The 144,179-nt window shown below is 35.1% G+C and overlaps 1 protein-coding gene across 4 annotated transcripts; it reads right to left on the bottom strand.

Moving 5' to 3' along the window:
* Positions 1-36,703: 36,703 nt before the first annotated feature.
* LOC115982760 (ankyrin repeat-containing protein At5g02620-like) lies at positions 36,704-121,320 on the bottom strand. Of its 4 annotated transcripts, none has more exons than XM_031105468.1 (6): positions 120,954-121,320; positions 102,881-103,063; positions 102,638-102,724; positions 88,777-88,932; positions 53,176-53,801; positions 36,704-37,802 (listed from the first exon to the last, which is right to left on the bottom strand). In XM_031105468.1, the coding sequence occupies exons 2-6, from the start codon at positions 103,050-103,052 to the stop codon at positions 37,098-37,100; spliced, it is 1,746 nt and encodes a 581-aa protein (XP_030961328.1). In that variant the 5' UTR covers positions 103,053-103,063; positions 120,954-121,320; the 3' UTR covers positions 36,704-37,097. The 4 variants fall into 4 exon arrangements, with proteins under 4 accessions (XP_030961328.1, XP_030961329.1, XP_030961331.1 ...); XM_031105469.1 differs by having other exon boundaries at positions 102,638-102,721; XM_031105471.1 differs by lacking the exon at positions 88,777-88,932.
* Between the last annotated feature and the right edge of the window lie 22,859 nt (positions 121,321-144,179).

Genomic DNA, 144,179 nt, shown 5'->3' with positions numbered 1-144,179 from the left:
AGTGACGAAAATTATTCGTCACTAAAATCATTTCTTACAAAATTTTTCTATATTTAGTGACGAAATTTTCGTCACTAAAACAATTTTTTGTTGCTATATTTGTGACGAAAAAATTCGTCACTAAAACTTATTTTCTATTTTTATTTTTTTCATGGCTTTGATATTAACTTGTAACCTATCATTACATTATTAAAACCTCATATTTGAATAACACATTTATTTCAACAACACATTTATAAAAAAAGATCCATACATTCCACAAGTAAAAAATAAAACAAGTATTTAATTCAGACTCCTTCCATACAATAATTTTTTGCAATACATATATACAATAACACTACCTAAACCCTATTTTAGAACTAAGGGAAGATGTCCTCATATGTCTTCAAGTAATATCAAAAATAAATCCCCTAAAAGCCACCAATAAGAAATCTGCACAAATATAAAAACAATGCTTCGTTAAAATCGTAAAGTAAAAACATTAACTATGTTATAAGAAACATTTCTAACAATGCATTAAGAGAAACCACACCAATAAATTAAAATCACAACTCCTAATCACAAACATCACAAGTATAATGCTTACAAGTATTGAAATCAAATAAAATACTATTTATCACATCTAATCAACAATATTCATTCACATTTGCAAGAAATGAAAAACACTCTTAATATGTATTTAAACCACCTTATAACACCATTCAAGCCACCTGCTTGCTCCAACACAACAACCCACCACAAAACCAATCACAAACATCACAAGTATATATAGAGTTTTATAAGTTTTTAACTAGAATTTACTTACTTTGCTCAAACTAAGTTTACAACTTTCGGAAAAAATCCAAATTTAACTTGTGTTCTCACCTTGTTCCTTATAATTTCTTCAGCCACAAAAGAGAAAGAGAGCAGGAGATTAAAGAAAGATAACTTTTAGTGAACAGTTAAGTAGATCCAAATTTAAAATACATATTCTTTATTCTTTTTCCCATTTCTAAACAGTGGTATAGCTTAGAATTCAATATTGAAAAGATTGAAACCCCACATCGTGGTATCAAGTCCCCACATTTCCCTTCGTTCATATTGCTAGTAACCAGACCCAATCATACCTCAAAAATATTCCTAATGTTTAATTAGTCAACATAAAACATGGAGTTAAGTTGCCAAGGGCCCACACCCAACATTTGATAAGCCTCCCAATGATCTAATGGCTGTAGTCATCAACACATTCCATGTATCAATAGGATTTCACCTACATGCAACACATAGAATAGTGAAGCTTTACCTCTTGATGGAGACAATGCAAGAATTTCAATAAAAAGATGACTCTCAATCTAGAATACCATAGATTCACATAATAAATAATAAGTAGAAATACATAATTATACACAAAGTCATGGCTTAAACTAACATTGAATGGCAATCATATAACAGGAAGTGAAAGCATATGCACATTGATTGTTAACACTTCCATAACACATTGTAATGAGAACTCCTAGATTAGCTTTTCTTTTTGCATGTTAGTAACATTTTACATGTGTCCATTCATGTCATTGTTACATAATAAAAGAAACAATTATCAACTTCAATGTATGACAGTTCTAAGTGGAGAGAGTTTAACCCTTAACTCTTAGAAAGCTATAGCAAGTTGTGTACTTCAATATCAGATTAGATAAAAAAAGTGAAACCTCTATAGATATTCAAACAAGTTGAAAAAAAGGAATTTTTTTAAGGGGAGCCAAACTATATAATGTAAACATTATTAAACTAGACACACACATACAGCCACACATTTATACATGTATATGTGTACGTGCATGTATACATTTGTATGTATGAGTTTTGCTTGAAAATATAAGTGAAAAATTCATGCTTTTTGAGAAAGGACTAAATAACACCACAGGAAAGTTCTTGATTTAAATTTTTTAGGACTTGTTAACGTTATAAGTTCTTAGTACATATATCCTTTCATGTAGGATTTTATAAAGCTTAATGATAATAAATAAATAAAATCATACAATATTTACTTTATAGAATCAACTTTTATACCCCAAAAAAAAGAAGAAGAAAATAATTGAATGTGAATTAGACATTGTGTTGTCTCTATAATATGCTTACAGCTTTAATCTCATTTTATAACATAATTTTTTCTTCCTTGGAGTTCCTTAGGATTGTAGGCTAGTTGTCTACACTTGCAAAGTAGTGTACTCTGCCCAAAAACTAGCAACATCAAACATTGTTTCTCATTTCTTCATGCCAAACACCAGGTTAAAATTTGTATGATTCCACAAATTTAAAAAACTTATAATATTATTGAACCTAAATCTAAACCCCAAAAAATTGTTACATGCAACAGAATTTAAAAATAAAAAAATAAAAAAACACCAAAAGCACAAAACCAAGAAATATTTCATTTTTCAGCAAAGGAAACCCACTAAAAGTAACGGTTTACAATTTGCAAAAACAATCCTATTATCAAGAAATAGCTTATTTTCATGAACTCAGCAAAAAATATGACACTCAAAATAGCCCGACACACACAATTCCATCTAATCCAAATCAGAATTTACCAAACTTGAGGTTAAAAAAAAAAAAAAAAAAAATACTGTCGCGAGCCTTGCCGGAAGGACTAAAGAGTCGCCGGTGTATGTTTAATGGCGACAGTTTATTTGCAACCGTCGCGAGCTGAAGCTGGGTTTTGGCGACGGTGAATAGATCGAATCCTCGTGATCTGAAGCAAGCGAACCATCGCGATCTAAACCGTTGTCGGAAGGATGGAAGCGTCGCCGGTGAATGTTTAATGGCGACGGTTTATTTGCAACCGTCGCGAGCTGAAGCTAGGTTTTGGCGACGGTGAATAGATCAAACCATCGCGATCTGAAGTGAGCGAACCGTCACTATCTGAAGCGAGCGAACCGTTGCGATCTAAACCGTCGTCGAAAGGACTGAAGCATCGCCGGTGTATGTTTAACGGGGACGGTTTATTTGCAACCGTCATAAGCTAAAGCTGGGTTTTGGCGACAGTGAATAGATCGAACCGTTGCGATCTGAAGCGAGTGAATCGTCGCGACGGTGAGGCTGGGTTTTGGCAATGGTAAGGAATGTGAAGGGTCGCTAGAAGTCGAATGGTCGCCGGTTCAAAGGAATGCGAAGGGTCGCCCGTTCGAAGGAATGCGAAGGGTCATGATTTGGAGTGGGTATCGACGATTTGGATTAGATATCGGTGTATGTTTAATGGCGACAGTTTATTTGCAACCATCGCAAGCTGAAGCGTCGCCGTTGAGTTTAATCAGCGACAGCTGAGCTCAACGGCGTTGGTGGTTGGAGTCGTCGTCGCCTAAAGGAGCTGAAGAACTGAGTTTTTTTTTTTTGGACCGAGAAAGTGACGATTTGTTTTGTGGCTCTTTATATTTTTTGGGTGTGCTGGGTATTGAAATTAGGCGTCTTTAGTGATGAATTCCAATTTCGTCACTAAAGACCAGGCTTTGTTAAGATTTTTAGAGACGAAATTCATATTTCGTCACTAAATCATACTTTTAGTGACGAAATATGAATTTCGTCTCTAAAAACATATAAGTGCAAACCTTTTATTATTTTTAGTGACGAATATTTTTCGTCACTAATTCTTCATTATAGTGACGAAAAGATTTTTGTCCCTAATACTATCCATAATAATATCTACAGTGACAAAATATTTCATCACTAAAAATTTCAACTTTTAGCGATGAAATATTTCGTCACTATAGATTAATTAAACTTGCACCAAAGTTTCCCTCCACTGGCGCCTATTTTTCAGATCACAATAGTGATGAAATTTATTTTTCGTCACTAAATGTTATAATTTTTTTCATTATTAGTGACAAAATTCATATTTCATCACTAAAGCTGTATTTTTATCGACGAAAAATATTTCCTCACTAATTTGCCTCACTAAAAATACATTTTGTTGTAATGCGTTCCTCTACACAAAAGAAATCAAATGGTTAAGAAAAAGGCTCTTAAGTCAAAGCCTTTATTTAGGTCTCAACCTAAGGTTTTGGATGGATCTAAGTTTGTTCCAACTTGTCACCATTGTGATGTGATTGGTCATATAAGACCTTAATGTCCTAAGTTGAAGAGAGAACAAAACCATGTTGCTAGATCCCTTCCGAAAAAGCCTAGTGTACCTAAACACGTTGTTTGTCACCATTGTGGTGTCTTTGGTCATCTTAGACCTCATTGCTCTAAGTTTCAAGCTCTTAAAAGAATCAAAAGAATAGAGAAACTTGAGCTTCTTGGAAGTTGTGCTAAAAAGGGTAAACCAGATTTGAGTGAAAATAGCATGTTATTAAAGAAAGTGTTTAATGCTCCTAACTCATTGTCTATGTGCATCTCTAGTTCTCATTCTTCCAACCCTCATCTCACTTCTCATGAGACACTCATTCCAAACAATCATTTCATTTGGATGAGGAAGGGTTCCTATGGTTGAGCTTTTCCTCTTTTTGGTCCCTGATCTAATTCTTTCGATCTTTGTAGGACCCTTCATGCATTAGATGCTATATATTCATGCATTTGTGCATCTTTCATTTATTTGTATGTATTGCTTTTGTTTTTTATCTTAATTTTATATTTTAGTTTGTGTGAGTAAAAAATCCAAAACCACATAAAAAGTAGAAAATCCAAAAAGTTTGACCAACATTATTGTGTTTTGTCACACGCATGTTTTGCCTTGTACCTTTGTACAAATGGCTTTGTGCATTTATGAGCGTAACTTATTCTCTATGTACTTATATCATTGTGGGAAAAATCTTGACATTTATATGATTGTTGTAAATAAATCTTCAAACTTGTCATGAATGATTAGCTAATGGTTTTGTTGATTTTGATACATGCATAGACCTGTGTCTATATATCTTCCCACTCTTTTATGTTTTTGCTTATAGCTCAACAAATGTCAAATCTCCAAAAGAGATAATGAGCTGGAAAAGCCGTTGCACATACTAGTATTCAACTAGGAAAAAGGGAAAGCAACTTGTAATGATAATGTATGGTGCCCAAAAACCAAAGGCTTAATCATCAAATTGAAATATAAAAAATTTCAGGCATCGATCTCAAAATGAGATGTATTGTTCTAAAATGATCAAATGATAAGAAATGTAAGAAGCCAAAAGAAATGCTTCAAAGTTATGTAATCAAGTTTTGTCGGAGGTTATATATGCAAATTTCTATAATTGAGATTGGTCACTCTTCCTAGTGCTAATTGTGTATATCTTGGTTGAATTGATTATTTAAACTTCACATTAAACTAAGGACTGTCTCACATTTGATACCCACACACATCACACATGTCTATATTCAATGAAAGCCTTATTCATTTGTGTGATTGTACTTGATTAAATGTGTTGTACATACTCAATCATGTGTTGATCAAACACAAAAATATTTTTGAGTATTTTTAGTTGTTTTTGGAAAGAGTTTTTTTTGAAAATTTTCAAAAAACCCAAAATTTTTGCAAATTTGTTTTGGCGACTCACTCGTGGATTAAGCCAGTCACGAGATCCCAGTCACGAGCTAACTCAAATGCTCTCATGACTCTCTGGTGAGTCAGTCCCCCAGTCGTCAAAAATACTTAGAAAATTTTCAAAATTTCAAGGTTTTTTTTTTGCTTTTTCGTGACTCAACTTGGCAATTTGGTCGCAAGTGGAAGCTCTAGTCGCGAGCTAACTCAGATGGATTCACGACTCCCTTTGCGACTTGCTCGCAAGTGGACTTTCCAGTCACGAAAAACACTTAGACAAATTTTTCAAAATTTTGTCAAAGTGTTTTTGGCGACTCGTTTTGGCAACTTGCTCGCAACTCATTCCAGTCGCAAAAATCGCATGTTTTGCATAAATAGGGTTAAATCCAAGACAATTTTAAAAAAATTTTAGTTTTCTTACGCATCACATGCACACACTTTGTCTTGTCCACCTCTCCCTCCCATAAAACCTCCATTTTCACTCACAAAACCTCCATTTTCATCATCAATCCTTCATCAATCTTCAAGAAAATGTATGGCTCTTATTCTCAAAGTATTTCAAGTTTCTAGCCCTAGTTTTCTTAGATTTTGTGTATATGAAATATGGTTGTTGAATATGGTTTTGTTGATGTTTTGATGAGATTGATTTATGGGTTTTGTTGGTTTTGTTAGTATAATGCTTATTCTACATGGTTTACATGTTTGTGCTTCATTTTTTTGCATTATATTATGTTTGTGTTGTGTTGTGCATATCATGTTCATGATAAAATGTCTCTTAGATGTTTTTGTGTGCCTCTTTGGATTCCATGGAATACAAAGTTTGTAGGGTTAATCATGTTTCTTTGTTTTTGAAACATTATATGATTATGTGTTTTTACACTTTGCCCTAGTTTACACACTTTTGCATTTGATGCACACACACACACACACTTTGACATTTTTGAGTGCTTGATGTCATGATTCTATCATGTTTTGATGTGTTATGTCTTCACATGTCATTCTTTTGAATTACTCTTAAAATTTCAGTTTTTAGGGTTTTTATTCATTATCCGTTGTGTTAGTACTAACTTGTCACTAATCAAGTTTGTTATCATACTTTGTGCTCTATTTTGTGGTATTTGCTACTCTGTTTTATAGATGACTCCAAAGAAAACCACTGCAGAATGGTCTGACAAGAGGAAACGCATGGATGAGACTCGATTTCTCTCCACTCAACATTTTAAGCGATATTACCAACACTTTCATAAAGCACCAATCATTCAAGAGCGGTTTATGGATCTTATTGATCTCAAGGATTACTTCATCCTAGGCTGTTTTGTGGAAAGAGGTAAGGAAAAGCTACTAAGTGACCTCCCTGGGGTTTGTGAACCACTAATTCGAGAATTCTATGCCAATGCCATCCTACGAGAGGATGTCATAGACTGTTGGGTTAGAGGCCTTGAATTCACCATTAAAGTAGAGGACATTGATAAGGTTCTTGGATTTGGAGATGTAGAACATGACTTCACTCACTTTAAGGACAGAATACTCTCCATAGAGATGGTTCAATCCTATATTGGTGGTGTTAGAGAAGGAAGATGTCTTAACACAATAGCTTTCCCACCAAATTTGCATTGCCTTACATACATCATGGTGTTCAACTATATCTGGTAAGGAAGATGACCACCATCAACAATGCAAAAGCCATCTTCCTCATGGAACTTCGGGAAAACACTTACATTGACATTGGTACTCATCTATTCTCCATCCTTGCCGATGAAACAAGGACAGCCTCAAGGCCTAAGCTTATCCTCCCTAGTCTAATAATGAGGATCCTTCATGAAAAAGGTGTAGAAACTCCCCAATCAATGCTCTAACCATTACAAAGAGCAAAGTTCGTCTTTCGGGCGATAAGAAGGAGGTTGATCCTACACAAGAAAAACCTATGGACACCGAGACTGAAGTAGAAAGACAACCATCTTCTTCCCAAAGAGTTGGTGGTAGAGGAAGAAGTAGAGCTTCATCATCTTTAGTAGTGCCTCCAAATGCGTTTCAGATCATTCTTGAGAGGATTGACAGCTTGAGAGAAGTCTAAATGTTCAAATAACGTGTAAAACACTATGAACGTTTAGACCCCCAAATTACAAATTACCAATTCAAGCTTATTATTAAACAATGTAAGTGCGGAATATGAATATAAGCTTAAAACAGAATTGATAAACAATCTAAATCATATAAAATCACATCCACAGCAGAAATTAAATGGCAAAGATTAAGGGAAGAGAGATGCAAACACAAAGACAACACAGCGATGTGTTATCGAAGAGGAAACCAAAGCTTGATGTAAAACCTCTCCGCCACCCTCCAAGCAGTCAATAATCCACTAGAGAATCAAGTTGGGATACATGAACAGTAGAAGACCCTCCAAGCCTAATCTACCCAGTGTACCTAAACCCTCCAAGCTTCTTGCTCCAACAAGGTTACGCTGAACCTTTGTCTTCTCTAGCTTACCGGATTTCGCTATAGCCCATAGCTTCAACCAATATCAATTGTATTAGGTTCTAAAGACTTAGGAACTAATGTATTTAGAACTCTAATGTGTAATGTTGGCAAACCATGATCAAAACAGTTGTTAGTCTTGTTTAAACTTGCTCAAAGTGTGTGCGTTGTATGTAAAGTTGGAATTGAGTGGCTGCAGAAGTATTAGTGACTTTCGGTTTGGCTCGATTAATCGAAGAACAGGCTCGATCAATCGAATCTTAGACAGAATGTTTTTTCTGTAGATTTTCCAACTCAGCCCTAAGCCCATGTGATGTGTAGGGTTAAGTGTTTTACTCCTAGTATATAAAGGAAACCCTAAGTACGTTTTTATTAGGTTTTTAGAGAGAGAATGGTGTGCTTCTTATATATTTAGGGTTTTGTACCTAAAAGCTCTCTAAGGACTTGGTTGCTCATATTGCTGTTTGTGTAAATCTCTTGTGAGATATGAGAGGAGCTTTCTTTTACACAAGCTTAGGATTATCAAGAAGGAGATTTCTTCAAGAGCTTGATGATCATTCAATTGCTGCCATAAGAACTTAAAGAAACACAAGCGAGTGTGCTTGTACTTGCTGGAGAATCCAAGAAAGAAGAAGTCCATGGTTTCAGAGCTTGCACGTGGTCGTGTCAGTAAGTTTCTACTAGTAGGTAACAATAGGATGTTAGTGGTCTAAGTCCTGTTGAACAACTTCGATTCTTTCATAGTGGATTCAGGTTTACCTTAAGGATAGTTAGGTTAAATCCTCCCCAGGTTTTTACCAGTTTGGTTTCCTAGGTGATCATATCATTGTGTTATTTATCTTTTCATTGCTTTGCATGATATGATTGTTTGATTGTGATAACCTAGATTTGAAATTTGGACTAAGTAACAACTTGGCTAATTACCTAAGTTAATCTAATTGTGTTTTTAAGGGGTCTAAAAACTATCAAATTGGTCCCTTCCTAACTGCTTCCCAAGCACCAAAAAGCCTTCTCACAGATGTGGGTATGGCAAGAAAAGGATTTGACTAATAAACCTCTCAAGGATGTAACAATGGAGATGGTGAAAGTAGAGGAATTTGGAGAATCAAAGGATGAAGATTGTGGATGAGTCAATCTTGTTTTTCTCTAGGGTTTCTCTCTCAAAATTCTCTCTGGAAGCTCTCTACATTTCGTGGGTATAAAGGGTATTTATATTGGTGTATGTTTGGAATGCGAAGAGTCAGTTTTTCCCAAATAGATTGGACTGGCGACTTAGCCTCGCGACTTGACTGAGTCGTGAGTCCAAGCCACGAGCTAATTGAATGGCCAGACTGGACTTTTTATCCTTTAGTGCTCCAGCTGGCGTGACTATTCAGCTCCTCTACATGCTTCACTTATGTGCATCCTTTGGCAACTTGCAAGTTGCGAGCAAGCCGCGAGTCCCTTACTGAGTACACAATCTTGAGCTTTTCTTCACACTCACTCACACACTACCCTTACAGGATTCCCACCTAAGTACATGGTTTCTAAATACTGAATTACAAGCAAATTTGGCACGGAATAAAGCCAATAAGATGGTTGATTAAATTCAAACTTACAAAGTCCAAACTAAGCACTTCGACAGGCTGCCCACCATTCAAGACCAAATCAACTTACTTGCAGCCAAGTTTGATAGCTTCACAAACCAACCTTAGCCCTTTGGCCATTCCGGTCAATAAAGGGGAGTAGATGGAGTAACTCTTAAGGGGGAGCCTTACCTTAAAGGGGAGAACTTTTATAAGTTTTTATAGCTTCTATGTTTTAAGTTTGGTTTTAGTTTCTATTATGGGTTTTCATAGCACTTATCTTAGTACTTTGGTTTGGTTTTTAAGTACTCTATAACTTTAGTACTTGGTTTTTAAAATATTTGGACATGGTGTGTTATGAATGCTTGAATGTTTTAGCTATTTTGACTATGCTTTATTATGTACCTTTGCTTTTTAGCTTATTAGTACTTTTAGATTATGTAGGCATTATTTTTAGTACTCTACTCTTGTGCCCTTGTTGGATCTTGTATCCTTGATACATCTACCTTAGTGTTTTTGTATCGATTGAGTGTTGGACATGCAAACGATACTTTGCATTGAGCTTATTAGCTTGCATGTTCGGATGTTCATTCCTTATGCGAATGATCATTGTGGTCACTATTTATAGTGATTGTTCATGTTTAGTCAAGTCATGCTTTATTGTTATATTCTTTATTACTTGATCGCATTGTGCTTGCTCCGTATGCATTTCAAGATTTCTGCTTACAATGATCTTCATGTGTTATTGTTTTTAGGAAACTTGTCCATATGGTTCAAGAGCTTTACAGAATTTAGGGTTAGGTGTGAATGAGTTTTGGCAATTGTTCCCTACTCACATTTTAAGTCTAGAGCCTGTTTTATAGTTTTGTCATGGAATAGCCAAAGGGAGAGACTTGAACCCTGGCCCTTACCCCCTCCATCCTACAAACACTTATATTTGTGGAGTGACTATTGCATCAAGGATGTGAGATGGTCAAACCTACGCTAGAGATTTGGATTGTTATTTAAGAGAAATGCAAAACTAAAGGATTTCTAGAGAGAAAATATCTCAAAGATTCTATTATTCATTTGTATATAATTGCATATTTGATTATGAGTATATAAGATTCTGCTTATATACACAGTGTAAGATTGAATTTATTCAATCATTTGTTGGTTTTTTTCCATGCCAAATTCACTTGTAATTTAGCAATTAGACACCCTGTATTTAGGTGAGAATAATGTAAGGATTATGTGTGAGAGAGTGTGAAAAAATTTGAGAATGTGTGCATTTGGAGGTTTCTCGCAACTGAATCTCGCGAGTAACTCACAACTGGCAACTTGCCAAAATGCCACACATGTGAAGCATGCAAGAAGCTGAAGAGTCACGACAGTTAAGCAATACAGGACAAAAATGACAGTCTGGCCAGTCAGTTATCTTGCGACTGGGACGAGTCGTGAGGCCAAGTCGCCAGAATGCCCTGTTCTGCAGAAAAATGACCTTTCACATTCCTCATGTATACTAGTATAAATACCCTTATAGCCATGAAATGTAGAGAGTTTCGAGAGAGAATTTTGAGAGAGAAACCCTAGAGAAAATCAAGATTGACTCATCCACAATCTTAGACATTTGATTCTATAAATTCCTCTACTCTCACCCTCTTCATTGACATACCCTTGAGAGGTTCATTAGCCAAATCCTTATCTCACCATACCCATATCAGTGAGGAGGTATTTTTGTACTTGGGAAACAGTTCAGAGATGACCAATTCACTTAGTTGATGCAATGGGCTTATTGTGGGATTCGAAAATCTAAAGAAGACACAGTTAGGCTTAACCTTGTTGGAGCAAGAAGCTTGGAGAGCTTAAGTGCATTGGGTAGATTAGGCTTGGAGGGTCTATTGCTATTCGTGTATCCCAACATTATTCTTTAGTGGAACATTTCACCGCTTAGAGGGTGGTAGAAAGGTTTTTCGCCAAGTTCTTCGATTTCCTCTTTAATAACATGTGCCAGTGTTATCTTTGTGTTTGCATCTTTCTAACCCTTACTCTTGCTTTTTAATTGTTGTTGTGTTGTAATTAATTATGGTGTAGAGTTGTTTATTTGTTTGGGTTTTTGCTTGTACCTATTATACCGCACATTTACTATTTAGGTATAAGCTTGTATTGGTTAAATTTGAAATTGGGGGTCTAAACATTCTTAGCATTTTTCACACTAATTGAACTTTCACATGGGAATAGAGATCCACAAAGCGTAGTGCCTAGTCTAACAAACTAACAGCTTTTCTAAAACCCAATAGATTAATTACACGTGAAATGCATTATAACAGAATATTGTTATTGTTGAGTGAATAAGCTACATGTCATTTGAACCCTAATCTTGTGTTACATGTCGATTGAGGCTGACATGATTTGAACTCCAACATTGCAGCTTTGCTTGATTGTAATGGTGAGTCTGATCTTTTATCTTCTCTGAATTCTGAAATAAGGTGTATTGTTTTACATATATCTCATCCTGTTTTTGTAGTTAGATGAAAATAATCTAGATACAAGATCAATCTTTTTATCTAATTAAATTTGATCTTGTTTTCTTGCTATCATGATCTTGGATTGCTCCTGTTTGAAGTTTATCATTATCATCTGATCCAATCCAATACTCCTCCTAACCATTTATGCGGTTTATATTTTGATAAATAATCAAACTAATAATTTATTCAGATCTAACTATTAGAAAAGGGAATTATGTATGGAACAAATATAGAATTAGAAACCAAGCAATAAACACACACATTAACTCGTAAAAAATATCACTAGTTCACAAACTAAGAACGAACAAATTACATAGATTCTGATGTAGGACACAATTTACTATTTAATTATTGTAATTTATTATTTTTGGTATTTTTATGTAAAAAAACATTATTTTAGGTTTAGGTGATTTATTTCCTTGTTTTTAGGTGCATTTAATGCTTTTTTTAGGTCAAATTTGGTTCCTGTTATGGTTACGTATCAATTAGGAGTTATTTTAGAATATATTTTCTTGTCTATCAAGTTTTATGGAGCCCTTAAAAAGGCCCCTAAGTCTGTAAACGTTTTTGGAGAGACTATTATCAATAAACACAGACATTTTGTCAAAATTTTCTTCTGGTGGATTCCAGTTTATTTCTCCTTGTGGATTCAGGGAAACCCCTCGTGGATTCGAGGTTTACTACCAGAAACTAACAGTTTAGTTTCTATTCCATCAAGAGAGCATTGTGTGTGCTTCTCTTTAGGCTTCCGCAACATCAGTTGGTATCAGAGCCTTGACTTACCCTGGTCTGATTGCTAACCGGCGAGACGGTAACCACCACCACAACAACGACAAATAACTTAGCGAGTATTATGTGACGTACAACAAGCACTCAAAAATATCTATGCTAGGATGGCGCCATTGAAGAATGGAAACAATAGGGATAACTGCAGTGGAGACATAACTCTCAAGCAAACTATTAGTAAGCAAATTTCATATAGACCGTATAAGAGAATTGCAAGTTTTAATGGTTATTTTTTAAAAGAAGATTTTCTTGATTGGTTACTTGATCTAGAGGATTTATTTGACTATGAGAATATTTGTTATGAGAGAAAAATTGGACTTGCTTTGTATAAACTTAGTAAGTATGCCTTATGTTGGTGGGAATGAGTACAATCTGATAGAATCCGACAAGGTAAAGACAAAATTCGATCATGGCCAAGGATGAAAAAGATGCTTGCTATCAAATTTTATCCTTTGGATTGTGAAGAAATCTTGTCGTATACAATACAAGATTATTATTGGCCAAGAAGATCATACTTGAATTATTTTGAAGAGCCAAATATTTCACCGCTAAAGGAAGAATTACATGTTGAAGCAAATATTGTTCTTGAAGAATATGGAGAAGTCAAAGAAGAAATTATAGAGATTTCTGAGGAAATTAATGAAGGTCTTGTTATAGAAGAAGAACCTAAAATCAAGATTATGGAGGAGATTAATGAAGACCCCATTATAGAGAAAGATCTTGAGGTTGAGTTAGTAGAGACCATTAAAGAAGAAATTATAGAGGAAGTTGTCAACGATCTCGATGAAATCAAGTTAGATGATTGCAACATTCAAACTCCTATTATTTTATTGGAAGACACCGAAACAAAGTTTATTGATTTCATTGGGGTGGAAAGATTTGATTTGATCATTGACTCTTATTGGGTGAATATTGTCAATTACATGAAGATCAAGGGAGAAGAAGTTCAATTTGCCCAATTAATGACTTCCAAGTTTGGCAAGAAGACAAAGAAGATGAAGTATTCAAAGTATTTGTTCTCTTGGCATGGGAGATTTCAGATTTCAAAGATGAACTCGAGGATGAGTTTGTTTCAAGTGGAGGGGTCTGATGTAGGACACAATTTACTATTTAATTATTGTAATTTATTATTTTTGGTATTTTTATGTAAAAAATGTTATTTTAGGTTTAGGTGATTTATTTCCTTGTTTTTAGATGCATTTAATGCTTTTTAGGTCAAATTTTGTTCCTGTTATGGTTAGGTATCAATTAGGAGTTATTTTAGAATATATTTTCTTGTCTGTCAAGTTTTTTGGAGCCCTTAAAAAGGCCCCTAAGTCTGTAAACGTTTTTGGAGAGACTATTATCAATAAACACAGACGTTTTGTCAAAATTTTCTTCTAGTGGATTCCAGTTTATTTCTCCTTGTGGATTCAGGGAAACCCCTTGTGGATTCAGGGAAACCCCTCGTGGATTCGAGGTTTACTACCAGGAACTAACAGTTTAGTTTCTGTTCCATAAAGAGAGCATTGTGTGTGCTTCTCTTCAGGCTTCCGCGACATCAGATTCCCTAGTGTCCTTTATTTTTATTACAAGAAGAGGCTGGCAACAATGAAGGCAGATAAACCAAATCGTATTCCACTACATAGGTTCCACCCAGAGGCAAAGATACAAGTAAAAGATGCAAAAAAGTAGCACTCTGTTGTTGCGGGAAAGAGATCACATTGGTTGCAAAAGAGTTCGTTGGAAAGGAATCATTTGGTGGTGAGAGAGAACAAGACTAGGGGAATATTTCAGGTGCTACTAGTCAATGAGAAATAAACAGTAAGAAACGTCAAGGGGACAAGAAAGGAAAACAAAGCACAAGAATAAATAGTATTATTAGCAAACCCTGATTTATCAACGGAGATTGCTGATATGCCATAAATAAATTCTGAGAACATGAGCAGAATGACAAATTCAATTATAGCGATAAGAAGTAGTCTTAGGTAATTGAATTTCATAAATTTTGGCACATATGGGATTAAGAAGTGGATAAAAATAGAGCCAGGTGAGAACCAAAAGCCAGCGAATCACATACCATAAAGAGTCTGAAGTAAGTGTTTTCGCTTAAAATTGCCAAGTCGTTGTCATTATAACCACCTGGCACCTGGAAGGCTGCTGTGAAGGTGACAATTGCAACGAGTGTGGCTATCAATAAATTGACTTTGGGCAATTCCCCAGAACTTTCTTTGCAACTGCAGGCTTTTGAATTGATTGTACAATTTGTTCATCTACCTCAAGAGTCTGTTCTTTCGTAGTTAAAGTTTGCATACAAATCACTCGTTCCAAGCTCTCCTCTGCACTCAACTTTTCTAATATTTTATCCTGCAAGTGTTTAAACCGAACTGTCACTACCTATCGCTTAAAAAAATTGCAATTTTCAATCTTGGAACATATATCGGTCCGTAAGGGCCCGTTTGGATTAAAGGGGGAGGGAGGGAGAGTAGAGTAAAATTGACTAAAAATAAGTTAATTTTGGGCCAATTATACACTCTACTCTACTCTCTCTTCATCTCCCTAAATCCAAACAGACCATAAAGTTTGCATGAGAAAATAATTCAAAGTTCAAGATTCTAAGCCATATAAAATTAAGACTAATTAATTGTAAAACTCGCATTATAAGTTTTCCAATAGCTCTTAAATCTCTTATTCAACTATTAGAAACTTTATCAGTTAAACTAACTAGAACTCATGCCGCATCAACAACATAATAAATAATTGTTGCATATTTTTAGATTGATGCATGATACATTTGCATATGTAAAATTCATGAAATAAAATTTGTAATATGAATATCCCTAACATCACTGAAAAAAATAATGTTCAAAAATTAGTTTCCCTTTTCGTTTCAATAGCCCCTGAACAAATGTCATGTTGCTTTGTTAGTCAGGCGCAAAGCAGAGGTAAGGCCATTGGTAATTGATCAATCGATGATTTTGGAAGTAATATTGAAAGGTCAATAAAGTAAATACCATTATAATTATTTATTATTTCACTAGAGTGATACTAGAAATATTACAAATTTTACTACATGAGTTTTATAAGCTGACATGCCATTAATCATAAAAAGGTGATTCAACATTTATTTATGAGTAAAATTTAAGTACACTCACTCTTTTTTTTTTTTTTTGGGGGGGGGGGGGGGAATAAATAAGGTACCCTTACTTAAATGTAGTACATTAGGCTTTACAACTAAATTCAAACACATATTAAATTGTATTGAATTTAATTATCCATAGAAAAAAAAACTATACTTAAGTTTTATCATTTTATTTTTTATACTTAATGATAAAACGCGATTTCACCTCATCAGTATGTTCCTCGTTAATATGCTGGACGATGTTGAGATCCTGTTCATGAGAAACAAACAATGTGGTGAAGACACCAGTGTGGGGTCCACCGAGGAGCCTCCGATGATTAAGTTAGCTCAATTCTCGTGGAACCAGAATAATCTGTATGTAATTGAGCTTATTCCCACTTACTTGTTGCTTCTGACTTTATATAGCCTCTTTGTGAGTAAATGCTTTGTGCATTTATCTTCTCGAGCGTTTTGATTGAGCTAGAGGGTTAAATGGCTCATTTAATAGCCATTTAACCTCCCCATTCAATGTCATGTAATGGCTATGTAACGGTCAGCTTGAGGTGGCTGTAACAACTGTGAGCTGGTGGCTGGAAAGGTTGTACGTCCGTTACACTAGTGCCATTTAAGTGAGGAATTTATATCTGGGCATTAATGTGTGCTTATGATTGTCCTTGGTAATGAAGATCCTATACGGACTATTTATAGCAAAATTTATAGTAACTTAACAATTCTTCATTTCACTATTGGCAATGTTGTGGGCACAATAAAAAGCGATAACAATTTCATAATTTTCTCAAGCTAACATGCCTACTCACACATGGGCCCACCATAATCTCTAATTTATTTATTTTTTTAATGATGTGTCTTGCTAATTTGTTAATAATATAAAATTATTGTGGTTTTTTGTTGCGTCCATAAAATTTCTATTTTCCATTAAAAGGGATTAGAGACTACCTCTAAAGGAAAAATTATTAAATACTTCAAGAGTACCATAAATGCATACTTTCCCTTCTCACATGAATTGTGGGTCTCCCCATAAATTTAATTAGTGGGACCCACAATTATGTAAGAGGAGAAAATATGCATTTATGGTACTCCGAGAGTATTCTATAATTACCCCTTCTAAAGGGAGTAATTGCAGTCGATTAATCTACTCTTCATATCAAACGAGTTCCTACTTCCTAGTAACGTCAATTTTAGAAGCTCTCTCATCAGATTAATATTTTTAAAAGAATTTTATAAGATTGGCTTTTTTTCCCCAAGGAATTTTCCATTAGTAAGAATTTGTAATTTTCAATTGATAGTTATCTTCTTTCTACTCTAAAAGATTTATGGGGCTTACCTTTTCTTTTGACATGAGTTGTTCATTTGATTGAATAATGTCAACAGTACTCATCTGATATAGAACAGACATCACATGCCTTCTTGGAATTGCAGAGACGTCGAAAGTCACAATGCAAGATCAATGGGGAGTGCCAATAAAGGTCATTTGGGTGACAGTGTTGGAATTGCATGAAATTTGGTAGGTTAAAGGGAAATGACATTCTAATTTGAACTCAAAATTTCGATGGTCACCTAAATTTAGGCAAATTCCTTTGTTAAGGCCTTGAAAACAGTGTTTTGCTATTTATAGTAATATTTTTTTTCCTTAATAACTTTTAGTTTAAAATTCAAAATAAAGACTCGTCTGTTTTGGGATGACCCTTAAGGTCAGTTGTTTATGATTTTTCATTTAAATCATTTTTCCATTTTTGGTAAATTTTAGTATTTTGTTACCTAATTGCATAATTAGTGCGAATTATGGTTTCAAACGTTTTCTAATCGTCCTAGGGTTTTACTTTCTCAATATTATATGTTTTGTAGCCGTCAAAGGCAAATCAGATCATTATTAATAAAATACAGACTTTTTGTCAGATTCTTTCTCTAGTGGATTCCAATTTATCACATTGTGAATTCAAGAAACCCCTCGTGGATTCGAGATTTACTACCCAGAAACTAACATTTTAGTTTCTGTCCATCAAAGAGAGTATCGTGTGTGCTTTATTCAGGCTTCCGCGACATCAGTTATGTTTTAGGACTTAGACTCATCCTTATTTTGTCTAGGGGCCCTAGGCCCATCCTTGTTTTTGTCTAGGTTCTAAGATTTCCTTATTTATGTTTTAGGGCCTTAGGCTCATGTCACGTCATCTAGAGTTGTTACCTTATCTTGTCCTTTGTTTAGGCCCTAGGTCCATTCTTGTCTGGTCTAGGGGCATTAGACCCATGTCTTATCAAGGTTTGTCACCTTTTAGCTTCTTCCTTGTTGTGTCTTCAAGTTTCATCCTTTTGGATCTTATCTTTCTTGGTTCTTGTCTAATCTTTATGTTCTCATTCTAGGGGCATGGTTAAGTGAGAATTGAATGTAAAATTTATCTTGATCTTCATGACATATCTCTCATAAGGATAAATCTCTTGTAAGTGACCCATCATTGCTCATAAAAAGAATCTTGCACTACCCTCTTGGTCTCAAACCTCTAATAATCACCTCATAAGAACCGATCTTACTTTTGTTGGCCAAATGATATTAACTGACCAAGATATTTTAAACAAGATGGAAGAAATGATGACAAGGATGACTGCTCCTATCATTGAGAGGCTTCACCATCTTGAGAAGGCTCAAGGAAAGAAAAAGAAAGCAATTGAAGAACCCCAAGATGAAGAATTTATCTTTGATGATGATTTTTTTTTTTTTTTTTTTTGAGGAAAAAGAGGCTGAGATCAATAAGGAACCTAAGAAGAGAGAACAGTCAAAGGAAACCAAAGAGATGAGTGAAGAAATTGAGAAGCTAAAAGTTTTGCTTAAGAGGTCCCAAGGTATAGAGGACTACATGCTTGATAAAGGATTGTGTCCATTTCCCAATATCCAACTCCTTCCAAAGTTCAAGATGCCAAAGATGAATTCTTTTGACTGTACTGGAAATTCCAAGAATCATCTAAAGCAATATGTTCTTGCCATGAAGCCTCTAGGTCGTACCAAGGAGTAAATCATTTTGTGTTTCTGTTGAACTCTTAGTGGTATAGCCCTACAATGGTATCTCTCATTGGAAAATGCTAAGATGAATGATTGGAACAAGATGATTGAATCCTTTGCACAACAATATTTATACAATGTTCAATTGAATGTGAGCATTAGAGACTTGGAAACTACAAAGCAGTTGAACAATGAGTAATTTTTTGATATTCTAATGAGGTGGAGAGGAAAAGCTTCCAAGATGCCTAATCATCTTAGTGAGAAAGACCAAGCGAGGATGGTCATGAAGAATTTGGTAAAAAGTGAAATTTTGATTCTCATTAACACTAACTCTGATACATGATGGTGGGTTTCAGTTAGCTCAACTAGTAAAGTCTCTGATAGTTGAATAAGAGATCTAGGATTCAATTCCCGCCTATACCAAAAACTGATTGATGTCTTGGTTTTATGGTAAAAAACTATCATCAAGAGTGGACATCATAGATTGAAATTCTCCCTTAAAAAATAAATAAATAAATAAATAAAAATTTTAAAAAAAAATTCTGATACAAGATGAATATATATATATATATATATATAGATACATAACTAATTCCATAAAGTCTAAATCAGACTAACAAACTACAAACTATTAACAACTCTAATCAGATAATGACACATGTACTGACTTAATAACTAATCAACATCTAACTCCTCTTTGCTTCATGCCTCCTAAACTACATACAGTTTAGGCTATTCCTATAGCTTTGCTACAGGTTATTTAGACTCAGCAGTAGACTCAGTGGTACTATGCTTCACAGTATCGAGCGAATGCCACACGAACTTTCTGTCTTAACTCTCTCTTCGAATGAAAACTATATTGCTCTAGCGATTGTTCCCAAGCTTGATTAATGAAATTTTGCTTATTGATTCATTTTAATACAATCGAAACCATTTAAAACAACCCTTACAACACTTTGTTTTGACAAAAAAAATGTAGCCAAAAATCTAAACTTAACTGTATACATTGTACAACAAAAAATCAGAAATATGGGGAATAGAATGGAAATAATTAAATAAAGCGTAACCCAAGAAGCAAGGTTTGAAGGGTCATCCTTATCCAAGACTGCTTGTATGCCTCATAAAAGGCTACGATCATCCAAAAAAATGGAGAATTCAACTAACGGCACTTGTATCATTTCTGCGTAGTGGGCGAGGTGGGAATATTTTATTTCTGGAAAAATTGTAAACGCAAAGTGGATGCACATTATCGCAGCCGAGGTACCAAAGGCCAAACAATCAAATATCAGAAAGGTTTTAAAGTGTTTTTTCTTGCGTAAAATTGCCAAACCCGTTTTGTCCTTGTATCCACCAGGAACTTGAAATGCTGCTGCGAAGGTGACAGTTGTAAATATTGTCATTGCTGTTATATTGAATTTGGCAATAGGTGTGTCTCTTCCATGAGTATTGTCTTTTGGAGATGTGTTGTCTTTCGGAGGTGAGTCTTTCACATTATTGGCGCCACCCATTCCTGCCTTAACCTCTGAATGCACTATCCCGTGTTTCATGAAATCGTTCAAGTCCTTCTGTCTCATAAGTGTGACCTTTTGTAATTTGTGCAACCACTCGTTCCAAACTCAGTAGAATGAAGTCTCTAGTCCACTTTGACATTAAAATATCCTGCAATTTTGGGTTTATTCCGTATTTGGAGAGTTCAACTATAAGGAAATTAAAAAAATACATGACAAGTTGCGATAGTTGGAGTATAATAAAGTAGAATACAAAAAGTGGGATAGATGATTTGTATTATAATTTTAGAATGTCTTTCACCTAAGTAACCTTTTCAATGGAATCGAGAAAGACTGGTGTTTTTCAGAAGAAAGCTTTTCTTTTTGGTAAAACTTACATAATTTTTTATCAATATATAATTACTATGCATAGTTTTTGTACCTTCTCAGAGCTTAAAAGCCGAGTATCTAACTGAATAATGTCAGCAGTGTTCATCCCCTCCTTGTTCATAGCCCACTTGTCAAGTCTCTTGTCATCTGCAAGCATCATTAATATTGTATGACGCCCACTGATTGCAGCTAGATGCAAAGGCGTGTTTCCAACTTTATCTTGCTCATTTACGAGATCTTGAAAGGCATTCCTTGAGGAATATTTTCACTGCATTTCTGATTCCAGTTTCCACGGCAAGGTGAAGAGCTGTCCTACCTTCATTGTCCAATAATTCACAAGTATCTGGACATTTTGTAATGAGTGTTTTCATTACACCATGTCCTTTTTAGCTGAAATGTGAAGAGCAGACATTCCCTATTTGTCCTTCATGTAAGCAAGGGAAATATTTGTTTCTAAAAATAGTTCCACAACTTCTGCATTGCCTAAATATGCAGCATAATGAAGAGGAATCCAGCCATAGTCATGGGCTTCCAGAATTGCTGTTGGAAATTTTTCCAACATCTTGTGCATAACATCTGAAAAGAAAAGAGGGAGGGAAAATTATGTTGTTACAGGTTAACTGAAGTTAGAAACCATTGATGATGAATAGATCAAAATAATTTTACGTTCTTTAATTTCACATTTTGACTCATCAAGACTAAAGAGATTAATCTTCTTCTTTTTTCTTTATTACATTCCATATTATTGATTTGGATACAACCTGGCAGTCAATTTCACTAGATAATTTTCACTGTTCTGTATAATCAACTTATTTTTTACTCCGAAAGAAAACACTTGATTGATATATAATTACTGTCACTGGTCAAAATTCAGTTATGTGGCTTTTAGTTAAGTAGTCACATGGCTGAATTTTATGAGTGAAACCTAAAGAATAGTACCTAAAAGTACTGCACCAAAGTTTTGTCCTTTAATGATTATTTTACATTAGCTAATAAGATCACGTGGAGCATTAAGTTCAAATCCCATGAATAAACTGTTCAATTTTCTATGTTTGAAATGTCATTCCGTCCATTCCCCCTAACTTTCTATGGTAAATTGCTGCAACAGAGATTGAATTGTTGCATGACTGTGTCTTGCAGCATTTTATATATGACTTTTTTGAAAATTGCAGCAACAGAGAATAAATTAATATGTTCCATTCTAAAAATGACATTGTAAATTGCTTCAAAGTTCAAACGGACAATAATTTGTTTTGCTTTCTCTGCTGAAATGTTTATGGTTTGCTTTAACTTTTTGAATTTTGTCACTAGACTAAGAAAAACATAACAATCAAACTATATTATTTTCCATTCAACCTTGGTAATTGACCAACTGAAATCTTTTAGCTTCTTATGAATTACGTGTATTCCTTTGTGGTGTAGAATATTAATAGTGCTGTAGTAACCACTTGTGGGACTCATTCCTTAAAATCAAGAAAGAAAAGGTTCATTTATCTAAAGTAAATTGCTCTCAGTCTTCCGATGAAATGATTAAGTCTTTTCAGTTTGAAAATTAAATAGATTGAGGTAGTGTATAACTTGTAGTGCAAGTATTGCACAAATTTGTGTCGTTGGATTGTGCAATAGTAGAGTTATAGGAAAATAGATGTTTCAAAAGTTAAATAGGAGAGAAGACATATGCATGTGTAAAAACAGAAACAAATCTAAAAGGTGCTAGGATTAATTGACAACAATTTCATAACATTAGCCTACCATCTCACATATGGATCATTAAAAATAAATTTAATTGTATATTGTTGTGAACCCATGTGTGAGGTGGTGCGCTACTTTGAAAATGTTGTGAAATTGTTGTAAATTTCTTATTGTCCCTTACTTTGTTGAGATAGTATAAAGTAGTGAGATAAATTACCTGCTCCAGTGGCGTCGAGTTTGCATAGTTTGTGGGATTCAAAAATGATCCAACAGATTTGTTTAATCAGCCATAACAGAGCATCTTTGCAAATGGGTATAAACATGTTGTCTTCAAGGGTTAAAACAAGAGTAGCAAATCCTGCCCGAAACTAATTAACAAAGTAATCAACACTAAGGATTTATAGGAGAGAAACATATTAAAGATTTTCTCATACTAAAAGATAACCGTACTTCATGTCCAAAACCAGGAAGTTGAAAAATAGGCAAATATAAAAGTTAGTAAAGTTACATGAGAGCTAGACTTTGCTCTGGTCAGGCTGGACAGAGATTAGAAGATTCCATGCTACAACAAAAGATGCTACACTTACAATAAACAGCTCTAGAATAATTCCCATTTCTTTAGCCAATATATAAAATATTTCGTGCTATGCAAATTTGTCTAGTGAGTGGGTGGAAGTAATGTTAGAGTGGATTGTTGAGCACATCAATTTCTGCTTCTTTGCTGTTAGTTGTATAAGTGTAATTAACCAACTTCTTTGGCTCACTAAAGTACAATTGCTCCTCCAATAGATTAAATGATTAAATACACCATTTTTTATTAATTTAAATATTTTGGACAATTGGTAATTTATTATGGTAGCTCAAACAGCACAAACATAAAATGGGGAGTATTAGATTCAATAATTAAATTCATCAATATATTCAAATTATAATATATTGAAAATCTAATATATATTTTTTTGTTTTCTTCATAATAGATAGCTTCAAAGTCTAGTCATCCAAAAATTATTTGAAAACCAAAATACGGCCAAATTAAATTGTTAAAGAAAAACCACGAGCTTTGTGGTTCAATTCATTGGCAGTTTCTGGTTTTTCAACTAAGACATCCAAGGTTTTAATCTCCCCCACCCCCAACTATTGATGTATAAAGAAAAAAAAATGTTATCAAAAGACTTATAGTTTTTCTGAAGTTCATTTGGTTAATGGCAACTATAAAATGACTGACTCAATTAATGTTCTTTCCTTGATTTTATCTTATTTTTCCTTTGCATTAACCATTTCAAAAGGTCATAAATTGTTACTTCAAAGAATTAATAGATACAATTTTTTGTACAATTTTTGTATTTATCCTATATTTAATCTTAATAGATTCACGTTTATTTTATTTTAGCTTAGATTGAAAATTACTAATTTTTAAAATTGATAAAAAATTTATTTCAAAAATAATATATTTAATAATAGTATCACCTTAAAAAAACTAAAATTTCTCCCTGAAAAGCAACTTTATATTTTATTCGATAAATGAAATTGTATTGTATGAGAGACTGCCTTTATATTGGTAGGCATATGATGCAGTACAAGATATATGTGTGATGATATCAAAAAAGAAAAAAAAAAATATATATATATATATATATATATGTGTGTGTGTGTGTGTGTGTGAGAGAGAGAGAGATGGGTGATGAGCAGATAAACTACGGTGGGCCTAGAGCCCAATAGGCTTGTACACTAAGTAACAGCACATATGAGGCTAGTGAGTGTGTTAGCTTTGATGAATGGAAGTAGCCTGATTTTAACAGTTCGGCCTCATATATATGTCTGGCCGAGTTTTAATTGTAGGGACCATTTGCTCCTGTTTCATAGTTTTTGGGCTAGGGTGATGTTAAGGTGTATAAAGCCCATATGTATAATTGGTGTTTGGGTTAAGGAGCTTGAATTTACTGAACTTTGGGCTGTAAATAATGGTTTATAAGGTGAGCTCGCGGCATGGGTTTGACTGCTAAGGGATTTGCCATTTATTGCTTGCCATTGATGACCTACTACTGTGTTTGTGAGGCCATGTGTGCAGGCTTGAGCATCATTGTATAGTTGTATCATGCATTGTCCTTGTGTTTTTCGGTTTTTGATACCTTAACTCTCAAATTATTTAGGCCAGTTTGGATGGAGGGAGAAAGGAAGAGGAGTAGAGAGGAGTAAAGTAAAGTTGACTAAAAATAAGTTAATTTTGTGCTAAATCTATTCTACACTACACTACTCTCTCTTCCTCTCCTTCAATCCAAACGGAAGGATTTTCTGTGTAATAAGGGATTTGTTCTCTCTAATGTATTCTATGATATAGCTAGGGTGTTTCAGATTTGAAACAAAAATTCAGCTCTTCAATGAAAATCACAGAATTTTTAATATTGACAAAAAGAAAAAATGAGAGAGAAATTGAGTAGATAGTATTCAGGTTACAATGAGTTTTTCCCCAAAATAATTTTTCAGAGTGGTTATTTATCGATTTTAGAGAGTTCAAATAGCCTATTTATAAACCAACAAAATTTCTAGTATTTATTCACCTCATTTGCTCCGCTGACAATTTCATAACTTCGACAAAGTGGAGCTATTTCAACATCATGTTTGACTAAGTCAAACCTCACAAAGCTGATCATGACCACATATATGGTCCCAATTATTCTTTTTCTTTTTCTTTTTTTCTTTTTTGGCTGAATATGGTCCCAATTACTCTTAATATCTTAATAGTTTTTTTTTTTTTTTTAAGTAAACAGTAATACTTATTAAAACACACAGGAAAATAGTAATTCTAATGTTTTAAACTGTGTTTATAATACATTACATAATCAGAGTATAACTACAAAAGAGTCTAACCGTTATAGTTGTAGACTGGGTTATAAACAGCAGACACTAGACACACACAACTAATATGGGATAATAAATATCTTAATAACTGAATAAATAATGAATAGCATTATCCATGTTTTAAAGAAAATATTTTTCTTTAACCATTGCACATTGATGGTTATTTATCCATTCAATTCAAAATCTTCCAACTAGCCAATTCGCACGATTTAGATATATGTTTCAATTTATTAGGTTTTAGCCAAGGACCTTGTAACTTAATTGACACCTCATCATGCACAAAGTACTTGGGGTTTAGAAGGTAAAAGATTCGATCTGCGGAGTTAGTAACATATTGTAACTATCTCAAAAAAAATTATTAACTTTTAAATGTTTAAAATTCTAGGTGACAAACACAAAGCCAAAAAGGTTAGAAATTGATATATTTAAGTTAGGTGAAAATTTTGTGTCAATGTGTTTATTAAAAATTATGAAGAAGACTTACTACAAATTTTGAAATAATGCAAGACACTCGTTGGAGCGAGATTGCCTAAAATCAGAACTCAAGTTTTGCTTTATTGAAAATTGTGAAGAACAATAATGTTGGTCAAGTAAAACTTAGACTTGCTACAAATTTTGAAATAGTACAAGACACTCGCTCAAGCGAGATTGCCTAAAATCAGAATTCAAGCTTTGCTAAAGTGTGACTTCTGCTAAATCTAAAGTTAGATACATAAGACATTCTTAAGCAAGATCTTCTAAAGAGAAGGCCATCAAACTCCCATTCAAATTACCAAGCCAGTCTAGAAAACTTCTCCTTATGCCTAAATAGAGAAAATTCATCAAGGAATCTTGCCCCAATTTTCTAGTTTGAATTGTTTTGGGTTTTCTTAATTTGGAAGAAAAATCTATACCTTATTAAATAAGTAATAGGACTCCTTATTTATAAAGGTTTTTATTTGTTGTCCACCAAGAAAATTATTTATTATCTACAATGAAAGGTATTTCTTGTCCGCTAAAGAATAGGTATTGAAGTCTTATAAATAGACAATACCGCAAAAGACTCGGGGGCTTTAGCCCTTGGGTCCTCCCACATGGAGAGAGACATAAAGTTAGTTTGTGAGAGCTCATTTGTTATTGTTGTGGCTATATATTATTTGTTTTATTTTGCATCATGGCTTTGTCTTGGCAAGAGTGCCAGAAATTGTTTGGTAGCATTTGTTCTGTGCTCTGCTGTAATTTGTATATGGATTGGTTTGTTGGTTTGATATGGAGAGATATCTCTTTAAGGGTGTTGTACGGTATAAGGAACATTTTCACTTTGTATTTGTGTGAGGTAGCTATTTTGGTTTTGAGGATTTTAGTATTTGTGAGAGCGCATCTATACCATATGTGTGTCCCTATATTTGTTACTGAAATTTTCTTTTTGTTATTGCTATAAATGTAGCCTATTATCAAACCATGTAATTCTTTGGTAATTTCTTTTGTGAGTGGATGTCTATTTCTCAGGTTTTCTTGATTTATATTATTTTGCTAAAGATTAATGCTAGGAACACAAAATTTGGCACAACTTTGTGCCACAACTCATCACGTAATGAGTTGTGGCACAAAATTGTGCTAAATTATGTGTCCCTAGTTGTACTCTTTGCTAAATCTTTCTCATGTACATAATATTTTTACAATTAATCTTAGCGTTTGAGCTTCCACTTTTACAAAAAATCTTTCCATAAACATGAATGTGTAGGATAATTCAAGATTAATTTTAATTGAACATAAAAATATTAATTATTTTTACTAACAAAAAAATATTATTGGTTGATGTTGTTTAACATGGTCATGCGTGAACATACAAAAATTCCATGTGGATAATGTTATCTTTTTATTGAATCTAATTAATTAAACATAGATAAATATATTTAATTTGATCAAATGATATATTTATATTATTTAGTTAATTAGAGTTCCAATAAAGAAGAATGTTATCAAGAAGAGAGTCAGTTATTTAATTCTTTAATTGTAATGCTTTAATTGTTTTACATCTAATAGGGTACACACTCTTTCACATACCACTAAATATAAATATCCAGTATAAAAGTGTGGACGTTATGCCAAAAATTGCATATCGCAAGGTGTGAAACATTTTATACAAAGCATTTATTTCATTGAGATGATATTATAATTCAGCAGAAAGTCTAATAAATTCAACCATGAGGAACGAAAGTCATCTATCGATGATGTGTCATAATTTAAAATATTATAAGCACATTTGTAGATTAATGATCCGAGCTTCACAACATATGGATCATGTTTATTAATAGCAATCATAAACAAGATCGAGGCTATTCCACGATAGGCAATTAAAAAATAAAACATAAACACCAAAGAGCAATATGACCCATTGTACCAACTAGTTACTGCGAGAAAGCCCGTTTGAAACTGTAGTATCCGAAACATATAATGGCGACTACCCTCTCCGATTCAGACGTGCTGTTGTCCTTGTCAGCATTCTTTACCTCATTTTCCTTCGCTGACTGCCCTTTCTGAGCTTTCTCTTCAATGGCTGTAGCATTTACGGAACCTCCATCTGTGGATTCTTTCTCCGGCACCTGAGGGTCCAAAATATAACTCTGTTAAATGTACAGACACATGATTTTGTATTATGATACTCATTACGATTAAAAATAGTAAAACCTTTGGGCTCGTGAAAGAAATAATTGTTGAAGAAGACAAGCAAAACGATGTTGCTCGTCTAAAACAGAAGAATAAAGATTTAAAAAACAAAAAAAAAAAAAAAAAAAACGTTTAAATGAGAAACGGTACCATTCCAACAAGCAATATAAACTTAATCAAACGCTATCGTTTTGTATTTAGACTCAAGGCTAACCGACTGGGCAGAGGCGGGAAAGTTAGTTATATGTTAGTTAGAATCCTCAAGATATATCCTGATTTTCTCGAAGATATTTTCTAGAATCTTCTTGAGTTCGTTAGAGAATTAGTTACATAATCTATCAATATCAATATCTACCTATTTAATATAAAAGTAAAATATTTGACTTTTTATTGATTATATCTTATTGCGCCATGTGGCACACAAATTAATGCCACGTTTATATTTAAAATCCCTGAAACATTGTATTTTTTCGTTTAGTAGAATAAGAGAATCGTTTCAGTAATATTTTCATTTTTTAATATCATTATGTTCAGTTGTCTATATTAAATTAGTGATTCAATGGTTCTGTCTTTTGGATAGTAATTACAAAATATCAAACAAATACTTCTTTTTGGCTTTTAGGTAGTTACAAATTTTGCACCTTTCATATTTCTTCCCATAAAAAACATAAAAATCACTTCTTTCTTATCTTTTTTTTTTTTTTTCTTATACACTTCTCTCTCTCTTTCAAACACACTATGGCAGTCTCTCTTCTTTGACCATCTTCCAGATGCAACTGCATCATTTCACTTCGGAATATATAGACACATCAGTCACTACCCTTAGCCGTTCTCTCTCCACAACACAAACCTAACTCAAAGCCGGCAATTGCGACCCTAAACATCTCAAACCTCTATTGCAAACAAGGTTAATTAGAATAGTTCGAACCCTAAATCTTTATCTTTTTCATCATTTTTTGTTTTTTCTACAATGATTGAGGTTTGTTTTCTCCTTCTCTATACTAAATAATCCAGTATTTTGAACAAGTTAGGGTTCTTATGTAGAATAGTAGATATGTATCATGTAGGTATGTAGAACAGTTTAGGGCTCAAAAAAAAGGTTTTACTTTTTCAATATGCAAAATTTAGTTTTCAAAAAAATAAATCAAAATTTTAAATCGTCTTGTATGAAATTCAAACGTTTCTATTACTTTTGTAGATCCTATAGGTAAAAAAGATACACAGATTTGTTTTATATATATATATATATATATATATATATATATGTTTTATTTAATTATTAAATATCTAGAAGTTGGGAGGAACTAGACCATGACCATGAGAAGAAGAATGCAAAGCCATTTCAATCCAAATCAGTCGTAATGAATCTAAGAAAAGATATGCAAAACTTGCAATGTATGACTTTCAAATTTTTTTTTTTTTTTTTGGGTATATTATATGACTAAATATGTACCAAACATTGACTTTGTAATCATGAGATTTTTTATATAATTTTAGAAGACAATTTCAGGTTTTGTGAAAAAGAGGGCTTGATGTAGTAAAAATGAGATAAATTGAATCACAATGGTCTTTGATATTATGTATTTGAAAGTTTTGGGGAAACTGTGAAGTGGATTTGATTTGATTATTATGATTTATTTCAGGGTAGGTTTGTGCATTGAGATTAAAATTTTGTATTTTCTTTGCAAATTCGAAATTTATTATTGAGAGAGAATTGTAGGTTCAATGAATTTGGGTTTAATTTAGAGGTAGCTTGGTGTTTTTCAATGTATATTTGGAAAAGAATTGTGAGTCTGTGAATGTAAAGTTTCATACATTAGATATTTTTACTAATTTGATAGGGCATTTGATGGTGGGATTGGTATTGAACATAGGCTTAGTCTTAGCATTTTAATTTTAACTTTAACGTTTTGTGAATGACAGGGGTTTAAGAAGATTTTCTTACCCCTGAATTTTTTTGAGAAAATATAAAAAGGAAGTCTTAGATTCTAATTTTTATTGGTTCTATTATGGATTTTAGGTTAAAATTTGATCCAATTTATAATCACTTTTCTTATTACATGTCTCGCTTTTTAAGGTATGTAATGTTTCTTACATGTTTCATTACAAAAATATTGAAAGAGATAAACCCGTTTATCGCACGAGTTAGAGATTAATATAATATAAAAGTGAAACATTTGACTTTTTGTTGACCACTCCTCATTACGCCATATGGCTACATAAGTTAATGTCACATATACATTTAAAAACATCAAACAGTTGAGTCTTTTCATTTTTTTAATAGGCACATTTTCAGTCAATAGACATTTTTTTATTCAATAGACACATTTTCGATCAACAGGCACATTTTCATTCAATAAGCACTTTTTTTGGTCAATAGGCACCTTTTCATTTAAAATGCACATTTTTTTGGTCAATAGATACATTTTCATTCAATAGGCATATTTTTTGGTCAATAGGCACTTTTTGGTATATCTAATATGAAGGATTATGACATTTCAATAGGCACCTTTTTGGCATATATATATATATATATATATATATATATATATATATTATAACCTATCTTATATATATATCTATATATGCAATACAAACTAAACTGGAGACGCAACATTCTGTCTCTTATTCCTTCTCACAAAAAACTAATAAATAACACAACGTTGCTTTCTTTTGCCTAACTAATAAAACATTGTACTATTTCTTTCAAAACTAAACAGGATACAAAAGACATGTTATGTGAAAATAATTGACCAACCTTGTTTTCAAAAACCAAGAAAATAGTGCAAAACAAAATTTGCTTCCTTTTTATTTTTTCTTTTATTATTATTTATTTTAATTTGAAAAAGATAAACAAAAACAACCTAGAATGAAATGCATGAATGTTATGCAATGCAAATCCTAGAAATGGAGAAAACAAAAACCAAAGAACAATGGTCACAAAGAATAGCAATAAAACACAAGGACAATGTCAGAAATACTCAATTAGATTGAGCCTTTTGCATCCAAAACTTTTTAGATGTACCATGAGCATTGGAGTTCATATTCACATGGGAATGATTTCCAACTCTAGGATTGGAATAAAGGTTTAAAGCCTTTACCAATTCACTAATAAATACCATAGGATCTTGTGCTTGAGGCACAGGTACTTTTGGTTTGTTTGCTCTCTTAGCAGCTTACAGCTTATAACAGTTTGGACGAATGTATCCAGACTTTCCACAAAAATGACAAACCCATGCAGGCTTATCATGTAACTTGTCCTTAGAAAGGGTAGGCTGCTTAGGTTTAGACTCTTTCAGATTAACCCTAATTTTCCTAGAAGGTGTAACTTCTAAGGGCTTGACAACCTCACTCACAGGGGGTTCAGAAGAAGATGAAGGAACAAAGATGGTGGAATTGGGTGCAGACACATTGATGCTTTCTATAAAACCTAACCTAGTTTTGTCAGAATGAGACTTTTGAACACTCAGCATATGATCAAGTTTGGAACGAGCAGACCTATTAGATTGTTCTCTAGCAATAGAAAGCTCATGTTCCAAATTCTTAACTTTATCAAGTAAAAGCATGTTCTCAGTCTTCACAAGGATGTAATGTAACCCTAGTGTACACACGATACCACAGGATTGTGTTGAGGACAAGGGTGGAGATACAGAGGAGGAGATTGATAGATTCACTTCCGCTCCAGAATCATCAGCACAGCCATCTTGCTCAGCACCAGCACGGGGACCAGATAGACTTGATCACATTCTGGCCAGAGTTGAGCAGATGTACACAATGTTGGATTCCCATGTACAGCATACAACAAACCAGTTCACTTATGTTCAAGGACAGATCACAGCCTTATCTACTCAGATAGAGGAGTTATCTGTCAATCATGGTTCCGAGTCCGAGTCCGAGTCCGAGTCCAAGGCATTCTAGCCCTTTGGCCATTCCGATCAAAAAGGGGGAGAAAATTTGAGGGGGAGCTAAGGGAGAGCTTGCATAGTGAAAAGGGGGAGTTTGAAAAGCTAACACATAAACATAGTTGTTTTGGTTGAAACTGTTTTTAGTTTTTATAACTAATAGTTCTTGTTTATGTTTTTACTGATTTATGTAAAGCTTTAGTACTCTATGGTTTAATATTCAGTATTTGTTTTTGTTTGTAACTATCTCAATGCTTTTGTAGCATTTTTTTCTTGTACTTATAGATATGGCTAAAATGTCTTGAGTACTTCACACTTGTGCCCTTAGTAGGATTGTTCCTAGATGCATATACTTCGTGTATGTTGCATTGGTTGTGTGATTAGACATGCAAGTAATCATAAGTGATTGCTTCGTTGTACATGTCCAGATGAACATTTACTTGTTATATGTTCACTGGAGTCATTCTTTAATGACTGCCTTTATTTGATCAAGTGTTTGTTTGCATGATATCTATTGTTTACATACTTGATCGCTCTATGCTTGCTCTTGTTTATACCTTGTGTTCAACTTGTCATAAGCTTAATAAAAGTTTTGTTTGTGCGAGAGTGTTTCAGGTTACAGGTATAAACTGCAAGTGCTCCACAGTTTCTAGATTAGGTATGAGTGAGTTTTGTCATTGTTCCCAAATTCATGTTTAAGTCTAGAGTCTGTTTTAAGGGTTTTGTCACAGAATAGCCAAAGGGTAAGATTGTAAAGTTGTGATTTACAAATATGTATTTTGTTAGCTTTTATTCCTTGCCAAATTTGATTATAATTTTATTCAATCTTCTGTACCTTGTATTTGTTACGGGAATTTATTGTAAGGGTTGTGTGATAGTGAGAGAGAGTGTGAAGACTCAAGCTATTGAAGATTGAAGAGTTTTCGCGGGTATATCACGACTAAGCATCCCGCGAAAGGAAGCATGTGCCTTGCACATGACTGGAATGCGAAGAGTCAGGCTAGATGGAGACAGCTGTGTCTCGTGAGTAAGGCCTTCCCGCGAGATACCCGCGAGACATTCTGTTCTGCCAGCCTGTCCAGTCTGATACACACTTTCTGTGCCTACATTATTTATAAACACATTACCCATAAATGTAAGAGAGAGCTTCTGAGAGAAAACCTTAGCTAAAACACTTGAGAGTTAGAAATTGTTAATCCAATAATTCTCTACACATTTTTTGTGGATTTTCCTCATCTCCTACCTCTCCATTTCCATACCATTGAGAGGTCAATAGCCCAAACACTTACCACACCTTTTGAGAGTGTCTAGTGAGGTTTTGGTGCTGCTGGGAAACATTGGAAGAAGCCAAGGATGGCATATGCAACATGGAGCTTGTTGCAGGATCCGGAGAGCTAGACAAGACACGGTTCCGAGAAGTCTTGTTGGAGTAGGAGCTAGGAGGGCTTAAGTACAAAGGGTAGATTAGACTTGGAGGGTCTCTTGCTTACCCATGTATCCCAACTGATTGTCTTTGGATCGATTACCGCTTGGAGGGTGGTGGAGAGGTTTTTTGTCGAGTTCTTAGGTTTTCTTTTCGATAACACATCTCGGTGTTATCTGTGTTTGCATCTCTCTTCCCTACTCTTGTTCATATTATTTTACTACTGTGTTGCTTTAAATATGGATTAGAGTAGCTCTCATGCTTATATGCTTGTGTTTACACTATTCGGCACTTAGTATTAAGTTAATGTAAAATCAACCAAGCCGTAATTTGAATTGGGGGTCTAAACAAGCTCTTGTGTTTTTAACACATTTTCGAGCTTTCACTCTATATTTTCTTCTTTGACTTCTACATATTCTTCAAGAAAAGTATTTTCTTCAACATGTAATTCTTCTCTTAATGGTGGAATATATGGCTCTTTAAAATAATTCAAGTGTGAACTTCTTGGCCAATAATAACCTTGCTTTGTATACGAAAAAAATTCATCACAATCCAAGGGATAAAATCTGATAGCAAGCATCTTTTGTATCCTTGGCCATAAACGAATTTTGTTTTTACCTCGTATGAGTCTATCAAACTGCATTTGTACCCACTAACGTAAGGCATACTCTCTAAGTTTGTACAAAGCAAGTTCAACTTTTCTCTCGTCACAAATATTCTAATAGTCAAATAGATCCTCTAGATCAAGTAACCAATCAAGAAAATCTTCATTACAAAAATAACTATTAAAACTTGCAATTCTTTTATAAGGCCTATATGAAATTTGCTTACCAATAGGTTGCCTATGAGTTATGCCCCCGCAACAGTTATCCATATTGTTTCCATGCTCCAACAACGGCATCCTAGCAAAGATATTTGTGAGTACTAGCTATACGTCATATAATACTTGCTAAGTTTTCCGTCACTGGAATTGCTACCGTCTCATATATCAGCTACCAAACCAGGATAAGTCAAGGCTCTAATACCAATTGATGCAGGAATGTGAAAACGTTAAGAAGCAGAACATGTCTACTTCTAAAAAACAAAAAACAAAACATGTTTGCTTTTGAAATAACCTCAAATCCACAAGGGTTCCTTGAATATACAAGGAGAAAAAGTCTGGAATCCACTAGAAATAGAAAGACAAAAGTTTGAATTTTATTGATTTTCTAATTGTTAAAAAAACGTTTACAAACTTAAGAGCCTATTTAAGGGCTCTGTAAAATTTAATAGACAAGAAAATATATTCTAAAATAACTCTTAATTAATACTTAACCATAACTGGAACCAAATTTGACCTAAAAAGCATTAAAAGAACCTAAAAACAAGGAAATAATAACCCTAAATCTAAAATAACAAAAATTACAAATTAAATACCCAAATTAATAAATTACAATAATAAATAGTAAATTGTGTCCTACATCATACTCTTATTTCCTTGCATAATAAAATTTATAAAAATAGCTTAATAATCTTATTTTTGTTTTTCTTTCTATTAAAAAAAAAAAAAACTAAAAATATTAAAAATTAAAATATGCACAAATCCCTACGTTTGCATAGGCCATGATTCACTAATTAAACTGAAGCCTACAAGTCTTTACCTAGTGAAGGATACATTTGTGAACGTCTGTGAAAAGAAAATAACTTAGAAAACAAAGTAGCTAAGAAAAGAGTAAGAAGTGAAAGTGTAAAACACATTCACCTAGATTCCGGAAAAAGGGTTAACCCGTGTAGACTCAACCCCACTCACCATTTTAACGGATCGAGCACTAGCTGACCCCTTTTTTGAGGTTTAAAACTTTCTACTTACACCCATATCATATCCACATCCAATTTTTTCAAGTCTACTTTTACATTTGGTGTAAATTCGTGGGATTGAGAGTTATGGTATCTTCTGAGGGGAAATAAAAAGACTTTTTGTAGTTTTATATATATATATATATATATATATATAAAGTTGAATAGGGAGATTTACATTATGTATATCTCTATTAAAAATACTAAAAAAATAACATTTGACCTAAAAGTTATTAATGAAATAATTTTGCAATTACATGACATGTTTCTACTACTAGTGCTAACATTAGACAATGACACAAATTACAATTAAATCTAAACATGTTTGATGAACCATATTGGTATTGGGAAGATAATACCTCGAGGAGACTTCAATAATGCCTTAATATAACATATAGGAATGCAATTTAATCCTAAAACTTTTGCCATGGTTTGGACTTAGTTATGTTGTACTAATTCTTCTACTTCTTTACTTTATGGTTCTTTCTACTCGCATGTGTATAACCAACGGTTGATACTTTGACAACATTAATTTTTTTTTTCTTGGCCTAATAAGGCAAATTACATTTTAATCTTGTAGTTTGATGTTGGTTTCAAATTAACCTCGTATTTTAAAAAGTTTCAAATTAAACCTTATACTTAAAAAAAAAAATCAATTAAAACATAAATTCATATAAAATGATGTTGTAATTGAGAAAATAGTTAAACCAAACAACACAATGTGATTATTTCCAGACATGCTTGTAGGGAATTTAATCAAAATTCCAACCTGTGAGAAACAAAAATAGAGAAAAAAACAAACGCCAAAGAAAAACAATCACACGTACAAAACAGTATTTACGTGGTTCGGTAATTTGCCTACGTCCACGGAGTTGCAGGGATATCACTATTATCAGGGAAGAATACAGAGTACAACTTGCGGCTACAATATTTTCTCTCTATATATAAAACACGGCAACAACACCACATTAAAAAACCCTAATTACAAAAGGCGGGCCTATCGGCCCAAACCTCCGCTCCATAGACTAAGCCTCAGTAAATCTCCCATTAAAAACCACGCAATATTATTCGGGTCGGGTCGGGCCGTCGAACCGGATCAAACAAAACTAGGCTCCACAAAGCCCAACAATGTTTCTATTTTATATAAACATTTTTTCAATCCAAATTTACCAGACATCATTTTTCATTAATTACTTCGTGCAAAATAGTTTTTATAATTTCAATAGAAACATTCTCGAAAGTTTAAGGTTTAAAATTTCTGAAAAAATTCAGAAAATAGGAAGCTTAATTAATTCGAAAATATTTTTATACTTTTGGATTTAAAATTTAATTTATCGGAGATAATTTCTTTCGTTACTTCTCCATCTAAAAAACTGAACTCTTGCTAATTAGATGGGGGCTAGTGGTTCATACATAGCATCTTCTATGGGATAAGTTTTCAAACAGATGGGACGATTCTTTTAATAGAGGAGAACTTCATATATAGATAAGATACGAGAGAGAGAGAGAGAGAGAGTATATATATACATATAGAAACTTCATGTAAAATTTAAAATAATCAGTTCGTTACACACCAAGAACAACCACTAACATAGACTATATCAAGTCTATCTTTATTTTCAAGTACAGACAAAGACTGGCCGAAACGCCAAATCGCATTGTATTCTCTTATTTCAACCCAGATAGAATTAAAAGATAGAAATATCACAAAACAATCTGCCAGAGGACTCTGTCTCTGTTATTAAGGAAAAACAACCACATCAGTTGAGAAAGGTTACTGGGAAGGAATCACAAGTGGTGAGAGACTACAAGACCAAGACAGACTCAGCTGCTAAGACCAGAAGCTCTTCAATTTGATAATGAAATGATGACATTTGGACAAGAAATGCCTCATGTAGAGCATGTGGGGTTCAAAGTTAGAACAACGGGTCTGAAATCACAGAAGGAACATCTCTGGTGCCTTTGGTGTTGTCGACGTTCAGAATATTTTTTTTTCTATAATAGATTTTAACGATTACATAAAGGACGGTGAGAACATAGAAACCGTACAAGAAGTTTGGAATCGCTGATTTTTCAGGCAAGATTGCGTTTAGGCCTTCAATAAAAGCCTGGATCAAACACACAACGGATAAAGTAGTCAAACTCGCCATAACCAATAGCACTACTTGGTAACTGAAGGTTCGAGGTAGAATCGAATGACCAAATTGTACAACCACAGAGAAAAGTGAGAGACCAAAAGCCAGGAAGTCAAATATCAGAAATTTCTTGAAGTATGTATTTTTAAATAAAATTGCCTTGCCGTTGCCGTCGTATCCACCAGGCACTTGCATGGTTGCTGAGAAGGTGGCAGCTGCAATTAGTGTGGCTACCACAGAATTGACATTGAATACATCCTTCATTAACTCTTTTATAGGGTTTTTGGCGTTGCTATCATTCGACTGAGTTTTCTCTGCACTATCCACCGCACTAGTTCCTGCCTTGTCTGCAGAATCATTCCCCTCTCTTTCTTGAATAAATTTTCCATGTTCTTTTGTCTCGGCAATCTTCACTTTCTTAGTCTCAACCACTTTTTCCAAACTCAGAAGAACGTGATGAGTCTTCAGCACGAATAAGATTATATCCTGCAAATGTAAAATATTACTTACAAACAAAGTTTCACGGTACCAACTCTGATAAGATTTTATCCTAAAAATGTTATAGGAAAATATTACTTACAAAGTTTCACAGTACCAACACAGACACATGTATAACACGATAATGTGTACGGGAATACGCCATTCCTTGAAAACTAGATATGATATGTTCAGGATACAAAAATTAACTATGAGAGTTTGCACTAGCCAAACACTACCCCCAATTTTAGTTAGGAATTAATTATTTCAGGTTAAATACAATTAATGTGGAATTTACGTAATTAACCAATTAATTAATCAAAATACTCAATAGTTGCATGGATAAACATAATTGAATGATGCAAAATATGTGAAGGACAGTAAATAAAGATGATGCAAACCAAAGTAATTTCGTTTTTTGGCTAGGTGCATAATCGACACATTTGTGCCTATATTTGATCGGTACTCATGTCGGACACGGTATTTTGCCCATTTTACGGTATTCGTGTAACAAAGTTTACAAATGCCTAAATTTTCCATCTTAAGACGCGTGGGATCCGTCAATCCAGCCTTATCAACTTTAGATATTTTCTGAAGAGATTCAAAGTTGAAAATCGAAATTTTAAATTATTCAAGAAAAAAAAAAACATAGGACATTTAAATAAAGGGAAAGATTTAGGTACAGTACTTAAGTACTGTTCTTTAGGTTCTCATTTTAAGATTTTGTCATATGGATTTTTTCTCATGGGATGAAAATGCATTTTTTAGTTAAGTAACCACATGACTAAATCTTAAGAGGGAGACCTAAAAAACAGCACCTAAGGTACTGTACCTAAATTTTGTCCATAAATAAATCTTAGTTCTATGACTTTTTTTTTTTTTTTTTTTTGAGAAAAACTTAATTAGTTCAATGACTTAATTTGCCAAATAAAATAAAAAAGCAACTATATTTTTAGTTTTACTCTTTTTTTAAAAAAAAAAAGCGAAAACAAAAAAACTATATGCACAAAATATGAATACACAATATGATAAACGATTATTAAGAATAATGTTCATGAGTTTATTTCTCTTCTCTCTCCCTTCCCCCCTTGGCCCTTAAACTTTGGACCTGTTGATTTTTCAGTCACCCCAAATCTAATAATAGACCAAAAAGATTCTTAAAAAATAAGAAAATAAAAAATAATAGACCAAATTAAGGGTCAAGAGGCTTGTATTTTAATTAAGACCTAATGATATTTTCAATAAGGACATTTAAGGTTCAAACTCACCCTCCATCTTAATTATCGAATTATAAAAAAATAATAAACCAAGCGAGAAGAGAGCCATCACTAATTATCTGCTGATTATTGAATTTACTAACTAGTTAATACGTTGCATATTACATGATTATATTGCACTCTTTTAACAATTGCCTTAGGAAAATTGTAAAATGCATTAAGATTTTGTAAACTATGAAAGAAATTGTCTTATGAATTGGCTTAAGAAAAAAAAAAAAAAGCTATGTTATGAGTTAGTGCTAGGTTTTAAGTATCTAAAGGACAAGATGCTATTGAGTGAAGAGAAGGAAATTTCGATTAAAGCAATGGCTCAAGCTATTCCTAAATATACTATGAGTGTTTTCAAACTTCTTAACACTCTATGTGATGAGATGACTAGAATGATTCGAAAATTTTGGTGGGAACAAACAAATGATATAACTAAGATGGCATGGCTTAGTTAGGACAAAGTTTTTACATCAAAGGAAGAGGATGGCTTAGGTTTTCATGATCTTAAGGCTTTTAACCTCACACTCTTAGCTAAACAGGGCTGGAGGCTCCAGAAGAATACAACATCACTGGATCATGCATAGAGTTTTAAAAGCTCAATACTTTCTCAAAAGTGATTTCCTTGGAGCAAAGTTGGGACCTCAAAAATCTTATGCGTGGAGGCGTATGATAGCAGCTCAAAAACTGGTAAAACAAGGTTGTAGTTGGCAAGTGGGTGATGGAACTTTGATTGGAATTTGGAATGACAAATGGCTACATGGGCCGTCCTCCTTTAGCGTGATTTCTAGGCCTAACACCATTCTCCAAAATTCAAGGGTGAGCACACTCATTGAACCTTCTACCCACGAATGGCGAATAGAGTTTGTGAATCAAAACTTCCTCCCAGGTGATGCTCAATCCATCCTAGGCACACCTGTAAGTCTATATTTTTAGGTTGGCAACCATGAACAAATTATAATTTTTAGAACTTAGTTTTTTCTAGTGGTTTAGTCTAGATATATTCTGAAACAAGTCAAATGAAGTTTTGCACAAATGAAGACTCAAGAAATCAAGAAAAGATAAGTTCAGAAAAAAGACTAACTTATCTCAACCGATTGAGATGCACATCTAGACCGATTGAGATGCACATCTCAACCAATCAAGATTCGTGCAGTTCTAAAATCTCACTTTCTTTCTCAACCATTGGATCTAGGGTTTTGATGGAACTTAATAATATTTAAATAAAAAACCCTAGAGCACGTTTTTACACATTCAATAGGGCAGTGTTTGGTACATAGATTTGGAGATTTTCCATACCCTTTTGGAGCTACAGCTGGAGACCTTGTGAAAACAACAAATCCAGTTATAAAGTAAAGTTGTTGCATTAAATCAACCAGAATTGATGATCTAAACCTTTGAGTGAAAATCTCAAAGTTACAAACTGGAGAGATTGTGTGCAATAGTTTCACAGTAGAAGAGTTCATGGAGCTACGTGTCGTCACGTGAATAAGTACTACATGAGGCAGCAGTAGATTTAGAATTATGTCTATTGTATAAACTTCCATTCTATTAGTGAAATGTTGCCTTGAGGATTGTTTGGGTTAAATCCTCCCTAAGTGTTTTACTTTGAAAATACAATTTTAAAAGTTTTCATGGGTCATTATTCTTGGTGTTCATGTGAATTATGAATGTGTGATGTTTGTTTTCCCCATTAGTAAAAAAATCACCTTATCAAATTTACTTTCTGTTGCACTCTAGATTATTTGGTAATTTATTTGTGCCTCCACAATATTGCATGTAATTTGATCTAATTAATCAAATTTTATATTTAAATTAATTAACTGGGGTCAATCAATAACCCAACAATGAAGTCTTGAGTCTCTTGTACTTGGTTTTCAAACTCGAATTAGACCGGTTCAAGGAAAAGCCACAATTAATCAAAAGGCTGTGCATAATCCAGATGTCTCTGTGGTCGGAAGTCATTTTCACACCTTTCCCTAGAAGTATGGATCATCCATGAAAATCATGTGGAGTGGTGATGTGTTGCAAAAAAAAAAAAAAGAATTCATTGACCTTGAGAATCTACCTAAAAAGATCTTTGCTTTTGAATCTTGGTAACTCCCTGGATCATCGGCACTTGTACCAAATGATATTACTAGATTTTGTTAAATGTATTGAATATAAAATTTGGTTTGTGGTTGCTAGCCTCCAAGAATAAGAGAGGAAGAGAAATTGGGATTAATTATGCTTAATTATCATTTATGCTTTCGAATGAATAGTCAATTCTTGAATCCTTGATTTTTGAACTGGTTAGACGAAATTTTTTAATTATGTTTCCTTAGGAGCCTACATTGGTTTTTTTTATTTATTTATTTTATTATTATTATTTTTTTTTTATTGGTGCACAAAAGTGATCTTGTAGGAAATTAGGAATTCCACCCAATTTTTGCATAACCCTATTGCCTTTGCGGTTTGAAACCACTCCCACGCCTCTTCTTCCATGTAACAAGAGGCAATGGATCAAGAGTGAAGATATCGTAATCCATAAAAAGTCACCAAAAACGTATCTCCACCTTTGCATTTTGCTATTTCTATAGATTTCTTATGAGTTGCGGCAAATCCGATAATCTCGAATTGTGGGTTCTGATACCAAACCAAATGATATGAACTAGGTTGTAAATAATAATTGCGAAGATAACTTAGTCTATATGAGATGACTAATTGCCTAAATGTGAGAGGGAAAAAGAAATCTGGGAGTAAATATTTTGCTTGCTTTGTTATTTCAAATTCTCATACATCAATACCAACTTATGAGATAACCTTGTAGTGTGCACGTGTGTGAGTAAAGTCTCACATTGAATAATAATGAGAAAAGAGAGTGATTAATATAACATAGTTGAGCACATACCCATTGGGCTTAGGCCTTCTAGGTTAAGTGTTGAAAACTCAATTAGTGTGAAAACACTAAAGCTTCTAATTTATCAAAATGCAAAACAAGAGTAAATGAGCACAATAAACCGGATCCCGTAATTCAGCCTGATTGCATCCACAACATAATGGCTTCTTTCAATTCTTCCCAAAGGCACAAAAACTTGACTCAACACTCAGATTGGGTGATATAAATGTTTGGGCTAAGAACCTCTCAAGGATGTAGAGATGGAGAGGTAGGAGTAGAGGAAAACCAAGAGAAAATGTGTAGATGATTGTGGGTAAAACAATCTCTAACTCTCAAATGTTTTTGTTAGGGTTCCCTTTCTGAAAATCGCTCCTTACATTTCTTGGGTAATGAGGATATATATAGTGTGGGTAAAGAATTTGGTAAAACATTTTTTCTTTTTGCCAAACAAAGAATTTGGGGGTACCTCATGATATGGCCTTTCTCATGAAGTACTTGCAAATTTGACAGTCTGGCATGACTTTTCAGTTTCTAGTCATGTGCTTCACACGTGGCCTTTCACGAGTTACTTTTCTTGCGAGCTTTTTGCGAGCTAGTCGCAAACTACACTGATTCTTCTTTGACACTTGATTCTTCACCAATCTCTCACACTCATCCCTTACAAATAAACCCATATAAATATAGGGAAATGATTGAAAAAATTACAATCAAATTTGGCATGGAATTAAAGCCAATAAAGGCTAGTTGGAAATCACAACTTTACAAGTGTGTTTCTATAAGTTATGTTAACTATCAAGGAATCTCCCTAAGGCATTTATCTCCCTAAAAAGTGGTATCATAGCATCGGTTTGAGTGGAAGCGATGGCCGGAGAAAAAGGAAAGTTGCCAGGAATCGAGAAGTTTGATAATACAGACATTGGGTGTTGGAGGATGCAGATAGAACTTTTAGATATTTGAATAGTTAAATACAATCATAAATCAATGTTAGGTTCTAAAGATTTAGGATTAAATGTTTAGAGTCTCAATTTGTATGGGTTGGAAAACCGAGAAAAAAAACATGTCTAGGATAGGTATTAGATATTGCTCAAAGTTTTTCAAGTCAAGACTCAAGAATATTCAAGCTGCAGGAAAACAAATTGTGTTAAATCTGAAGGAGTTCATGGATTCGAAGCTTGTACATGGTTGTGTCAGTAAATTACTACTGGAGGTAGCAATAGATTTATGGTTAAATCTTATTGTAGAAACTTTAATTCTCTTACAGTGGATTTGTTTTACCTTAAGGATAGTTTGGTCAAATCCTCCACAGATTTTTACCTTGAGACGGTTTGTTTCATTAGTTTTCTTGGGTGATCATATCAGTGTGTTCTTTATTTTTCCGCCTAGATCTCATAATTAACCTAAGTAATTACTTGACTAAACAAACAAACATTCAATTATCTTTGATGGAAATTGATTTTGATGATGAGATTCGGGCATTAATTGTCTTGGCTTTTTTACCAAACAATTGGGAGGCCATAAGAATGACAGTAAGCAATTCTACAAGAAAAAGAAAACTCAAATATTATAATGATATTTGATTTTAAGTGAGGGGGTTCAGAAGAGAGATGCAAGTATAAACAATGTACAAGATTAAGCTTTTGTCATAGAGAACAAGAGAAAAGGTAGAATTGTAGAAGTAAGAGACCTAATGATCAATTTAATTTCAATGATAGGTCACAATCAAGCGATAGATCTTAGTTTAAGGAAACTAGATAATACTTTTAGTTTGGGAAAAAGGGCCACAAAAGAAGAAATTGTTGGCATTGGAATAAAGACCAAAGCAAACGTAAAGATGAAAAAAATGACAGTGAGAAAAATACTATAGTTATTGTGATTGCTGAGGACATTATGGTGCTCTCTATTGAAGAGCAAAGGTGTGGGCATGTTGTTAATAATAATATTGTGTGGGTTGTTGGTTTGGTAGCTTCCCACCATGTTATTCCTACAAAATGGTTGTTCACCATGTGCAAAGCAGGGGACCTTGGTTCTTTGAAGATGAGTAATTCCATTAAAAAATTGTGGAAATTGGTGATGTGTGCATATCAAAACCAATGTTGGTAGCACCATGATGTTGAAGGATGTGCGACCTGTTCTAGATGTAAGGATGAATGTGTTTTCTACAATGCCTATAGATCAAGCAAGTTATTGTAACCACCTTAGCAACGGAAGATGGAAACTTACTAAAGGTTCATTAGTTGTTGCAAGAGGACATTCTTGTTGCAATATGTATAGGACTCATTTGAAAATCTGTAAGAAGAAGTTCAATGAGATTAAAGATTTTGAGAAGATTCCATAGTTGAGAGTTGGGATTAATGGTGTTGATACCAAGAGGGTGAAATTCTCATTGCCTAATAGTGCTTCACATGAGGAAGTAATAGGTGATGAAGAATATAAGGATGCTAAGGCTACATGGGATGATGATGAAGTGAAAGATCCTAGAGGTCTTGAGCAAGGGGAGCAATATCCTCCACTAGAGATTGTTGAACCTTAAAAGAAAAGGACTACTAGAGAATGTTGAGTTGTTAGTGTCAAGAATATTTGGGCATCTGATTAGGGGGAGCCAAGGGATTGGATTAGGAATATCCGAGATGAGATTAATTCTTTGAGAATGAAAGGTATTGATTTTGATGAGGTTGTCAGAGTGTTGGTGAAGATATTAAAGAAGGTTGAGCCTTGTGTCGGCTTGACTTACATGGATTTGAATTGAAGAGCTAGATTGAAGATCTCCTCCAATTGGTGGACTGGAGGTGGAGATTGTTGGGGTGCACCATGTGCACAAAAGTCCAGCCCACACGAAAGCTTAATTAATGAGCGTGTTGTCCAATCTCCTTGTGAAGAGGTAATTGATTATATCTTTATGCCCTAGGAAGCTAACATGATCAAGGCGAATCCACCAAGTTTTTCTCACAACAATGATAAGCCGTTTTGGCCTAAAAACTTGGATGGTGAATACTTAGTGAGATTGAGCTACAAGTTACCAATGGAAGCTGTGGAGAATGAGAACCTGAGTTCCTGTAACAATGGTTTGATGAAAATGATATGGAACGGTGTTTGGAAGTTGAGTGTCCCTAACAGAGTTAAAATTTTACTTTGGAGAGATGTATTAGATTCCCTTCCATCTCATGCAAACCTAGTTAGAAGGAAGGTCATCTTGGACCCCCTTTTCCAATGTTGTGGCTCAAATCAAGAAACTACTCTTCATGCTCTATAGTCTTGCCTTGCCCTGGCTAAGGTTTGGTCTCAAAATTTCAGATGGTTGGTTAACGCTACTAAGAATTGCAATAGTTTCTTGGGTGTGATATAGTTCTCTATTCAGGAAAGCTCTCTCACTAATCTTTTTTCTATGATCACATCGAGTAGGTGAACTAGCAATCCCTCTTGACAAAATCAGCCTTTTGGCATTTGATAATTTGTAGAAACTCCACAGATCTTGTCCATACCCAACAAAAAGCCCATCTTTACCCTATCTCACCAAATGGCATCCCCCTGAAAAGATTGGGTCAAGATTAACTTTGATGCAACGGTTTTTAAAGATGGTAATTATGCTAGTCTGTGAGCTATAATCTAGTTATGGCTGCTTTTACACAATTAATCCCATTGCCTACTTCAGTAGAGATTGTGGAAATGTTAACAGCACGTACAACTATTTGTTTTGCAAAAGAGTTGGGCTTTGAAAATGTAATCTGTGAAGGAGACTCAGAAATATTTATCAATGCTATAAATAATGAAGACTTATCCTTAACTAGTTTGGCCATATCATCAGTGGTATCAAGTCTATGTCTTCTTCCTTTATGAATTCTCGTTTTTGTCATATTCGTGGACTAGATAATAATGTCACCCATTCAAAACACCTCATTTTGTATCCCTTATGACTCAAGCCACTATTCCCCAATGATAACATTACTTTAAGGCCCAAGGTTGATTTATGGCCCAATCTCATAAAATCTTGGCTTAAGAAGTCATTTTTGGAAAATAAAACTTATTTTGGAAAAGAAAAGCTGCAGGAAACCCTAAGTGTGTGTACACAGACATGCGGATGCATACCATGTGTACACATACTTACACAATGCGCACGTATACCCCACGTATGGGCACGCATTTAAGGTTCTGAAAACTATGAAAGAAAAGTGTCAAGTTCTAAAAGTTTAGAATAACTAGCAAACTGTAAGGACAAACTTGTCTAAATATAGATTCCTAAGTATATAGGTTTGAATAGACAATGCTCAAGGTTCTCCAAGTCAAGTTTCAAGAACATTCAAGCTGTAGAAAGAAGAATTCAATTTTTGAAGAGTTTGACCGATCAAACTTAAGCCTCGATTGATAGATTTTCATTATGCAGAATTCTAATCCAGCCTAAACTCTGCTTAAACGTTTAGGGTTTCAAGTGAAACACTTCTAGTATAAAAGGAAAACCCTAACTATTTTTTAGTGTTTTAGAAAGAATTTAGAGGTGCTCTTGTGAGATCTAAAAGGTATCGTGCCTTCCTCTTTCAAAGTCACTACCGGAAATCATTCTCATACCATTAAAACTGGTAAATCTGAAGTTGCTACAACAAGATCATATATAGCTAATGATTTAAATATTCAAGGGTGGTCTTGGAGTCACAAGTTGGAGAGTTTGTGTTGCTAAATCTTTGAATGGGATCTCAAAGTCCCAAATGTGCATATTTGTGTTCAACAAATTCAAGATAGAAGAGTCCATGAATTTGGAGCTACATGTGGTCGTGTTAGTAAGTTCTACATGAGATAGCTTTAGATTTAGGGTTTAAATATATTGTAAACTTCCATTCTGTCATAGTGGATTTGTTTACCTTGAGAATAGCTAGGTTAAATCGTTCCCAGGTTTTTTACCTTAAAACGGTTGGTTTCATTGGTTTTCCTGGGTCATCATATCGTTGTGTTGTTTACTTTTCCACACTAGGTAATATGATTGCATGAGTCTAACCTAGATTTGAATAATTAACCTAAGTAACTACTTGGCTAATTTATTAGGTTAAACTAATCTGATTTTCAAGGGGTCTAAACAAACAAACAAGTGGTATCAGAGCGGGCTCTAATTGGATTAACGTCCTGAGTGAGATCCTTGATCCCTGCTGTAATGGATAATTTTAAGTGTCTTTCAGCTTATATTTGTGAAAATTTGAATAAAGAAGATGCTATTGTTTCTATTGATCTTATTGATGTCTGTGAAACTCTCCATAAGGAATTAACTAAATCTATGAAAATTGATAAGAAATTCAAGGAATAGTTAAAATTGGCTAATCTTGAAAAAGAGGAATTGATTGTGAAATTAGATGAATCTAATAAAAAGAATGAATTTTTGAGAAATCAATTTTCCTCTCAAGATGAAAAGGTGAAAAGTATGGAACAAAAGTTAGCTAAGCCTGAAGCTAAACTTGAAAATTTGACTAATACCAAACTTGTTGTTGATAACAGATTTGTATCTGTTTCTCTTAAGCCAAAAGCTGATAATGTTTATATTCCTTCTTTCAAGAGGAATCATAAAAGAAAAGGCTTATTTTAATAGGTTAGACAAAGGTAAGAGTTCTAATGTAGATGCTAAAGTTTCTAAACCTATGTCTAAACCTCTTGTTAGAGTACATAAGAAATATGTTTTTGTGCCTACCTATCACCTTTGTGGTGTTGTTGGTCACATTAGACCAAATTGTTCTTTGTTGAGAAAAAAACCAAAATATGAGACTAGATCTACTGTTAGGAAAACTGATGTTCCTAAATTTGTTTTTGTTTTTCACTTTTGTGGTGTGTCTAGTCACATTCGTCCTAACTGTCATAAATTGAAAATTAAGCATTCTATGTTTCAATTTAGGATATGTGATGATATATCTCCTACTACAAGTCTTGATAAATTGTTTCATATGCTTTTGAAAAATTTAAGCTTGTTGGCTTGTGAAAGGAAATTGCAGGATTTCAGTCTCTCTCAAAAGAATTATGTAATCCCTCAAATACACTTTGCTTCTCATGGTTCTTCACTTACAAAGCCAAAGACTCGTGTTGTATGGGTGAGAAAAAATTCGCTTAGGTGAGTGTCATTTACTTGTCCTTGATTTAATTCTTTTAATTATTTGTGAACATGTTTTCTTTCTATTTTTGGTTGTATTTTTTTTAGTTTGTTTTTTATTATTTTAAAAAAAATCCAAAAACATTGATAAATTTCAAAAAGAAAAAAAAGTTTATTTTGGGTCTTCTTTTTTTTTTTTTTTTTTTTTTTTTTTTTTTTTTTTTTTCTTGAGGATTACATGAATTATAATATCACTTTTTTAATTTAGAACATACTTGATCTTGTGGAGAAATATAGAAAGTATGTGTTGCATAACTGAATGCATAAGTTATTTCTGATTTTGTATGAGTATGTACTAGTTTGTACATATACTCATGGATTAATTAAGAAATTGATATTTCTTGTTTGTGTACTCTCTATAGCTTAGTTGAGCACTACCATGCATTGTTTTTGCATTTTATTCATTTAGCATAATGTGTGCTTTTTGTTTTTTGTCATAAAATTTTGAAATTCCAAAAAGATTATTTTTTTTTCTTTTGGTATTACACATCACTTAATGTGTAATTAAGGTTGGCCAATGAAATTTTCATTTCATAACTGTATACCATGTTTAGCTTTGATGAGCTAGTTTCTCCACTTTGCTAGTTTGTGCTACACAGTGCTTAATAGTATGAGTTGTTTATAGGCTATAAACAAACGATCTTGATTCTGATGTCACATATTTGATTGTAAGGACTGGAAATTCCTAGGAGAAAGGCATAAATAATTATCTCACCACTATTACTCGCTAATCATGAACACCTGTGTGCAAATTATAAAAGCCATGCTCGGTAAGGTGTAGCACTTGCACAACAAGATTAAATGAGGTGTTATTTTTCAAAAGAAAAAGAAAAGCAAAAAAATGATATTGCCTCAAAAAGAAAAAGAAAAGCAAAAAAAAAAAAAAAAAAAAAAAAAAAAAAAAAAAAAAATTCCATCTACATGATTGCAAGTGTGTTTTCTAGGAGATGTGAGAGTTATATAATGTAACTCTTTTGGTGATAGTCACTTTCAAACCAATGTGATTGATGATGTAGAAATTTGTTTAATTACTATCTACATATCTCATTTTTTGTACTTTGTACACTTACTAGTTGCACACACTACATGCAAATCATTGCTAAATTCTGTACATATGATTGTGTGTTGACTAATCTGGCCATCTTTAATTGTATATGAACTAATGAGTAAATGTAAATTTTGTTTTGGTTGGGAATTGAAGAAAAATGTGTTTTAGAAGTTTAAAATTTTTGTTTTAACTTCTCGATTGATTTTGATACCTGCATTTAAGAGGTATCATGTTTTTAAAACTTTTCTGGATTATGTTCATATACATCGAGTCTTAAAAACTGCTTTTTTCAAAGTTGTTTTTCTACATAAAATTTCCAAATTTATAAAATTTAAAATTTACATTGTTTAAACGATCGAAGATGTTCTCGACCAATCGAAATTGTTTAGTTTTAAAGCAAAACTCTCTGCTTAATTCGATTAATGTCCGATCGATACTCGACCGATCGAAACTAGAAAATTTTCAGTTTTTAGTTTCTTGACCGATCAGTCTTTTCATTTATCATTTGTGATAGGATTCACCTGTATTACATTGTTTTTATCCATCTTGCATTTTTGCAGTCATATCTCTCATTGTTTTCACATACAACACGCATACACTTTGCTAAATTGGCTACTCAACTTGATTTAAAAATTGATTGATTAATTTTTGAGTTCTGTACATTTTAGTATATGCTATTTTTCTTGATGTGTGAACTGCTAAAAATTGGAAATATTTTTTTTAATAGATATGATGGACAATAAATGTGCAAATATATTCTCTACTCTTGAAGTTGATTTGAGTTCTTGACACATGAAAACATAGTGCATGCTAAATTTTTATATCATTGAGATATATATTGTATAGTCTTAACTGATTATGCCTGGAATGTTTGCATGCATCTGTTTATGGGTCACATAGTGTCAAGTTTGCATATATTAAAAGAGAGAATATTTGTATTCATGTGTATCCTCAACTTATTTTTTTAGGTTGGTTTGTATCTTTTTAGTTTTCCCCCCTTCCTAAATTTTCCCCAAAAATGTTTTTCCCAAAATTTGTTTTGTTTTTCCTATTTTTATTGGGGGGAGAAAACTGTTTTAAAACCTATGTTGTTCTTGGGGGGGGGGGGGGGGGTGTTGCTCTTCATAGGGAGAGTTGCTTCTATCTTCCATAGAGATGAATTCTTTTGTGTTCCCCTAAATTCTTTTTTTCTGTCTATCTTTTGATTGGGTTATCTTTGTCAATACATGACAAAAGGGGGGAGAAATAAATGAAATTTGGTAAAAGGTTTTTAATTGTATTTTTTTAGGGGGAGATGAATTTGTTTTTGAAAAGGGAAGAAAATAAAAGTTTTTCATATATCTAACTTAGGGGCAGAGTTAGATTGCATATTTGTTATTTGTTGTTTATTTGCCTTTATTTCCACACATGTGTTAATGTGCTCTTGTGAGTGTTTTAGGAAAGACAAGTACATTCTGATAAAGACCTTTTGCCTTTTCTAGCAACTTTTAGGCCTAAAGTCTTAGATTGAGATTTGTGATGTATTTGGGCATTTTATTGTAATAGGGCTTTTCTTGTATTTGAGCATTTCATTGTGTATGTAAGTTTTATCACAAATTGCCAAAGGGGTAGATTGTTAGGTTCTAAAAGTTTAGAACAATTGGTAAACCGTGAACACAAACTTGTCTACATATAGATTCCTAAGTCTATAGGTTTGATTAGACAATGCTCAAAGTTCTTTAAGTCAAGTTTCAAGAACATTCCAGTTGCAAAAAGAAGAATTCAATTTTTGAAGAGTTCAATTTTTGAAGAGTTCAATTTTTGCAGATTTTCATTATGCAGAATCCAGCCCAAACTTTGCTTAAACGTTTAGTGTTTCAAGTGAAACACTTCTAGTATAAAAAGGAAAACCCTAACTACGTGTTAGTATTTTAGAAAGACTTTGGAGGTGCTCTTGTGAGATCTAAAAGGTATTGTGCCTTTCTTTTTAAAAGTCACTACCAGAAATCATTCTCATACCATTAGAACTAGTAGATTTGAAGTTGTTGCAACAAGATCATACATAGCTGATGATTTAAATCTTCAAGGGTGGTCTTGGAGTCACAAACTGGAGAGCTTGTGTTGCTAAATCTTTGAGTGGGATCTCAAAGTCACAAACGTAGGTGTTTGTGTTTAACAGATTCAAGATAGAAGAGTCCGTAAATTCGAAGATGCACATGGTCGTGTTCATAAGTTCTACATGAGATAGCTTTAGATTTAGGGTTTAAGTCTATTGTAAACCTCCATTCTATTATAGTGGATTTGTTTACCTTGAGGATAGCTAGTTTAAATCCTCCCAAGGTTTTTTACCTTGAAATGGTTGGTTTCATTGGTTTTCATGGATCATCATATCGTTGTGTTATTTACTTTTCAGCACTAGGTAATATGATTGCATGAGTTTAACCTAGATTTGAATAATAAATTTAAGTAACTACTTGGCTAATTCATTAAGTTAAGCTGGTCTAATTTTTAAGGGGTCTAAACAAACAAATAGAAAACTTTTTTGGGCATAAATTTGTGTAAATTGAATCCCACATTGTTTAGGAGCCACCCCACACCAGTTTTTTACCACTACCAAAAGCCATAAAAGGCACTTTTTCAGGAGATGACAAAATATAGAAGATTCACTAGAAAATTGTGAATAAAAGAGGGAGTTTTTCATACAAAACATCCACAAGTGAAGTTTTACTTAATTGGTTGGGACCTATTTTGGTCTTGGCCTTTGAGTTCTAAAGCTTATTAACATTTTGGTTTTGTTGTTAATTATATTGACTGAGGGCAATGGTCAAATCAAGCTTTAGAGAGTTCTTGTGTTAAGGTAAAGGTTCAAACTTGCTCTTCAGTTTCTTCTTTTTTGTTGTTTATTTATATGTTTTATTGCTTTGATATGTTTGTGTTAGCTTAGGTTTATGTTGTGTTCGTATTAGAAGCATGATAGGTTGCTAGATATCTTGTTTTTCTTTGTTTTCCGCACTAGTTGGTGGGTTTGAGTTTCTAGGTGTGTATGCATGCACATGCTTCATGCATGCATGCACATGCTTGAAGTGTGCGGACACATACAACTGGGATGCGCACACACACTCATGCCCAAAAACCCAAATTCTGTTTCTTTGCTTTTTTATTTGTTTTCTTTCATGTGTTTAGGTTTTGTTTAATCTGTTTTTCATATGTTTAAGTCCTGGGTAAGTGTTTTAACATGTTTTGTCTTGAATTTTGTTTAGGAGTGATTAGGGTTTTTGTTGGTTAAATGCCATGAACATGCATATGAATATGAACATGCATTGATGCATAAGTGCTGTGATGCAGTGAGGTAAGTCTTACACAAATCGCATGAACATGCACTAGAGTGTTTGAGCATGAGTTGTTTAATATGCTTGGTTTAATGCCATGAGTTTTGGTTTAACGTGTGTGTTTAGCTTATATCTTGTTGATTTTGCTACCTTGTGATGTTACTACCTTTAGTGATATGTGTTTAATGCCATGATAGATGATTGGTAGGTTTGGGGATGATATGGCATGTTGATTTCTTTAGATGCATGTTACAGTGTGTGTGAGTTTAAAATAACATGTTAGAAAACTTTTCAATGAAATTAGGATTTGAAATACAATGAATGGAGACCAAGCCATAGGTCGAGTGGGGTTGGGTGCCTAACACTTTCTCATCCCCATATCTAAACTCTAGACACGTGCTTTAGTAAAGATTAGTCATTCCATAAGGTTGCTATATATATGGTTCCTAGATTTGATTTAAGTGGTGACTCCATTTACACTCTCTGCCATGGTTCACCCTAGGCCAAGACATACTTCTCATAATTGGAAAACCTCCACTCATCGCGGGCGCTTGTGCCCACACTCATAAACATGCTAGAGGAGTTAATGTTTCTACTCTTTTTCTTGTCTTGACGGAGTCCATTCTACTAGTTTTTCTAACGTTTACTTTTCTAATTTAAATTTGGAATAAATAACCTTCCCACCTTGGGTGCTTTCTCAACCAAAAAAAAAAAAAAAAATGTCCGCAGTTTTCTAATGCTACTAGTTTTTAGATTTAAGAGGCATACCTTCCCTTCTTGCTCATCTGATAGAATAATGTCAGCAGCACTCATCCCTTTGTTGTTCATAGCCATCCGGTCGATTCGCGGGTGAAATGCCAGCATCATTAATATTCCATAATGCCCATTAATGGCAGCTAGATGCAAAGGCGTGTTTCCGTCTTTATCTTGCACATTTATGAGATGCCTGTTTCTGTCTCTATCTACGGGATTCTTGTTTCCATTTTTATCTTGCTTGATTTCATCTTGTAAGAAAATTTTCACTGCTTCTCTCTTTCCACTTAACACAGCAAGATGAAGAGCTGTCCTTTTTCTTCTGTCCACCTTGTTAAGATTATTTGGATATATTTCTTTGCCTTTCTTTTTTTCATAGTCAAAGAGTATTTTTAGTACCTCAACACTTCCTTCCTTAGCTGAAATGTGAAGAGCAAGCATGCCTTCTTTGTCTTCTTTGGAAACAAGGGAATCCAATTTGTCATTTATACCATTATTGGGAGAAGGGGAATTTTTTAAGAATAGTTTGACAAGTTCTTTATCGTTGAAGAGTGCAGCATAATGAAGAGGAGTCCAGCCAAAGTCATTATCCGCTTCCCAAATTGCATCTGGAAATTGTTTTGAAATTTTTTCCACAAATTCTGCAGAGAGAGAGAGAGAGAGAGAGAGAGAGAAAGAGAGAATCACATTGTTAAGGGTTAACTAAAGTTAGCATGTATGTGTTGATGAATAGCTCAAAATACTTTTAGGTTTATATATGAAGTAGCTACTAGCAACGTGGATGCCAATTTCCAGTCTGTTACAAGGTATGAGTGGAGATGGAAACCAGGAAGGTGAAAAGATATGTTTCAACAAGACTGGCTGGAAATAATTTCCAGGCCTAAGGTGATAACTTTGATAGCATACACCTCAGCTCCAGCTCAGTAAAATAAAACCTTAGTTCAAGCTCAGCCACAGATCATCAAATCTCAAAACAATCCAAGCACGAGCAGTTAGTCATCAGTTTTATGGTTGTTCGTAGTGTGGTTAGTTGCATGCAAATGGCTATATCAGCAAGCAGAAGTTGTTTACCAAGACAGTGGTCCTCAAGCTTGAATAATTGCCTTTAAATACGATGTATGAAATATGAATGTAATCAATTTAATTTATGTAATGAATTATATTCTTGATGGCAATGAATTATGTTGCATGGTTTTTAGTTAATTTTGTTGCTGATGCAAAAGCCTTGAAGGCAAATTTTGTTGGTTAAGAGGTTGCATGGATTAAAATAGAGTAGCAAATAAGGCAGCTCACTTGTTGGCCCAGTGGTCTTCAGAAAATCCTGTCTCAGGTGTCTTTGACTTTGGGCATGGCCCCCTTCTTCTTTTGTAAATGTAATCGTAGAGGATGTTTAGCCAGTTAGTTAGTGTTAGAAATACAGAATAATTATATTGTATTTCATCAATAATAGAATATACATAAGTGCTTTTATATAGGAGGCAGAGTGTGCAGTACAAGTAAGTGTGCTATACAAGTAAACAAGGTGGGCCTAAAGCCCACATACCCTAATACATGTTAACAGCCCCCCTCAAACTCAAGGTGGATGTGAGACCAACTTGAGGTTGTCAACCAAAGTGCGAAGACGTCCCTTAGGATGTGACTTGGTGAAGATATCTGCAAGTTGATCTTTAGAAGAAACTGAGATCAGCTTGAGAGCACCATGGACAAGATGATAACGGATAAAATAACAATCGATCTCGATGTGTTTAGTCCGTTCATGGAAAACATCATTGTGAGCAATATGAATGGCACTCTGGTTGTCACAATAAAGATGAGTAGCAGAGGATGTGGATACACCTAAGTCTTTGAGAAGCCACCGTAACCAAAGGAGCTCAGATGTGGTATCAGCAAGGGCACGATATTCTGCTTCAGTACTGAAGCGGGCCACATGAGTTTGTTTCTTGCTTCGCCAAGAAATCAGAGAAGAACCAAGAAGAAAGTAATAACCAGTGGTGGACCTGCGATCAGTGGGATCTCCTACCCAATCAGCATCAGAAAATGCACAGAGAACAAGAGGAGACTGAGCAGAGTAGAAAAGACCATGGAAGAGAGTGCCCTTTAGGTACCGAAGAATACGCAGAACAGCAATATAGTGAGTCGATCGTGGAGCAGATAGATACTGACTCACCTGATGAACAGCATAGGAAATGTCTGGACGAGTGACAGTGAGATAAACTAGGCTGCCAACCAAGCGTCTGTAAAGAGAGGGATTAGACAACGGTTTCCCCCCTGACGGAGTCAGATGCACATTAAGCTCAACTGGAGTGTCAACAGTCTTGCTATCAGTGAGTCCAGCTCGAGACAAGAGTTCAGAGGCATACTTGGCTTGAGTAACATAAAGTCCATCTGTAGAATGAGTGATTTCAAGACCCAAGAAATAGCTGAGATGTCCAAGATCTTTCATCTCAAACTGCTGACTGAGAAAATCCTTGAGTTCTTGAATGCCACTGAGGTCATCACCAGTTATGATCATATCATCCACATACAGGAGAAGTAAAATAGTGCCTTTGTCAGTACGACGAAGAAATAAGGCAGAATCATAATGACTGGCCATGTAACCTAAGCGAGAGATGGTAGAGCTGAATTTGGCAAACCAAGCTCGTGGAGCTTGTTTAAGGCCATAAAGAGCACGCCGAAGGTAACAAACCTTATTTGATTCAACAGAGAGACCAGGAGGAGGTTGCATATAAACTTCTTCACTTAAATCCCCATTAAGGAATGCATTTTTGACATCCATCTAAAAAAGGTCCCATTTTCTGGCAGCAGCAACAGCTAAGAGAGCCCGAACAGATGAGATACGAGCAACTGGAGCAAAGGTCTCCTCATAATCAATCCCATACTCCTGTGTAAAACCTTTTGCAACAAGACGAGCTTTGTAGCGCTCAATGGACCCATCAGAGCGAGTCTTAATCTTGTAGATCCACTTACAACCAACCACAGATTTCCCAGGGGGGAGATTCACCAAATCCCAAGTATGGTTTTTAGATAATGCATCAAGTTCCTCTTTCATTGCAATCTGCCATAAAGGGTCAGTGGAAGCCTCACGATAGGTGTGAGGCTCATGCAGTGTAGCAAGGGCAGTGTAACAATGATAATCAAGTAAATGTGTAGGAATGGATCTTACCCGAGTTGAGTGACGAGGTGGAATGTCTTGTGCAAGATCTTCAGGCGGAGCAGGAGCAGGGGACCCAAGCTCAGGGTTGGGTAGCTCGTCTTCAACCTGTGCATCTTCCACCTGTTCATTAAAGGGTGAACTAGGAAAGGGATCAAAGGTATCTGGTGGTTGGACAGAGAAGTCTATAGGCGGATCAGGAGCAACTATAGGAGGATCAGGAGCAGTTACAGAAGGAATATGTGCCTCATCTGGAAAAAGATCTAAAACAGAGGAGGAAGATAGGGAGGCACGGAAGTGAGAGAGCTCGACAAAGGAGCGATGTTCCCAAAAGACAACATTGCGAGAGATACGAAGACGATGAGAGACAGGATCATAACACCGATACCCCTTTTGAGTTTCGCCATAGCCAAGAAAACAACAAAGCCTTGACCGAGGCTCAAGTTTGTTATGCTCATGTGGCTGAAGAAGAACGAAACAAGCAGAACCGAAGGAGTGAAGGTGGTGATAGTCTGGAGGTGACCCAAAAAGGCGCTCATATGGAGTTTGATTTTGAATAACAGGACTTGGAATGCAATTAATAGCATGAACAGCATGAAGGGCAGCTTCACCCCAAAAAGGAGCAGGAACTTTGGCAGAGAGAAGAAGAGCACGAACAGTGTCAAGAATATGACGAAATTTTCGTTCAGCTCTACCATTTTGCTGAGAGGTACCTGGACAAGTTAGCTGATGAACAGTGCCATAGGAATGCAAAACAGCTTGGAAGGCATATTGAGTGTACTCAAGAGCATTATCAGATCGAAAAATTTTGATACGTTTTGAAAATTGAGTTTCAACCATTTTTGCAAAATTAGAATATACTTGCAATAACTCAGAACGATGTTTCATATTAAAAATCCAACTATAGCGAGAGTAATCATCAACAAAGACAACAAAATATCGAGACCCACCAATACTAGAGACAGAGGAAGGCCCCCAAACATCAGAATGAATAAGGTCAAAGATATTAGTAGATATTGATTCACTAGTATTGAAAGGCAAAGCTGGTTGTTTTCCTAACTGACATGAAACACAATCAAAATTTTCTGTAGACACTGAACCTAACAAACCTCTAGAAGCCAATTGTTGTACACGAGAGGAAGATGCGTGACCAAGTCGAGCATGCCAAAGTGCAAGGGAAGGAGTAGAAGAAACTGCAGCAGCTGCAACAACAGAAACAGGAGCAACAAGTGGAAGACGAAGGTTGTCCACGGGAAACATACGCCCAACTCTAGGACCGGTCCCAAGCTCCTGTCCCGTCCTTGGATCCTGCACAATACACCCAGAATAATCAAAGATAATGCGATAACCTAACTCAGCTAATTAGCCCACAGAAAATAAATTGTAAGAAAGGTCAGGAACATTAAAGACACTAGGAACTGAGAGATTGGCGGTTGAAACAGAACCTATATTATGACCAGACATAGTGGAACCATTTGCTATGTGAATATTAAGAGGGTGTGGTGCAGGTTTAAGTTCAGAAAATAAGGACGAGTGAGGAGTCATGTGATTGCAACAAGCAGAATCCATAAGCCAAGAGGAAGGAGACATACCAGATAAAGCTGAGAGAGAAGAGGAATAAGATGCATTACCAACCATACGAATGACATTGGCGATGATGTTTTTAAGGTCATCTGTGGACATGGTGAAAGTGCGTCCTGAAGACTTAGACTGTGCAGAGATGGGAGCCATTGGTTGGACACTCTCAGTGTTAGCAACAGTAGCAACGGATACAGACACAGCTGGTTTGTTACGACGATAGTAAGTCTCAATATTGTGGCCAAAACGTTTGCAAAAACTGCAAAGACGTTTGCTGGATTGTTGGCGACGATTATTGCAAGAAGAAGACCTGTCCTTATTTCTCATTTAGAAGCAAAATATGCAAAAATGGAGCGCAAAAATGAAATCTACGCGAAAAAATGGGTAAGGAGGACCCGGACCGCAAAAAGTCAACTCTGGTCAAAAGTCAACGGTACGGTCAACGGCCAGTCAAAGTCAACAGTCAACCGAAAAGTCAACGGTCAAATCCAGATCCAGAAGATGACGTCAGCAGATGACGCAAGCTGTGACGTCAGCAAGCTGTTAGGGCTGACGTCAGCAATGACGTCAGCGAGACAGGTTGATGCACGTGAGGCGCGTGACAGCGCGTGAAAAGAAGCTGCAGTGCGTGGTGGCGCGTGTGGCGCGTGTTCTGCGACGCAGCAACTTTGAGCGGCGCGTGGGGGCCCATGCTGTCTCCGATGGCGACGAGGCTTCCACGAGTTTGTAGATCGGCGCAGGACGATCTCAGTGGTACCTTTAAAATCGTAATTGGAGCAATAATTGCAGCGGCGATGCGATGAGCAGTGGTCTGGGCAGTGTGAAACTCCTTAACGACGGCGGCTGCAAGTCCGGAACCCAAGGACGACGGCTGGATGACGTCGGAGGTTCAACGGCGAGAGGCTGCGGCGGCAGTTGTGATGGCGGAAGCGTTGTTAAAAAGGAAGCCACACTATTGAAGACAAGACTGCTAAGAAAAGGTCAGAGCAGTGGCTCTGATACCATGTTAGAAATACAGAATAATTATATTGTATTTCATCAATAATAGAATATACATAAGTGCCTTTATATAGGAGGCAGAGTGTGCAGTACAAGTGTGCTATACAAGTAAACAAGGTTGGTTTCTAATAATACTTTCTCTTCCATAAATATATATATTCTTCTTCTTCATCTCAAATGATTTTGCAAGATTACTATTATGCCAATTCTCTATAGCTTCAATGCGATTCTGAATTTCCTCAAACTTTATATGAGATATTTTCATGTACATTAGTAAGATTTTCACTTATTTTTTAATCACATTTTGTTACTTGGAAGAAAAATTAATAATGAAATCACCCGATAAACTTAAACATCACCAAAAAAGATGAATATATTTAAAATCAAATTAATTATAGATTATAATTCATACTATGAAGGATGTTTTTTTTTTTTTTTTTTTTCATAACAATTGTATACATAGCATAATCTAACAAAACAATGAAATAAACTTATTTATCTTAAACGTGATCCTTGCAAATAACTTGACAGCTTGGGATAAGTAACTACGATTAATGAGGTCATAAGGGTGACTCAACATGTTTATTTTGTAGAAATAATCTGGAAAGTAGGAGCCATCTTTCTTTGGTGTACAGTTACAAGGAGAATTAGGAGGGAAATTATGGGGTCTTTAGAATTGAAAGGGTATAGGCTTTAGAACATCACTCTATAAGTTGGCCTAAGGGGCTGCCATCAATGCCATGTATATTAGCTCCCCAACTTCTCCGCTCAATGACTGCAGGTACCTTCTCTGCCATTTCAGCCAAGTCAGGATCAACCATGTTTACCGGGAAGCGAATAGATGCGCCGATCATCTCGCAAAAGGAGGCTGCAACATGATAGGGACTTTTGTAGTTTTAGATGCTCCTAACTCAGATGAGCTTTGTATCAAATTAGAATCTGATGCTTATGGGTTATACTCTTTAAGGCTTGTAGCCAATACTTCGCCTTTTATGGCTAGCTAATCTATGCATATCATCCTTTTCAACCAAAAAAAAAAATATATTAGCTCCCCAACTTTCACTTGCATGAGTCGAGAAAGGGAAGTGGAAAATGAAGTTGTATTTGGGAAAAATGAAAATTTTGGCTTCATAGAGACGCTCTGCTCAATCAAACTAGCAAGTAGCAACCATGAAAGGGTAAGCATGTTAAGAGCATTTACATTGTCTAAAATTTTCTGCTTATTTTACACTAAGAACTTACTTTTTCCATTTTACACACGTAATTTGCAAAAACACCTACATCAGATCATCTATTATATGCTATGTTTTCTTTAAATAATCATTTTTTATTATTATTTTATTATTTAACTTACCCACCTACCCACTACCTACTATATCTACCACATGGTCTCTCTAACTATATCCACCACACACTATATCCATCAAATCATCTTTGTCTCTATTTTTCTCATTTTTTAGAGCAATATTCTCTCTTCTCCACAGCCCAACCATCTCCTATCTAACTCTAAAACTTTTTGTCTCTCACAATCCTCCATAGCCAAAGCTCGCCTTAAGCTCTGTCCAAGGCCAGGAGCCTCAAAGCCTTCACCACCACCAGTGGTAGCAAAGATTAACAATAGCACTGCCACAAATAGTGGTCCAAATCTTCAGTCTCTCTCAGGGCAGTGGCAGACACTCCACCCAAGCTTCCATAGTAGCGGCGGCAACAACAGCTTCTACGTGGTTTTGGTTTGATTTTCTATTGATTTTGGGTTCGATTGATTTTTGGTTTAATTTTCCATTGATTTTTTGGTTAGATTATTATGTGTTGTAATGGTGGTGGTGGTAGTGGTGGGGGTGGTGCTAGGTTGTGGTGGTGGGTGGATGTTTGATCGGTTGTGCTCTTTAGATGAAGAGAGAGAGAGAGAGCGAGAGAGAAATGAAGAAGAAGAAGAAGAGAGGGCACTAACCGATGAGAGAGAAAATAAAATAAAATATTGATTTGCAAAGCTACAGTAACTATACGTTTATATTTACACGTTACTGTAGCAAATGTGTAAATATACACACTTGTACACCCACTGATATGGTCTGTTTTGGGACAAAAATATGTAAATTTGAGCACTTTTTCTATTATAGACACACTAATGCAATTGCTCTAAGAAGACTTTATTTGGCCAGGTGATAAGGAGGCTTTACTCTACCTACCATAATAAGCATGAAAGGGTAAGCCTATTAGGGAGGCTTCATTCAGCTAGGTATTAGGATGGCTTAACTTAATCTACCTGGCAAGCATGAAATAGTGAGTTTGTTCGGGAGGTTTTGCTCGACCTACTTGGTAAGCATGAAAGGGAGTGCTTGATAGGGAGGCTCCATTCTACTAGTTGTTAGGGAGGTTTTCGTCAAACTACCTAGTAAACATGAAAGGGAGGGCCTATTAAGGGAAGCTCTGCTGGACCTACATGGAAAGCATGAAAAAGTGAGCCTATTAGCAAGGCTCCTTTCGATTAGGGGTTAGGCCAGGTTTGCTTAACCTACTTGGAAAGCATGAAAGTGTGAACTTGTTAGGGAGGTCGCTCGACGAGGTGCCATGGAGGCTCAGCTTAACTTACTTAACAAGTATGAAAGGGTGAACTTATTAGGGAGACTCCATTTAGCCAAATGTTAGGGGAGGCATTGCTTAAACAACCTGGTAAACATAAAAGGGGAGCCTATTAGGGAGGTTTCATTCGGCTAGGTTCTAGGGATGCTCTACTTGGTATAAATGTACAACAGTAGTTGTGTGGAATGCACTAGATGTAGTAAGAGCTTTTTGGTTTGTACAATTGAAAGTGTGAATTAGCAATTATCAAATTTGCTCTCAATTTTACAGGGTTGGGAGGAAAAATTACTTTCTCGGGTAGGCAAGGAAGTTTTAATCAAAGCAGTAGTCCAAGTCATTCCCACCTATACCATGAACTATTTTAAATTACCTTTGGGGTTGTGTGATGAAATTGAGAGCATGATTAGAAAGTTCTAGTAGGGGCAAAGAGGTGACTGCAAGAAAATACATTGGGTTAAATGGGAGGTATTATGCATACTAAAGGCTGAAGGTGGCATGGGATTTAAAGATTTGGCACTGTTCAACGGTGCTCTTTTAGCCAAGCAAACTTGGAGACTTCTACATGATAAAGATTCATTTTTTTACCATGTGTTCAAGTCTAAGTTCTTTCTAATGGGAATATATTCAAAATTCCCTAAAACTATGAAATGCAAAAATAGAGAAAATATACGCCAAAGAAAAATAATCACACACAAGATAGTATTTACGTGGTTTTGCAATTTGCCTTCATCTACGGAGTTGTAGGGATTTCACTATTTTTAGGGAAAAATACAAAATGTGGTAGTACAGTTTTCTCTCTTTCAAAACAACATAAAAAAAATAATAAAAACCCTAAATCTCCACAAAAAATAGTTTTTATATCTTGAGCACAGGATTCACAATGGACTACAAAAATGGGCCAAAGCCTCAGAAAATCTCTCATTAAAAACCGTAACAACATTATTTCGGGTTGGGTCATAATCTAGATCAAACACAACTAGGCTCCATAAAGCCCAACACTTTCTACATTGCTCGATCATGGAAGTCCCAGATCCAACACAAGATTCGTATGCTTAGAAAAGTATATTGAAAGGTAGAGACGTATCGAGGAGAAGTCTTAGATGGAGAGTTGGTACAGGTGATGCTATTAGTTTATGGTTTGACCCGTGGTTACCTTCAACTACACAATCAAAAATTCAATCTCCTGTGATTCAAGAATTTGCAGTTGCACAAGTTAGTTTCCTCAATCCGATAACCAAACTCTAGGATGTAAATATATCGCTTAAATAAATTATTTCTACCTCATAAGGTGCTATCGATCCAATCCATTCCATTATTGTGTCAAAGACCAATAGAAGATAGACTTGTATGGCCTTTTACTCAGTCTGGTGTATTCACCGTCAAATCAGGCTACAAATTTTTAACTCAAGAGAATGAAGCTTTGTATCTCAAAGAACAGGATGAGGGTCAAGATGTTTGGAAGAAGGTGTGGGGTTTGGCTGTCCGAAGTAACTACAACAAACAAGGCGTATGGTGACAAAATCTAGTGAGGAAAATTTACTTCGTCACCAAATATGAACATTCAGTGACAAAATTTATATTTTGTCACCTAACATGGAAAAAGGAATTAAATTAGTGACGAAATGAAATTTTCATTACCATACGTCTCAAAAGATTCTTATGCCAATATTATTTTTGAGCACAAAATGTGGTAGGAGGGTATTGTGACAAAATATTTCGTCACAAAAAATGGAGCTCTAGGGTGACAACTATTTTCATCACTAAATAGAGACAATAGGTGACGAAACACTAAAACCTTCACCAAATATGTATTTAAAAAAAGAAAAAAGAAAAAAAGATTAGTATCATTGGAGCCGAAAAGCTAAATTCTGTCACCAATAAGTCCAAAAAAATTAGGCGCCATACTAAAATGTTGAGCACGCGCAAAAAGGAAATTTATGGCGATGAGAAATGACATTAGTTGATGGAACATTTTCGTCACTGTAGAGTCTGACAAAATTTCAAATTTCAATACTCCCAGCCTCTTAACTTTACCAAATAGCACTCTCTCTCATTTTATCAAAAAAAAATCAATCTCTCTTTCTTCTTTTACCTCACCCCTCATGACCCTCACAGCGACTCATGCAGCCACCATTGTAGCAAGTCATCACCTTGCCATCACCATTTATTTGCCGTCATCTCTCTCTCTCTCTCTCAAACACAAACCCTAGGTCCTTAGTCCTCAAATAGTGATGAGGTTTTTGTTTATATATTATGCGGCTATTGTTTGAAGTGTATTGTGTGTGAGAAAGTGTAGTGCTACAAGACTAGTGCAAATACAATAGGGTGCTCTATTCTTTGTGTGAGAGAGCCAAAGGGCGTATTTGGGGCTTGGGTCTTGTAAGAGTGTTATTGTGCTATTATTGTAATTTCCTTATTTTATTGTGGAACTTTCTCTATCGCCACCTGTGGATATAGGCATATTGTTGAACTATGTAAATTTCTTGTGTCTATTTTTCTTCTCTTTTTTTTAATCTTGCATTTAGGGGGTGTATTTTCACAACAACATCACTCAATATTTTTTAATTAAATGTGAATTTTAACAAATTATAATGAGTTCCACTAATTATAATTTGACAATTATTATGAGTTCCACTCTATGATAATTGTTTTTTATTATACCAAGACATTAGTTATAATTTTACAATTCTTTGAAAAAAATGTAATTTCAAAGTTACTCAAAAAAAAAAAATTAAACATTTTGAAACAACAATAAAAACAATTGAGAATAAGAAAGATATCCCTAGCCTTCAATGCTAGTATTAACTCAACTCTATAATTTGTGACTAATTTGAAACTAAAATACATCTATTAATGAAATAACTTATTGGGTAAATGTATTTCAATAAGTGAGATGCTAACTCTTGGAATATTAATTATTAGGCACTTGATATTATATATTTTTTTAATTAATTTTTTAATTTGAAACATACTCCATTGAGGTCAAGTTAGCGTAGTGTGTAGGACTTTAAGTTGATCAGCTGAGTTTTTGCTGCCTTGGTATTAAGATTTACAAGCTCTCTAAATAAATAATAAAATTATTATTGAAGAGGATAAGAGAATCTGAGAGCATAAGAAATAAATTCAAGTCTTTATATTGAATAGCAGACACAAGCCCAGAAAATGGGCGGGACAGCGTAAATCAAAGAAACAGAAAAACTAACTACTGTGTGAGGTTACAAGCTTGGCCAATGAAAATAAAATACGTGTCCTAACTGTTAACAGACTCCAATTCATTCACGTGTTGAACATGTGCTTTATTTAAGTTATGCGACGCCTTTTCTTCTAATTTATGTTTCTTTTCACTTAACACAACGACCCCGTGTCCTACTTTAACTGATTTAATTCCTTTGTCTTGAAACGTTGTCGTTTTGTCCAAAGCCGTGTCCTTTCTTTCTTTTCCCAACTTTGACACTTGGATTGCATGCGTATCATGGGTAAATTTTTTTTTTTTTTTTCGCATTTCAATAATATTTTTGATATATCCAAAATATGATTTACATTTCTTATTTATTGATGTTACCCTATCCATGTAAAAAAAGTATTTTTGCAATGGTCTGGTACAAGTTTGACCCATTGACTTGGTGACACAAGTTAGCTCTAAACTTATCAAAACTTAGTTGCAACAATTTTTTTTTTTTTTTTGTATTTTTAAATATTTAGGACCATATTCTCATTTTGGTTATAATTTGTCATAGGTATCCAATTTTATACATTGTATTCATGGGCGGAGCAAGGAATTTTTGTTTGGAGAGATCAAGTTGTAGTACTAATATATTTATCAAAACAACCCCCTACAAATATGTATATATACATACACACACTTTTTTATTTATTTGATAAGTTATATATATACACACACTCATAATTTTTTTTTTTTTTAAATTTAGTATTTTCAATCAAAATTATGTTTAATGGCGATCTTTCAAATAAAATTCATTTTTTTTACCATTTTCATAATGAAATTCTTAAAAAGTTTAATTTTCAATAAAAATTGTCAAATTGTTTACTAAAGTAAGTAAAAAATATTTCAATTGAACTAATGAAATTTTCAAAAACTTGAATGATTCAAAACTTAGAGGAATAAGTTAGGCTCTAAGAGCATCTCCAGCAACCTCTTCAAATTTTTGTACTGTTTGGAGAGTAAACTGTTCATTTTATATTTTGCCTACTTATTTTTACAAATATACTTTCCAACAGACTCTTTATCATTTTCTCCATCTCATTTAAATATTATTTCTTCATTCATTCTTTATTCTTTTTTTATCATCATTTATTCTTCCTATATTCATTCCCAACAATTATATTTTTCAATGAAAAATGTTATATCCACAATATTTTTCATAATACTTTCACGAGAATCACATCAAAATCTTATGTGGAAACTTGTTACTAGTTTTAATTTGAACCCACCACTGAAATTATTTTTTTACTCACCAATATTAGCTAATAACAATCTATTACTTAAAATTTATTGTGAAAATATTGTGGTAGCATTTTTTAATTTCCATTTCTTATTTTTTATATTATTTTTCTAAACTTAATTACGTCCATACGTTTCTGTTTCTTTTCTTTCTCTTGGTTTTTTCTCCACCACACACCTATCCCACTCCCATCTCTATCTACCCTTCTTTTTCTAGTTCATTCCAAATCTCACTTTCACTTTCTCCAGCTCTCTCTTTCTTTCTCTAGCTCTTTTTTTTTTTTTTTTTTTTTAATTTTTTTTTTTTTATTTCTACTTGATTCTAGAACACTCTCTACAATGATAAGAAACAAAGAAATTAAGAACAAGCGATTGCTTGCTCCACCGTTGATCGAAGGACACAGGAAGACGTTGTCTCTTTTTTGCTCCACCGTGGGTTGCTTGCTTGCTCCACCATGGGTCAGATGGCTTCTGTCTCTTTTTTTTTTTTTTTTTTTTTTTTTGTTATGATTTGATTAATTTTAAGATTGTGTATTTGAGTTTGTATTTTGATTATGCTTGAGTTTAGAGATGTTTAAGAGAAATGATTATTGTGTTTGTAGCCGTTGTGAATGTTTGATTGAGACTGAGTTTAGAGATGTTTGAGAGAAAAGATCAAGAATAGTTTTGTTGTTACCGTTGTGATTATTGAGTGAAAATTAAATATTTTAATCGGTTGTGATTATTGAGACTGAATTAATTCTTTTGCTCATGAACAGGTCTCTCTCTTTTCTCTTTTTTCTTTTTCCTTTTCTTTTATTTTTCTGATTTCATTTGGTTTATGAGAAAAATTATTTTCCTGTTTGGGTTGTATTTTGCGTTTTGTAGCTGTTGAGATAAAGAAGAGAGAAAGAGCGCAAGGAAGAAAGAGAAAGGGAGGAAAGAGAAAAAAGTAATTTTTTATTCAACCGGGTAATATTTTAAGGGAGGATATTGTTTAGAGGAGCTACAATAATTACTACAGTACTCTCCATGCCTGGAGAGCTACTGTAGCAAATCTAAAAAAAAATTGGAGATGGAGAGGCTATTGGAGGGGTTTTTTTGTGTGTTTGCTCTCCATAGTTGACTTTGAAGAGCCTATTGGAGATGCTCTAAATATATTTGAAGCTATCTTACTCTAACTCATTATGTGACAACTAAAGAGATGTGTAGTTTTAGTCACAAGATTTTTTTAATGAGTCAATGACTTGTTAATCGCCCCATAACGGGTTGAATAAAAATAGATTCAAACATGTCTGATACCAAATTTTATCAAATATTTAACAGATATAAGAATACATTTTACAATAAAAATAAAATTGAGAAAAATAAAATTATATCTCTAATACTATTAGACCAATTATTTTTTTAAGAGTATCATTGGACTAATTCAAATATTTGGAAAGGCCAACTCTTATTTTTGTAGGCTAAATTTGAAAAATGTTAAAATAATTATATATATACTAAGAAAAATTTCAAAATTTTTGGCAACCATGTAGACAGCTCCGCTCCTGATCGTATTAATCTTGTGATAGTTCTCCTACTAATATCTTTTTTCGGTGTATGGTTGATTGAAATTAATAGACAATAGGGTGCATGATGGATGTTCATGAATCGTACAATATGTGTGTATATATCAAATGAATTATATAAAATCAATGTATTGATGCCTATCGTCCAATTTATAAGCATGTTGAGTTATTATGGGCTAGTGTAAATTTATGAGATTCGACCATGGCTTCTTGAGCCCAATAACTAAAAATATATAGTAGTTTTTATTGTTTTTTTTTTTTTTTTGGGTCATTTTTTTAAGTAAAATAGGTCTGTAAGTTGTAACATGTAGGGATAAGGGCCCAAAATTGTATATTAGGCCTTGGGCCTTGGCCAAGGACGTTGGTCCGAAGACGAATAAACAGTAGTGAAGGTGTTAAGTTCAGAGTCCTATAAGTAACATGCAAATGGAAAGGTTGTGAAAGGTGATCCGAGGAGGAGTGTCTCCTTGGATAAACGACGCACAGATCAAGTGTATATCTTATCGCTCAAAGTGATCTTCCAAGAAATTCCACTGATAGGGATGTGCATTATGAACGTACTGGAAGAATGGGAACTAAGAAATATCTAAGAAAAAGTTGTTGCCACAGCATTGTATGCTCTGCAGCTAACTTTTTGGCCCCATTTATGTAGAGAAGACCCCTGAACAATACTGCCTTGGTTACCCCAACTCACAGAGGGCTAGAGGGGGTGTCCGATGGGACAAGCACTCAAGGAGTGGCCTGGATGATCAACAAATGGAGGGTCAAGATCATTGAAGGGGAGATATATAAGGTAAGGAACCCCTGAGAAAGGTGGGAATTGAAAAAGAAAAGGAAAAAGACTGTAGCAATTAAGAATTGCATTTGTAACCTAACTTGAGAGTAATACCTAAGAACTAATCCTCTCGGACTTTGCCGAGGACGATTTTCTTTAGTCAAAACTTGTCTATCTCCATTCTCTTATCATCAAGATCTACCCTATTTATTGTCTGATTCATTAAAGCCCAGTTATCCAACCCACTTTCTACAAATTCATTGTTTTGGGTTTTTTGGGCTTAAGCTCATCCACCTTTTGGGTTAGGAAGCCAAATTTGGTTCTTACAATTAGCACCGTCTATGGGAATTATTGGGGTTGTATTGAGTCTAACGTTCAACAATGGTAGATTCAGGTCCAAACCAAGCAAAATCTACTGGGTCTCAGCGTCAAGATCACTTCCGTAATCTTGAACAAAGAAAGGACCGGGAGGGGAGTGTGCATACTACCCATACTAGTAGGAGTCATTCTCGAGGTGGTAGCCACCTCTCTCATGAGAAAAATACCAAAGCCATGCAGCTGGAGATTGATCGCTTGAAGAGAAGCTTACGCCATGAACGGCAAAAGCGAGCTCCCTCCAATTCTGACTTCTCTTCTGACGATGAAGAGGATGATAGCTATAGGCGTAGATCAAAGACTCCTCCTAGTAAGTCTTTCTAGTATGATGAAGACTACCACCATGAGCGCAGAAACAGAAATTCATCTTCGAGAGGCCTGGGAAATGACGCTATGAGTAGAGCACTCAACCAAATTTCCAAATCACCTTTTACACGCAGGATTGAGGGAGGAAGTCTTCCTTAGCGGTTCAATCAACCCACATTCACCATGTACAATGGCCGAACAGACCTTATGGAGCATGTTAGCCACTTCAATCAAAGAATGGCTGTGCACTCCAAGAACGTGGCCTTGATGTGCAAAGTATTCCCATCCAGCTTGAGGCCTGTGATGATGAGGTGGTTCGATGGTCTGGGTGCAGGTTCCATTGATTCCTTTAAGAAACTCACTCAGGTGTTTGGATCCCACTTTATCACATGCAGCAGGGTTCCTCGACCGTTAGATTCCTTGCTATCCCTGTTCATGAGAGAAGGGGAGACCCTGAAAACATATTCGGACAGATACTAGGAGATGTTTAATAAGATAGATGGTGACTTTGACAACGTGGCCATTAGGACTTTCAAGGTCGTCCTACCTACCGAGCATGGCTTGAGGAAGTCTTTGACTGGGAAACCTGTTACCAGTGTACGCCAACTAATGGATCAGATTGATAAGTATAAAAGGGTTGAGGAGGACCAACAGCAAGGCAAGGAAAAGGGTAAGGTTATCCCTCAGGAGATGAGGGATTTCAGGTTGGGCCGCTACAACAATAACAGACCCCGGAGGGATTTTGCTAGGCAATCTGAGCTTACAGCTCCTCAAGTGGTAAACACTATGTTCCGAGAATTGGTGCATCAAGTTTTGGAGAAGATCAAGAACGAGCCATACTTCAAATGGCCGAACAAAATGAGTGGAGACTCCTTGAGGCGCAATCAGAGCCTTCATTGCTATTAGGACATATGTGATTCACTTTTTAGGAACATATGTCACTATTTTATGTAATTGGATAATCTTTTGACAAAACTCACTTTACTTGTATTTGGGTAGATCTAGGATGTGTTTAATACTTCAAGAAACATGTTGTTCAAGTCTAGTATTAAAGCCATAAAGATTGGACCAACAAACAAGTGAAGAAAAGTTATTCACTAAAGCTGGATAGATAGCTCGACACCTGTGGACAGATAGCTCGATAGCTACTCGACAGATAACTAAGACACATGCATTTTCATCTTCACGACCAAAGACTCGTGCTGTGTGGGTGAGAAAGAAGCCTAAGACTTAATTGTCTTTTTTATCTGTCCTATGTTTTAATTCTTTCTATCTAAAGTAGGACTCTCTTTGCTTGATTTCTTATCTGATTTTGAAATCATGCTTTCATGCATCTACACCTTTCTTTCATGCTTTCATGCATATGCATCTTTCTTTCATGCTTTCATATTGTTTGTCTGTTTTTGTTTGGTTGTTTAGTTTTTATTTTGTTTGTTTTTTAGAAAAAAAATGAAAAATAAGAAAATACAAAAATAGTGTGTGTTTTGTGTACATTGGTACTTGTGTACCTTGGATGGCCATTGAAACAAAGTTTTCTAAACTTTGTATCTCTTGTAGCTTAGATGAGCATCTCTATGCACAACTAAACAAGTGAGTTTTGTGGCTCTTGTTTGTGATGAGTAAGATTAAGTAATCTCTTGTACTTAACACTCGTATCACTCTTTTTGATAGGAATGACTAAAAAATCCTAAGAGAAAGGCATAAATAACCATCTCACCACTGTTGCCTACTAATCATAATATAACATCTATATGTTTAGGCACAGCGAAATTGTGATGTTTAGTTTAACATAATTGGGTATTTCTTTTATCTCTCTTATATGCCCATGCATGATTTGCTTAAAAAGAAAAATATGCAAAGAAAAATAAAAAGCAAAAAGATCAAAATGTTTTAAATATGATTGCAAGGGTGTATTCTAGGAGATGTGGGAGTTATAGAATGTACCTCGAAGGTGATAATCCTCATCAAACAATTATGATTGTGTGTAAGTTAAAGTGATTTTCTCATATCTTGAATCGTCATAACATGTTGACACTTATGCAATCTTGCGATATTTTTCACACATAACACGCAATATTCTTTACTACTCTTGATATATGTGCAGGTACAATGTGATTCGGCCATCACAAGGTTTACATGTGTTAATGTATGCTCACTAAACTGTCTTGACTTGTTTTTTAAATATAAAATTGGTTAGACTTGTTTAGTGTGTGCATGTGTTTTGGGATCCATGTGCTTAAAAATTGTTGTTGAGAGATGTTTTTGAGAGTTTAAAATGTTGATTGGATCCTTGGTTGAGTTGCATGCTTGATTGCATTCATATTTGTGTTTTTCCCTTCTTGAAAAACTGATTTTTAAGCAATCTCGACACCTCCTCGACACCTGGTTATCTATCGAGCTCTTATGTTGTTTCTTATCGCAATCTCGGCACTTCCTCGACAGCTAGGTGGATCGATCGAGAAAGTTCCTGGATCCTCGATAGCTTCTCAACAGCTTCTCGATCCATCGAGGTTGGCTCGATAGCATCTCGACACCTCTTGATCGATCGAGATCCTCTTGCGTGCATTGTTTTTCACATGTTTTGCATCTTTCTTTTATCTTGTCATCCATAGCATCTTGTTTCATTACATTCGTGCATTTTTATGGATTCTTTGTGCCCCCTTGATCATCTTTGATCATCTTTATATTTCTCGGGTGAAGCGTTTTAGCTTCTTGTACCCTTTGTCAATTATGACAAAAATGGGAGAAATTGTGGTTTCTTTTTTTAAGATTCTATATGTTAGGGGGAGAAATACATGCCTCTGTAAGGGGGAGATGTGTTTCATCTTGTTAGAGGGAGTGCTTACCTCCTTCTTTGTGTACACCAGTCTTGTGACTATATTTACATACATTGTGCTTATCTTTGATATATATTTATGATGATGTATGTCTTCTTCACCTATCTCTACATGTGTTGTTTCTTTTCTATCTCCATACACATGTTTCTTATAACTTGTATGCAATCTATTATTTCTGTTTCACACAAAGATGTCTTGATGAGTTTTGTTTAAAGTGTTTCAAAAATACGGGTTGTCAAAGTCTACTTGCCATAAACTCTCTTCTTGCAAAGTTTTTCAAAAGTTTGTGTTGGGATAGATTTTATTGTATTCAACAAGTGAATATGAGTTTAGTGATTTATGACTTCTCTCATATCTCATTTGTTTGTAGTGGTTTTGTCACGAATTGTCAAAGGGGGAGATTGTTAGGACATATGTGATTCACTTGTTAGGAACATATGTCACTATTTTATGTAATTGGCTAATCCTTTGACAAAACGTACTTTACTTGTATTTTGGTAGATCTAAGATGTGTTTAATACTTCAAAAAACATGTTGTTCAAGTCTAGTATTAAAACCATGAAGATTGGACCAAGAAACAAGTGAAGAAAAGTTGTTCACTAAAGCTAGATAGATAGCTCGACACTTGTGGACAGATAGCTCGACAGTTGCTCGACAGATAGCTATCTATCGAGGTATCTATCAAGGTTACGGGAATTCATATTTTCAGATCTGATTTTCGGCCCATGCTTTTGTATTTGTGTAAGGTTTCTTTTCTCACAACCCTAGACATATATAAGACTTATTTTAGAGGTCATCACCTAAGAGAATACAAGGAGAAAATATGCAAAAGGTGACCGATGCCTTATTCTCTCTAAAAGAAGCTACTGCGTCTTTGTGCCTTAGGGTTTTGTAACCAAGTGCTTCTTGATCTTCATTGTTGATGAAGTGAAGAACTTTGCAGCCAACATCTTCCTCAAGTTGGTGAGTGAGTCACGTACTGGGATTCGTGTAAAGGAGTTAGTCACGTACTGGGATCTGTGCATAAAAAGAGTGGCGTTCATATATTGAAGAGTTCAAAGGTTCTGAAGCAGTAGAAGGTTTCTGTTGTAAATTCATCTACGGGGATTGTAGAGTCTAGAGATAAAGGTTTTGTATTAGATCTGAAACTTCTCTTTACTATAGTGGATTGCTTTTCGGAAAGGTTTCCCCACAGGTTTTTTACTGTGAAACTAGTTTGTTTATTATTTTTCCTAGGTCATCATATCTTGTCTTATTTATTTTTTCCGCTGCATGATTTTTACATGATATTGATGTTTGTTTGTTTTAACAAGTTTTATTCATAATAAATCTATTTAACAACTTGGGTCTAAAACTTGTTGATTCTATCAAACGGGGTCTAAATTTCCCAACAATTGCCAATACCATCAGGAGCGGGGGCACACCACTAAGGACTGCAGGACTTTGTGGAACCATCTAGAGTAACTAGTTAGGGAGGGAAGGTTACAACAATTTTTGTATTGGCCTAATAGGCAAGGAGACCAATTAAGGTCAAGGGCTAAAGGGAATGCTTCTTCAAGGCCCCCGTTAGGCATAATCAATGTCATTTTTGCTGCACCTGGAAGAACTAGTTCTCATCCTTCCAGGGTAATGTCTGTAGCTCAGCTGATAGCCGAGGACTCTAACTCTGAACCGAAGAGGGCTAGAGTGGAGATCTGACTGGTACTAAGTTTTTCGGACAAGGATAAGATGGGAATCATCCAGCCACACAATGATGCTTTAGTGGTCACCCTCAGAATTGAAGGGTATAATGTGAAGAGGGTGATGGTAGACCAGGGCAATGGTGCAGAGATTATGTACCCTGACTTATACAGAGGGCTGAACTTAAAGCCTGAGGACCTAACAGCCTATGATTCACCATTGGTGAGTTTCAATAGGAAGGTTGTCATCCCAAAGGGCCAGATTAGGTTGCCTGTGCAAGTAGGTTCAGAGGTGGTTGAAGTGGACTTCATTGTGGTGGATGCATACTCTCCCTACACGGTCATTGTGGCAAGACCCTAGCTTCATGCCCTAGGGGCCGTTTCTTCAACTCTGCATTTGAAAGTAAAGTATTTATTAGGGGACCGGATTGAGGAGCTGATAGGGAGTAAATCCATGTCTAAGCACTGTCTCGTGCCTGCAATTATGCATTAGCCTACAGTTGAGTCCTTAGCCTTTGCTAAGGGGGGCTTATAGCAGTCAAAGTCTTCAGTGCTACTTGTAGATGGGCCAGCCGAGGAGGCGAAATGTGAGGATTTAGGGAAATTTGCTATAGGTGATGATCCAGAAAAGTTTTTTTAGGTTAGGGCTCAGCTACCGCCTCGAGAGAAGGAAGAGCTCATAGAGTTTTTAAAGAGGAACGTTGATGTGTTTGCTTGGAATGCCTACGAAGCTCCGGGGGTGGATCCAAGCTTCATCTGCCATCATTTGAACATCAATCCATCTGTCACCCCCAAGAAACAACCACTTCGGTGCTCATCTAAGGATCATTCTGACGCTATTAAAGACGAGGTGATGAAGCTTAAGCAAGCAAAGGCTATTAAAGAAGTTTTTTACCCTGAATGGCTGGCTAATACAATGGTGGTAAAGAAGAAGACTAGGAAGTGGCGGGTGTGTGTGGACTTCGCAGACTTAAACAAAGCGTGTCCAAAGGACCCTTTCCCTATGCTTCAGATTGATCAGCTAGTGGATGCAACAGTAGGCCATCCTCGTATGAGCTTTTTGGACGCCTTTCAAGGTTACCATCAAATACCATTAGCCTTGGATGATCAAGAGAGGACAACTTTTATCACTCCTATTGGGAATTACCATTACAAAGTGATGCCCTTTGGTTTAAAGAATGTAAGGGCTACCTACCAAAGGATGATGACCAAGATGTTTGAGCCATAGTTAGGAAAAAACATCAAGATTTATATAGATGATATGGTGGTAAAAAGTAAGGCAGAGTCCGAGCATATTAATGACCTCGAGAATATCTTTAGGATATTAAGGAAACACAAGCTGCGCCTTAACGCTTTTAAGTGTTCTTTTGGTGTCGGATTAGGAAGTTCTTGGGGTACATGGTCACACATCACGGAATTGAGGTTAATCCTGACCAAATGAGGACAATTAACAATCTACAGCCACCTCGGAATCCCAAAGAGGTCAAAAAGCTAACGGGGATGACCGCTGCTCTAAATCAATTCATCTCTCGGTTAGCAGACAGATGTAGGCCTTTCTTTCAGTTGTTAAACAAGTGGAAGAAATTTGAATGGACTGAGGAGTGTGTCCTGGCTTTCCAGCAATTGAAAGAATACCTTTCTCGGCCATCCATTATGTCCAGACCTGAGGTGGATAAGGTTTTGTTTGCCTACAGTGCAGTGGCCTCCCACGCGGTGAGCTTGGTGTTGATACAAGTTGATAGTGGTGTACAGAGGCCAATTTATTATGTGAGCAAGTCACTACATGAGGCTGAGGTCCATTACGTATCATTGGAGAAGGCCATTCTGGTAGTGGTGCATACTATATGTAAGCTCCCCTACTATTTCCAATCACACACAGTTGTTGTCTTAATCCAACTCCCACTCAGATCTTTGCTCCAGAGCCCTGATTTACACAAGGAGGATTACAAAGTGAGGTACGATCCTAGGGGCTTTTGATATCAAGTACATGCCTCACATCTCTATCAAAGGTTAGGTCCTCATCGATTTGGTGGCTGAGTTTGCCGAAACCTCGTTAAAAGAGAGAGTAGAGAAGCAGAACAAGGATGAAAAATCTGTTGGTGCAATCTCCGTACAAGAACCTTTGTCCTAGAGGGTGTATGTTGATGGTGCAACGAACCACAGAGGATTTGGAGTGAGGCTAGTTCTGATCTCTCCCGAGAGAATTACAATTGAAAAATCCCTAAGATTGGGCTTCTCGGCCACAAACAATGAAGTTAAATATGAAACTCTATTGGTAAGGATGACCATGATTCAAAAAATAGGTGGAAAAGCAGTGTAAATATTCTCTGATTCAAGGCTAGTTGTGGGCCAAGTTCAAGGAGAGCTGGAAGCCAGAGATCTCAGAATGCAGGAATATTTGAACCAAGTTAGACATTTACAGTCTGGATTTGAGTCTTTTAATTTATCGCAAATCCCTAGAAGTAGAAATACACATGCTGACTCTTTGGCCACATTGGCAACCTCCTCAGCACAAAGTTTACCCCACGTGATCCTTATGGAAGACTTGTGTAAGCCTACTGAGGTAGGGAAAAACGTGGCTTATATTCATCAGATTAGGGTGGGACCTAGCTAGATGGACTCCATAGTGTTGTTCCTTAAAAAGGATATCCTGCTCGAGGAAAAGTCAAAGGCTAACAAGGTGCGAAGAAAGGCTCCTCGGTTTTGGCTGTTCGAGAACCAAAAATTGTATAAGAGATCTTTTTCTGGCCCATATATGCTATGAATACACTCTGAAGCAATTGAACTACTCTTGGAAGAGTTACATGAAGGAATTTGTGGGAGCCACACAGGGGGCAGATCTTTGTCTCATAGGGCCTTCACTTAAGGCTATTAGTGGCTAAATATGTAGAGGGAAGCACAAGAGTATGTGAAGAAGTGTGACCAATGCCTAAATTTTGCACCAAACATTCATCAATTGGGAGGAGTCCTTAACCCTCTAACCAGCCCTTGGCCTTTTGCTCAATAGGGCTTGGATATTGTAGGGCCTTTCCCTAAGGCATCAGGGAATAAGAGATATTTATTGGTCGACACTGATTACTTCACCGAGTGGGTTGAAGCTGAACCGCTAGCAAATATCAGGGACGTGGATGCCAAAAGATTTCTTTGGAAAAATATTATCACTTAGTTTGGAATCCCTCATACACTCATCTTGGACAATGGACTTCAGTTTGATAGTAAAGCCTTTAGGAGGTATTGCTGTGAACTGGGAATAACAAATAGATATTCTATTCCGGCCTATCCACAAGGGAATGGACAGGCCGAGGCTATCAACAAGGTCATAGTGAGTGGACTCAAGAAAAGACTAGATGATGCGAAGTGAAAATGGGTGGAAGAGTTGTCACACGTCCTTTAGACATAGCGGACTACACCTCGTAGGTCCACTAGGGAGAGGTCATTTTCAATGACTTATGGGGCCGAGGCTGTTATTCCTCTAGAGACTGGATTCCCCACGCTGAGAACAAGTTCTTTCACTCCGAACAACAAAGACGGGCTATTAAAAAAGAGCTTAGACTTAATTGAAGAATGAAGAGAAAATACTATGGTCCAATTGGCCTACTATCAACATAAGTTCAAGCAAGGGTACGATGCCAACGTAAAGCTAAGGTCACTAGCACCTGGAGACTTGGTCTTAAGAAAGATTTTAGGAACTGTAAAGAACCCAGCATGGGAAAATTGGGACCAACTGAGAAGGGTCATATCGTATCACATTAGTGGCTAGAATAGGTGCATATTATCTTGAAGATCTGGAGGAAAAGGTTGTACCACGCCCCTGGAATGTAAATAATCTAAGAATATATTATTATTAATGAAAGCTTTCTTCACCATATTTAGGTTTATTCTATTGCGTGTCATGCGTTCTACTATCTCTCTAAGTGTTAAACAGAACCTTAGTCATGTCTGGCTCCTCAACCATATGCTTTGGGTAAATTAATACTCTATGACATCTTTCTAAGTATTAAACAGAACCTTAGTCATGTCTGGCTCCTTGGACCATATGCTTTGGGTAAATTAATACTTAATGACATCTTTCTAAGTGTTAAACAGAATCTTAGGCATGCCTGTCTCCTTGGATCACATGCTTTGGGTAAATTAACACTCTATGACATCTTTCTAAGTATTAAATAGAATCTTATTCATGCTTGGCTCCTCGGACCACATGCTTTCGGTAAATTGACACTCTATGACATCTTTCTAAGTATTAAATAGAATTTTAGTCATGCCTGGCTCCCTAGACCACATGCTTTGGGTAAATTCATACTTAATGACATCTTTCTAAGTACTAAATACAATCTTAGTCATGTCTGGCTCCCCAGACCACATGTTTTGGGTAAATTAATACTTAATGACATGTTTCTAAGTGTTACATAGAACCTTAGTCATGCCTGGCTGCTTAGACCACATGCTTTGGGTAAATTAACACTCTATGACATATTTCTAAGTGTTAAATAGAACCTTAGTCATGCCTGGCTCCTCGAACCACATGCTTTGGGTAAATTAACACTCTATGACATCTTTCTAAGTGTTAAACAGAATCTTAGTCATGCCTAGCTTCTTGGACCACATGCTTTGGGTAAATTAACACTCTATGACATCTATCCAAGTGTTGGACAGAACCTTGGGTATGTCTGATTCCTCAAACCACACGCCTTGGGTAAATCAACATAACCTATTTATTTTTCTAAGTGTCAAAATAGATCCCAAGTTATACCTAACTTCTCAAATCAGTGGCTTTGAGTAAATTAATGATCTTGGATATTTATATAAGTGTTGAGCAAAATAGGGGTTGTCTGCCCCGTTTATTTTTTACAAAATATATTATTCATCTCCATAAGATTCGGCCTACTTTGCAGAAGGCCTAACTCTCAATACAAGTATGTGATAATTCTCTTTATTGCTGGCACTTGTTCAATTTATTTGAATTAGCAGTAATGCACTACTGTTAGCTTTTGTTGAAATATGATTAATAACAACCCACTGTGGTTAGCAATCTTATCAGTCCCAAGTCTCATTAAGGGGCAGAACAGTAACAACACCAATAAGAGAATAAAGATTACAAGGAAAAAGAAAGATTCATGAAAAAAAAAAGGTAAAGTATTTTCATTGATCAAAAGGAGGGTATATTACAAACAATGGTGAAATACCACCAAAAAAAAAAAAAAAAAAATCCTATAGCTACGCCTTTGCTTGGTGAGGGTCCTCCTTGGGGTCAGTTGCCTTGAGTTAGGTATCCCCAGCCTTGGACTTAGACTCTGTGTCCTTGGCCTTGGTGACCACATCCCTGATCGTGAGAGCGTCCTTGAAGTGAATGGCCTTGGTCGGTGGCTAGACCTCCTTACCTTTGCCAGCCCCTGTAGAGATTTCAGCATCAGGAGAAAAGGCTTAGGTGGTGGAGAGCTACTCAGGAGGAGGGAAAGGATCAGCAACAGGAGGAGGGAGCATTGCAGGAACTTCTCAGATGTCCTTTAAGAAGAAAATGTTCTTAACTCTCCTCAACTCGGAGTCAGCAGGAACTCCTGCCCGGTTGAGTGCTCCTACCCATACCTCGGTGTAGTAGTCCCTGTACACCCCTGCCACCTCCTCTGCCAGCCGCGTCTCTGTTTCTAGTATGCCGCACTCATAGGCTGCCATCTACGCAGCCCCAGAAGCCTCCTTGGCCACCCGAGCTACCTCTTTGGCCTTCTGCAAATCGGCCTTAAGCTCCAGGACTAGTTGTCTTCGAGTGGCCAGCTTTATCTCTATGATATGGAGTTTCTTACGCTAGTCCTTGGCCTGTTTGTCAATAGTTTTTAGACGAGCCTCGACACTCAAACGCGCCCTCTCCTCTTCAATCAGCTTGCTGGCTAGCTCTTTATTCTTCTGATTAGAGGTGCCCAAGGCCTTGTTAGCTTCGGCACGGAGGTTGGCCTCAACCCTGGCTTCATTCCGGGCGTCATTGACCCATTCCTCGGCCGTAGAAAATTCCTAGATAGTTTGCACATAAACAACAAATGAATGTGTTAGGGAAAAAAAAGGACAGGAAAGGAAACAAATAAAGTGTGCCTAGGGGCTTACTAGGGCTAGGTCCCTCTTCAAGGACAGGAAAAGCTCTTGCTACCTTATTTTCCTTAAGGCCTCCATACCCTTGGGAAGCAGAATGGGGCGCTCTAGAGCCTCGGCCACATGACAGGCGTGGCCTCTTTGGAATTCCTTGATGGAGGAATTCCAGGGCAATGCTGCGCCATCCAACTCCAGCCTGAGATTCCAGGTTGGAAGGCATACATTGGCCAAGTGCTTGGCTTCCCTACTCTCCACCGAAATTTCCCTCGGTCTATCTTTATTGGTCTTTTGCTACTTCAGGTCTTTCAGTGGGCCAATCTCCCCCTCCTCAATGTCCTTGTCCATCCTCTTTTTCTTCTGTAAATTTGGATCAGGGAGTAAGCCGAGAGGGGAAGAGGAGGATTGGGAGGAAGCTGGCACTTTGGGTTCTCCTTAGACGATGTCCTTTTGTTCCTCCCAACAACGAAGTCTTTCAGGCCTCTCCTTGAGTTCAAGGCTATATCTTCTTCCTCCTCAGAACTGTTGTCAACCCGGGCAACTACAAGTCTGGGAGGATGAGCCACAGAGGATCTGTCAAAGTCAGCCTCAGAATCCGAGAGCTTTACCAGCCTTTCTGGTGCCTCTCCTTCCTCTTCAAGGTGGAACTAATCAATTTTAGTCTTCAACGATAGGCGTGAAGAGGTTGTTTCTTCCATTGGAATTGCTACCTCAAGAGGAATACATTGGGAGGGCAGCTCAATAGGTGGCAAATCTCCCCAGGTTAAGAAACCAGGCATCGAAACGTCTATTCAGGCTAGTCTGGGATCACCATCTCTTATCGCCTAACCCGCGTCCTGGAATTGATTTGATAAGGGCTCAAAGTCGAGTATTAAATGGACAGCTCACAGTTACCTATCTTCACTTATAAATATCTCCGACCTTAGTGCTTTGTTGAGACCTTCAACGTTAACCAGGCTGAGTCTTGAAGCGACATGCCTTTTATCTGCAAAAATATCCGAGAAGCAAATCATGGTCAGATCAACGAAACCCATCGTCAAAGAAAAACGAGGTGTTAAAGGGAAAAGGTAGTAAAGCTAAAAGAGCTAAATCCCATGCCGAGGGATCTAAACCTAGGGTACCCCACCTAGCTCTCCCTCCCGAGTTGGGCAGTGAAGATCGTTGTACCATTCCCCGGAGGTGATCAGGTAGTCATCCTTCATGCCTTTGTTCGACTTAGGAAGACACGATACCAGTCTAACAATGTTGGATCGGGACTTGAGGTAATATCCCGCGTCGGCAAGTTTGTGGCACTTGTACATGTGAACGACATCATGCCACATGAGTCCTAAGCCCTTATGCTCGTTGAGAGCATTTACGCTATCCAAGACCCTAAATAGATTAGAGGCGCACTGGTAGGGACTCAACCTATGGTTGATTAGATAGTCCCAGGTCACCCTACCTATAGGAAGTGTCATTCCTCCTTCTATGAAAGCGATCATGGGAATGACAACCTCCCATTCCTTTCTATCTATGGCTATTTGGTCTATAGCACAATACCGTAGGGCTACTCCCTGTGGAATGTGGTATTTGGCCCTAAAACCCTCCATACCGGTGGGAGAGTCTACGAGGTGCTTAAACTTACCAATTTGGTTAAGTTAAAAGGAAATGGATGAAGTTTTTAAGGAAAGGAAATAAAGAATGGAAGGCTGAGGAGAAAAGAGCCTAGAAAGGAAGAAACTTACAAGAATGGGCACGTGTATTGCTTTGACACTTCTTAAAAGTTTAAATTTCTTAAAGAAAAAGACTTGGAGACTTTAGAAATCTGGGAAGCCTTGAAGGTTTGAAAGCTAGGAATTTCTTTAGAGTTTGAAGACTTGTAAAATGGGGAAAAATGATTCCCTCGGGCGTCTTATATAGGAGGTGGAATTGAGTGGGAGTTATCCCACTCAAAATTCGAGGAGAAAAGCCAGCCGTAGGATCTACATCTCACCATAGGATGCGGGGAACAAAGCACCACCTAGAGCAATTAATGATGCATCGCGGGCTCCGAAGTATCAAGAACAATTATGAAGCATGCGAAACGATGTTCTCACGTGTGCAAATCCAATAAATGAATAGACTTAACTCTTAAAAGTAAAAACCCCACTTTTCCTCCTCGAATAAGAGGGAAAAACCGAAGTTTTGAGGGGCTATTGTAGGGATAAAGGCCCAAAATTGTATATTGGGCCTTAGGCCTTGGCCGAGGATGTTGGTTGGTCTGAGGACAAATAAACAGTAATGAGGGTGTTAAGCTTAGAGTCCCATAAGTAATATCCAAATGGAAAGGTTGGGAAAGGTGATTCGAGGAGGAGTGTCTCCTCGGATAAACGAAGCACAGATCAAATGTATATCCTATCACTCAAAGTGACCTTACAGGAAATAGTACTGATAGGGACATGCATTATGAACGTATTGGAAGAATGGGATTTAGGAAATATCTAAGGAAAAGCTGCTGCCACAGCATTGTATGCTTTGCAGCTAACTTTCTGGACATATTTATGCGGAGAAGACCCCTGAACAGTGCTGTCTTGGCTACCCAAACTCACAGAGGGCCAGAAGGGGTGTCTGATGGGACAAGCACTCAAAGAGTGGCCTGGATGATCAACAAATGGAAGGGCAAGATCATTGAAAGGGAGATATATAAGGTAAGGAACCCCTGACGAAGGTGGGAATCGAAAAAGAAAATAAAAAAGACTATAGCAATCAAGAATTGCATTTGTAACCTAACTTGAGAGTAATACCTAAGAACTAATCCTCTCAGACTTTGCCGATGACGATTTTCTTTAGTCAAAACTTGTCTATCTTCATTCTCTTATCATCAAGATCTACCCTATTTATTGTCTAATTCATTAAAGCACAGTTTTCCAACCCACTCTCTACAAATTCATTGTTTTGGGTTTTTTGGGCTTAAGTCCATCCACCTCTTGGGTTAGGGAGCCAAATCTAGTCCTTACATAACACATGTACATCTTTCTTTCTTTTTTTTTCTTTTTTTTTGGATAAAAAATGGTATTCAGACCTTTTTGACTATCTGACTATTCTCTTGAACGTGTGCAATCCCCCCGTCTCACACATGCCAAGTTATTACAGAGAAGAAACCTTTGGGGGTGGCCCTAAAGTGCTGGTAAAAGGTTTCGAATTCATGATCTCATGGATATCATTTGGCATTACGAACCACTAAGTCAGGACTGACCCTTCCACTAGGCCAGTTAGGCCATTGCCTAAGGCCCCCAAGTGGAAGGGATCCCCTAAATTTTGGGAAAAAATAGATATCAGGAAAAAAAAAAAAAAATTGGTTCCTAATTAAACCCAAAAAAATATGCTTCATCCCTTTGACCCAAGAACAAGAAGAAAATTATTTGGTAAAAAAAAAAATTAATTGTCCCAAAAATGACATCATTAACCACTAGATAAACCAAAATTTACAACCAGATAAAATACAAATCCGGTCTTAAAATATTAATCATAAAACAATCACAAATAAATACAAATCAAAAATCTCAAATCCCAAAATTTTACAAATATCATTTCTCCCACAAAAAAAAAAAAAAAACCATACTCTCTCTCTCTCTCTCTCTCTCTCTCTCTCTCTCTCTCTCTCTCTCTCTCTCTCTCTCTCTCTCTCTCTCTCTCTATGCCTTTGCAATTTTGAATCTCATTTTTCCTCTCCACTGGTCAATGGTCACTACTCTTAAAAGTTAAATCTCTTCTGTTGGTGGCTCCACTTTTCCTCCGATCTAATCTATCATTCACTACTCACACTTATGGCTAAGGTATCTCTCTCTGATGTGTGGGTTTTTTATTACAAATGTTATAAATCTCTTGGGTCAGTGGGTGGAGCTTGTGGGATGTGGCTGCTGAGTGATGATATTGATTGCTATTAAGACTATAGACTTGTGGATGTGGGCTAGTAACTACTTATGAGCCTATGGCATTTAGTTTTTTTTTTTTTTTTTTTTTTTTTTTTTTTTTTTTTTAATCTTGCGTTTTATCTATACTACTATTTAAGAGGTTTCCCCAGTTTGAATCGGATTTTTATTTTATTCCAAAATACCCCTATAGCCTACGTCTAAGTAGGGGCAAAATTTGGTAAAAGTGCTTCTTTAACTCCCATATAAAACACAATCTACAAAATAAGACCACACTCCCAATACACTCACGTTGGTTTTCAAACTGAAATTGTTTCTTCTTCAGTTCTCCAATTCTCTCAACTCTGTGTTAATCTTCTTTTCACCATTATAATCATTTTTTCTATTTGGTCTGCTCAAATTTGCTCCTGCTCAATGGTATGTGTATGTTAATGTACATTGGTTTTTTCTATTTTGGTTTTTTAATTCATGAACAACTTCTTATATTGTACAAAGAAATCAAATATTTCAATCTCACCTTTAATTTCTTTCACATATTTCTTAAAGGAACGTGCACTGGGGTGTTGATTTTGAAGATTTTCGTATGCTCTGTCCTCCAACTGCAACGGACTATTTGAACTTTGGACTTAAAGTGTAGTCAACAGCCAAAATGTAAGTATCTTTGACCACCTCTATTTTGGATGCCTCATGCGTGTTGGGTTCTCTGTGTTGGTTTTTTTTGCTTTCACGTTTTCTTATATTCCTATTGTTTTGTTCACAACTCATATTACAACTCTTCAATGTGGATTGAATTCCATTGCCAATAGTATACTCTAATATATAAAACTCTCATTAATTAGTTTTTAGTTATTAAGATAGTTTACAGTAAACGTTCTCAGCCACCTGCAAGAATCCTAATGAAAAGAAATTGTAGATGATTTTAATCTTGAATACAACAACAATCCTAGATGATCTTAATTTTCTAAGCGTGTAAATTGTAGATAAACTTTTTTTTTACCCGATAAGTATAAATCAAGTTTGGAGTGCACAAAAAAGGAAACTCATTGATTCCCTATGAAACAAAATTATACTTTGTCCCGGATTCATTGGATAGCAAATATCCAGCCCTTACTCTACTACCGAAGTGACGGGATGATTGTTGTTGCAACTTGCAATTACGTAGATCAAGATCAAAGTATTTAATCTTCTCCAAAAAAAAAAGAAAAAAAAAGCAAAGTATTAAATATAAATAATAAAATGTAATTCTATTATCCTTTCCATATCATTATCTTATCTTTTTTAATTGTTTCTTTTGTTTTATCTAGTCAGTTTGATGGGTGTTTAATTAATGACTATTTTTAAATAATGGGAATGATAGATATTAATTTGTTTTTTTTTTTTTTTTTTTTTTTGTGGTTTTCGGGTTTGACTCATTATTTTAGTGTATGTGTTTTAAGTGGTGCCCTCTCTTCCTCCTATTATTTTTGTCTGTTGTTTTTCTTACATTTGAGCCTTACTCTCTATTTTTTTTGTATTTTTTTTTAGGGTGACATATCAACAATTTGGTTAGATTGCATAGCAAGCACATTGGATGAATTCGGGTGAGTGAAGTGGTAGTCAATCTATTAAGTAGTTGTTAAAAAACATTTTTTGTAAATATCCTACCATATGAAATTTAATATTGTCCTCTTTTGAGCCTTTCATTGCACATTTGATGATTCCGTAAGCAATTACCATACAAATTTGCTAAAACAAGAATGATACTAGAGAAGTTATCTTTAAAGATTAAATTTAAAAATTGTGGTGAAAATTGCTTCTAAATAATAGACTAACTTTTAGGGATAAAAACCTACACCCTTAAATATATCTTATATTTAATAGTTTAAAATGTTACATTATTTTATATTTTAATGTACATACATTTTAAAAATTGGTAAAATTTAATCCGATTCAAAATAACATACCAAAAGACAAAAAGACTCCAAACAAACCATGCTTTTTTAATTTGCACAAAGTGTGAGTACTTCAACGTTGGTTTCATATTTTTTTACAATTTCAAGTAAAAAAAAACATGTCAGCACTGTTTTACATTTAAAATTTAAATGTAAAATTTTTTTTAAAAAAAAAAAAAAAAATCAACGTTGGTTTCATGTTGTTGGTATTTTAATAATATGCCAGCACTATTTTACATTTTTTTTTTTAAAAAAAAAAAAAACATGATTTAGGTATTTTTATTCCAAAAATTTTGCCTATTATTTAGATATTATTTAGAAGCAATTTTTTCCATGATTTTATAATATTATCTTTAAAGAAAAGAGGGAAAAAAAAACACGCTTTATAGAATTTTACCCAAGTATTTTTTTATTTATTAAACTTTTAGGCTTGGGTTCAAAAAATTAATACATGCACCCAAAAATAAAAAAAGCCTCTGAGCACGCGCTCAGAGGCTCTTCTATTTTTTGGGTAATGGTTAATTTAAAGCATTTATTATAATTTGGAATTACTACATTTTCCAATCACAAAAGAAAAAACCTAGGGGTGTGATTAATTTTTTGTGATTGGAAAATGTAGTAATTCCAAATTATAATAAATGCTCTAAATTAATTATTACCAAAAAAATAGAAGAGCCTCACGCACGTGCTTAGAGGCTAGTTGTTATCATTTTTGTCATAGGATGTGTTTTACACTTTTACCAAATCTTGTGTTTTGTTGTGTATAAGTAGTCACTAACTACACTAAGACTAAAGCAAAAAATAAAAAAAAATAAAAAACTTCAATCCAAAAAAGAAAAAAGAAAATGAAATAATAATACTAAAGGAAAAACAAAATAAAAACATTATATGTGTGAGTGAAGAAAAATAAATTGAGTCTCAAAAATGATGAATGGATAAATTTTTATTAGTAATAAACAAAATAAAATACAAATTTAGATTAAAATATCACAAATATATGAGCATGAGATTCACCAAAAAGAGTTGGAAGATAATGAAATGATACAATTACAAGATAACAATGAAAATAACCATAATGATGTTCAATTTTGCAATAAAACAAATCTTGATAATAAACTTTAAAATAATTTATAATGATGAAAATCTCATAAATGAAGAAGAAGTTTACCAAAAAGAGTTAAAAGATGTCCAAATACATTTAATGCTTATAGAATTTTACTAACAACATATGTTACAATTGCTCTGCAGAAAGAATTTTTTCAAAATTAAATTTATAAAATCATATCTAATATCAACAATGTCCCAAGAAATATTAAGTAGATTAGTTATATTATTGAAAAAAAGATGTCAGAAGAACTTGAATATTAAAATTTAATTAGTCAATTTGCATCTCAAAAGGCAAGAAAAATATATTTTAAATTATATATATTATACTATAAAAATATTAAATAAATTTTAATTTAATTAATTAATACATTAATATAAAAATACCCCATTTTAATTGTCGCCTTAGACCCTAAAATGTCTAGAGTTGACCCTGCATTAAGTTAACCCCTTGAGGTTATAAGTATACATTTTTAAAAGATGGCATTTTTGTCTTGTTTCTTTTATTATTCTTTTTCTCAACTCCTTTTGTTTTCGTAACTTTAACTCATGGAATTCACGGGACTACAACAATGCAACCAAAATATTACTTTTTATTATGATGATTTCTTTTTTGAGAAGATTATTGTGATGAATTTGATTGTATATATATAAATACATTTGTAAATTGTAATTGGCACATATCTAGTTAGATTTGTTTTTTCTAAATTTGGTTATAATTTGTTAAAATTATTTGACTTGAATGGTTTTATAAGTTGTATTAGTTTGGTGATAATCCTCCTAATACTAACCTGAGGTTCTTAATATCATTTTCATGTTGCTAATTAATTTATTTTTAATATTTATGTTAGACATATTATGACTCTAGTGACTCAAACTAATTGTAGACATGGGTGTCAATGTTTGACCCAATCCACAAACACGACTTGAACACAACACAGGTTTTTGTGGGTTAGAGTTAGGGTTAGGCCTTTGCGGGTTTGGGTCTTAAACGGGTCGACCTAAAAGTGACTCGATAAGAAATGTGTCATAGGCGGGTCAACTCGCGTGACCTGCAATAGACATGTTTAACATGACAATATATTTGTGTTAACCCAAAATGACCCATTTAACACAAATCATTTAACTCATATAACATATAAATATTCATTTTATTTTAGATTGGTCAAATAACTTTTAAACTTAAAAAGAAAAGTGAGTAATTACAAAACCTTACAAGTGATATAATTAGAAACTAAAACTTTATAAACCCTGGTCATGATCAGTATACTGTTTGCACTAATTCTTTTAATATTAATACTTAGCTTTTGACGTATTCTGTTTGTTGAACTATGTTATTTTAAATTTGAGTTGAAGTGTATGCACTTCTTTTGGAGTTTAAAGAAATTTTTTGTAGATGGATGTTATATTTTTGTTGAACTATGCTATTTTGAATGTGAATTGAAAACTTGAAGTGTATGCATTACTATTAGGATGTAAAGAGCTTATTTATATATGAATGTTATATTTAATATTAAGCAGGCTAAAATGGGTTGTATCACATTTATGTCAACCCAACATGACTTGTTTATTAAACATGTCAAGTGGGTCGGGTCATGTCAACCCACTTCATTAACAGGTCGAGTTAGGGTTGAAGAGCCATCACACGATTATGAAATGAGTCAGGTTTGGGTTGAGATATTTTAGTTGTATACCCCTATCTTGACAGGACACGAACCCAACATGTTAACCCGAGTTGACACTACACATGTACTTGTAAAATAAGCATATTAACCTTAGGTTAGTCTATGGTTAGCATAGGATTAGTCAATTACTTTATACTATATAAACATCACGTTAATTTCATTGTAACCCAAATGATTAATATAATATGTAGCCGTGAAGAAGTTTTTTTTATTTTTTATTATGGACGTAAACTATTAGGTCGAACTATGTGAACCTTTATATGTGCTTTCTCTTTTATACTTCCACTCATCATTCAATCATCATACAACAGCTTAAACAGATTACATAAATAAAAATAAGGGGGGCCAACACTCATAGGTCAACCTGAAACTGTGCAAACTTGTCACAGGTTTAAAAATAATATCCCGTTTAGGTGCGGATAATTTCAACCTAAACCTTAGAGGCTCAAAGCCAGACAAATCCAGTACTATCCAAAATATTTTACACCTGCAAATTGAGATTATTAAGGGGAAAATCGATTTGGGCTATTCTTTCTATGTTGTCGAGTTGTCCAACAAAGTCAAGATAGAGGAAAAAAAAGTTCCAATTTAAAAGATATAATAACAGGAATTACTCAACGAGGGGAAATTGATTACCTTCTCTTGTGATGTGGACTTTATATGATTGGTAATCTATTATGGGAAGGCGCTTCTTGAGATAAATTCTCTCTGACAAGTTCATAGTAGCATTTACCAGGGACGAAGTAAGAAACGAAATAGTTCCCAGAGTATCTTTGCTTTTAAACAGATTGCCTACAACGAATAAATCAAGAGTAGCAGATCTTAGTCCTAAACCATGCAACAAAATTGTTAGAGATATATTAGACATATTAACCCAATATAATAGGTCCAAACCTAATTCTACTTTGTATGCAAGCTAAGTCTCCTACTTATACTAGAAGTCTATTAGTCTAGGATTTAGTCTATTATATATACTCATGTTAAGGTTCATTGTAACACAAGTTATTGTACTACACTTTTATACAATAAAGAGGTAACCCTTGAGGGATTCCTTCGTGGATGTAGGCCAACAAGGCTGAACCACGTAAACTCTCGTGTTTGTTCTTAGTGACCCTATTCTATGCTTCTCCTTCTACAACCACTTTAGCATATACAACATGATATAACACATCGCGTTACTAATAATATAATTTAACAAAAATGATCAATACAGCAACAGTTCTTATCCAAAAATAAAAAAAATAAAAAAAATACAGCAACGGTTGATGGCCTCCTAAATAAGCTAAATTGAGCTGAGTATTAAAAGTAATTAATTTTTATTTAATTTTATTTCAAACACGAATCGAGTTTAAATTTGTCATCAAACTAAATTACATGTTCAAACAAGCTAAGTGTATTCATAGTTTTCTTATTTATAGTAAATACTATGGCTAAAATTTTACACATTCACAAATCTATATTATTAATTAATAATAACGAAATTATATTCTTAAAGTTTATTAGATACAATGATTTTTGTTTGTAAACTTATAAGTTAGATTCAACAACCATTTAATGTTAAAAATTAAATAAATTTTTATTACAAAATTGGATATTTATATTATCAATAAATTATATATATATATATATATATATATATATATATATTTATATTTGTAGGTAAAGAAAGATAAAAGTAGTATTGTGAGGTCTCAAAAGCTTGTATAACACAATATTATATGATCAACCAAAAGTTAATCGTTTTTAGTTTTACATGTATACTAATTGTTAACCCGTGTGATGCACAAAATAGCTCAACAAAGTTATACATATTTACTTTGCTTAAAAAAATAATCACTTGAAATGGAATAAGGATCCACCTAAATAGACAAAACTAAATGTCCTGGTTTTATGTAATTAGAAGCTGCTTTACCTAAAAGAAGAAACCATAGATTCAATTTAATCGAGACATTAACTCCCCCCACTCATAACTACAATTCAACCAATACAACACAACTCATGTTTCGTACTGGAATACTACTATTACTTTGATATAGCTTTATTTCTGAATGTAAGTGAGACTAACAATAGACAAAGATTGAAAATTAAGTTTCTGCGTTGGCATTGATCCGTAGGCCTTTAAACTTAGGATATAAATTCAAAATTTGTAATTCGTAAGGGAGTTTTAGATTCTTGACACTTTGCAAATTTGAAATTTTAAGGGAAACTAAGAAGTGGGTCTTATTTTTTATGCATTATTTCATAGTGGGCTTGTGGGTCTATGAACGTGAAGTCTAATTCATTAGAGATTTTTACTTGTTTGGTAGACTATTTGGTTGTAATAAATAGGTATTAAACTTGGACTTGGTTGTAACACTTGGTATTTAGTTTTTCAAGGCAATTTCAAGTTTTGTGAATAAGAGGGATTTATATGGAAGAAAGAAGTTGAAACCAAAAGTTGTGGAAGTGACAACGTCCTCTATACCTCTCCACTTCCGTCTTAGCCAACTTCTTCTCTTATAGTATCAACCTTGAAATTTTCGAGTCCGCCGAACATGTCGAGTACTTCGCCTCCAAGGTCACTCTCAACTTCCTCTCCAACCGCAACCTCTCTCTCTCCCTTATCGCTAGGATTCAGCTGGTCAGTTTATTCCACTTTTCTTTTCATCAATGCTTTCTTTTATCTTCAATCCTCTATTTATTTATTTATTTTTTCCCCTTACATATTCTCTTTATTTTTAAACAGGAGTGAATAATCTTCTTAAATTGTTTTCTTTTATTTCAAAGAATTCTTAATAAGGTTCTATATATATATATTGTAGATTTCTGGTGTCAATGTCAGTTGATTACTATTTTGTTAAATTACAAGTTACCTATAAGATAATTGAAGACAAGCTATGAGTTTTCCATGTTTGAAAATCTTGATCTTCATCAAAATCTGTAGAGTTTACAAAGTAAAATCTTTTCTAGAAAATTAGCCTATTTTCTATTGAAACTAACAGAATTTGTATTGCTCTATTTATTTATTTGGTTGGTTGAAAAATTTTGATCATGGGTTTTGTTGGTTTGCATTTCTGGGCTGAATCTAAAATTTAATACTAAATATTAAATTTGATGTTTTCTTCTTTTTTTCCTTTTTATTTCCATGTCCCAATCTCTCTATTTCATTGGCAGGCTTCAAGCGTAGGAATGGTACAAACAATCTTTTGTCAATAACTATGCAATTTTGTATTAGTTTTACGTGAGTTTCAATTTTTATTTTTTTTTTTTGTGATGATAGTTTGATATCTATTTGATTTATTTCTAATTACGTTCGATATCTATTTGCTTATGAATGATATCAAATCTGATCTTCACTTTCACAAAGCATAAGGTATCACATTCACAAAACTTAACCTAAGACATGCTATGCTTTCTTTCTTTTTGAGAAAATTTTAGATCCATTCCATTTATTTGTCTCAGGTTTTTGTTTTGTGCGTCTTTGGGTTAATAAAGTTTTTAAGGCTATCTAGTATTGTCAACAACATCGCATAAGTGGTGGTTTAAATTCTTCTTTCATTTCATTGCTTGGTTTTTTTTTCATTTTTACTTTGATTTGTGGATAATGACTCTTTTTTTTTTTTTTTTTCTTTTTTTGAGAAGTGAATAATGACTCTAAGTTCGTTACTATTCATACTGATGATGTATTGACTCGATTGGGTGGTTATTCTTTTTATTATATTTCAGTAACATTTGATAGGCCAAGAATGTATTGACCCATTTGGTAAATTATTCAATTAATTAGCCAGGTGAATTAATTAGATTCAATTACATGCAATAAGCGTGGTAACACAGATAAATCACCAACTAAGTTAAATGCAACGGAAAATAAATTTTAACACAGGTGATTTGTTTACGAATGGGGAAAACCCCTAAGGCAAAACCCCACCGGGTGAATTTAAGGTCACTACTCCCGATAATCCATTATTATCATAACAAGCGGTTACAAGTAAAAGGAATCCTAGTACCTAATACCAAGCTACAGTTGAATCTTTACCCTAATACCCAATTGGACTTGTAATGTAGTGACAATATCTCCTTTCAATGCACGACTTCTAGTACGTGACTAACCAATCGATGCACGGATTCAAGTGCGTGACTAACACTCCAACTTGAGGAAGATGTTATTTGCAAAGTTCTTCAGTTCATCCAACAATAAAGATCAAGAAGCTCCTTGGTTACAAAACTCTTGGCGCGCAAACGCAACAGCTTCTACAAGGAAGAAGATGAACTAGGGAAAATTGTCTCTAGTCACAATTTGAGTGAATAATCACTTTTCATCAAGTTGTATCACCTTAGATGGCCCTAAAAATAATCCTTATATATGTTTAGGGTTGTGAGAAAAGAAACCCTACATAAATAGCTTGGATATGCTTGAAAAAACAAATCTGGAAATCTGAATTTCGTAATTCTCGATAGATACAACTTTTGTTGAAAGCTGTCGAGAATTAAACATTAAACCTCGATAGATTTATCTATCGAGATATTTGTCGAGTTTTAATGAACAACACTTCTTCGCTTATTTCTTGGACAAACTTGCATGGCTTCAATACTAGACTTGAACTCTTGTTCCTTGAAGTATTAAACTCATCTTAGATCTACTCAATTACAAGTAAAGTGTGTTTTGTCAAAGAATTAGTCAATTTACAATGACATATGTTCTAACAAGATCCACATATGTCCTAACAACATTCAATTACATAACTTTTAAATTGATTTGCATTTTTGACATTTTAAATATTTGCATTGCATATACATACATACATACATACATATATATATATATATATATATATATTGGTGCACTCTATTCATTTGATAAATACCGATTAGCTTTGAGGTTTCGAAATTGAATATGGGTTAGACTTTAATAGAGATGGTGAAGGCTCAACATGTCAAGATGATGCCTTTATGATGAGGTGAGACATTATATTGAAGAAGATGAGAAGCTGATAGTTTACATGAAACAATAGGGCATTTGAAATTGGAGTTAGCTACCAAAACCTGCTGGTAGGAAAATTGTAAATGTTCAATTTCAGTGAATAAAAATTCAAGTCATTAAATTGTCATGGTTGTCTGCAGTTGTTTTGGGTGCTAACCTATAATTGATAATTTCATAAAAGTTCTCTTGCATTCTTTTCTTTTAAGTTTGGCAAAGCGTGGGGGGAGTTGTAGACTTCAGCAAAGAAGAGGCGGAAACAATACTCAAGCGTCATGAAGTGCCAAGAAACCAAAAAATACTCATATATATATATATATATATATATATAACTGTATTCATATGTAAACCATTTTATTAAATTTATTTAGTTGAATTCTGATTCAAATGAATGAATGGGCAGTTCAAAACAATTTATATATTTCTTTTTATTTCTTTTTATTTCTTTTTGCTCCTTTTAGATGTTCTTACACAGTATACTTAAATTGGTTGCTACATCATTATGTGTTTCCATTTGAATTTTTGGCTGAAACATCTGTAACCCCTAATGCAGAATATCACATGATAACATGTATAAACTACAATTTCAATAATATGCAAGTGGTATTAGAATTCGTCAGCACAAGTTCTCGGTCTAGTAGTGTAGGGGTCTAGTGCTACCTAAGCCCTAGTCTGTAGTATCTTTGTTTCCTTTCTCTTTGAGAAAGACGTGCCATTCCCTATAGTAACTCAGTTACTAGTAGGGCTAGGGTTTTCTCGTTCCTTAGTAGGGTGGGGGAAACAGATAGTGAGTGAATGGAGGATCTTACTCACAGATGTGATAGATTATCTCTCTCTGCGAGAGAGGGAGAGGGTCGTGTTATTGAAGAAACAAGTGGCCTCAGATTATGTTTTGGCTACAAAGGTTTTTACGAAGAGATCGTTGAACATGGAAGCAGTGGTGTGTACTTTCTGTCTCTATGGCACACTAAGGAGAGTTTTGAGGTCACAAATGCTGGGAGTAACACTTTGTTATTTGCTTTTGATCTTGAGGTTGATGCTGATAAGGTTCTTTTGGGAGAACCGTGGTCATATGATTGGCATCTGGTTGTTTTGCAACATTTTGATGGGAGTAAATCTATTTCGGAGTAAGAATTTAAGACCTGTTCCTTCTGGGTTCAAATCCATGATCTGCCTTTCAAGTATATGACTCTGGAGACTGCTATTGAAATAGGGGAGGCAATCGGCCCGGTTACAATCTCCTAAGACCTATCAGAGGTGAAGGGTGGCACTTTCATGTATGTTTGAATCAGTATAGATGTATCCCGACCTTTATGTCGAGGATGGAGAATTATGTTTGATGGAAGGTCCGAAGGGTGGGTTGCTTTCCAATATGAACGTCTACCAAATATATGTTTTTGGTGTGGAATGCTGTCCCATGATGACAAAGACTGCGAGATTTGGTTGAAAAGCAAGGGTACTCTGTCTGTAGTAAACCAATAGTTTGGGCACTGGATAAGAGCTTCTTAGTTTAGCTCATCTAGACCAAACGATTAAGGTCAAGGGATATGATTCAGGGAAATCCCAGCCTAGTTTAATGAGGTCGTTAGAATCAGGGATTGTAGCTGACTCAGAACAATCAAGGGATGGTAGGAGCGGAAAGGGGGGCGTGAAACCCTAGCCACGGTAGTGGAACGGGGGGGGGGGGGGGGAGTGATTAGGAGCTTTTGGGTTTGAATTTGGAAACTACCATGAATGTAAGGAATTCAATTTCAGCCAACTTAGCCCCTAATTTGGAGGCGATAATTGAGGATATTGATAAGGAGCTTAATGAGGATTTTCCAATTTCAAATCTTATTGTTTCGAGGATTAAAAAGGATCTCAAGGATAACAAATTCAAATTTGGAATGAGCGGCAGTTTAGTAGACCTGTCATGAGAGAGGGGGGGGGGGGGGGCGAGGGGGTGAAAATCCAAACGTAGTGACAGCCTATAGTGGAGTGATGAATGCAGATTTTGTGGTGGGATGGGCGGATCCTAAGGAAAAAAAAATAAAGGGGTGAAACTAGGAAAAGGAAAAAAAAGGTGAAAGGTCCATCAGGTGTAAGAGCACTATAATGAAGTTTTTTTTTTTTTTTTTTTTTTTTTTTTGAGAAACAGCAATAATAAAATTAAATAGCTATATTACTATTTTAACTTTACTAAAATACAAAAAATACTTTACAATAGTAAAGGTAATGTTAAAAATTTTACCTTCAAAGCCATAGTACCAACTACTTTTAACAGCGTACGGTAGCTTGAAGCTGAAAAAGAAAAAAATAATAATAACAATTTTTTATTCCCACTAACATTAAAATAATATTTTCTCTCTTTCTTTATTTAATTCTTTTCTATTTCTTTTCTTTCTTTCGTTTATCACGCAAAGACGGCAAAAATTGCTGAATAGACTATTTTCAGCAAAATATTAGGTGCATGGAATGTGTTCAAACTTATTTAGTTAGTTAGACTCTTTTTGAAAGTCGAGTTTGGCAAACTCGACTTTGGGCTGGAAAGCAAACACTATAGTGGCGTTTTTTTTAGTGGCGTTTGTCAAAAACGCCACTATAGGTACCATATAGTGGCGTTTTCTATAAACGCTGCTATAGCCACTACATGTAATACTACTTGTAAAGTCAATATTTTTAGGTTGGCAACCATGAAAAAATTGTAACCTTTAGAACTTAGGGTTTGTTTGGATACCGTTTATTGCTAAAAACTGAAAACTGAAAATACTGTAACAAAATAATTTCTAAATGTGTGAATAATGCCGTGGGACCTAGTTTTAAAGTTATATTTGCTGAATTCCGTACTTGCGAGTCCCGTGAACAGTGCACGAAACCCATAGAAAAAAACGCAGATGCGTAAAGCAACGCAGATGCATAAAGCAACGCAAATGCGTTGCTATCCAAACCCAGCCTTAGTTTTTTCTAGTTGTTTAGTCTAGAAATGAAGACTCAAGAAAGTAGGAAAAGATAAGTGCTGAAAAAAAAACTCACTTATCTCGATCGATCGAGATTTGTGCAGATCTAAATTCTCACTTTCTTTCTTAGCTATTGGATCTAAGGTTTTGATAGATGTAAATACAAACCCTAGAGCACATTTTACACACACTCAAGAGGGCAGTATTTTGTACACATATTTGAAGTTTTCTAAACCCTTTTTAAGTTACAACTGAAGGCCTTATGCAAATAACAAATCCAATAATAGAGTAAAGTTACTGCATCAATTTAACCACTGTTGATGATTTAAACCTTTGAGTGGAGATCTCAAAGTCACAAACTAGAGAGTTTGTGTGCAATAGTTTCACAATAGAAGAGTATGTGGATTCGGAGTTGCGTGTGGTCACGTAAGTAAATACTATTATACAAACTTCTATTCTATTAGTGAAATGTTGCTGTAAGGTTGAATTTTATCAACCATCTTGTTGGCTTTATTTCATGCCAAATTTGCTTTTATTTTAGCAATTAGTAACCCTGTATTTAGGTGGGAATCATGTAAGGGTAATGTGTGAGAGAGTGTGAAGAAATGCTCAAGATTGTGCAAAGAAGTAAGGACTCGCAACTGGATCTCGCAGGTGGCTCATGGCTTGCAAGCCGCCAGAAAGTTGCACACGTGCCAAGCATGCCAGAAGCTGAAGAGTCGCACCAGCTGTTGCACTACAGGACAAAAGTCCCAGGCTGGCCAGGCCGTTAGCTCGCGGCTTGAACTTGCGACTCAACCCAGTCGTGAGGTCAAGTCGCTAAAACACCCTGTTTGGGAAAAACTGACTTTTCACATTCCTTCTCATCCTACTATATTTATACCCTTATACCCACGATTTTGAGAAAGCTTCCAGAGAGAATTTTGAGAGAGAAACCCTAGAGAAAAACAAGATTGATTCATCCACAATCTTCACATAAAGACTCTTCAAATTCCTCTACTCTCTTCCTCTCCATTGTCAAATTCTTGAGAGGTACATTACCAAAACCTTTTCTCACCATACCCATATCTGTGAGAAGGTCATTTGGTATTTGGGAAGCAGTTAAGAAGGGACCAATTTCATATTGGTAGATGCTATAGTCAAGTAGCGGAATCCAGCAAGTTAAAGAAGAAATAGGTTCGACGTAACCTCGTTGGAGTAGGAGCTTGGAGGGCTTAGGTACATTGGGTAGATTAGGCTTGGAGGGTCTTCTACTGTTCATATATCCCAACTATATTCTTTAGTGAATTGTTTACTGCTTAGAGGGCGGCAGAGAGGTTTTACACCGAGGGCTTCGGATTCCTCTTTGATAACACATCAAGTGTTGTCCTTGTGTTTGCATCTCTCTTCCCTTAATCTTTTCCATTTAATTTTTGCTATGAATGTGATTTTATTTGGTTTAGATTGTTTATCAATTATGCATTAAGGTTATGTTCGTTTTCCGCACATTAATTGTTTAATATTAAGCTTGAATTGGTAATTTGTAAATTGGGGGTCTAAACGTTCAAGGTGTTTCATACACTTATTGAACTCTCATTTGGTATCAGAGCAGGTACACTTATATTGGTTTCATTACCATAGTGTGATCCTTGACCCTATATTGAGATGGATCGGTCTCAATCTTTAAATGCTTCACCATATTTTGATGATAGCAACTATGCCTTTTGGAAGGTAAGGATGAGAGCATTTCTGTGTTCTATTGATGAGGCTGTTTGGGATGCTATTGAAATAGGTTGGACAAAGCCAGAGGTAGCCAAATCCACTTGGGATAAGGAAGCTCTCGCGGTGTCAAATGCTAATAGTAAAGCACTTAATGCAATTTTTTATGGTGTGTCCCCAGATGAATTCCATCGGATTTCTGATATCTCCGTTGCCCAGGAAGCATGGCAGATTTTGGAAACCACTTATGAGGGTACAAAGAAAGTTAAAGACACAAAGATACAAATGTTGACTACTCGGTTTGAGGAGCTCAGGATGAGCGAGGATGAGTCCTTTGACTCTTTCTATAGTAAGCTAAATGAAGTGGTCAATGGCAAGTTTAACTTGGGAGAGAAAACAGAGGACTCGAAAGTTGTAAGAAAAATTCTTTGTTCATTGCCGGAGAGCTTCCGTGCAAAGGTGACTGCAATTGAGGAGAGCAAAGACCTTGATGAAATCAAAGTCCAAGAGCTGTTGTGTAAATAGGTTATTCTATTCTTCACTGCTTTGAACTTTCTTATTCTACACCTGTCTCTGAACTGTGTCTTGATTGAGTGCTTTGGTGCTATATTTTTGACAATAACGTGTTACTAATGTTCTGAGTATTCCTCTATTGTACTCTGTATTGTGGCCTTTTCTGCTTGTTCACAGATGGCACCTTCTCCTACAAAGAAGAAGACTCCTGCTAAGAAAGTTGACAAAATGTTGAAAATGGACCATAACTTATTTAGGTCGGTTCAACACTTTGATAGATATAGGGATTCTTTCCTGAGGGGTACCATCATTCAGGAAAGATTTTTTGACTTAGGGGATTTTAAGGACACCTTCATTCCAAATTGCTTTGAGGGCAGAGGATGGGATAAATTACTAAATGACCTACCTGCTGTCTATGAGCCTTTAATTAGAGAATTCTATGCAAATGCTGTGATAAGGGAGGATGAGTTGAGTTGTTTCCAAGTTGCTTTGAGGGCAGAGGATGGGATAAATTACTGAATGACCTACCTGCTGTCTATGAGCCTTTAATTAGAGAATTCTATGCAAATGCTGTGATAAGGGAGGATGAGTTGAGTTGTTGGGTTAGAAGAAATGAATTCACCATAGATGCCCATAATATTGATGAGGTGCTAGGGCTTGAAGGATTAGAGACTCTGACTTCACCAACTACAAGGACAGGATGCTTTTTATAGAAACTGTCCAAACTCACATTGGTGGACAAAGAGAAGGGAGATGCCTCAACACTACCGCATTTCCAGCTGACATGAGGTGCCTAACCACCATCATGATGTTCAATCTGTATCCTGTGAGGAAGCTGACTACAATCAACAATGCCAGAGCTATCTTCCTCATGGAACTTAAGGAGAAAACTTTCATTGACATCAGCTCTCACATCTTTAACACTATTGTGGATGAGACTAAAACCACCTCTAGGCCTAAGCTGATCTTTCCTAGCCTTCGTATGAGGCTTTTCAGAGCAAAAGGTGTTGAAATCCCTCAAGATATCAGTCCCATGTCTACACCTTCAGCTATCAACAAGCTAACCATCATCAGGATTCAAGTTCGTCTTCCAGGTGATGAAGAGGTAGGTGATCAAGATGAGGGTGACCAAATGGAGACTGAGACAGTGACTGTAGGACAAGCTTCAACACCTAGAAGTTGAGGCAAGAGGAGCAGAGCTTCAACCTCATCAGAGGTACCACCTGATGCATTCCAGATCATTCTTGAGAGGATTGATGGACTCAAAGAGGTCCAGAATAAGCAAACTGACAGGATGGCAGCACTTCAGGATCAGCTCAACATACTTTCAGCCAAGTTTGACAACTTTAGCACCCAGCAATGACCCTTTGGCCATTTCGGTCAAAAAGGGGGAGAACTTTTGAGGGATAGCTCCTAAGGGGGAGTGTCAGTTTAAGGGGGAGCTGTTTATGCTTTGGTTTTACTTTATGTTTATTATAGTTTATGGGTTTAATGTGTCTAAGCACTTAGGTTAATGTTTTGGCTTTAAACTCATGGATCTGTTTTATTACAACTCATGTTACATTGGTTTGTTAATATTTAAAGTTGTGTTTCAGTATGTTTATGGTGGTTTATGCCTATGTTGCTTTTGTAAGATTTTAGAGTTTGTTTCCATGTGTTTTGTAGGCTTTTATGGTTTGTACCATGTTATACAGCCTTTATGTTCTGTTGCCATAATACTTCTAGCTAAATGTCATGCATTTTTTTTAAGTATTCTCACTCTTGTGCCCTAGTAGGATTTTGTTCCTAGATGCATATATTTTAAGTATTGTGCATTGGTTGAGTGTTGGGCATGCAAGTGATTTGTATTAAGCTTATTAACTTGTATGTCCGGATGTTTATTCCAAGTGTGAATGAGCATTGTGGTCACTATTTTATAGTGATTATCTGTTTGGTCAAGCCATGGTTTATTTCTCATTCCATTTTGCTTGATTGCATTGTGCTTTCCTCATATGCCTTACAAGTTTTCTGCATACAATGATCAAATTGTGTTGTTGTGTTTCAGGAGTTACTTGTTCATATGTTTTAAGAGCTTATCAGATTCTAGAGTTAGGTATGAGTGAGTTTTGTTCAACTGTTCCCAACTCACATATTAAGTCTAGAGTTTGTTTTAGGGTTTTCTCACGGAATAGCCAAAGGGGGAGATTGTAAGGTTGAATTTTATCAACCATCTTATTGGTTTTATTTTGTACCAAATTTGCTTGTATTTTAGCAATTAGTAACCCTATATTTAGGTGGGAATCATATAAGGGTAGTGTGTGAGAGAGTGTGAAGAAATACTCAAGATTATGTAAAGAAGCAGGGACTTGTGGCTGGATCTCGCGAGTGGCTCGCGGCTTGCAACCTGCCAGAAAGTTGCACACATGCCAAGCATGCCAGAAGCTAAAGAGTCGCGCCAGCTATTGCACTACAAGACAAAAGTCCTAGGCTGGCCAGGCCGTTAACTCGTAGCTTGAACTCGCAACTCAACCCAGTCGCGAGGTCAAGTCGCCAGAACACCCTGTTTGGGAAAAACTGACTTTTCACATTCCTTCTCACCCTACTATATATATACCCTTATACCCATGATTTTGAGAGAGCTTCCAAAGAGAATTTTGAGAGAGAAACCCTAGAGAAAAACAAGATTGATTCATCCACAATCTTCACATAGAGACTCTTCAAATTCCTCTACTCTCTTCCTCTCCATTGTCAAATCCTTGAGAGGTACATTACCAAAACCTTTTCTCACCATACCCATATCTGTGAGAAGGCCATTTGGTGTTTGAGAAGCAGTTAAGAAGGGACCAATTTCATATTGGTAGATGCTATGGTTAAGTAGCGAAATCCGGCAAGCTAAAGAATAAATAGATTCGGCGTAACCTCGTTGGAGTAGGAGCTTGGAGGGCTTAGGTACATTAAGTAGATTAGACTTGGAGGGTCTTCTACTGTTCATGTATCCCAACTACATTCTTTAGTGGATTGTTTACCTCTTGGAGGACGGCAGAGAGGTTTTACGCCGAGGGCTTCGGTTTCCTCTTCAATAACACAACGAGTGTTGTCCTTGTGTTTGCATTTCTCTTCCCTTAATCTTTTCCATTTAATTTCTGCTGTGAATGTGATTTTATTTGGTTTAGATTGTTTATCAATTCTGCATTAAGCTTATGTTCATTTTCCGCACATTAATTGTTTGATATTAAGCTTGAATTGGTAATTTGTAAATTGGGGGTCTAAACGTTCAAGGTGTTTCATACACTTATTGAACTCTCAGTTGTCTTGAGGATTATTTAGGATAAATCCTCCTCAAATTTATTACTTTGAAACCATAGTTTCAAAAGTTTTCCTGTGTCATTATTCTTGGTGTTCATGTGATTTGTGATTGTGTGATGTTTGTTTAAATCATATCTAACTGCATAATTAATCACTTTAATTAATTGGCTAGAGATTTGATTGAATCTGACTCAACTGGGTTCTAAAACCATAACACTAATCATAGTGGTTAGTAGTTTTTTTTTCCTGATCCTGTTAATCCCAGTGCTCTTCTTAGTACTTTCTTTACCATAGAATGAAAAAATAAAAATGCAAGTTCTTTATAATATATATGTGAGATATTTTATTCTCAAAGTTTGACTAATTGTCTTAGGTGAAACATTATCATGTAGTGTGTGACTAAGAAAGATAAAATTGTCACTTAAATAATTAAATTCAAGTGCAAAAAATAAAAAGAATAATTTGACATTCAAGGGATGAATAAGTAAGAAATCAAAATTAGTTATAGACATCAGTTTCAATTCCTTTCCTGTATATGATCGTAGGTATGCGACTTTTTAAATCAGATTATTCCCTGCTGAAAGCTAGTGCTATTAACCCAATCCATTAAAAATCACTATCCATGTTTTGATACTAAAATTATGTTTTTGGGTCGATTTATATTTTTTTCATGGGGAGTTTATCACTGGAATGCAACTTCATAAACATTTGGGTTGGAAGACAATTTTTGTATTTCAATTTATTACAATTCTTATTTTAAAGTTGTAAGATCCATAGAACAATATAGTATATTATGTTTCAATTTATTACATTTGTTCTTAAAAAAAAAAAAAAAAACCATTTTTGGATGATATCTTGAATAATTGCTACATTTATTATGTAAATTATTCCAACAAAAATATATGAAATGAAGATTTGAAATAAGCTCTTAAACTATAATAAGAAAATACACAACATCTCATATTTAATAATTTTCCCGCGCATTGCACCTGTTAGCGACTAGTTGGTATATAATCTGCTGCGAGATTGTATAAAATTATTGCTTTCAAAATAAAAAGTTTGATGTAAAAACCAAAACACAAAAAACTAGACAGATGAGGGGACTTACTTTTCTGCGTGCGAATGACAGCTGCATGCAAGACATTCATGCCTTTCCTTCCCCGCGAGTAGAATTTTGTATCAGGGTTGCCCTCTACTAAAGTGAAGGGAAAGACAAAAAGAAAATAAGTTAGTATATTATCAAATCAGAATTGATTTATTTATTTACTTAGTAGAAGTAGAGACAAAAAATGGATTTCAACAATAAAGCAGAATCAGCAGATAAAAATTTTGCTGCCAAATAGACACCTACTCTTTTCTAGGATAAGCAGAGCAACTTGGTAACGCTCTCTATCCACAGCCCTGAACAGAGGAGATTCTTCATCATCGGCATTATGCCAGTTATCATCTTCCAACTCTTTATTCCTTAGTAGTGGTTCTTCAATATCTTCGTGTCCTGCACTACCCAATGGAGCGTTGCCCATCTCCAGATGCCCTAAACAAGCAACAATATGCTTTAGGGTGTTGTTTGTTTTATACAGAAACGATGGACAATCATTTATATTTTGTTACGCAACACATCCTTCTTTCCATATTTTGCGGCAACATCAAGAATGGTGTTTTATGTGAATGTTACCAAAGGAACGGTAGCGAGGTCATGTAAATCAGCCAACAAATTGCACCATTTAACTTTACCTAAAATCAATGCTATCAATATATTTTAAAAAAAATTCTTCATATGTTTCAATGTTCTTATTAGTGTTTTGGACCGTGTTTTGGTTTGTCTAATAAAACGGAATATTTCAGTACCAACTTATTTAAGTGTACCATATTTCCGGATAACCACTAATAAATTTTGTAATATATATATATATATATATATATATATATATAGTACAACATTTATATCCTTAAGTCCGCATCACATGATATCATACCATATCAAATTATTAATTCAAAATAACAAAAAAAAAATGCATTCTTAATATCATCAATACACAATGATAATATAAGTAATAATATGTCATATATGAGTAAAGGAAAAAAATATATATTAATGAAGAAAACAAAAACATGTCATGTGTGAGTAAAGTAAACAAGAAAAATACATTGTTAAAGTAAAATAATAATAAAATGCCATATGTGACTAAGTAATAAAAAAATAAGTTTAGGAAAAAAATAATGATTCATTTACATACCAGCCAAAATAATCATACCGGGTATAATTTAGTTGAATGGACAGAAATAGGTGAAATTGGGTAAAATATGCTAGAATTTAGAACAAGATAGAATAGAGGGGTGTTTTGTATCGATTAATTACTTGGAATGAAAATTTTTCGGCCATTCTAGGAGGAATGGAACAAAATTCAAAGCATGCAGTGATATGTTTTAATTAAAGAAAAAATATGAATTCAGTAATAAGTTATTGGATGATGTCATATTATTTATAGTTATATCAGGTATAACTTGAATCCAACTCATATATATTATGTTAGGTGTAACTTTAAGTAAAATTTCACTACTCAATATTTTTTTATATGATAAAAATTTTGACAACTTCACTACTGAATTACATTTTCTTCTAATACCTTTCCATGTTTGCAAAATTTCAATACAATCAAACTTAAATAATTATTTCATGTATTAAATCTTTACTATAGGGACAAAGTTTGGAACCCAAGCCCAAATTGCATGGAATCCTGGTCTGAAAAGCCCAATACAATGAATTTTGTAGAGTATGGGTCAAAGAACTAACTTTAGATGAGTTGAGCAATGACTTGCATGGGATTAAGGAACAAACAGACAAGAATAAAAACTATTATGATCGAAGGACCTTCTGTCCGAGGAGACTTAGAATTTTATTTATGAATACAGATCACCACATTAGGGTTCTTTTGCACACTATAGTATTATTTTCTTCTTTTTCGCCCCCTACTTCATAAGGGCTTCTTTACATTATATAGGCTCTTTCTGATCATCTGGGCCTTACACTTGTTGATCATCTAAACCTCCACTTGAACACCTGTCCCATCAGACACCCCTTTCAGTCCTTTGTGAGTTGTGGCAGCCAAGGCAACACTGTTCAGAGGTCTTCTCCACATTAATGTGGCCAGAAAAGCAGCTACAATGCATTTAATGTGGTAGTGGCAGCCTTTCCTTAGATATTTTGAGTTTTCTTCTCTTTCACGTGTTCAAGGGGCGTACTTCAACCACTTGAATATACACTTGGTCTGGGTTTGCCGTGTCCGAAGAGAAGTTCCTCCTCGGACTTTCTTCCCTTTGTCTCCCAATGCTGAGGCTTGTAAAGTAGATCACCTAAGTCATGCTTCTCTCCTTAGGCTTGTTAATGTCCTCGGACAAGGTCCAAGGCCCAATACATTATTTTGGGCTATAGTCCCCACAATAGCCCCTCAAAACTCTACTTTTTCTCTCCATCCAAGGAGAAAAGCGGGGTTTTGATTTTTTGGAGAGATAAGATCAATTAATTTTTAGTTCACACATGCAGGAGTGGTTGCTTCTGACGCATTGTAGATTGCGAGGCGCTATTAATTGCTCCAGGCGGCTATGTGTTCCCCCATCCAACGGCGAAGCGTAGATCCAACGGCTGGCATTCCTCCTTGAATTTTGAGTGGGAGCAACCTTTCCCCTCCTTCCTTGCTATATAAAGCCTTGAAGAAACTCTTTTGCCTTTCTTTTTTTACGAACTTCCAAGAACTTCAGAGAACTTCAGCGCCCAGTCTTCCTAAAACGCAACAGACCTTTGAATTCCCATAGTCATTCCTGTGAGAAGTTTTCCCTTGAACAGATCTCTGAAAGCTTTAGAGACTATTGTACGGATACCCGTAAGTTCTTATTCCTTCACATTACCCTATCTTCATCTCGACCTTCCTCCTCGGCCCTTCAATTCATATAGATGGGTAAATTCAAGCGTTTAGTAGATACACTAGCCGCCATGGAGCCTTTTCTAGGTACCTCATTCCACAGGGGGTGGTTTTAGCGTATTGTCCCAAAGACCGAGTACTGATCGATAGAGATGTGGGTGAAGTCGTCATTCCCATGATTACTTTCATAGAGGGAGGAATAACGCTTCCCATGCGTAGGATTACCTGAGATTACTTGCTTAACCATAGGTTGTTACCTTATCAGTGCACCCCCAACCTATTTAGGGTCTTGGGCAGCATAGATGCCCTGAACGAGCAGATGGGTTTAGGTCTCACATGGCACAATGTAGTTCACATGTACAAGTACCACCATCTTGCCAAGCCGGGGTACTACCTTAAATCTTGGTCCGAGATCGTTAGGCTAATCTCCTGTCTTCCTAAGTCCAATAAGGGTATGAAGGATGACTACCTGATTACCTCGGGGGAATGGAGCGACGGTCTTTATTGTCCAACTCGAGCAGGAGATCCAGGTGCGGTACCTCTAGGATCAATCCCTTGGGAAGGGGGTTTAACCCTTTAGTTTTATTCCTTTCACTTGGAAATTCAAACTTTTCCCTTTTTTATTTATTTATTTAGAAAATGTCTTTTTAACAATCTGACTACAATTCCCTTCTCGGCTGTTTTGCAAATCGAGCCCACGTTGCTCCTCGGCTAAGCCATACAAATGTTCAAGCCCTCAACTATCTCTTGAGGCCAGAGATCTTCATTCATGAGGATGGACAATTGCGTGCCGCCCACTTGATCTTGGGTTATGAGCCCTTATCTCGCACTTTTTTGGACGTCGGCCAATCAATAAGAGTGGGTAGTACAAGGTTATCTCAGATTGACGTGTCGAAGCCGGGATTCTTGGCTCGAAGGGACCTTCCACCGGTTACTCTACCCATTCTTCAAAATCCTCAACCAGCTGCATAGCTACCTCCACAAGACAATCCCAGAGCTGCAGCATTTGTTGAAGAGGAGACGGAGTCATCTTGTCTTTCACTAGAGGAGGAGATAGACGAGTTCTATTTTGAGGAGGATAACCCAAAAGCTCCCCTAATTGAACTCTCAAACGCCGAGGGCGAGCCTGATAGAAACTCAACAATTTTCGTTCCTCCTCTTGTTATTGCCTGCCCGGACGACTCCTCCAACGAAGAGGTGGACGACATGGCCTCAAACAAAGGCAATAAGAGTTTGCGGGAGCTCATGGCTGCTCGGGGTAAGGGGTAAACCTCGAAGGCGTCCACTAAGTCCCAGACTCCCTCCAACCTTCCTCTTGCTCCTTCACAGGTCCCCGCCGACCTCGGCCTGAAAGTCAATCCCGACTTGAAAAAGAAAAGGCCGGTCGAGTCCCTTGAGCAAGGCGAGGTGGGTCCTTGCCAGGGCACGAAACAACAAAAAGTGATAAGAGAGCCTCGGGACAAAAGGGCTCCATCAGTGGAGAGCTGAGATGAGCTGGAAAGGGCTAAAGTGAGCATCCTGCTGCGTACTTGAAGCCCTCAACTCGAGGTGGACGGAGCAAAAATTCCCTACAATGCCTCAGTCCGGGAGTACTAAAGGGGCCAAGCAGGGTACATTGCTGAAACCCTGGAGCAGCCCATGCTCCTTCCTAGGGACATGGAAGCTTACAGGCACATTTTGTAGAATGAACGCTTCCTGTCTCTGAAGAGGGATCTTGCGATGGTAAGGCAACTTATCCTCTTATAGGCATAATTATTGGGCCATACTATATTCTAACTCATGCCATTTTGTGATTTTTAGGCAGATTACTCAGCAGGTCTTTATGGCCGAGGAGTGGTGTCGCGACGCTCGCAAGATGGCTGATGCTGAAGCCATCTCTCATGCCGAGGTAGAGAAGACACTAGGGGTCCTCAAGCAGGAGCAGCATGAACTGGTTGAGAAGTTCAAGGAGGTGGAGACAGGCAGTAGGAGCACTGAGGCTGGCCTGAAGAACGCTGAGAAACAAGCTGAAGACCAACGCCAGTTGCTGCACGTGACTGAGATCAACCTTGCCATCGAAAAGCAAGCCGTTTTGAATCTCAAAACTGCGTTGCAAAAAGTTAAGGAAGAGGTCCAGCTAGCCAAGGAAGCAGCCAAGGCCGAGAAGAGGGCTGCTTATCAACTTGGAGTGGAGGAGATGAAAACAAGGCTCACCGAGGAATTGTCAGAAGTATGCAGGGATTACTGCAGCATTACATGGGGTCAAGCTCTCAATGCTGCGGGTGTCCCTGCAGATTCTACTTGGAGGTTGCCCGAAAATGTCTTTTACCCTCTAGAGATCCGGGAGGTCCCTACCGCTGCCCCTAAAGCTTCTGAATAGCCTATAGCTGTCCCTGATGCCATCCCCATAGCTGAAATTACTAAGGGCTCTAGCCAGGTCACCGTCCAAAGTGAGGATGCTGAGGGGGAGAAAGGCAAAGGTAAGGGCAAAGGGAAAAAACCCTCCTCCAAATCTAAGGATCCTTTTAAGGAGACAGTTACTGAGGCCGAGGGTCATGGGTTGACCCAAAAGCTAAGGATGTTCCTCCTCCTCAGCCAGAGCAAAAAGAAGATCCCCCTATTGAGGTTTAGCACCTAGGGTTTTTCTCTTTCTCTTTTTTTTGTATCATTTTGAAGAGAAGTTGTATTATATTTTTGTTTTCAAAGACTTCTCATCCAATAGTATTGTATTATCTCCGTTTATTAATATAAATGCTCTTTCTCTCATTCTTTATTCTTCTGCTTGATGTTGATGGGATTTTATTGTATTGCTCTGAGTCAATGTGACTATTCCTTTAGTTGAAGTTTACAACAAGATTTTGCCAATATAATCAAGTGATAAGAGTAGGACTGTGCAATGAACTTTAGGCAGTGAAGGCTGCCATGCAAGACTTTGGTTGTGTTTAAAACTAGATAGATGCCATAAGTTATTAATTTCCCTTAAGCCTGTGGTCCGAGGAGCCATGCAGGACTTAGGTTCATAAGTTATTAATTTCCCCTAAGCCTGTGGTCCGAGGAGCCATGCAGGACTTAGGTTCTGTTTAAAACTTGGATAGATGCCATAAGTTATAAATTTCCCCTAAGCCTGTGGTCCGAGGAGCCATGCAGGACTTAAGTTCTATTTAAAACTTGGATAGATGCCATAAGTTATTAATTTCCCCTAAGCCTATGGTCCGAGGAACCATGCAGGACTTAGATTTTGTTTAAAACTTGGATAGTAATGAGTCGGAAGACGTGCAACTATCATGAAATATAGTGTAAGCAAAACCATTTTTATTAATAATAATACCTTCTTAGGTTATTTACATTCCATGGGCGGGGTACAGCTCTCTCATCTAAGTCCTCCAAATAATATGCACCTATTCCTGCCACCAAAGTGATGAGGTACGGGCCTTCCCAGTTGAGTCCCAGCTTTCCTCAAGATGGGTTCTTAGCACTGCCCAAAATTTTTCTTAGCACTAGGTCTCCTGGCCCTAGTGGTCGCAGTTTTACATTGGCATCATACCCCTGCTTGAGCTTCTGGTGGTAATAGGCCAGTTGGATCATTGCCTTTTCTCTTTTCTCCTCGATTAAATCTAAACTTCTTTCTAGGAGTTCGTCATTGTTGCTTGGGGTAAAGGTGCTTGCTTTCAACATTGGAAAGCTAGTTTCTAAGGGGAGAATAGCCTCGGCCCCGTAAGTCATAGAAAAAGGAGTCTCTCCCGTTGACCGTTGTGGCGTAGTCCAATAGGTCCATAGGACGTGTGGCAGTTCTTCCACCCATCTTCCCTTTGCATCATCCAATATCTTCTTTATCCCATTAACTATGACCTTATTTACAGCCTCGGCTTGCCCGTTTCCTTGAGGATAGACCGGAGTGGAATATCGGTTCGTAATTCTCAGGTCGTAGCAGTATTTCCTAAAGGTCTTACTATCAAATTAAAGGTCGTTGTCCGAGATGAGGGTATAAGGAATTTAGAAGCGTGTAATGATGTTTCTCCAGATGAATTTCTTTGCATCCACGTCCCTAATGTTGGCTAGAGGCTCAGCTTCGACCCATTTGGTGAAGTAATCTGTGTCGACCATCAAGTATCGCTTGTTTCCTGCTACTTTTGGGAAAGGGCCCACAATATCTAGACCCCATTGAGCGAACGGCCAAGGACTAGAGAGGGGATTAAGGACCCCTCCCGGTTGGTGGATATTTGGGGCAAACCTCTGGCATTGGTCGCACTTCTTGACATATTCTTGGGCCTCTTTCTGCATGCCCGGCCACCAGTACCCTTGAGTGAGGGCTCTATGTGCCAGTGATCTTCCTTCTGTGTGACTACCACAAATTCCCTCATGCAATTCTTCGAGTAACATCTCTGATGCTTCTGGGTGCACGCATAATAGATATGGCCCAGAATAGGAGCGCTTGTACAGCTTGTGATCTCCTGACAGCCAGAACCAAAGAGCTTTTCTTCGTATTTTCTCGGCTTCCGTTTTCTCTTCGGGCAATACATCATCCTTGAGAAAACTCACTATGGGATCCATCCAGTTCGGACTCACTCTGACTTGATGGATTCAAACCATGTCCTTTTTGATTGCATCTGCCTTGCACAAATCCTCGACGAGGATGATTCGTGGTAGACCCTACTCCGAGGAAGTCGCAAGAGTGGCTAATGAATCCGCATGTGTGTTCCCGCTTCTAGAGACATGCGTCAAGTTGAAAAATTCAAAGTCCGACTGCAAGCGCTTGACTTGACTAAGGTATCCCTGCATTCTTACATCCCTAGCTTCCAACTCGCCCCTCACCTGGCCTACAACTAGTCTGGAATCCGAGAACACTTATAAGGCCTTTCCCCCTATTTTCTACACCATGGCCATTCCTTGCAATAAAGCCTCATACTAGGCTTCGTTGTTTGTAGTCGAGAACCCTAGTCTCAATGACTTTTCAATGGTAATCCTTTCGGGGGATATTAGAACCAGCCCTACCCCGGATCCCGTTTGGTTTGCCGTGCCATCAACGTAGACTTTCCACCGTGAGGCTCCTTGTGTAGAGATTGTGCCAACCGATTTTCCACCCATGTTTTCCTCCTTTACTACTGCTTCTACTGTGGGTTCAGTAAATTCGGCTATTAAATCAGCGAGAACTTGGCCCTTAACGGAGGTCCGAGGCATGTATTTAATATCGAAAGTGCCTAGGAGCGTGCTCCACATGGCAATTCTTCATGTGTAATTGGCGCTTCGGAGTACCGACCTAAAGGGAAGTTGAGTTAGGACAACGACCGTGTGTGCCTGGAAGTAATGGGGGAGTTTCCGTGTAGCATGCACTACTGCAAGAATTGCCTTCTCCAATGGTAAGTAACACACCTCGGCCTCATGTAATGATTTACTCACATAGTAAACTGGCTGTTGTACGCCATTGTCAACCCGTATTAACACCAGGCTCACAGCGTGAAGGGCCACTGCTATGTAGGCGAACAGAACTTCATCAGCCTCAAGGCTAGACATGATGGGCGGCTGCGACAGGTACTCTTTAAGTTGCCGGAAGGCTAAGGCACAGTCCTCAGACCACTCAAATCCTTTCCACTTGTTTATCAGGAGGTAGAAAGGATGGCATCGGTCTGCAGATCGGGAAATAAACCAATTCAATGCCGCGATCATTCCAATGAGTTTTTGGACTTTTTTTGGGTTCCGAGGGGCTTGTAAGTTATGAATTTCTTTGATTTGGTCTGGGCTCACCTCTATTCCCTTATGAGTTACCATATAGCCCAAAAATTTGCCGGACAAAACACCAAATGAGCACTTAGAGGCATTAAGACGCAGTTTGTGTTTTCATAAGATGCCAAAGATTACTTCAAGATCTCTCACATGCTCGGATACCATTTTACTCTTTACTACCATATCGTCTATGTAGACTTCAACACTCTTACCTAGTTGTGGTTTAAACATTCTAGTCATCATCCTTCGGTAGGTAGACCCTGCATTCTTTAAACCGAATGGCATCACTTTGTAGTGGTAGTTTCCGACAGGAGTCAAGAATGCTGTTTTTTCTTGATCTCCCAAGGCCAGTGGTATTTGATGATAACCCTGAAAGGCATCCAAGAAGCTCATTCGAGGGTGGCCTACAGTTGTGTCTACCAACCGGTCTATCCGAGGCATTGGGAACAGGTCTTTTAGGCACGCCTTGTTCAAGTCTATGAAATCTACGTAGACTCGCCATTTCCCAGTCTTCTTTTTTACCACCACTGTATTTGCCAACCACTCGGGGTAAAAGACTTCTTTGATAGCCCCTACATTTTTCAGCTTTGTCACTTCATCCTTAATAGCGTCGGCATGCTCTTTTGACGGGCGTCGGGGTGGTTGCTTTTTGGGAATAGAGGATGGGTTAACATTTAGGTAATGGCAAATGAGATTTGGATCAACCCTTGGGGCATTGTAGGCGTCCCATGCAAATACGTCAACATTTTCTTTCAGAAACCCAATCAATTCCTCTCTCTCTCGGAGAGGTAGTTCCGAGCCGACTTGAAAGAATCTCTCTGGGTCATTGTCAACAGTAACCCTTTCTAGACTTTCGCATTTTATTTCCTCGACTGGCTCATCAATGGGTATTGCCAAGATGGCTAATTGCTATAAGTCCTTTCCTATAGAAGCCAAGGATTCTGCATTGGACTGGCGTGAGATGGCAGCCACCATGCATTGTCTAGCCATGACTTGATTTCCTACAATCTCCTCTACTCGGCCCTCTGACGGGTATTTTACCTTCTAGTGAAGTGTAGAAGAAACGGCTCCTAAGGCGTGGATCCAAGGTTTGGCCACTATGGCTGTGTACGGTGAGTAGGCATCGACCACGATGAAATCCACCTCCACCACGTCTGAACCGATCTGTATGGGCAGTCTAATTTGTCCCCTTGGTGTAACAGTCTTCCCTTCGAAACTTACCAAAGGGGAGTCATATGCTGTTAGGTCCTCGGGCTTTAGGTTCAACCCCTTGTACAGATCAGGGTACATTACTTCCACAGCACTGCCCTAGTCTACCAGTACTCTCTTCACGTCAAACCCCCCAATCCTAAGTGTAACTACCAAAGCATCATCATGGGGTTGGATGGTTCCAATCTTATCCTCGTCCGAGAATCCCAGCACAGGTGAGGCTCCCTTCTTAGACCTTTTGGATTCTCGATCATTGTCCTTGGTGGAGAGCCGAGCCACAGACATTACCTTAGAGGGAAAAGAGCCGATTCTTCCCGGAGCGGCAAGGATGACATTTATCGTGCCCATGGGAGGTCTTAGAGATATGTCTCTACGAGGTTCTTGGTTTGCCTGACCCAGATGACCTCTGGAAGGATGTAACAGGTGTCGCAATTTTCCTTCTCAGACCAACTGATCCAGGTGGTTCCATAGGTTCCTGCAGTCTTCGGTGGTATGTCTGTGGTCTTGGTGGTACTGCCAATATAGACTCTGATTGTGTTTTGAGGAGTCTTTGGCCATTTTGTTCGGCCACTCGAAGAATGGCTCATTCTTGACTTTCTCCAAAACCTGTTGTACCAGTTCTCTGAATACGGCGTTAACCACTTGCGTGTTGGTTGATCTAGATTGCCTCGCAAAATCTCTTCTTGGATGGTTATTTTTGTATTGTTCCGACCTGAAATCATTCCTCTTGTGAGGGATGATCTTCTCCTTTCCCTTCCCTTGTAGTTAGTCCTCTTCCACCCTTTTATAGTGATCAATCCAGTCCATTAGTTGGCGAACGCTGGTAACAGGTTTACCAGTTAGGGATTTCCTTAAATAATGCTCGGTAGGGAGACTGCTTTTAAACGTGTTGATGGTGACGTCGTCATAGTTACCATCCATCTCGTTGTACATTTCCCAATATCTGTTCGAGTACACTTTTAAAGTTTCCTCTTTGTGCATGGACAATGACAACAATGAACTCAAAGGCCGAGGAACCCTGCTGTTCGTAATGAAACGAGAGCCAAAGGCTTGGGTGAGCTATTTGTAGGAATCTATGGAGTTCGTTTTCAAGCTGTTGAACCACCTCATCGCCACAGGTCTTAGACTGGACGGGAAAACTTTGCACATCAAAGCCTCGTTTCGAGAATGGATGGTCATTCTTTGGTTAAACTGGCTCACATGCTCCACAAGGTCTGTTCGGCCATTATAAATGGTGAATGTAGGTTGGTGGAAATGCCGAGGTAGTCTAGCCCCTTCTATCTTGTGCGTGAAGGGTGACTTAGAGATCTGATCCAAAGCTTTATTCATGGCATCATTACCCAAGCCCTTACCAGATGGGCTCTCATGTCTCCATCCATGATGCTGCTCCTTTTCATAAGAGAAGGTTTCGCTTGGGGGAGTTCTTGATCTCCGCCTGTAATTGACGTCCTCCTCCTTATTAGAGGATATGTCGAAACTGGTAGGGGACCGCCTTTATTGTGCATGGCGCAATCTCCTTTTAGAGTCATCGATCTCTCGTTGCATGGCCTGACGATTGTTTTATCTTTGGGATATACGGCTACCTACTTGGGAATGGCTTTGGCTCGTCTGGGTAGTATGTACACTCCCCTCTTGATTCCTTTCATTGCCCTGATTTTGCTCAGGGTCAGGAGGATTACTTTGCCGCTGAGGCCCAATGGGTTTTGTCCGCTAGGGATCGGTTTGGCGTGGGTTTTCTTGGTGTGGACCTGACCCTACCATATTTAACCGTCGCACTCACTAACACCAAAGTTTTTCCCACAGACGACGCCAATTGTAGGGACAAAGTTTGGAACCCAAGCCCGAATCGTATGGAATCCTGGTCCAAAAAGCCCAATACAATGAATTTTGTAGAGTATGGGTCAAAGAACTAGGTTTAGATGAGTTGAGCAATGGCTTGCATGGGATTAAGGAACAAATAGACAAGAATAAAAACTGTTATGATCAAAGGACCTTCTGTCCGAGGAGACTTAGAATTTTATTTATGAATACAGATCACCACATTAGGGTTCTTTTGCATGGTACAATATTATTTTCTTCTTTTTCGCCCCCTACTTCATAGGGGTTTCTTTACATTATATAGGCTCTTTCTGATGATCTAGGCCTTACACTTATTGATCATTTGGACCTCCACTTGAGCACTTGTCCCATCAGACACCCCTTTCAATCCTTTGTGAGTTGCGGCAGCCAAGGCAACACTGTTCAGGGGTCTTCTCCACATTAATGCGGCCAAAAAAGTAGCTGCAATGCATTTAATGTGGTGATGGCAGCTTTTCCTTAGATATTTTGAGTTTTCTTCTCTTTCACGTGTTCAGGAGGCGTACTTCAACCGCTTGAATATACACTTGGTCTGGGTTTGTCGTGTCCGAGGAGAAGTTCCTCCTTGGACTTTCTTCCCTTTGTCTCCCAATGCTGAGGCTTGTAAAGTAGATCGCCTAAGTCATGTTTCTCTCCTCGGACTTGTTAGTGTCCTCGGACAAGGCCCAAGGCCCAATACATTATTTTGGGCCATAGTCCCCACATTTACATTTCAAGTTTTTGTATCTTAAAATTATGCATAAATATGAGTTTATGGACTAGATAATAAATAATATCTTATTAACATAAAATTTAAAATGCATGTGAAGAACACATAAAACATGTACTTTAATTGTGCTATTTTCAAAATATTGATCTAGAATCGATTTTTGAAAATATTGGTGGCCGTGGTGCTTCACATGAATAATTTTTAATTATTTTTATTGGGATGGTATGACTAAGATTGTGATTTTGTTTTAATTTTTATTTAAAGAACTCACTACTTGACACATGCGAACTTACATGGGCAAGCTATGCCACATGTCATAGAATTGTTTGTACATGGAATTATTTGTGCCATATGTCAATAATAAATTATACAAAATTTTCAGCTCTACAGGTTTTTACCAAAAGTCCGGTTAATTCACATTTAGGATTTAACTATGGATGATTCTCCACCCAAAAAAAAAAAAAAAAAAAGCTATTGAATAAATGGTGTATTTATTGCAAATTAAAACTTTCTCATCATATTGTACATTACAAATTACAAACATGGCATATAATGTTTAACACTAACTAAAGCTAATTGTGTATTCTAACCATTCATTTTTAGGCAACTTTTTTAAAAAAATTCCTGGAAATACGTTAATTGTTGTGTGCTTATATCAACTCGAAAGACTTTATAACGAGATTTGATTTGAAAATACATAAATAAATAAACCATTCATTTTCTAGTCTCTTTTAAATAATTTTTCTTACTTTTATTGCCTTTTAAGAAAGAAAAAAAAAAAGGTTCCCAATAAATTTTCTTTTTCGGGAAAACATGGAAACTTGTATAAATAATGAATTTTATTTTTTTTTTTTAGAATACAAAGTATTTTTAACACACACACAGGAAGAGGGGAGGAGAAATTTTTTTAAAGAAACCTACAGTGATGTATATCTAAAAGGGCCTAACTCTTAGATACACAATACTTTAAACCTCTTTAACTCACACTTATTTTCCAATGTGGGATTAACCCACTGTTTTTTCGTTTGAGAATACTAAGTATTTTTAACACACACACACACGGGGAGAGGAGAGAAGATTTTTAAAGAAACTTACAGTGGTGTATATCTAAAAGAGCCTAACGTAGACAGCGTGGTCCTAAAAAAAATAAATAAATAAATCTGAAGAAAATGTTCTCTCTTGAGTCTTGAGCGTAAAATCTAATTGTTGTAGAATATATATATATATATATATATATATATGGTTGGGTTAAAGTTATACTTAGTATAACTCTAAACAATGTTACACCACCTAATAACTTGTTATAAAATTGAAAATTTGAAAATCTCACTGTCGAATTGCATGTTCTATATGTTCTTAACATTCATGCCAATTTTCATATCAATCAGATGTTATTTATCATTTAATCCATAAACTCATCTTTTATGCATTATTTTAAATTACAAAAACTTGAATTTAAACAATTGATTGATGACATAGCTATTAATCTTTGTTTACCTTGAAATTTTACAAGTATGGAGAATATAGAAGATAATGTAATGATCTAACGGTGGATTTTTCAAAATTCACATCCAATTAAAAAATATTAGGTGGTGTAATATTGTTTAGAATTACACTAGGTGTAATTTAAACCTAACTCTACACACACACACACACACACACACACACACACACACACACACACACACACACACACACACACATACATACATACATTATACAGAAGATAGAATATAATGCAATCGCAGATTGTAAAATTTCATATACTAAAGTGAATTAGTCATTCAGACAATTGAAAATCATCAAAATTTTGAATTATGTGTTGGTTTTAATGTTATATATTCAGTTTTATAGCTTTGGATGTTGGGTGAACACATATAAGTGAAGTCTCATACTGAATAATGATGAAAATAATGATTAGTTAATATAATAATATAATTAAGCACATACATATTGGGCTTAAGTCTTTTGAGTTAAAGTGCATCTACATATGTTATATTAATTGTTCAAAGAAGCTTCCTAAGGGGTTTATCTCCCCAACAAGTGGGTATCAGAGCTCATGGTGCTGTGGGGCAAAGATGGCAAGATTATCAAGGTTCCTTTTGCAGTTGGAGCGGGAATGGGGTGCATGTACTTAAAGATCCTACACAAATAAAGCGGGGAAGGTATATTGCACGCAAGGCCTAATAAAGGAGTATTATTAATGGTACTAAACAACGATGAGATGTGAGGTTCTCATGGATGAAAGACGTGTGGGTTGACATGTGGAGACCCATGGATGATGCACTAGTGAAGGAAAAAGCCCATTAGGCAAGGAGGAGCAAGTAGGATATGTTCATGGCTCACAAAGAGATCTTGAAACCCACAAAAAGGCAGACTTATAAGTGAGAGGAAGATTGTTGAGTGAATACATGTGAGTGAAGTCCCACATCAAATAATAATGAGAAGAATGAGTAGTTAATATAATAACATAATTGAGCATAAACAAGCATTTTGCACATTCTATTGGGTTATAAATTGACTCCGGTTAATTAATTTAATTACCCAAGTTGATTAATTAGGCCAAATTACATGCAAATTGTGGAGACACCAACAAATCACCAAATAAACTAAGTGCATCAGAAAATAAATTAACATAATGATTTGTTGACAAATGGGTAAAACCTTTCATAAGGCAAAAACCCCATCGAGTGAATTTCAGGTCACCACTCCCAAAAATCTACTAATCAAGAATCAAGTGGTTACAAGTATAAGGAATCTTACCACTACCCTGAACTATCCCAAAATACTAACCTACAATTGAACCTTTACTCCAATACCCAATTGGACTTGATCTTGTGAAAGACTTCTTTCTTTGCACGGATCATAGTATGTGACTAATTCCAAGCAACTAAATGATTGCTATTGACTGCAAAGTTCTTCATTTCAAAGCACGTTGAAGATTTAAAAGCACTTGGTTATAAAACTCTAAGGTGCAGTAGCTTCTCACAGAATGTATAAGTTCTCTAATTGAGTCTTTGTGTCTTTGATGACTTTAAAATAAGCCTTTTGTATGGTCTAGGGTTTTTGAGAATGAAACCACCCTAATTATCCAAGTCATCATGGGCTGAGATTCAGATTTGAGAATTCTAAAATCGTAATTCTCGATAGATCGAGCTCTTGTCGAGAATTCCTCATTAAGTCTTGATAGATGCTAGTGTCGAACTTGTGTCAAGACTAGTGTCAAGCTTGTCTGAATAAGCTTTTCTTCACTTATTTCTTACTTCAATCTTCATGTCTTTAATGATACCACTTGTGATGTTTGTGCAACACACTTCTTGATGCATTAAACTTATCTTAGATCTACCCAATTACAAGTAAAGTGTATTTTGTCAAAGGATATGCTAACACATAGAATATATGACCCTTACACATTTTAAATCTTAAATGTGCTTAGGAAATTTTTTTATAATTACGATGGGATTTGAACTTGTAGAGTTTACTTCATGCTAATTATTTTTATCATTGAACTAAAACAACAATTGATTTTTGCTAATGGTAGAATTTAAATCCAAATTCTTTGTTTGAAAACAAGAGACTTTCTAAGTTGAGTTAACTAGAATTTGCAATTTTTAGAAAACATGCTTACATATTTCCACAACCAAAAATACAGAAATTAAAAAAGTGGAAGCCCCTGCATTTTCGAACTTTTACTTAAATTTTCAACAAGAAGCGGAAAGAAAAGAGAAGGTACGTGCATGTAAAACAAAGATTGTTGGATGAATACATGTGAGTGAAGTCCCACATTAAATAATAATGAGAAGAATGAGTAGTTAAAATAATAACATAATTAAGCACAAACAATCATTTTGCACATTCTAAATCTTATATGTGCTTAGGAAATTTTTTTATAATTACAATGGGATTTGAACATGTAATGTTTACTTCATGATAATTATTTTTATCATTGAACTAAAACACCAATTGATTTTTGGTAATGGTATAATTCAAATTCAATATCTTTATTTAAAAACAAGAGAGTATCCAAGTTGAGTTAACTAGAATCTACAATTTGTAGAAAACATGCTTACATATTTTCACCACAAAAAATACAGAAATTAAAAATGTCAAACCCCCTGCATTTTCTGACGTTTATTTAAAGCTTCAACGAGAGCGGAAAGAAAAGAGAAGGTTGCAACCCCAACAACACCTCCCCCCCCCCCCCCCCCAAAAAAAAAAAACTCTGATCTCTAAATTCGGTTTGGTATTTGAACTGTAAAAATAAAAATAAAATATTCAATTAAAGTTTATTATGTTTGTATGTAACACTTTCGATATGTAAAACTAATATTTCTAGTTGATATGTATATATAAACAAATTAGTTAGTTTGACTTTCATTAATCTTTTGAGATAAATGTTGAGCTCATAATAAATCATGGGTGGTAAGTTATTTTTTGTTCTAATCTAAACCCTTCACTAACATCACATTTTTACTCACCAATATCCACTTGCCATCTAGAATTTGTTATTAAATTATTTTGAAATTATTATGAATATAGCATAACTCATCTCTTAATTTTGTGCCACGTAAAAACTTTAGAAATCTCACAATTTTAAATGACTAATATATATATATATATATATATATAGAGAGAGAGAGAGAGAGAGAGAGAGAGAGAGAGAGAGAGAGGCGGCTCCATGTTATTTGAACACCCTAACTTAAAAAAAAAAAAATTATATATAATATTTTTGGAATATATTTTTTTGTCTACCATAAATAAAAAATGAACACCCTAAAATATTGTTACAAAAACCAATAATTGTAAACACAATTACAAAAATCAATAAGTTGCGTGACAACAAAATTAATATTGTGGACAACAAAAATACAACAACTAAAAATTTGAGTTGAGTTAAATTGTTAATAGAGTATTACTATAGACACAATAAAAAAATTTATTTTTACTGGAGTAATGCTATGTACACAACAAAAATATTGCAACAACAAAAATTAGAGTTGAGTTGAATTTTCATTTTAATAGAAGAAAATAGTAAAATTTTATGTATTTTTTTGTGTGATGTCAATATATTTAAGTTTTTTTTATTATATTTTGTATAATTTAAGCCTCTTAGAGTATCCACATTAGCTAGTGCAAAAGTATCTATCTATTTTAGCATAAAAACTTAATTTTTGTGGGTGATGTGGGTGATTTTTGTGGTTGGTTGTTCAGAGAGACAGAGAGAGAGAGAGAGATCTAAGTCTCCACACTTGGTAGTCGGCTGGTCGCTCTTACCCAACAGCCTCATGTTCACTTTTCCAAAAAAATAATAATATTCCTTCTAGCTTGGATGTTTTCATTTCTAAACAAAAGAATGGAGAACATATATAGTTGACAGAGTTCACGGCCTGGTGATTAACTACAGGTACATGTGTTTATTTTAATTGGTTTATTTTTCTTAAAGAATATGACAAGGAGCTTTTAAAAATTTTACTAAAATTGATAATTTTTAAAAATAAATAAAATAAAATTTCAACCTTGGCATCAGTTTCATGATAACTGCTATTTATCATAAACCAAAATATCAATTACTTTTTAGTGTAGACAAGATTTGAATCCTAAATTTGTTATTTAAGAACAAAAAACTTTACTTTTTGAACTAAGTGAAACCTACAAATGTGTCGACTTATAATATTTACTTCTTGTTATTTTTTTTTATTATGTTTGAGAATGTTTATCTAGATAATTTATGTAATTTAGTTTAATGGCTAACAAAACACGTAATACTAGTTCGACAGCTTTCAATACAGTACAAACACTCTTAGCGCACTTTGCAAAGAGATATTTAGATTGGCTTAAAAATAATCACATGTTCTACAAAAGAGGAAAAGAGGGAGTAATAGTGCGTATATGTAATAGAAAAAAAAAAAAAAAAAAAAAAACAGAGTATTGCACATGCTACCAAAAAAAAAAAAAAAAAAAAAAAAAAAAAAAAAAAAAAAAAAAAACACTGGTCTATGAAGTCGTTTTGTTATATGAAATAATTATACCTGTCCAAGCAGTCAACTCAGTCAGCCGTAGAAACCGTGAAATTTTCAGAAATTCGTATTTGAGCCTAAATTAGAAAAGGAGAGGCGCTTAAGATTCTACAAGGGATTGGGATTGGGATTGGGAATTGGAACACTGAGTTGAGTGTCAACGGGAGAAGAGGATTCTCTTGCAGGTGGGTTTCATGGTTGATATGGTACTAGGAATTTCATTGTGTTTATGATGAACAGTTGAAAGAGTTTTTACTTGTAGTGATTGAAAAGCAAAAACAGGTTTGTTAGAAATGACCATATGCGTGGGATGAAGCCAAGTGGTGAAATATTTATAGAGTAAGTGATTTGATATGAGGGACACTGGGTGGGGCAAGACCGCAAGAGAGAGTCAGGGTTGTGTGGTGTGGGTAAGAGGGTTTGGTATAGACTTGACAAAATTGAAACCGCACCGTTATTTATTTTTTTTTTTTTTAATTTTTTTTTTTTTGAAACCGCACCGTTAAATTCTTAAATTGATTGAAGGGGGAAGAAGAAAGCTAATAGGTATAGTTTGGGACAAGGACTTTTGATCGAATTTAATACCAAATTGGAATCACTTATATACTTATATCTCAAAAATATATCGTACGGCCATTAAACTGATATCAATACTAAAATGTACCAAAAAAATACTAGATTGTACCAACCTTTATCAATTGTACCAGAGATATTTTAGCTGGTATTGACATTTCAACTGGTACAGTAAATAAATTAAAAAATGTTAAAATTTTGAAAAAAATTATTAAAAACATGTTATTTAAGCTAATATATTGTTTACGGTACTTAGACTAATATTTTAGCTTATAAAATATATATGTGGGTTTTAAATTTTATGTTGATAAATATAAAAATTAACATATTCATACTTAAATAAATACAAACATATATTTGTGTAGAAATATATAAATTTTGTACATGTTTGGTTAGAGATTATCCCATGTCCACGTTTGCACTGTAGCATTTTTTTTTTTTTTTTTCAGCCCGCAATTGTTGACAAGTCAACTATGAACAGTGCTCTTGTATACTGTTCACGAGTCCTACAAATTACATTTTTCAACAACTTTTTCATTAGAAATTGGTCACACAGTACTATTCACACATTTAAAAATATTTCGCTACAGTGTTTTCAATTTTCAATTTTAGCAAAATAAATTATATCCAAATGGACTATTTATGTTAATAAACATAAAAATTAATAAAGTTATACTTACACAAATAAATAAAAACACATATTTATGTGTAGAAATATATAAATAGTGGTGATTTTGAAACGTTACATCGATATCAAATGGTAATGAAATTTTTATTCCCCATAGCAAACCTAGAAGGCGTTCGGTATAAAATTCACTTTTTACATTTTTTAAAACTTATAACCATATATATATATATATATATATATATATATTTTTTTTTTTTTTTTGAGGTTTGCTTGTGGTGGTGTGAGTATAGAGAGTGGTATAGGATTAGGGTACGATTACTAACTACTATGACGCATTACTTAGGTGGGGATTTTGTATTGTGCGGAGATTGTTAATGAATTGAATGTGCACTCGAGTAATGGGTAAAGACTTGGGAACACGATATTAAAATCTACCACACCCATTTCTTAAAAACATGTTTTTAGTTGATGATTTAAAAATAAATAAATAAATAAAATGGACAGTTGTTGAATTTTAGTTCGAGTAATTTAGTAAACTTTTCTACGCTTTTGTGTAGAAAAGTTGCATTTTACGTTTTCACTGTTGAGGCAGCAGCGAAGCTTTTCCCTGTGCATACTCGGGTTGTCCAACAATCTCAGTACACTTAAACTGTCTGACTTGCTCTGCTCCAAAACATCCCGAATAGATATGATATTTATTTTCAAGCGGGTTGGGTAAGTTCAACTATTTAAATGGCGGATTGGATTATGTGGCCATTTGGCCATTCTATATATATATATTCATATCTTATTACTCTATATCTCATATCAAGTTTAGGTTCTTTTTTATTAACTCTAAGGTTTACATATGTTAATATGAAAAATTTGATAATTTTTCAACATATTTGTAATCTTACATAATGATATGGATAAGCTTAAAAGCTTTTTTTTCTTTTTTCCTTTCTTTTTTGGAGAAAAAGTTAGAAAATGCTCATAGAATAAGACATTTGTACTTTAATCTATGAGAAAGTAAACACTTCCTATGATTTATATTAATGGTTTATATATTTGTTACAAGTCGTTCAATGGTTTATACGAAATACTTTTTAAAATATCAAATCCATATTTTTAAATTTCTTCTATAAATAAATACAAGTATGCACACTAATTACAACTACATCTTAAATATCCTTAAGCAATGTAATATACTTGTAACTTTTCTATTTTTAAAAATCCACTACTTACCCTATCATATGCTTTCTTTGGGATAGTAAAGATCATAGGGAGTTCTTCACAGAATTTTCTATATTATTTTCAATAGACATTTAATTAAGAAAATAGCTTTTATTTTAGATCTTCCTAGCATAAAACCAAATTAATTCTCCAATATCCCCTCTAATTGAATCCTCCAATTTCCTCTCATTTTTAACCAGTTTTAGGGTGTGTGACATTTATTTTATTTTTTAAATTCCACATTTTAAAATTAATTTAGTACAGAATAAATTTTAAATTATATTTGACATTTAAAAGCAAGATTTGCTTGATTTGTTTGCAGGACTGGTGAATGAAACCCAACCTAGTATGTGATGAAGGAAGGAGTCCGTCCGATAATAAGCTCCATGTAAGAAAAGGAGAAAGGAGTTCATACCGCGCGGAATCAATTATTTCTGATATTGATCGAATGGCTTAGCTAGAAAATTTTCCTCCACACATATCACAAAGCTTTCTGATCTGGGGATTGCATGATACTCCAGTGTATAGTTATTGTCACGTTGTAGTCTCTGTTTAACGCACAGACTACAGAGGTTGTTGTCTTCTTGATGATTTTCAAATTTTCCAAGCTTTGCCTTAATTGCACTGTTCTCAAAGTAGTCATTGAAGGCAGCGTTGCCGGTACAAAATGACAAAATTGATTACGTTTCATCAACGGTATCTTGTACGATATCACTGACATCAATCATGTCATTCTTTAGTCTGAAATGTCCTTTCTTTCTTTTTTTAATACCATTTTCACTAATATATGTTGTTTATTTGAAAATATAAAATTTATGAGCGAGTTTGTATAGATTAAATACTCAATTATGAGATTTAATGCATATTTTTTAAAGAGTAATGTTATATCATAAACAATTTTATAATATTTTTACAAATTATTAATGTGATTAATTTCTTATTGATTTTCATCAAGGTCTATCATTAATATCACATTTTCATTTATCAATAATCATGCACCATGTCAACAGTTTGTAAATTCTTTTGTAAAAAAGTTTGTATCTTTAATATTACTCTTTTTTAAAATATAAACACATTTATTAATGATTCATTGGATTACTCTCATAAATTTATTATGGCTGTGTGTGCTTTTATATATATATATATATATATATATACACAATTAAATGTATAAAAATACTTGAGGTAATGGTTAACAATTTATTTTAGGGCAACAGTTAACAATTCATTTTAGAAAAGTTTTGACACCACTTTTATGAAAAATGGACAAAGTTGTTAAAACATTAATTGTTTTATTTTTTCTTTTCCCATAAAAACTTTCTTTAAATGGATTATTATTCATTGTCCTAAGGGCATCTGTCATAGTTGTCAGTATCGTACGATACGCGATACGTATCGTACGATACGTATCGAATCGTGTGTAAAAAGTTCCGTATCGTATTGGCGTATCGTAAGTGCTCATGAATCGTACGATACAGTGTGTGTATCGTATGAATCGTATCGTATCGTAAAATTATACGTATCGTACGATACATAGACAAATGCTTTAAAATGAGATTTTTTGTTAAAATTTGTACTTTTATTTGAATCTAACAAGTTGTTAGACTTGTTTTTAACACAAAATTATTAGTTTACTTAATTTTGCTTACTAAAATAGCATATTGATAAGTTTTTTCCCCCTCTCTCCTTCAATTGGACTATACAGTACACACGTACCTTTCACTTTGATATTTAAAAATTTATTTAATTTTTTTTTTTTTGTCGTTATTGTTATAAGTCCAAGAAACTAGAATGCCAAAAAAAATTTATAGAAATAGAAAGAACAAGAAGAGATAGTAAATGTTAATGACGAATGACGATGAAGAAAATTTTAATGAAGAAATAAATTTGCAAAATTATAAATATGATGATAGCATTGACTTAGACGGGGTTGATTAGGCAATTTGATGAATATGATGAAAATAAATTATTAATTTTGAGTCATTTGTAATATATTATCACTTTTGAATTTAAGTAATTTTAATGTGTATGTTATCAACACATGCTAGTTTGATTTATTTAGTTAGTTTGTTAGATATTATTACATAAGTGATGAATAAATTAGTCATTAGTTGAATATATTTAAAATTTATAATGAATATATCCTTTATATATGTATATTTATAATTTTTTATAAATTTTATTAAGTGTTTGTGTATCTTACGATACACGATACGATACGATACACGATACAAAAAAATTAAAAATCGATTCACGATACGATTCACGGTTTGACAACTATGGCATCTGTTAATATGTATTCTATGATCATACAATACTCTTGATGTGATTCTTCATCACCTTACTTTGATCTTGTCATTAACATCCTATTCAATCTCTCCATCCTTATAAATTATTGATCCAAGATATTGAAAGAACTAACTCTTCAATTTTTCTTAACATTACTTTGATCTTATCATGAACATCATGTCTTGCAACCTCTTTATCTTTATTTATATTTTTACTAAATTTTCATTCCTAGTATTTTATTTTAATCGTACTTAGTCAAAATCATGTAGATTCTCTCTAAATGCCTAAGTTGGTAATTCTATGCCTTGTTTCATTCGCTAAAACTATATCATGTGAACAACCCTACTTGTGGATGAGAACCAACCTAATACGAGATGAAGGGAGGAGTCTATATGATAATCCCTCTTACATGATAATAAGCTCCATGTGTTTACAGGACCCATGAGTGAGGTTACCCGTTCCCCCTAGTATGAAAGGGAGAAAGGAGTGCATCAAAGGACCCAATTAATTGTCATAGAGACTGGCTTAGATGCTTTTAATTAGTGTGGATATCAATCGGTGAGAAAGTGCAAAATAAAAACTTCACCACCATAATAATTTTCACAATTTGCCCACATGGTAAGTTGTGAGTGGTGTGTCTATGTGGGCAAGCTTGTTAGGGTTTGTGCCATAAAATCCAATTTATTAGCATGTTATAAACAATTAAAATTTTTAGTTATATAAGACATTTGTATATGAACTAATTGGATATTATCATATAATGCTTGGGATGCATTGTATATGATTTATGTGATTTAGTTACAAAAGATATAAATCACAAGTTTCTTGTAAACCCAAAAACATAATTCATAGTCAGTGATGAAATTGGGTGTTTCGTTGTGAGTGGTGTGTCTATATGGGCAAGCTTGTTAGGGTTTGTGCCCTAAAATCCAATTTATCAGCATGTTATAAACAATTAAAAATTTTAGTTATATGAGACATTTGTATACGAACTAATTGGATATTATCATATAATGCTTGAGATGCATTGTATATGATTTATGTGATTTAGTTACAAAAGATATAAATCACAAGTTTCTTGTAAACCCAAAAACATAATTCATAGTCAGTGATGAAATTGGGTGTTTCATCTGTGAAGACTATAACATATCAACTAAAATGGTTTGTCTTGATCATGGAAGTGGTGACTTCTAGTTGACATTGAACAGCATCACTGTGAAATTAATTATTCAACTAATAACTGTCACCTACATAATAAATTTCACGACTTCTATTTTCGTAGACTCTCAATCCTAAGAGAATTGTTAACCCGATCATGAAATGTAGGCTGCTTTGATATATCAAGAGTGAGATCCAATCTAACGGTCAAAACTTCAGTATTTTGGGTAAACGCACATGTATTGTTGATGGAACACATATTTTCAATACGGAATTCATAATCTTTTTCTATAGAGACACAAAACATCCCCTTAAGATAAGTTCAATAGGAACTAGTTATTTAAGGTATTGGGTATGGCCACCCTCTTAAGATAAGTTTATTGAGAACTGGTTATTTAAAATGTTGGGTCTGGCCACACTCTTAAGATAAGTTTATTGAGAACTGTTTATTTAAAGCGTTGGATCTAGCCACTTTAGTAAAGAGTTTCTAAAGTTTATATTTATGATTAGATTTCATAAAATATATGAATAACTAAAAAATTAAACCGAGGACTCAATGAATAAAATAGTGATTTACAAAGTGGTAATTTATTATGACTTTGTTCACTATGGATGTTTCATGGAAGGGTCAAATGATATTATATTAGAGTTTTGAGATATAATTTATTAATAAGGTCTAGAGTGCAGTTATATTTTAATAGTGATACTTGTTATATAATCAGTGGTAACTTTGGGCCTTGTCAAGAGTTGATGGAAATCCGAAACCCATTAGAGCTAGAGCCTTATTTGTCCCTTTGGTCCCATCCTAAGCCATGGGTCAATTAGATAATCAATTTTTTTTATATTTAATATGAGTTAATAAATAAAGTAATTGCCTAAGCAATTAAAACATAGTACGATTAAAAGAAGAAATAACAGTTTTTCTATGACCTCTCTTGAATACAGTTTTCAACAATAGAAAGATAAGTAAGAGTACTGATTGAGAGATCACAGGTCTTGTGCACCATGTGAAATTGAAATGAAAATTGAAGATTTTCTAAAGATACTATCTATTTCTTATTTTTGAGTTTCACTACGTCAAGATATGCTTTCTATTCTTTGCTCTTGAATTCAAAATTGTTTGTTATCTCTCATGAATAGAGTAGATTCTTGTGTTGCTTCTGCTACTTCTAAGATACAAAACTATATTTTCTAACGGAGCTGTGGTAAAAGTTGCGAAGTGAAAGTTCAAATAGTGTAAAAACACCCTTGAACGTTTAGACCCCCAATTTACAAATTAACCAATTCAAGATTTATGTCAAACAACTAGTGTGCGAAAAATGAACAAAAGTTATAAAATAGAATTGGTAAACAATCTAAACCAATTTAAAATCACAACCCACAGCAGATAATAAAAGGCAAAGATAAAAGGGAAGGAAGATGCAAACACAAGGACAACACACGATGTGTTATCGAAGAGGAAACCGAATCTCTCAGCGTAAAACCTCTCCGCCGCCCTTCAAGCGGTAAGTAATGCACTAGAAAATGTAGTTGGGATACATGGACAGCAATAGACCCTCCAAGCCTAATCTACCCAGTGCACCTAAGCCCTCCAAGCTTCTTGCTCCAATGAGATTGCGCCGAACCTATTTCTTTTCTAACTTCCCAGATTCCGCTACTTGACCATAGCATCAACCAATGTAGATTGGTTCCTTCCTAACTGCTTCCCAGAACACCAAACAGCCATCTCACAGTAATAGATATGGTGAAAACATGTTTTGGTAAAAGACCTCTTAAGGGTTCAACAATGGAGAGGAAGAGAGTTGAGGAATTTGAAGAGACTCTTATGTAAAGATTGTAAATGAATCAATCTTGTTTTACTCTAGAGTTTCTCTCTCAAAATTCTCTCTGGAAGCCCTCTTTCTTTTGTGGGTATAAGGGGTATTTATACTGGGGTGAGAAGGGAATGTGAAACGTCAGGTTTTTCAAAACAGGGGTGACTCGCAGCTTAACTGAATCGCGAGATCCAGCCGCACAATAACAGAACGGATAGTTGTCCTATTTTGTCCTGTAGTGCTCCAACTAAGGTTATCAATTCCGTACCGTACCGGCCGTACCGACAGGAATATACCGTACCGGCCAGCAATCCGGTACACTCGACCCCCCTGTTTTGTACCGGAAAAAATACCGGCCGTACCGGCCAATTTCGAGCAATACCGGCCGCTACAGAAAAAAGTTTTTTTTTTTTTTTTTTTTTTTTTTAAGTTTTGTAATTTTTGAATTTTTGTTAGGACAGAATGGTAACTTATTTGTATTAATTTATTAGTATTATTTGTTTTTTTAGTATGCAATGGTAACTTTTAAGCTTTCTATTTTATTTTTTTATTTTTTTTCCCTTGTAATTGATACTAAAGTCTAAAACCATGAATAATTAGTTCTGAATTGAGGAAATGTTTTATGGTAAACTTTTATATTTATTATAATATATATATACACATACACATACACACACACACATATATATATATATATATATATATATATATTTATATTTATAAATATAAAAAATAGCGGTAAACCCGAAACGGTACACCGGTATTGACCGGTATCCGAAATATATCGTACCGGTGACCAAACCGATACGGCCTCCGGTATGGTGTTGACATCCTTGGTTTCAACTAGCATGACGCTTCAATTTCTAGCATACTTAGCACGTGTGTTGCTTCTAGCGGCTTGCAGCCATGAGTCACCCTCGAGATCCAGCCGTGAGACTCTGTTTTCTTGCACACTCTTGAGCATTCAACACTCTATCTCACTCACTATCCTTACAACAAACCCACCTAAATACAGGGTTACTAATTGCTGAAATATAAGTAAATTTGGTATGGAATAAAGCCAACAAGATGGTTAAATCAACCTTACACAAAGATTGTTGTAGCACCAAACTTATTGAGCGGAAAGTTTTCATCCACAGATCACAAAGCTTTCTTACGTGAAGGTTGCTGATGCTCCGATGTATGATAATTGCGAATTGCAAACTGCTAGTTGTCTCTTTTTAATGTACTGAGCTTTCATCAACCATGTGCTGCAACACGTTGTTGCCTCCTTTTAATGTACTGAGCTAGTTGTCTTCTAATTATCTGTCAAAATTTTCCAGCTTTACCACTATTCTCCGGTTGATGGCAGCGTGGCAGGTACAAAATGTCAAAATTTATTATTTGTTTCCTCAACTTTAACTTAATAATAAGCTCCACGTGTTTACAGGACCCATGAGTGAGCCTCCACCCCCGGCTATTTTGTGTTTACAGGACCCAATTAATTATGATATTGTCATATTGAGTCATTGACTACTTTAGAAGCTTTTAAGTGTGGATATCAATCAGCAGTGAGAAAGCAGAAAATTTCACTCCACACAGATCACAAAGCTTTCTGATGTGAGGTGGCATGATGCTCGTTATTGTCACGTTGTCTCTTTTTTATGTATAGACTGCAGAGGTTGTTGTCTTCTTAATTAACTTTAAAATTTTCCCAGCTTTGCCTTAAATGCATTGCTCTCAGGTTGGTCATGAAAAATGCTAAAACTATAAGTTATTTTATAAAATTTTTAAGGTAAACTTGAAAGTTAGTCCTTATTATCCTTTACACAATATCTCAATTTGGTCCATAACCTTTCAATTGTATCAATTTGATTCTTAACCTTTTTGATGCAGTATCAATTTAATCCTTGCTATTATTTTTCCTTAAATTAAAAAAAATATATATATCTATATATATATATATATATATGGCATGTCAATCAAAACAATAAAAAAATTATTTTTAATGCCACATCAATTAACGTCTATCATGTCATATTATTTTTTTTTAATCCAAATTAAAATCTGCGATCGTGAAAATTTTGATGAAAAAAAAAATCATCAAGAAAAGACCAAGAGAAAAAGGAGAACAAGAGGCAAAAAAACTGTAAAAGGTTGATATTATCGGTTATCCCACGGCTCTTTTTATGAAATTTCACTTGGGGTTTTTCTTAGAAGAGCCTTTGAATTGAAAAATAGTAAGAAAAGAGCAAGAGAAAAAGGACAATAGAAGCAAAAACCGCAAAAGTTTGAAAATTTTCCTCTTAAAGAAGAAGAACCCAACAAAATTTTCACACCTCACAGCTCCAAGTGAAATTGCAGATGCGTTTTTGTATAGATTAGGGAAGAGCCTCGAATTCAAAAAATAATGAATAAGAAATAGGCAATAGAACGAAGGGAACAAAAAAATAAACAGATTTTCTAAATCTCAGCCTCCAAAAATAAAGAGAAAGAAATTGTTATCGATGAAAAGGCGTGACTTTTTCACCAATAACAATCAAGGAAGTCAATACTGTACCGGTACCAGCCGTACCGGTCAGTATGTACCGTACCGGTATGTATACCAGTATCGAAACATCAACGTTTCATACCAGTTTAAATTCGAGTAGTACCGGCCATGTATTGAAAAATGTTTTTATTTTTATTTTTTATTTTTTATTTTTTTTAAGTTTTGTAATTTTTGAATTTTTGTTAAGGCAAAATGATAACTTATTTGTATTAACTTATCAGTATTATTTGTTTTTTTAGTATGCAATGGTAACTTTTAAGCTTTCTATTTTTTATATTGTGTTTTTTTTTTTTTTTTTTTTTTTAATTGATACTAAAGTCTAAAACCATGAATAATTAGTTTTGAATTGAGGAAATGTTTTATGGTAAACTTTTATATTTATTATAATATATATACACACACATACAAATATATATATATATATATATTTATAAATATAAAAAATAGCGGTAAACCTGAAACAGTACACCGATATTAATCGGTATCCGAAATATATTGTACCGCTGGCCAAACTGGTACAGCCTCCGGTACGGTATTGACTCCCTTGATAGCAACTGGATCTTTGCAAACCAATTTATTTCATAAATAGAAACCCAATTGCTCTCTATTCAGATTCTACAAGAAAAAACATTGAATTGGTTAAAAACCTAAACATGTCCGAAAAACCTTCAGATCTATCAAACCCAAAACGAAAACAAAAACCCAAAGGACTTCTTAACAAGAGAGAGAGAGAGAGAGAGAGAGAGAGAGAGAGTTATTTCACGTGTTTAGATTTTAATTTGGGTTTTATTTTGAGGGGAAACTATATTATTGGTCCTTGAAATTTACTCTGTAAGTATAATTAGTCCCTTAAGTTTTAAGTGTGCGCTATTGGTCCTTCAAGTTTCAAAAATGAACGATGTTAATCCTTTTGTTAACTACAATTAATAATATTACTTATGTGGCTAACTGAATAATGACTTGCCATTTTTTTTTTAATGGTATGTCATTTTTTTAATTTAAAAAATTACAAAAATTATTAGAAAATACTAAAAATATTAGTATATATAAGTTTTACAAAACCTTTTTTTTGAGAAACAAGTTTTACGAAACCTATTATGCCATGTAAGTGACTTAAAAAAATAGATTTACACGTCCAAGCAGCCTTATCATTTTGGTAAAAAAATTAAAAACTACATATTTCTCCCCTTCAACCCTTCTCTCTCATGTTCTTCGTCTGTCATCTCCTAGAAAATACCCAATATCAAATTCTAATTCAACTAACTCATTTGCACAATATTAGCGTCTCTTATGACTTAGAATCAACGGTGAATAACTTTATTCAATTTCAAAACATTTTCTAAATTCCCCCCTTTTGTTTCAACTTTAGTAGGGTTTCAAATCTAAATATAATCTTGATCTTCTTTTCAAACCTAAATCAAAATTTCCACAATGCATATGAAGCCTTATGGGAAAAGATGAAAGAGCAACAACTCCATATACTTCCAAATCTAGATCCTATTTGTATCGACTACATAGCAATGGATTACAATTGTTTCAAATACTTATAAGGATTCAAACAGAAACCCAAGTGTGATATTTGAAAGTTAAAAACTAAGGCATGAATCATTTTTTGGGAAAAAAAATTAAAGAAATATGGTCCTTTTTCTTTCTCCGTGTTGGGTTAAGATAGATTGACCCCGATTAATTAATTCAATTACTCAAGTTGATTAATTAGGTCAAATTATATGCAAATCGTGGAAACACCAACAAATCATCAAATAAAATAAATGCAGCAAAAAATAAATTAACAAGATGATTTGTTGAGAAATTGGGAAAACCTCTCGCAAGGCAAAAACCCCACCGAGTGAATTTAAGGTCACCACTCTTAAGAATCCATTAATCAATAAGTAAGTGGTTATAAGTATAAGGAGTCTTACCACTACCCTGGCCTATCCCAAAATACCAACCTATAGTTGAATCTTCGCTCCAATACCCAATTGGACTTAATCTTATAGTATCCTTCTTTCTTTTGTTGCACAAATCTCCAATCTGTGACTAACTCCTTTTCATGGATCCCAGTATACGACTAACTCCAGCAACTTGAATAATTGTTGTTGGCTGCAAAATTCTTCACTTTATCAACAATGAAGATCATGAAGTACTTGGTTACAAAACTTTTAGGCATACAAATATAGTAGCTTCACACATATTATATGAGTTCAGGGTCTTTGTGTCTGTATATGACGGCTTTAAAAATCTGCTTTGTATATAACGAGGGTTGTGGGAAAACAAACTCTAATCAAATAAGACAACATGGAACAAGTTTCAAATCTAGAAATTCTGAAATCTTAATTCTCGATAGATCGAGCTTGTGTCAAGTTTCTTTATTTAACCTTGATAGCAATATCTATCAAGTTTCTGTCGAGACTTAATGAATTAGTTTTCTTCACTTGTTTCTTGAATCAATCTTCATGTCTTTAAAGATACCACTTGATATGTTTGAGCAACATACTTCTTGATACATTAAACCCAACTTAGATCTACCCAATTACAAGTAAAGTGCGTTTTATCAAAGGATTAGCCAATTACATAGAAAATATGACCCTCACTATCTCCCCCTTGTCAATTTGTGACAAAATCACAAGTATAAATATGAGAGAAGTATAAACAACAGTCTTCATAACTATTACACAAAAACTACATAAGTCTAATTAATACAATGAACTCTTGAAAAATTTTGCAAGAAGAGAGATCATGGCATGAAAGACTTGCAACCTATCTTAGTTGAAACACTTAAAACAAGATCCATCAGGGCATCAAGTGTGAAATATTGACAAGTTATATAAACTAAGAAACATGCGTATAAAGAGAGAAAATAAACAACATATGTGAGATAAGGTGAAAAACATGCATGTAATAGGTCACAAGTAAGTTCAATGTATGTAAAAGGTTATAAGACCAAGGTACATGTAATGAAAACTATACAACAAAAACCTCACTACATCTCTCAAAAACACTCTCCCTCTATCACTAACGCTAGAGTATTTCTCCCCCTAACAAGATGACTACTTTCATAACACAACTCCTCCTTTTTGTCACAAGTGACAAAGGGTGAATCACTGAGAGATAGTCATCTCATCAACATACTCCGAGCCAAAAGCATCACCACTCTAATCATCTCCACCATCAGAAGATTTCTCAGAAGGATCGGTGTCAGAGAATGAGCAAAACCACCAAGGCATGAATGACGGTGAGCAATGCGTCCAATCCTGAGGTTCATTTGACAAATCTCATTCGAAAGATGGTCAAGAAAACTACCAAAATAAGCACACATATGCTAAAGCTGATCCGAGATGGTGGCAAGAGATGCCTCCACTCTAAAAGAAGAAGAAGATGGAACAGAAATGGAAGGGGGTCGGGGGGAAAAGGCAGTATCCTCCATAACACGAATGTCAGCCTCCTCCTGCTAAGCGAAAGTAGACTTCGTACAAGGCCGCTTGGCCTTTAGCAGTTAGCTGTGCATCACTCCTCCATATAGACTCCCGACTAATAGAACTCATAACAGAGAAGAGAGGGGTAGAAGGAATATGAACGTGCAAGTGGATGAGAATGCATGTGATAGCTGAAGGAAAGATTAGCTTATCATGTGTAGCGGTGTCTTGATAGATATCTATCACGTGTGAAGGAAAGTCTATAGAGGGAACCTTTAAGAAAGAGAAAAGAAAATGAGCACGAGGCTTAGTGATAGTGTTATAGTGAGACCGTTGTGTGAGAACAAAGGTCATCACCATATTAAGGATCCTTGGACCCTTAGCAAAGTCATGTGTGGTGAAATTTAGAAGATCACCCCACACCATATCTTTCTCACGAAAACGTGAGGCCAATTCATCTCAAGAAAAGGAACGAAGACGAGGATGACTAGGGTAGTCTGGATGAGTTACCCTCGGAACATGTAGTACCTTGGAAATGAGCTCTAGGGTAACTACGATACGTGTTCCTCAGAAAACCATAGTAAACTGGGGAATAGAGGTATCAATGACATGTATGTTGGAGAAGAACTCCCGTATTAACACACCTGGACACCTCGTGGGTTTCTCGCAAAGAGATTTCCAACCCTAAGAGCTAAATGCACCAAAAAGAGGGCATGTCTGAAAAGTTAAACATAATGACTTGGCGTTTTGAATGAATTGCCCTGTCAAAAAATTTCTCATCAAAATCCTTTTGGGATTTTGAATCACAAAACCTGCCTTTAGCAGGAAGAGAAGAAGAAGATGAAGAACCACGAAGAGAGATCGGGTTTTTCGAAGGAACTGATTTCTTGGGTGCCATAGTCAGAAAATCTAAAGGAAATAGCAAAAAGACAAAGGAACACAGCAAAAGAAATACTCAAGAAAGATAAGGAAGAAACGAGCAATGCATGGGAATGCATGAGCATGTTACGTGCAAAAAGAAATTACATCATGGGCAAAAACCCAATCCAAATTACAACATTCACAAGATATAATCAGTCACACAATCCTAGAATGCATGAACATGTGAATAGAATGCTAGAGAATACAATGCATGATCATGTGATATCATCTCAACAAAACCCAACCTAAAAGATTTATCAAAAACACAAAAACCCCAAAATTTTCCCAAAACCTAAAACCTAGGCTACAAAATGCATGAAATGCCATGAATAATGAGAAAAGAAGAGATTTAGATCACTTGCCAAAGAATTGGAGCTTGGAATAGGCCGAATTCTTGAAGGGGGAAGGAATTTTGGTGAAAAGAAGATGATTGGGTCGAGAGAGAAGAGAGAGAGATCCAAATATTTGAGTACGAAATGAACCTGGTCAAACATCGAATATATATAGAATTAGGCATCTTGATAGATCGAGTGGTATCGAGGAGGTGTCGACGGCCAAACTGCTTCGATGGATTGAGATGGTGTCGAGCTTCTATTAAGCAAACAGAGAGTTCAGAAATTTGGATCAATTGATTGAGCTATGTGTCGAGAGGTATCGAGAAAAATCTAGAAAACTTTGATAGAAGAAGTTTGTGTCGAGAGATATCGAGCTATTATTGAGCTTCTATCGAGCTAGTGTTGAGCAGACAGAGACAAGGTTACTCAAAGAGGGAAAAACACAAGAGATGAATGCAAACAAGATAAACACTGTATCAAATCTCAAAGAAGCATGTTAGGCACTCAAACAAGTCACAAACTCTAGATGCAAGGCATTCTCAGATCAACACATACACTAAACAAATCTAACCAATTTTATTTTTCTAAAAAAAGTTAAGACAGTTTAGTAAGCTTATACTACCACATGTATTCCTTGTGATGGCCAAATCACATTGTACATATACAATAGTATCAAGAGTAGCAAAGAGATTGCGTGTTGTGTGTGAAATTATAGCAAGAAAGCATAAGTGTCTCATCATGTGAAAATAATGATATAGTAAAATCAAGAACATTCACGCACAATCATAATTTTTTGATGGAGACCATCACTTTTGAGGTACATCATATGACTCCTACATCTCCTAAAAACACTCATGCAATCATATATAAAAGTATTTTGATTTTTTTGCTTTATCAAATTCTTTGCATAGTTTTCTTTTAAACATATCATGCATGGGCATAAAGGAAAGAGAAATGAAATACCCAATTATGTAAGCCAAACATCCTTTTCTTGCTGCGTAAGAGCATGGCTTTTATGAATTGCACACAAATGTTTTATGATTGACAAGTTTTAGTAGTGAGATGGTTATTCATGCCTTTCTCTTAGGATTTATTTGTCATTCCCTAAAAAAGAGTGATAAAGATATGAATGATAAAGGAGTGATAAAGATTTTTTATTCCTTCCCATTTTCTTCATTCTCTCATGTAAACATCATTTGTTTATATATAAAGTTCTTATATTCATGTTTTCTCTTTATTTTACTTGTTTGAAATTCCTTTATTGTTGTATATCTCTTTATGTCTATATTGTTATTGTTTGTTTGTGATGTTGTGTTTTATCCCTTGATGGGTATTGAAACACCTCCAAGACTCTACATGGGAAGTACCCTTAGGGGGAAGAAGTCTCATTCTCTTCTAGGCATCAAGGGTTTTTCTTGTTATTTATATATTGTCGTCAATTTTATTTTCAAGTAATCCCTCCTCCTTTACTTTTATGTCATCCCTTTAGTTTCTTGCTCAATACCTCTCCCCTTTACTTTGTTGCACTTATAAATGTGTGTGTCTAAATATATATATATATATAGTCACCTAAAATATAAAAAAAGAAAAAAAGATTTTCTATTCATCATTTTTAAATCGATTTTAAACCCCAAGTAAAGCACAATATGGGTATGTCTCTTAAGGATGGTTGATGGCTTAGAAATCTCATCTCTTTTTTATGAAGCACCCATAAGGCTTGAAAGGGATTAGTGGCGGAGTCAGGAATTTATATTTTGGGGTGGGGGTGGGGGTGGGGTGGGGGGGGGGGACATAAAATTAGATAATTAATTATTTCTCTATGTATATATTAATTATATTCATACTAATAGTAATGTATATACAATTTAATAATCAAAACCCAAAAGTGCATTATTTTTTAATTACCATCTCCTAAACTTGTCTATGAACCTAGATTTTTCAAATTAAATTATCACCCATTAAATATAATGACTAAATTTTTTTTAAAAAAAGATACTAATAATTTAAAGATTCTTAAATAAAAGACAAACAATCATTCAAATTTCAATATAAAAAAAAATATCTATAACTACAATTAAATACATGTTATATTATTTTTTATATAAATTAAATGATAAAAATAATATATTTTAATCATATACATTTATAATGTTATGATATATTGATTATTTTAATATTTTAAGAACAAATAAAAATACGAGAAAAGTCAAATCAAACAAAATGAAAAATAAAATAAAAGTATATGGTAAAGTGGGAGTAGCCTACACAGCTACACATTTGCTTTTGTAGGAATTATTTTAACCACACACTGGTTATCCAGTGGAGGAGGATAATTTAAGTGTTACTTGTACAATATTTTTACAATAATTTCACAATAAATCTTAAGTGGTAAATTGTTACTAATTCTAATTTTAATTCACAACTTAAATAATTTTTTTGTGCACCCGTAACAGCCAATAATAACTTGCTAATTAAGATTTTTTATAAAAATATTGTAAATATAGTATTTGTTTATCTAAATAACTCTACTCTATATATATATATATATATATATATAGAGAGAGAGAGAGAGAGAGGGGGGGGGGGGGTTCAGTCCCAATGTGGCTCCGCCACTTAAAGGGATTAAAACTTATTTAAAAGGGACTTCTAAAAACTTTTCTAACGAGCCTTTACAATATTTCAGCATTTTATTTTCCTTGTCATTTATTTTTTAGTACTTTACTTTTATGTCATTTATTTTTCAGCACTTTACTTACGTTGTTATTTATTTTATGCACTTCATTATCATCGCTCCTTTATTTTTTCCATTGATAGTGTTGCCATAAATTAAAGTTGCTTGGGTGAAACAAGTTCTTTACATATTATTTTAAGGAAATGTCTTTTAATATAAATATATATATATATATATATATATATATATCTTTTTCTCCCTTCCTCAAAGGATGCTCTTTTTTAAAATAAGGTTAAAAAAGGGGTTTTCTTCCAAACTTTTCTTCAAAAAAGGCTTTTCTAAAAAAAAATTCCTTTTTCTAAAAAGCTTTCAAAACAAAATGTTTTTTTCTTTTTATTTAAAAATCTGAAAAAAAGTTTTTAAAATTTTTTTTACCACGTTGGATTCTGTTTCAAAAAATGTTTTTTTTTTTTCCTAAAAATCTGAAAAACATGCCCAAATATAAAAATGTTTTTACCACATTAGAATTTCTCTCAATAAAAAAAATCTTTTGAACAAGCAAATGTCTTTCTAAAAGAAACTTGTCTTTGCATAAAAATCATGGGATTTTTCTTGAAACCCAAAAATCTTTTTCTTCCAAAAATAAAAATCCATGAACCTTTTTCTAGAAATCTTTTTGACTTAAATAATACACTTTTTTCTAAATAATGGCATCTTTCAAAAATCCTTTTTTCTAAAAAATGAAAGCTTGTTTTTCCCTTGCAACTTTGCTTGTTCAAAAGGGGCTTTTCCTAAAAACATATGTGTTGAATTTTTTTTTTTTTTTTTTTTGAAGCTTCTAAAAATATGAATAATGAAACCTTTCTAAAGAAAAATTTTCTTTTCAAAAAAAATATAATAATAAAAAGTTGACATTGTACATTTATTCACACTTTTTGATTTCAAACTTTTCCTTAGAATAGTGTTGTCAAAGATTTATGTCTATGGCTCATTTTCTTGAGTCCTTAGATACCAATCAAGCTCACATTGTCCCACTTATTTCTTTGGTACTAACATATTTCATTTATCATCTTTTTTGCATGATAAAAATGAGAAAATTGTGGATGACAAAAAAGGTGCTACTCTTCTAACTTTGTCCTGTTTATTATTATTATTATTATTTTGTGTTGTTGTTTGTTGTATATAGTAGATAACACTCATATGCTACCTATCTATTAAATACTCTATTCACATGCTCTTGTAAGTTAGTTTTTTTTTTTTTTGGTACGCTTCCTCACATGTTACCTATGTATATGCCTCACATGTTTTGTTTATAAATATTCCTTGAAGTTAATATTTACATGTGAATATGGTAAATAATTATTCACATGTATGTACATGTCTATTGTTTGCAAAACCTTTTTCAAAAATCAAAATGCGAAGTATCCTATTTTACACTAAAAAGATAACGTTTAAAATAAATTAAAATGAGATACTATCTTCAAATAGGCGCTGTGGGGTGCCTAACACCTTCCCCATACATAACCAAACATCCAAGTCGAAGATCTTTGGTTTGAGACTATTTAGTTTGCCTTAATTAGTAAGCCCTTAAAATTTGGTTTATCTAATTAGGTAATTTAAAATGAATTAGACACATAAGTAACCAATAACACCTAATAAAAAACTAATAGTTGGTGGTGACTCCTAAAATAAAATAAGAAAAAGGGCCTCACATACACACACCCCACCCTAGAAACACAAGCACACAAGACTCACGTTGCCAAGGACCCAATGTGCGACCACACCTAAAAAAACCAAAATTTTATTCTTTTTGGGGCGCCGACAATGTCGATAATTCATAGTTACGACCACCCTAAATGGCAATGCATGCCCTTAGTTGTGTAAAAGGAAACAGGTGTCCACTCCCCCCTAAGAATGTGCACAGTGGGTGTGAATTTTTGATAGTGAGCCATTTTTATTATGGTTCAAGAGTCGCAACCAATCATTAGGTTTTTCTAGGTGTGATTGGTCACCTAGCTCTATTTTGATTTTATTACCAATTATAGGTTAAAAAAAAATTCAGTTTTTCCCAATCTAAATGGATGATAGAAAAATCTTTATTCTTGGATTCGAAAGTCTATTTACATGTTCGTAAAGTGTTAGGTATCCCACAACGCCTATCGTGAGATAGTCCTTTGTTTTGATAAACTCTTAAGTTTTAGTCATTGGCAGATAAAATCAAGCTATTGGTTGTAGCTTTGGTGGCTTTAAAGACTTTAGGTTTTGAGGTTTGATTTTGAAAAGCGTGTGGCCTTCATCCATGTTTTGCTAGCACATTCAAATTTCTACCAAATTTCTATGATGAAAATTCGACAGCATTTTGCCTTATTTTTTGTTACAAAAATTTGACAATATTTTGGATCAGGTGTGTCGTGGCACACATAGCGTGATTCTCACCAAGTTTTCACAATGAAAATATAGCAAGAAGTTTCCATATTTTCACGGAAAAAATCTAGCAGAAATTCACGTTAGGTGCACCATGGCACACCGGCAGGGTTTCATGTTTGTATGTACGGCGTGCACCAATATGCTTGGTCTAAGGCACACCGAGGCGCACCTAAGTACCAAACATGTGGTATGTTTCATACACACGGTGAAACCACATGTCACTAGCTGATGGGGATGAGGGCAATCACACACATGGTATATCTCGCTCCCAATAAAGCATGGATATGCATTAGTAGTATAAGCCTTGAATATATACACATACTCTAAGGTTAAAGAGCATTCATGATTAGGGAGAGGTTGCCACCTAATCATGGATGTCCATCATCCTAAGTGCACGGTATACCTTTTGTTAGAGATATATTAGCCCATTAGTATAGGCTTAAGCTTAATTCTACTTTGTGTGCAAGTCAAGTCTCCTACTTGTACTAGAAGTCTATTAGTCTAGGGTTTAGTCTACTATATATACACATGTTATGATTCATTGTAACACAGGATTTGTACTACATTCTAATATATTATTGATGTAGCCCTTTAGGGTTTCCTCCGTGGATGTAGGCCGTTAGGCTAAACCACGTAACTCTCATGTGTTACTGTGTTCTATACTCGCTTCCGCATCCATACTAGTATATTCAACATGGTGTATCAATGCTAATATTTAACATGGTATCAGAGCCACCTTCCTATGGCCATGGTTTTCTGTCCTTACGGTATATTTAAGAGCAATCTTTGTCTTCCTCGGTGTTTTTCTTCGCTGCGTTCATCTTCTTTGGCTTCCTACTGCTGCCGTCAAAACTCTCCGGTATAGTCAAGCCATTGCTAGAAGTCGCATCAACACTGCAAGACCATTGCCTTCCTCAAACCACCGTTACAGAGCCAAATTTCATTCAAGGGATCTTCTCAACCTTATCAAATCTCAAGATTTCATCAAGTTTCCATCTTGAGTTTGAGAGGGGGTGTTAGAGATATATTAGCCCATTAGTATAGGCTCAAGCTTAATTCTACTTTGTGTGCAAATCAAGTCTCCTACTTGTACTAGAAGTCTATTAGTCTAGGGTTTAGTCTACTATATATACACATGTTATGATTCATTGTAACACAGGATTTGTACTACACTCTAATATATTATTACTGTAGCCATTTAGGGTTTCTTCCGTGGATGTAGGCCGTTAGGCTGAACCACGTAACCCTCGTGTGTTATTGTGTTTTATACTTTATGCTTTCGCTTCCGCATCTATACTAGCATATTCAACATGGTTATCAATGCTAATAACACCTTTGCATTGTAAAGCATGCATAATATATTTTCATCACACAAAGTGGAAACGTAGACATATCAACACCCAGAAGGTATGGCCCAAAGCAAGATGAAAGGAAAGATCTATAAGGGCTTGTGGTGGCCGCCTCGCCAGAGACAATCTCAAATCCGAAGCCCCTTGCCTTCAAGAAGCTAAAAATTCTTTTTGTTTCCGTGTTGTTGGAGTTAGATTTGTTAGGGCTTTTCTGTATTTTGCTAATTTTTTGTGCATCTCAGTTTTTTGGTAGTTGAGAAAGCATGGGAAAATGTGAGGAATTTGTTAAATTTTTTAACAGATAGTGAATTGTTTGGTTGGTGAGAAAGGGAAGTAAAATGAAATAAAATTGTGTTCAATATTTTGAGGATTTTTTTAATTAAAGAATAAAATTTTGTTTAGTTATTTAAAAGGATATTTTTGGAAGTTTATTTTAAAATTGATAATTATTTTCGGAATATTAGGAACCAATCAAATAAAAATAATAATACATTATTGTGATGTGATGGAAGTGCAACCATTAAACCAATTACGTGATAATGTTACATTATTGTAATGTGAATATATGAATCTAAGATTACAATAATGTAACATTACACCTTGATGTAACATCAAGCGAATCAAATGCCTCTTAAATTCACTTGCTTACAGGACCCATGGGCCATGAGCGAGGTACCCGCTAGTATGAAAGAAAGAACAGAGTGCATGTGAATCTACCGCGGACCTAATTATTTCTGATATGACCGGAAATTTCCCTCCACCCAAATCACAAACACACAAAGCTTTCTGATGTCAGGATTGCTTCATGCAATCACGCTCCGTGTATATTTATTGTGACTTGTATGTTGTATCTAGCAACCATGTGCAACAAGTTGTTGTCTCCTTTTAAATACAGAAGTGGTTGTCTAGAATCTGACCGACTGTAAGAGGTTGGAAAAAAAAATAGCAAGTCCATGTAAAAGTAATGGATAACTAATCACAATTTGTTGATGGTTGTGAAAAATGGTCTGGTAAAGAATGTGGTTCTAGAATTACTCCTAAACTTTCAAATTTTCCTAGCTTTGCCTTGAATGTGCTATACATTAATTGATGGTAGTCACAGTCTGTTAATAGTTGTGAAAATGAGAAATTTTACGGTCATCATGTTAGACCACGTCACTTATCCACTATTCTACTAAAAGACTCCTACCTGTTTAAAATTGTTGAGTTAGTTTCACAAATATTTTCTTTCTTATAAATTGACTCAACAATTTTAAACATATATGAGTTTTTTAGTGAAATGGTGGACAAGTAACGTGGTCCACCATATGGACCATGTAATTTCTTGTAAAAAAATTGTGTAATAAAAAATATTGTCCTAGACTTACGCCTGAATTTTCGAACTTTCCTAGCTTTGCGTTAAATGTGCTATACATCGGTTGGTAGTAACTTGGCAAATATGAATGACCAAATTTATTATGTTTCCTCATCTGCAATTCTTCTTTTTTTTCCTTTTTTTTTTTTTTTTTTTGAATTAGATAAATTATTAAAATCTCTAGTTGTGGAATGAAAATTTTGAGGTTTGAATTACACTTATAGAAAAATTAATAAGTGTTCTGGTCTAATGATAAAGATAAAGGCGTCATATATTAAAAAATGATGTAATAAAGAATATAGTCCTAGAATTACTCCTGAATTTTCAAACTTTCCTAGCTTTGCGTTAAATGTGCTATACATCGGTTGGTAGTAGCTTGGCAAATGTGAATGACCAAATTTATTATGTTTCCTTATATACAATTTTTTGCTTTTGGAATTAGATAAATTAATAAAATCTCTAGTTGTGAAATGAAAAATTTGAGGTTCAAACCGCACCTATACAAAAATTAGTCAGTGTCTTGATCTGATGATAAAAAACAACTATTGTAAAGACGTCATATAT

This window comes from Quercus lobata, chromosome 3, assembly GCF_001633185.2.
Source record: "Quercus lobata isolate SW786 chromosome 3, ValleyOak3.0 Primary Assembly, whole genome shotgun sequence".
In the NCBI taxonomy this organism is placed as follows: Eukaryota; Viridiplantae; Streptophyta; class Magnoliopsida; order Fagales; family Fagaceae; genus Quercus; species Quercus lobata.
Note: the sequence above shows the minus strand (reverse complement) of the source record. Positions and strands in the feature narration are given on the sequence as shown.

Bases quoted from the DNA above. Each gene is read 5' to 3' on its own strand.
- LOC115982760 (XM_031105468.1), bottom strand. From the start codon at position 103,052: ATGGGCAACGCTCCATTGGGTAGTGCAGGACACGAAGATATTGAAGAA. The intron at 88,933-102,637 runs GTAAGTCCCCTC...TATTCGTTGTAG, and splicing joins TGTCATTCGCACGCAGAAAA to GCAATCTGTTTAAAAGCAAA. The intron at 37,803-53,175 runs GTATGCCTCTTA...TTACATTTGCAG, and splicing joins CAGATGAGCAAGAAGGGAAG to GATATAATCTTATTCGTGCT.